This window comes from Ovis aries, chromosome 3 (genome assembly GCF_016772045.2).
Source record: "Ovis aries strain OAR_USU_Benz2616 breed Rambouillet chromosome 3, ARS-UI_Ramb_v3.0, whole genome shotgun sequence".
Lineage (NCBI taxonomy): Eukaryota > Metazoa > Chordata > Mammalia > Artiodactyla > Bovidae > Ovis > Ovis aries.
In genome coordinates this window covers 59,406,033-59,550,211 of record NC_056056.1, presented here as the reverse complement: position 1 = coordinate 59,550,211, position 144,179 = coordinate 59,406,033, and the positions used below count along the sequence as shown (strand labels likewise).

Below are 144,179 nucleotides of genomic sequence, written 5' to 3'. Positions count from 1 at the left end.
CTCAGAATTTGAAAAATATTTGTATAGTAAAAATATAAATCTATGATGAAAATTAAAATTAATTTGAGTGTCATGCAGAGTGGCCAAATGTATTCAATTAAATTTGTTTCTGAATTTGCTGACATTTAATCATCCCCATGCTATCTGTGTTCTGCATTCATCTCAGCTATGTCTGTCTCGAGCTACCCTATCCCCAATTTCCCTGAAGTTAGACTTGCTTTTCCTCTAACTCTCAGATGGGTTGGGAGTAGTTATTGACTTAAAATTGTAAGACTGAGGCATCTGGAGAAAGTGATCAGTCTCTATTTTAATCCAGATAGTGATACAATTAAACCTTCATCATTCGGGCACTCCAAATATCTGCCCTTTTTCCTGTATGCTATTTTACCCCAATGAAATTGAAAGAGGAGAAAGAGACAGTGTTTTAAACCATATTTATATATATATACCCACCGCATAATCTTGGAAACTAAGCCATGTTAAAAGAGAAGTGTAATACGAGGGAGAAATTTCTAAGATATTAGGAAACTAGTAGAGAGAATAGAAGGTAATATTTAACTGTGTTTCTTTGCTTCCCAGGTGGCTCACTGGTAAACATTCTACCTGCCAATGCAGGAGACGTGGGTTTGATCCTTGTGTCGGGAAGATCCCCTGGAGAAGGAAATAGCAACCCACTCTGCTATTCTTGCCTGGGAAATCCCATGGTCAGAGGAACCTGGTGGGCTACAGTCCAGGGGGTCACAAAAAATTCAGACTTAGCACTTAACAACAACACTAACTTTACTGCTTAGGCAGCATGGATTTCATTTCTATTGAAGCTGAAGGTTTTCCTTCCAAACAGAAACACTTTCTCTTCCTTTGCGCACATGAGTCTCCTCTCCCCCTGGCTCTGTCCACACCGCTGCCCCCACCAGAGGATTTGCACGTGGTTCCCCAGGGAGGACCTTCCCTTGCAAGTCTGAGATAAAAGCTCATCTCTGGTCTTGCTCTGACTTATCAGGACTCCTCTGTCCACACTTCTGAACATGAGGTTCCCTGCTCAGCTCCTGGGGCTCCTCCTGCTCTGGGTCCCAGGTAAGGATGGGTAATGGGTAACCATCCCAGAGAGGATGAGGAGGAGGATGGGGGCAGGTGGTGAGCTCTGGGGCAGCACTGCTCTCCATGTGTGTTCTCTGCATGTTAGATGTGTATGACTTGTCCTGCAGATGGGTTTAGATTTGAGTGAGGAAGGTTCTAAAGGGAAGAAGTTTCTGTGCTCTGGTCAGGACTGTGACAGGGGAAGTGGGGATGATGTAAGAAGTGTTTAGAGGCCTCTTTATACTTCATGGATTATTGTGATGGTACAATTTTGTTGTATGAGCCAAAAAACAAGGATAATGAGAGGAAAACACAATAGCATTTTAGCTAAAATAAATAAGAAATTGGAAATGATGAGTAATTATTAGTAATATTTGTGTAAAACTTGGTACTTCTCTGTCATTCCTTAGGGTCCAGTGGGGACACTGCTGACCCAGACTCCACTCTCCCTGTCTATCATCCCTGGAGAATGGCCTCCATCTCCTGCAAGTCTAGACGGAGCCTTCTATATAGTGATGGAAACACCTATTTGTACTGGTTTCAGCATAAACCAGGCCAGTCCCCACAGCGACTGATCTATCAGGTTTCCAGCCGTGACACTGGGGTCTCAGACAGGTTCACTGGCAGTGGGTCAGGGACAGACTTCACACTTGCAGTCTGCAGAGTACAGGCTGAGGATGCTGGAGTCTATTACTGTTTTCAAGATACACATGACCCTCCCGCAGTGATACAGCCCTGAATACAAATCTCCCTGCGTGGGTGGCTCAGCTGCTCAAAGTGCAGCTTCTCTAGGGAACTGACAACAGATGCTCTGTGTAAGAGGAAGATAGTGGAGATCTCAGAAGAATAGTTTCCAGGAGGTCTCTGGACCATGAGTGTCTTGTCTGCATCTCAGGCACCACATGTTAAGGTCCCAGGAGCTGCACAGCATGGTCCTGGCAGAAGCAACAGGGACTGTAGGGGTCCTGTGACCTGTAGCAGCCGGTTCTGACGGGGGTTGAGTGAAAGGTCAGCCTAGTCCTCCCTGCCTTGTCCATGTTTGTCAGCTAAACGCCTCCAGTCTAGTAAGTAGACTAACGACGATACTATGCGGCAACAAAAGCTGAACATGGGTTGCGAATGAGCACTGTGGAGTATATTTTTTTCTGGATAATATTTGGTAATATTGGTAAAATTGTATTTTCCCTCTTTCAATTTTCTACTTCTTCACTCCTTATACAAGCTTCTCTTTCAACATGTTTGAGAAAGCTTCTTACACAAGCTGTCTTCAGGGAGAATACGAATGAACATAATTAGTGAAACTGTTTATGAATATTTAAATAGACTTTATGAAATTCACAACAAATACAAGATCTCAAGTCCAAATTTTTTTGTTTTCTTTTTGTTTTATTTTGCCTCTTTTCCATGTTTCTGACTGAAAAGACTTATAATTTGTCTAGATTTATAATTTCAAAGACATAATTTGAAAACAAACAGCAGATAAATGAATGACAGGGGACAAAAACCTTAATAAGTAACAAGAAAAACATATATGATATGTTATTTTTCTTTTTTTTCCCTAATTGAATAAAAATGTTAAGGGTGTTTACCCTAAATAGTGTTTTAGATAAGACTAATTTGGTATTGTCATAAATTTTTAAGAAATGAATGTTTACTGTTTTCAAAAGTCATAGTCATTAACTGAAAATAAGCCTGAATAATGTGTTTTAGTGGGAAATGTATATAAAATTTATTTGTTGAATAGATTTCATTAATAGTAGTATCCCCAATGATATCAGACCTAATGAGAGGTCATACCACTGAAGTGTCAGAACACAGCAAGAAAGAACTACAGGGGTGAATGCATGAACAAAGCAACAGGATCCTACTTCTGGTTAAAAAAGTAAGTGTATTATTGACATGCTTGTGTATTCTAAAATAATGGACTCCATGGCAAGTGTGGCTACAATTCCAGCATGACAATTGCATTAGGTTTGAAAGTGTATGAAAAAATATGTATAGAAATAAGCAGACTGATGCCCTCAGGGTTTTAAGACTGTTAATAAATTACTGCTGCTGCTGCTGCTAAGTCGCTTCAGTCGTGTCCGACTCTGTGCGACCCCATAGACGGCAGCTCACCAGGCTCCCCCGTCCCTGGGATTCTCCAGGCAAGAACGCTGGAGTGGGTTGCCATTTCCTTCTCTAGTGCATGAAAGTGAAAAGGGAAAGTGAAGTCGCTCAGTCGTGTCCGACTCTTAGCGACCCCATGGACTGCAGCCTACCAAGCTCCTCCATCCACGGGATTTTCCAGGCAAGAGTACTGGAGTGGGGTGCCATTGCCTTCTCCGCTACTGATAGGGATGGCAGACAAGATGGATATGGTGGGCGGGGGGAGGTGGTGTACATAGTGGATGTGGGCTCATGTTGTTGGGTGTTTGCGCAGCCTCTGTCCATGTCACCTGGACCTCTGTATTCATGGACATGGAGAGCAAATACTGTGGTAATTATGTCACGTTCTGGGGCCAGGGACTGAGTTGCCTGAGATGTAAGAACTCATCTGCTCAGAGATGTAAAAACCTTTCAGGGCTTGGTTATTGGGTGTCTGGTCTGTGGTCACTGCTCTGTAGAACGTTGAGTTAACATGAGTTGCAACTACATCATGCCCACGTCCTTGGCTTTATCTACAATCCTTTTCCCCAGACTGCTGATCTCTGATTTGCCAATCTTCTCTTTGATTAACCAGCTACCCTGAAATTGCTGTAACTCTTATTTTGGGCCACTTCTCCGTCCAGTTTAAGATGATATCTATGTGCACTGTTGAAATACCTGCTAGCTTAACATCTTGTTTCACACCTGCCATTAACTGGGCTGTAGTGTGGGAATTATACGTCTTTATTCAAACCAACACATGATGTCAACTTAGCCTTGGAGAAAGCCTGGATACTCTTCACTTCGTTTTCCCATGTGGAATTAGCTGATTCACCACTCCCATAAAGCCCAAATATAAGGTGATATGGGAATCTGAGAGATCTGTCCATTGAGATGAAGTGCGCCTGCTGAGTCTGCTTAGATCCAATCCTGTAAGAAGCACCTCCAGCCTAAGATGGATTGCCACTGAGACCCATCCATACTGAGACTCTGTTGGATCTGAAATTCAAAGGTTTTACCAGGCAGCTCAATCACATCGCTGCTTATTGTTTTATAGACTAGTATATAGAGGTCCCTGACATTCTGGGAGCTGATTTTTTATCAGTGCTAGTTTTTCTGTTTTTGTTTTTGATCACAGCATGGTTTTTCACTAGAACCCTAGAAATCTATGATGTGACTATATATCAGCAATTTTCAGACTGTGCACACAGCATCGTTGTCTAACACAGATGCAGCCTCACCATGTGATGTGGTCCAAATGGTGGAGCCAGTCACAGAGCTGCCTGAGCCTGATGCAGAGTCCTTTCCTTCCCTGCACCCACACGATGGAGCAGCACTCACAGCAGCAGATGGGTGGGATGGAGTGATGTACCCATTGAGGTCATGTGTTGTCTCAACACTCCACAGAAGCATCAAAAATATTGTATTTCACTGTCAGTGGCCCTAGGAACAAGATACAGCTTGTTGGTCTCTAAAAGGATAAGCCAGCATGCCTTAGACATGTGGATCCCCAACATAGTAATGCGGCAGGCTCATGAATGTTGGAAAGATTTTCATTTCACCTTATGGAAGACATATATTTTTGCAAGTCAACCTGAGTCTTAGCAATTTCTTGCTGGTCAGGTCTACTTAATGTATTGTTCAATAAGGCTTGTGTGGCGGAATTCAGTGTGGAATGTCCAGGTCATCAAGGTTTCCTCGGCCTACACTGTGACAGAGACAAAGACAGTTAACACCATTATGGGCCAGGACTGGAGATGTGATCAATTTCAGGTGCATCATAGATGAATACGAACTATACCAGGGGTGTGTTAGATCCTATGTCTTCACTCAGTTGCTTTGCTGTGTATGCAATCAAGTAAGGACAAAACCGTCAAGGTATTATGTCACAAACTGCCACTAGATGGCAGACAAACACCACAGTAAACAAGTGTCCTTGGCTGCTGCTGCTGCTAAGTCGCTTCAGTCGTGTCCAACTCTGTGCGACCCCAGAGACGGCAGCCCACCAGGCTCCCCCGTCCCCGGGATTCTCCAGGCAAGAACACTGGAGTGGGTTGCCATTTCCTTCAATGCATGAAAGTGAAAAGTGAAAGTGAAGTCGCTCAGTCGTGTCCTACTCTGTGCGACCCCATGGACTGCAGTAGGAAATACTGAGAAAGTTAACAATGATACTGTCCCATTTTCAACATGAAGCCCTCAATGCTTGAATGGGTTCAGGTGTGACCTGGGGAAGAGCTGTAGCTATGCTGAGTGGTGCAGAAACCCTCCGTGTGTCCTGTGCACTGTGGCTATAAGGGTGACGTTGGCCCTGCCCCGTTGAGATGGTTGTGTCCTCAGAGCCCATCTCTACCTTCCTCTAAGCAGGATCAATCTCAGGAGACCATATTTCCAGAGCTGCTGAAGCTGACCTTATTGGCTAAAGATTTGAAACTGGACTTCATGGACATCCTCAGGTACCATTTAATCACAACCCACTTGTGAAGGTAACTTTGGAATCTGTCCTTCCCAATCTAATTTCAATCCACAGTGAAGCTAAAAATGTGGCAGAAACTCTGGCCACAGCCATAGCCGCCTCCCCCTTCTGTTCAGTCCCCACTTCTGCCCTGCTCTGCATGGAGCCTGCATGTGCTTGGTACATGAGTAAATGTGTGAAGCCTTCCTAAGGCCTAAGCTCTGGACTTTTCTGATCATTTGAACTTAAAATTTTCAAGTTTTGATTCTTTGAACTTGAATCAATATAAATGGGTAGAAAGTTGAAAATAACATATTTCACCCCAAAACCATCAAATCACAGGAAATATTAAAGAATCGCTGTTTAAATCAGGTTTTAAAACTGGGTAAACATAACAATTGTAGGCCTCAGATTGTCTAACTCAGCACAGTTCTGACATGAAAGTTCATAATTTCATAAAAGTTTCCACAGGTTTAAATTGAAATCATTAAAACCCCTTAACCTGAAGCATAAATTAGACCTGTAAATAATCTTTGCGATGAAACTTTGAATATTATTTTGTTCAGGAATGGGAGCAGAAGAAAAAAAGGATGAAAGAACACACACACACTCAAACACAGTCTCTCAAGCATTATCTAACAAATAGAATACTGGCGAATTTGGTAACAGAAATGGTCTACATGTTGTATTAACATACATTTCAAAATCCCTTCCATATTCTACATTATAAGATTTTCACCATCCGTAGAGACCGTGTACTGCTTTCATGGGAATTTTAGGGAATAAAAGGTACTAAACTCTATCAAGTACTTTTCTCTATCAAACTCTATCAAACTCTATCAAACTTTTCTGATCTAACAGTGGTCTATGTACCAACTGATCCCCGAGTCCTCAAGGACACAAAAAACACAAACACCACCGTGAGCAGACTGGCTTCCCACTGTGTGTTGTAGACACAGCTCCTCTGTCTTTGCAGCCACAACAGGAGGGTTTGGGGACTCCCTGGTCTCGTGACACTGATGGCAGAGGTGGTTTCATCTTCATCCACCATTTCCTCCTGCCTGTCCTCTCTGCAGCTCACAGCGACTCCAGGGGATGTGGCCTCAGTCTTCATCCTACTTTGGAGAGCACTGATCTTCCTGGATTTGGGCTGATCCTGGCTTTTGAGTTCATCCTGGTCAGACTCCGACCCCAGCGACGTTCTTTCTAACTGGAGAAAGAATCAGTGACTGTGGGTGAGATAACCAGGACTGGCATCACTGGGTATATGAATGGCTTCCTGCTCTGGTCCAGCAGTGGCTCCACCCCCAGGATGGACACCCACCACTTTTGCTGCAACCTCCCATCCTGGGCTCCCGCAGGCCTGTGTCCATGCCCTGTCCACACTGCATGGCTCCAGTCTCGTGTGCAAGGCTTCCATCTTCCTTCCTCCGAGGTTGTCTTCCTCCCACTTCTTGAGCCCCATCACCCTGCACCTGCCCTGAGAACTGCCAGCTCTTAGGACGTGGGGGTGAGGGAAACATGCAGAGCTGGAAACAAATGGATTTGGGGACATAAAATCAGTCATTGGCCGGGAGAGGACCATAGCTCCTCCACCCATGGGATTCTCCAGGCAAGAATACTGGAGTGGGCTGCCATTTCCTTCTCCAGTGGATCTTCCTGACCCAGGGATTGAACCCAGGTCTCCCACATTGCAGGCAGAAGCTCTAACCACTGAGCCACCAGGGAAGCCCCTCTGAAGGCAGTAGCTTGGGTTAAAGGGAAAGAAAGACATGAACCGTCATTCAAGGCGGTTAGGACACACATAGCATGGATGTGTATGAAGGCATTCGGAGTTAGAATATAGCTGAAAATTGTCATGTATGGAGGGACTAAGTACCTGCCTTGGTGGCCTTGGAGGACATGCTGGGACAGAGCAGTTAGTATGGAAGTCACAGTGCTCAGCAGGGATAACAGGGAGCAATGGAGATGCTTGGAATCTGGGCGCTCACTGACCAGTCGTGACACACACATTTTACTGTTCTTCTCCCTCATTGCCTCTCTGACCGGTGGTGATGACAATTTCTCCCACCAAGAATATCAAGGAATCCAGCAAGAGGAAGCTTCTGTGGCTCCAGTAATATCCACTGGCATCGAATAAAAGGAGTCTGTTTAATTCCTTTGAGTGTCGTACCTGATCCAGACCCTGTCTTAGAAGGAGAGAGACCAAGAAAGCATGACATGGATCCTGAAGAAATCAAAAGAACCCTGTACTCACAGGAGAGTGGACTGAGTGTGTCCTGTGATCCCCAGGGGGAAGTAACTCTCTGAGGCAAGCATGTGCTGCCTGTGGGACCCAGACCCGGGCACTCCCAGCCCTTGAGCTGTTACTGAGCTCAGCCAGCCCTGCAGCCTCGTCCAGCCCTGCCACGCCCTGCTGATTTACATGTTTCCAGAGCACAGCCCACTGCCCTGGACGCTTCCTCATAGTCTGGTCACAGCCTGGGCGGGAGTCCGCGTCCAGGTCAGGACGCACGGTGAACATGAGGGCCCCCAGGCAGCTCCTTGGTCTCCTGCTGCTCTGGCTCCCAGGAGAGGAGGGAGAGCACTGGGGGACTGTGCAGCCCAGTGTGGTCAGTACCGCCTGGCCCTTCAGGGAAGTCCTCTTATAACTTGGTTAATCTTGTGGAGATATGTTTTTGTGTTTCCAGTCTCAGCTGCCAGGTGTGACCTCCAGATGATTCAGTCTCTATCCTCCCTGTCTGCATCTCTAGGAGACAGAGTCTCCATCACTTGTCAGGCCAGTCAGAGTGTTAGAAATAATTTACAGTGGTATCAAGAGAAACCAGGGAAAGCTCCTAAGTTCCTCATCTGTGACACAACCAGTGTGCACACAGGGGTCCCATCCCGGTTCAGTGGCAGTGGATCTGGGACAGATTACACCTTCACCACCAGCAGCCTGGAGGCTGACGATTTTGCAGCTTATTAGTGTAAACAGGATAACAGTAGACCTCCCACAGTATTACACACCCGAACATAAACCAACCAGGAGAGCAGATGGGTGAGGCTGGGCTGCCCTAGCTCCTCTAGGTAGCTTCATCTGCTCAGAGCATTTCTCAAATGCAGCCACATGTGCAAGTTACTGATTTATGAAAAATAGTCCTATAGAATCTATATGCAGATGCATATGTACCTATTTGCTATAGTGATGTTTGGCACATATTATATACCATGAATTCAAGTCCAACAGGGGTCTGTGACTCCCTCAGACACACATACAGGCATTATCAGTGTTTACACAAAATAGTCATGTAACTTAAACTGAGAGGAATCTGATTATATTCGATCCTAACATTAGTGTATATGACTAAATATAGTACTTGCTCCATCTAGGGGAATTTTCTTTTTTTTCCTTGTATCTAAAACTCCCATCAAATTGATATGTTGTCTTTAAAATATTTCTAAGTCTGTAGGAATCCAGAGGGCATGAGTGGAAACAAGTTTTCTAATGTTAAAAGTTAAATATTTGCATCCTGTGAAATTCATATTCATGGTATGTTGACAATGATCCCTTGAATTCCAAGTAGATTTTTGTTTCGTATGAGGCACAATCTTATTAACTTCATCAAACAAGTCATAGACTTTGTGATTTACAGAAATAATGACAAGAAACCTACCCATTAAGAAACACAATAGAATCAAAGATGTTTCCTCTTTTATTTATACACTTGATCTTAGCCAAAAGGCCAAGAGGTGATTCCTCTTTATATTTATAATATAATAAAATATTTGGTGCTATTTCCTGGAATAATAGATTTCTAAACATTCTAATAAACAGCTTCAGACTTCACATAAGGCTGTAAGGATTCCAGAAGAGGCAGCCAATCTGTGGGGGGAAAGTATTCCTAATTGACTAGGATAAGTATTCCTAGTGAGAGCATTTATTTTTTATTCATGTATTTATTTTTAATATCTGACTCTTACTCTCTGATTGATCAGGCCTTGCTCTAGAAGGATAAATATGCAAATTTCTGGAAGCACTGAAAACTGGGACTGCTAGTACTTCAAAGTGCACTTGGACTTTGGGGATCCCTGGCTTCTGGCCAAAAGTGACTAAGTAGATGAGAAGTTCACTCCTGTGAGGCCAGTGCTTCCTTAAGGCAGAAAATCACTGTTCTCACTTGCTTATGCAGGCCGTGTATTTTTATCGTAAGATAGGAAGGGCCACTAAATACTTCATTCATCCCTTGTGTCTTTTCTATTCTGAACTTTCCATTTGTGTTAACCAGAGAGGAAAAGAAGTAGTTAACTGAGAATTTAGTTGGTTCAGATAGCAGTATATGTGATTTAATTTGATGTTTTTATTTTCCAGAGTGTCTTGAATATCTGTTTCAAAATTATAGGAATTTCTTTTGACTTGAAGTGTGAAGTGTTAGTTGCTCAGTCGTGTCTGACTCTGTGCGACCCCATGGACTGAAAGCCCACCAGGTTCCTCTGTCCATGGAATTCACCAGGCAAGAATACTGGAGTGGGTTCCACTTCCTTCTCCAGCAGAACACGTAGGCACAGGGATCAAACCCACATCTCCTACATCTCCACACTGGCGAGCGGTTTCTTTACTACTAGTGCCACCTGGGAAGCCTCTTTTCCTTGGTTTATTGATCCTTACTGAAGGAAAATAAGAGTAACTATGCTAAAGCCCGTTATAAGAATTAAATAAATGAACACATACAAAATACCGTATGACTAATTAAGTTTATAAGTGAAGGTGAAACATGAGTGAAAGTGTTAGTCGCTCATTCGTGTCTGATTCTTTGCAACCCCTTGAACTGTAACCTGCCCGGCCCCTCTGTCCGTGGAATTCTCCAGGCTCTCACTCAGTAAATACTTGTTAGTATTGTCAATTTGCTTCATCTTGTAATTATGTAGATACAATCTTTCCCATCGTATTTTTATTTCAGATCATTCCATAGATTGCCAGTATCTTCTGAAACTCCCACTTTGTCAAGTGGTGGAATAGCTTATTTCCTACAACCTAAAAAAAAAGTGTACACATTTGGAAAAAGAAATGTATATATTTGTTGTGAGGTTTAGTTGGTGAGTCCTTTCTGACTCTTTGTGACATCATGGACTACAGCCTGCTAGGCTCGTCTGTCCAAGGGATTTCCCAGATGAGAATACTAGAGTGGGTTGTCATTCCCTTCCCCAGAGGATCTTCCCCTTAGCAGAGATCGAACCCATGCCTCCTGCACAGACATTGGCAGGTGGAGTCTTCACATAGACATCAAAGGGGTTCCGGGTAAGAAGGAGTTTGATCCCATTTTTAATATTTGTTCATCAACACCTCTCAGTCTATTCTCCTATTTTCCATTTTGCCCCATATGTGTGCAACTGCCACAGGGAAACTCAAAACTCACAAACCCAGGTCCATACAAGGTCCCTCCACAGCCCTATACAAGCCCAAACTTCTGCCTCTCTCCATCCATCCTGGTCCCGCTTGTGCCCACCTTACTCCACCTGGAATTTCCTTATGTCAGTGATAATCTTTCTCTCAAAAAATCTAGATGTGGAGACTGTCTGGAAGCTCAAGATAATTCTTAATGATTGATTCTATCTCATTTCCAGAGATTGACAGCATACTAGTAAAGAGAGAATGTACTGAAAAGCTAAGAAATAGTGACGCGTAGGTACCTGAGCCTATTTTAACTCTCTTTAATGTCCCTTAAACACATTGCTATCTCAGTAACAGCTGTTCACAAGCTAAACACCTCAAAGAAAGGAGAAGGTGGAGGCCTCAAAGTCAAACACAGCTTTCAACAGTATCTCTGACCCTGATTCCCTGGAGGAAGCAGCTGCTCAGCTGAACAAACCCACAGGGGAGGGGTGTGTTTAGGAACATATATGTACTGTTTCCATTGAAGGTTCTGTGCACAGAAGTCACATTCAGGGTCCCCAGTCTCCACACTGGGCACATTTTTCTCAGTGATAAAATTAGTCTCCAAGAACCACACAGAAGTTTGGATCTGGATTAGCACAAAGCCTTCAGGTAGAATGGGGGAAGGGCCACACCTGGGAGAGGAGATGAACCAGGAAGAGTAAGGAATCACCAGACTGAGGGCCTCAAAGTCATGTCTCCCTGATTGGATGAAAGTGATCAACAGCTAGCATTTTGCCAGAATCAAAAGTAAATTATTTCTGAGTGACAAAAATTATTCCAGAGTCTAAAATAATCTCTAACATTTTTAGGGAAATTATGTCCGTTAATCTATGTTCACGTTAAGTGTATACGCTACAGCCTCACTTGCATATATTATCAAGGGGAAAAATACTCAGTTTGAGAGAAGGTAATCAACACAGGTGGAATAAAATGGACATCGAGACAGAGCCAAAGGATCTGTAGCTATGAGGGACATTACTTTTGTATGCTTATCATATAAAGTGATAAGATGTGGAATAGTTTCATGGAGCCACAGACTTTTAAAAATGACCAAGAAGAATTAGGGACCTGCATCAACAAGAGACTTGACTGACGTCTTCCAGTGCTTGGTTGCTTTGGGTCCAGTCGGTGGTAGATACTCTGCAAAATGTTGGCATCACACCAGGTTATAATTGCATCATGCCCACATCCTTAGGTTTAGCTACATCCTAAGGATATTTCAGTCACTGTTCAGGTTACATATACTTAAAACTATATAAAATTTTACATGGAACTACATATAGGTTAAAAAAAAAAACCTACCTGAATAAGGCACGTTCATTTTTTTTCCTTCATAACTACTCACCCGTATTTGCATTCACGCTAAGTTCCCTTCTTCCCCAGTTCCCCCTGGGGCTGCTGTGCTGACTCCATCCCCTCTCTCTGGTCTGGGGTCGTGGAAGGAGGCATCTCCATCTCCTGCAAGGCCATCTCATCCCATCCATAGTAATGGACACACCTGCCCTCCCTCCTTCCTGAACAAACCACACATTCTCCTCACCCACTGACATAAGGGGTCCCCCAGGCTCCTGGGGTCTCATCCTGGCTCAGTGGCCATGGGTCTGGGAGGGATTTCACACTCAGATTCACCAGTGTGGAGACTGGGGACCCTGAACATGACTTCTGTGCACAGAGCCTTCAATGGGAACTGTACTTGCACGTTCCTAAACACACCCCTCCCCTGTGGGCTCAGCTGAGCAGCTGCTGCCTCCAGGGAATCAGGGTCAGAGCAGCTGCTCCTCTCAGGACAAGCTGGGGGAGGAGGAAATGATGGGGAGACTGGAAGGAGGTGGGAATGGCCTCAGGTCCCGAGCCCTGGAGTCTCTGTCATGAGCTCCCCAGGGTCTGGACCGCTGGTTGAGATGCTCACAGGCAGCTCCATGCTGACTCTTCCTTGGCTCTCAGCATCACTGACCCTGCAGGACCGGCCAGCTGCCCTCCAGCCCCAGGAGCACAGGCCTGTCCCACCGTGACTTCACACTAGACTCAAAGACATTTGTTCATAGACAGGGTCGGGGCCCCAGGGAGGGACTGGTGTGGTTCTGAGAAAACTCTTTCCCTCAGTCTCTCTGGTGGAAATTCCAAGTCTGGAGCATCTTAATCATCCTGATGTATATTCTCTTAAAATCTGGAAATTATCCTCATATTAGAAACAAATACCATGATGAAATTTAAACTTCATGTGGGTATCATGGAGTCACAGCTTCTAAGTTTGTTAGCTAAATCTGCTTCTGAATTTCCTGGCTTTGAATCATGCTCATGCCTTCTATGTGCTCCACCCATCTCAGCACCTGCTTCTGTCCTAGACTACCATGACCTCAGGTTTCCCTGAAAGTAGACATCTTTTCTCCTAACTCTCAGAATGCCCGTGTCCTTGGTTGGAGTAGTTAGTGGTTTTCAAAGTGTAACAGAGGCATCTGTAGAGTGTGACATAGTTTATATTTTTATCCAGATAGTGATATATGTCAACCTTCATGTGTTGTATACTTAATATATCTGCCTGTTCTTCCTGTATGTTTTTTAATATCACAGTTAAATTGAAAAAGAACAAATCTAGAGCTGAAAGCATATATTTTGAAAAGAGCAAAAATCAGCACATATTCAGGGAAGCTCAGCATTCTTAAGTAGAAGTGTCATATGATGTACAGATGTGAGAGCTGGATCGTAAAGAAGGCTTAGCGCCAAAGAACTGATGCTTTTGAACTGTGGTTCTGGAAGAGACTCTTAAGAGTCCCTTAGACAGCAAGAAGATGTAACCAGATCAATGCTAAAGGAAATCAACCTGAATATTCATTGGAAGGACTGATGATGAAGCTACAATACGTTGGCCACCTGACTGGAAGAGCTGACTCATTGGAAAAGATCTTGATGCTGGGAAAGATTGCGGGCAAGAGGAAAAGGTGGCAACAGATGGTTGGATGGTATCATTGGCTCAATGACATGAGTTTGAGCAAACTCTGGGAGATAGTGAAGGACAGGGAAGCCCAGCTTGCTGCAGTTCATATGATTGCAAAGAGTCAGACACCATTTAGCAACTGAACTACAAGAACATGAATTCAAAAGTTCTAAGAAACTAGAGAAGAGGGAGGGTAAACGCAAAGACACATTTAACTGTGCCATTTACCCTTAAAAATTGTGAATTGCATCCATATCGAGATTGAAGGTCCTTCTTCCACACAGAGACACTTTTTCTCCCTTTGCTCTCATGAGTCTCCCAACCCTTTTGGGCTCTGTCCATCCTACTGCCCCTACCAGGGGATTTGCATGTGGTTCCCCAGGGAGGACCTTCCCTTGCAAGTCTGAGATAAAAGCTCAGCTATGGTCTTTCTCTGACTTATCAGGACTCCTCTGTCCACACTTCTGAACATGAGGTTCCCTGCTCAGCTCCTGGGGCTCCTCCTGTTCTGGGTCCCAGGTAAGGACGGAGGGGGATGAGAAGGAGGATGGGGGGTGAGCTCTGGGGGCAGCACTGCTCTCCATATGTCTTTGCCCCCATGTTAGATGCACACCTCACCTTCTGTTAAGGGCATGTGATATTCAGCAATATGAGAATGAGGATAAATACAGAGGAAACAAGCAGGTGTGCTCTGGCAAACCCTGTGAGATACAACGTGTGGGCAAGTGTGCATGACTCCTAGAAATCTCTTTTTACATTGTGAATCTAGGGTTATTTTGAAACTAGAAATTTTGGATATTAATAAGAATTAAAAAGAAAGAATAATTTAGCCTGAAGTAAACTGGGAAATTCTGAAAATAACTTTTCAATTTTGTCTGAAATCTTGTACTTTTCTCTAATTCTTTTAGGATCCAACGGGGCTATTGTTCTGACCCAGACTCCACGCTCCCTGTCTGTCATCCCTGGAGAGACGGCCTCCATCTCCTGCAGAGCAAGTCAGAGCGTTCAAAATAGATACGGAGACAATTTTTTGCACTGGTATGTGCAGAAGCCCAGCCAGTCTCCGCAGCTCCTGATCTATGCAGCTTCTAACCGTGCCTCTGGAGTCTCAGACAGGTTCACTGGCAGTGGGTCAGGGACAGATTTTACCCTCAAAATCAGCAGGGTGGAGGCTGAGGATGCTGGAGTTTATTATTGCCAGCAAAGTAAAGAAACTCCTCCCACAGTGATTCAGCCCCTCACATAAACCCGCCTCTCCTGGTGGCCCAGCTGCTCACATGAGTTGTCTGTGTGGTGAGCAGGCAGGCAGAGTCTCTGAGTCTGTGTAGGAGGAAGATGCTGGAGAACCAGGGGAACAGAATGTGTCTGAGGGCTCAGGAAGGTGATGAAGTGTCTTTGCTCAACTTCAGACAACACAGGTTAAGGCCATGTGGGTTCTTGAGTGACAGCACCAGCAGGACAATGGAGGGTCTAAGTGCCCTCTGAGCCAACAGACCTGAGGAGGGAGAGGTGAGTGAGAGGTCATCCTACTTTCCCCCTCGTGTACAGTGACGTGTAGAATCAATACAGTTAGAATATCAGGGAGACAATGAGGCAGATTTGCAGCAGAATAGGTGGTGGGATTTTCAGGGAGATAAAATGTCATAATATTAAAAAATAGTTTTTTCCACTTTCTGCACTTTCTGAATCTCCTTTTTCCTGCGTATCTTCCTATTTCTTCATCATGTGTCAGGTCACAGTCTCTACAAGCAGTCCCCAGACAGAATTAGTGGCAAAATTTTAGAGAAAATTTCGAGTTATGAATGTTCAAATTTTTTTTGAAATGATAGCAAGCACAATATCCTAGTGCTAACATTAATTGTCTCAATTAACTTTCAGAGAAAAAAAAATATGAGTATTAGAATTCCTTAACCAGGGTTTAAAAAAATTTTTTTAGTAACATAAACTGGAAGGGGTAGGATATATAATTTATACCAAAGAACATTGGAAGGATACAGAATAATATGCCAAGTTCTTTTTCTCAAAAGTTACGAATTTTAAGCTGTGGGGAGACTGCAGGAATAGAAACGTGAATGGAATCGAGTCGACACACACAGCTGAGCTTACTGCTCTTTGGCTTCTATTCAGTGGGATTAAAAGTGGTGGTGCTGTTGAGGACTGATAAGAAGAACCTAGAGAGAAAACCCAGTATGTTCCTTATGGAATCACAAGGAGGAAGGGCCATCTGCCTGGTTTCCTGGGTTGTGTATGCTGCTGCTAAGTCACTTCAGTCCTGTCCAACTCTGTGCGACCCTGTGGACTGTAGCCTTTCAGGCTCCTCTGTCCGTGGGATTCTCCAGGCAAGAATACTGGAGAGGTTTGCCATGCCCTCCTCCAGGAGATCTTCCCAACCCAGGGATTGAAACCATGTCTCTTATGCCTCCTGCATTGGCAGGTGGGTTCTTTACCACTAGTGCCACCTGGGAAGCCCCTGTCGTGTCTTGGCCACTGCATATGTCACAGGAAATGAGTGTGTGGCCAGGGACTGAGATCTTCCATCATCAAGGGCTCAGTGACGTTCCTGTGCAGAGACCCAAGTTCATGTCACCTAGTCACTGTCGCCTTAACTCAGCCGGGCAGTCTCCAGACATACTTGCTCCTGAAGGTGGTCCAGCAGAGGCCATGTGATTGCATTGGGGAGGTGCTACCATCAGTGACAGGGAATGTCCAAAGGGTGCAAAACCTGGCAGACGCTGAGGAGATGGAGACCAACTTCCAGCATTCAGACAAGTATTAAAGATGCACATAGCAGCCTTGAGTAAAGAAAAAGAAAATGTCTGAATAAGTAGGAGGTTTCTATTTTCTGACCCAGTACCCCTAGCCTGCCTGCTGACTCAGATTTCAGGACTCTTCTCTCTCATGTAAATTACCTTATGAACCCTCAAATCTCAGGTGGATTTATGGGTTCCAGCTGGGTTGGTGCACTTGACCCAAGTCAGAGCTTCTGTCCACATGAAATTTTGGAAAACAATATAAGAGCAAAATGTTGGGTAAACATTGGCTCAACAAGAAAGGAATGTTTTTTACTTTGTTATTTCAAGTCATCTAATTCTTACACTTTCCATTTTCCCTTGATATTATACAAATATGAATTTTCCACTTTACATTTTCTTTATCAGTAACTTTTTCAGTGGCTAGATTTCCAAACTGTCCAACATTCATGGAGATTTTGGAGAAGGAAATGGCAACCCACTCCAGTACTCTTGCCTGGAAAATCCCATGGACGAAGGAGCCTGGTAGCCTGCAGTCCATGGGGTCGCGAAGAGTCGGACACAACTGAGCAACTTCACTTTCACTTTTCAGTTTCATGCATTGGAGAAGGAAATGGCAACCCACTCCAGTATTCTTGCCTGGAGAATCCCAGGGACAGAGGAGCCTGGTGGGCTGCCGGCTGTGGGGTCACACAGAGTCGGACACGACTGAAGCGACTTAGCAGCAGCAGCAGCATGGAGATTTATGTCACATTTTTATCAGGATCACTTTACCAGGAGCTTAGAAACTTGGTAGCATATTGTCATAAAACAAAAAGTTCAAACAATAAATAAATACTTTGGGTTCACATGAATGTTCATTTCCTAAAAGTGCATCTGACTCCTGTTTCTAGTGATAGATATATAGAATGAATACTTCAAATAGATCCCATTTTTAGAAATCCTCTAAAAATACTTCTGAGTTTATCACAGGCATGCTAGTCACATTCTCTGACATGGTGTGGTTTGCATTAAATAATTTCAAATCCACCTGGACTACATAATACTGTTTCTGGTTAAGGGGATAAAACTTATTAGAGGTCATTTTTTTCCCAGATAATGGATTTCATAGTAGGTGCAATTAAAGCTGGATTCTTGATTATAATAGAAATTTTAAGAAATGGTATACATAGAGAATTTGTAACACATGCAGAGAACCGCTGGACTTCATGAGGTATTTCTACGCATATTCACAGTAGGAACAGTTTTATACCAATTCAGTTGACTTCTTGCTACCATCATCAGCGAGGAGCCTGGAGATGCTACACATTTTTCTCTGAGCAGGAAACTCACTGGACCCTTAATAGTGTATAAAGATCCAAACACAAACTCACCATAGAGACTCAGCTTCTCACGGTGGCAGGAGCAGCTGCAGTGCCCAGAGGATGAGCTGACACCAGGATGGGCTGACACCAGGATGGGCTTTAGTGGAAATGGCCTTGGAGCCTCAAGAAAGAGACCATGAGCATCTCGGTCACAGGCACTGAGTCCTCGTTTTGTAAACAGAGATCACGGCATCACTAGGACAACCTCCCACAGCCTCTTCCTTCCTTCTGACTAAGGCAGCTCATGCCCCACAGTCCCTCCAGGGAAGGGCTGCCATGTCCCTGCTGGAGCATCCACTAGGTTCCCTGGTGTGTTTCCTGTTGCTCAGCAGGCTGACCTCTGAGTGTCGGTTATGTCCAGATGGCTGATGTCTTTGATCAGCTGTCTGTGTCCGCACTGGCCTGGAGGCAGGGCTGCTCACACCGCAGGCTGAACCTACTGCACAGCCCTCTGAAATCTGGCAGATTCAATGTCACCTGGTCCATGAGCCAGATCAGCCCTCCTATGTGTGGACTATGTAGCGTCCAGAAGTCATAGAGGCTGTCAGACAATTCCTTTAAGAAAAAGACACACATTCAGAACCCTGGAAAGTGATGCACATCCCAGTCTTGTTTATGGGACCCTTGAAATCTCTCTTACCATTGGGGGAAAACTTTCGGTGCAATTTGGTATAAAGTGTTCTTGTCCAGAAGTATAATCTGGGCAGTATTTCCCACCAAGGGAGATTATCAACTACACAAGGACCAGAAAATCACCGAGCAGCCCGAAAAGATTCCCAACTCACTACAGGTGACTTTGTTTTGACACAATTTCTGAACTGGTGCTCCAGTTCAGTTCAGTTCACTTCAGTCGCTCAGTCATGTCCTACTCTTTGCAACCCCATGAACCGCAGCATGCCAGGCCTCCCTGTCCACCACCATCTCCTGGAGTTCACTCAGACTCACATCCATCGAGTCGGTGATGCCATCCAGCCATCTCATCCTCTGTCGTCCCCTTTTCCTCCTGCCCCCAATCCCTCCCAGCATCAGAGTCTTTTCCAATCAGTCAACTCTTCGCATTAGGTGGCCAAAGTACTGGAGTTTCGCTTTACCATCATTCCTTCCTAAGAACACCCAGGGTTGATCTCCTTCAGAATGGACTGGTTGGATCACCTTGCAGTCCAAGCGACTCAGTTAGGAGGGTTTAAATTGGAATTATCTTTGTGTGTATCTACTGTTACCTGGCCCTTGTGTCTAAAGCACACCAGGTGGCAGTCAAGTCCAGTTTCTAATACACATTGCATGTTTTGTTCCTAAGTTTCTCTTTATTTGCCTATCACCTTGAGTATTTTGATGCTGCCAGGCTGGAAATTCACTTTATGCCTCCTCTCTCTTTCTCTTGTGCTCTCTCTAAATCTCTGTTTTCTTTTAGTTCTGCAATTCTTTAATACACATATTTTCTCACCTGCTTCTCATTCTCTCTTTTTTCTGTATGTTCTAAGTGTCGTTAACTCCCAACACTGGACGTGTAGCCACAAACACTAGTAGTTTAGCTTGTGCGTGAGTGTCCGGCTCTTGTGATCCTATGGGCTGTAGCCCACCGGACTCCTCTGTCCATGGGATTCATCAGGCAAGAATGCTGGAGTGGATTACCATGCCTTCCTCCACAATCTTCCTGGCCCAGAGGTTGATTCTGAATCTCCTACCTTGAAGCTGGTTTCTTTACTGACTGAGCCACCAGGGAAGCCAGGAAGTTTAGTTTATACCAAGACAAGTGATTTGAGTGAATCTTGAAACATTATTGTCCATTTCAAACAAAGAGGCTTTGTATGTTTAGGTTGATTGTGACCAGCAATTATTTGGTATATTTTTATAATAGAATAAACAATGGCACCCCACTCCAGTACTCTTGCCTGGAAAATCCCATGGATGGAGGAGCCTGGTGGGCTGCAGTCCATGGGGTCGCTAAGAGTCGGACACGACTGAGCGACTTCACTTTCACTTTTCACTCTCATGCATTGGAGAAGGAAATGTCAACCCACTCCAGTGTTCTTGCCTGGAGAATCCCAGGGACAGGGGAGCCTGGTGGGCTGCCATCTATGGGATCGCACAGAGTCGGACACGACTGAAGAAACGCAGCAGTAACAGCAGCAGCAGCAGCAGCAGCAAACAAATTGTTCTCCTTATAAAATAAAAAATTATTTTGGAGGAATTACCTGAAATAATAGTTTTCTATACATTCTAATAACTGGTTTTATAATTCACACAGGCTGTGGGGATACAAGCACAGACAGACAACCTGTGGGATCATGATGTTTCTGATTGACCAGGATAAGGGTATGAAATATGAGTAACATCTGCACGAGGAAGTTTCCAGCAATTTATCATAGACTATAGTTCTTCCTTAATCTTATACCTTCTTATCTCCTCCAGGGAGGGCAAATGTTATCCTATTTAATATTCAACATATATACTTATTTTTAATATCTGATTCTTATTCTCTCCTTGGTCTGGTAACTGTTTTAAAGAAGCCAACATGCAAAGTTCTGGAAGCACCAAAAGATGGGGTCAGCTAATGCTTCAGAGAGCGTTTGGACTTCAGTCCTGGTCTTGGTCAAAGTGACTAGGTAGACATGAACTTCATGGCAGAGAAAAACCACTCTCACTTACTCATGAAGGCAATGTATTTTTTATTTTAAGATGAGGAATGGGCTCAAAATACTTTATTCATTCCTTGTGTCTTTCAGGTTCAGAACCTTTCATCTGAGTTAATGGGAGATGAAAAGAAATGCTTGCAGAGAATTCAGTTGATTTTAGACATCAGTTTAAGTGATTTAACGTGATTTTTTTCCCCTACAATATCTTGAATATCCCTTCTATATTAGGATTTGTAAACTCCTGAAATCATGAATAGGTTTAAGAAAAGCATTAAATTTGAGAATTCTCAGCTTATGTTTTCCTTTTTTTCAGGTACACCTGCTTATCTGGATGAAAAATTGGAGAAAATTATTTCCTTTGCAATCTTGGTATACCATACAAATTCTCATTCAAAGGCAGCTTCAACTAAAACTTAAGGGAACAGAATCTGTGATTTGTTGCCTAAAATCTTCCAGTGTTCTCCACTCCCCATTTCTCAAGTGAACTAGACATTCTTAGAGGTCAAAGGAAAAAAACACATGCAAACAGTGGAAAAATAGTAAACATTCAGAGAATCTGTGCCTTTTTAGGAGAATATATTTTGAGTACAAGGGTGAGTTTCCAGTGAAGATCCCAGAGGACATGAAGAGCTTATATGGAAGAGAAAGCTTGGGCACGCAATGCAATGGAATTATTGTCTTACTTTGTCCAGTTCTTCTATGGGTGAGTGGGATACAGCACATATGCAACTTTTACAGACAAAGGCTCCATCTCCAGCACACGATTTCCTCTCTCATCCTATTGATCAGTTGTGTAGTCCTACAGAATTTTTTACTTATTTTAAGAGAAAAGAAACAAAAATGAGCCAAACATTTAGATACCAGTTCTATCATGATCATGAAAAGTAAGGTCTTAATGATGTAAAAATAGATGGGCATGGCATCAAACCTGTTTCCCCTGTGTTTTGAGAAAGCTTATATAGTCATGTTAGGGGAAGCACACTGACTGAAACCGCCCACCCTGGCCAGCACCATAGTAACCATTTGCATCAGTTGTTTTATGACAGGAGATCCTGATAAGGAATTAGAACCAATAAGCCACCACCAACCGAAAGACTTCGGGACAGGTCGAAAGGAGACACCGCGTGTCCGTCCACTTCCCAGAATCCCTCTCGCCAGCATTCATCTTGGCTGAGCGATGTGTGCACCACCAGGAAAGACTCTGAATTAGAATGATTGGCCAAAGACCACCCGGAAACTAATCCCATCACCATAAAACCTGAGACTGTGAGCCACGCAGCAGAGCAGTTCTCCTGGGTTCCCTTACCCTACTGCTCTCCATCCTGGTGCCCATTCCCAATAAAATCTCTTGCTTTGTCCGCACATGTGTCTCCTCGGACAATTCATTTCCGAGTGTTAGACAAGAGCCCAGTTTCGGGCCCTGGAAGGGGTCCCCCTTCCTGCAACAGTCAGAGGATAAATACATTCACATAGGTTTTTCTTTGCTTCCTAGAAACTAAAATGCTTTTCCAAAGACTGTGGGTGACAATTTGCTTTCAAGTTTGAAAGGCAGTCAGCTCCCTGGACATCACAGATGCCTTTGGGTGCAGGATCTAGCCCAGCCCATCTGCAGCAGGGAGCGCCCTCTGCTGGGTGGACTGCTCTCAACCCTTCCTCATTGACAATCTCACCTGTTCACATAAGGGATCCGAGTTTGGATCCAGGAGGTGAACAGGCCTCTGTGGGTCTCTAACCTTGCCTGTGGCAGCATGGGCTTGTCTGAGAGGGTGGCCAGGTCTGCAGAAAACCCTGCACAGAGGGTGTCACAGTGTTACAGCCTCCATTCCACAGAAAGTGACAGCAGGAAAACAAGCTCAAACACCAACCCGACAGTCTCCAAGGTCAAGCATACCACACACTGGCTTCTACTTTTAAGGAACTGAAACTAATAGTATCTGGCAACAGAGACAAAAGTGCAAGGAACCTGCCTGCCTAAGGCCTTCCTCATTCACTGGACTAAGGTCAAGATCGGAGGCTCACAGAGGCCTGCCTGCCCCTCACCTGGAACTCATGGAGGCTACACATTCAACCCTGAAAAACTCTCCTTGTTGCTGGGTGGTGTGATGTGACTAGTGTGGGCTGCTATTTAGTTTTGCTTACAGGCCTCAGCCTGGTTTGCTAACATACATGAGGCAGAGAGTGTTTTTTAGAATGAGAAATCTTACACTTTCTGTCTAAAGTAGGAGAGGAATATTTTAAAGATTTTTTTCCTAACAGAGAATCAGTTTTTAAGAGATTTTTACATTTTCTGTAGATCTTAGGATAGTTGACTATGAGATAAGACAAGCATGAATAGAGACCTTTAAAAGTTTTCTAGTAATTTCACAAAATAGACAAATTCTCTCTGAAATTCATCCATATTAAAGAATTTTTTTTAAGGGTTTCTGAAAACTTGATTCGTCATAAAAGAAAACACCACAGAATTCTACTTTAATGCTTTTTCCCACAATTTATGTTTCCATTCTCAGGACTGAATTTGTTTCTTAAGACTTCTATAAGAAAGTATTAGAGATTGATGGGCTAAAACAACAGAAAGGTATTCTGTCAGGACTGAAGACCTAAGGAATGAAACCAGGTGTTGTCCAGGCTGGGTCAGCTACCCTCTGAGGGGAAGGTACTCCTCACCTTTTTTCCCTTCCTTGAGCCCCAGGTTTTCCTTAACCATTGGCACCATATGTCCAGTCACTGTGTCTGTCTTCACATGGTATCTTCTCTGAATCTCTGTCTTTGTGTCCTTTCTCCTCTCCTTAGAAGGCCACTTACATTAAAGGCCCACCATAGCACAGTATGACCACATCATGATCACCAAATGATATCAATACTGGCTATATTCTAAATAATGTCGCATTCAGAAGACTCTACATGTCACTATAATTTTTAGGGGGACAGAATTCAACCAGTAATAGTACATAAAAGCAATTCTTACTTTAATAGATGCTAAAGGATTCATATAAAACTAGCATTAAAACTTCTAATAGCTTCTTTGCTTTGTTTCGCATTTGTTTGCTTTTCTTTCAGATGCTTATCTTTTGACTTCATTCACTGCATCGTTAATTAGAGGGCTGGAATTTTCAGAACAGTGGCCTACCACCTGCTAGAAACCCCTATTTGTCTTGGCAGCTTCAGAAAGCAGGAAGAAAACCCAGGATAATTTTTTTAAAAAAGACAAGATCAAAGAAAGCAAAAACTTACAGAAGTATAAATAAATAAAAGGGTGAGTTACACTTTGGTGAACTATGGAACATAGAAAATTCTTTATCTACCTCTACAGCACGGTTCTTTTGAGTGAATGAGATTATTACCATAAAGTTCAGAGTTGAAAGGCAAACATTATTTTTGCTCACTTATCAAAATTTTAATCTTGAGTATTTCTCAGAGAATATAAAGACCAAATATTATTATGGAATCTTGCAGGATATCGTATTAGTTCATTTGTCTTGATTAGTTTAGTCTGATTTTGGATTTAAATTGTCCAAAGTCTAAGAAAGCAAAGTCTACTTCTATAACTGCCAAGATTCTGTTTTCGGGACAAAAGGAATTTGACATTGTCGTTATTTTTCAGGAACCGTTCAATTCACTATGACCTGCATCAGGCTGACCCATGAGACTAACCCTGTAGTTTCCCTATTTAATAAAAGCTGGTGTGACAGACTGACCCCCTGAGCACTGGTGGCCTGGAGCCTGATTCCATAAGACCTGGACTTAAATAAAAGCCCAGAAAGGTGACAGTGATAGACACAGGCCACCCTGAGACATTTCAATAAGGAATCCAGTCATTGCTCTTCTCACAAACACCATCTCCTTTTGAAATGCAGGCTCATGACTGTGGCTTCCAACATACAGGCAGTGAGAGCCTTAGTTTCTCACACAGAACTGACAAGAACCAGGAAATCCTGTGGAAGCCGGTTCTACTTGATGAGAGTTAACAGAGGAAGAGTTCTCTTTAAGCACCACTGGGAAAAAGAGAAAACACAGTCATACACTTTTCATGTTGTCCCATCATCTCAAGTGAACTTTTCCTCAAGAACTTCTTTGATTATATATATATATAGTAAACAATACTTAGAAATTGGAAATGATAATTAGAGCTCATAATATTTGTATGTCACTTGAAAATTTTTCTGTCATTTCTTTAGGATCCAGTATACATACATGTATATATGTGGCTTCCTGGTCCGGAAGATCCCCTGAGAAGGAAATGGCATCCCACTCCAGTATTCCTGCATGCGAAATCCCATAGGCAGAGGAGCCTAGTGGGTGGGCTGCAGTCCTCGGTGTTGCAAAGAGTTTGATACATCTCAGCAACTAAAGAAAAACAGCAACATATATCCATATAGAGATACCAAGAGACAGATGGAAAGACAGAGAGACAAAAACAGAGAAAAAGACAGACTCAGACAGGATTATGATAGCATATGCACTAGGTTGAAGCAACTGGGTTTTTGATCTTTCATTTGATATTTCATTTTACATAAAATTCTTACACATTTTTCCTTATCTTGAACTGAACTATCAACTTTCTGCACAAGCTATATGATTTTTCCCCTGTCAATTTCTTTTGACTTAAGTGTCTTTGAAATTTAATTCACTAGATGCCAGAAAAAGACCAGTTCTAACACCTGATTTCAACATTCTTAAACAGGTAACCTGAGACCTGCAGTTATTGGACAGATCTTGAACCAGCTCACCTCCACACTGTTGTCTGGAGAAATTTCTGAAGGTCAGTACTAGCTGTTGTGTTATCTAGATCATCTGGGAAGAAAAGCGAGATGGTGGTCCCCTTCCGAATACTGACCCTGGACACACCTGTCTACATGTCAGGGTCTTCAGTGCTTCCTTAGAGCCCCGGGCCTTGTACCCTGTGTCCTGACAGTCAATCTGTACTTTCTCAGTGAGATTCTTCTTCCCACTGTTGCAAGCAGTATAAACTTTAGCTAGCGGTATTCATCTAAACACACAAGAGCTTTACTTCACTTTGCTTGTGCTTGACCCCTCCCACCCTGCCTCTGGCTCTGTCCACACCACTGCCCTCAGCAGGGGATTTGCATGTGGTTCCCCAGGGAGGACCTTCCCTTGCAAGTCTGAGATAAAAGCTCAGCTCTGGTCTTGCTCTGACTTATCAGGACTCCTCAGTTCACACTTCTGAACATGAGGTCTCCTGCTCAGCTCCTGGGGCTCCTCCTGCTCTGGGTCCCAGGTAAGGACAGAGGGGCATGAGAAGAGGCTGGGGGCCTGAGTTCTGGGGGCAGCTCAGCTCTCCATGCATGTTCCGTCTGCGTGTTCGATGTGTATGGCTTGTTGTGCAGATGAACATGAGATGTTTAGATCTGAGAGAGTGAGGAAAGTTCCAGAAGGAAGAAGGACCTGTATTCTGGTCAGGACTGTGACAGAGGAAGTGGGGATGATGTAGGGGATGTTTATCGGCTTCTTTACACTTCACGATGTCAGGTTCATTATCGTGATTGCACTATTTTGTTGTATGGATGAAAAGTACTGATAATGAGAGTAAAACGAAGTAGTATTTTAGCTAACATAAATAAGAAATTGGAAATGATAATTAGAGCTCATAATATTTGTATGTAACTTGAAATTTTTCTGTCATTCTTTAGGATCCATTGGGGATGTTGTGCTGACCCAGACTCCCCTCTCCCTGTCTGTCATCCCTGGAGGGACGGTCTCTATCTCCTGCAAGTCTTCGCAGAGTCTGAAATATAGTGATGGAAACACCTATCTGTACTGGTTTCAACATAAACCAGGCCAGTCTCCACAGCTATTGATCTATCAGGTGTCCAACCGTTACACTGGGGTCCCAGACAGGTTCACTGGCAGTGGGGCAGAGACAGATTTCACACTTACAATCAGCAGTGTGCAGGCTGAGGATGCTGGAGTCTATTACTGTCTTCAAGCTATAAATTATCCTCGCACAGTGATGCAGCCCTGAACACAAACCTCCCTGCCTGTGTGGCTCAGCTGCTCAAAGTGCAGCTTCTCTGGGGAACTGACAGCGGATGCTCTGAGTCTGCATAAGAGGTGGCAGCCTCAGGGGAAGAGTTTGCAGTGAGGGCTCTGGATCATGAGTGTCTTAGCTGTTCTCCAGGCACCACATGTTAAGGTCCCATGAGCTGCACAGCCTGGTCCTGGCAGAAGCAGCAGGGACTGTAGGGGTCCTGTGTCCTATACCAGCCAGTTCTGTGAAAGGGGGGCTGAGTGAAAGGTCAGGTATTTCTTCTCACTCAGGTTACCATTGTTTCATTGGGGTGATACGGAGGAAAGCTCAGGGAAAGGAACATAACAATGGTATTTGCTCCCATCTGAGACAAAAAGGATGGAACCATGCATTCTTGTTCAGAATTTAGCTTGTATTTAATAGTTGTATATATTTGGAGATTTATTTAACCTTTTCCCCTAGGTTTGCATGCATGATAAGCCACTTCGGTTGTATCTGACTCTTTGTGACACCATGAACTGTAGACTGCCATGCTCCTCTGTCCATGGAACTTCCCAGGCAAGAATACTGGAGTAGGTTGCCATTTCCTTCTCCAGGGGATCTTCTCGACCCAGGGATCAAACCCACATCTCTTATATCTCCCCAGGGGCAGGAGGGTTCTTTACCACTAACGTGATCAGTAAAGCCCTTTTCCTTTGGTTTATTGATCGGTAGTGAGGAAAAATAAAAGATTTTATTCTCTTTAGCAATAAAAATGCTAAAACTTGTTATAAGAATTAAATAGATTAATACATACAAAATAGTTATCATATGACTGGTAAAGTCTGTAAGTGAAAATGAAAAGTGAGTGGCAGTGTGAGTCGCTCAGTCGTGGCTTTGCAGTCCCATGGACTGTAGCCTACACGGTCCATGGAATTCTCCACGTTTTCACTGAGTAAATACTTGTTGCCATTGTCAGTTTGCTTCATCTTGTACTTAGAGAGACACAGACTTTTGCACAGTATCTTAATTTCAAATCATTCCTTAGATTCTCTTTGTCTTTGGTAACTCCAACTTTGTTATGTGGTGGAGTATTGTATTTTCTATAACCTACCAAGAAGTGTATAAATTTCGGAAAAAAGGAATATATATATTTGTTGTGTTTAGTTGGTCAGTTGTGTTCAACTCTGTGACACCATGGGCTACAGCCCACCAGGCTCTGTCCACGGGATTTCCAAGGTAAGAATACTGGAGCAGGTTGCCATTCCCTTCTTGAGAGGATCTTCCTGACCAAGGGATGGAACCTGATCTCCTGCACTGGCAATGGCAAGCGGACTCTTTATATAGACATCAGAGGGGCTCCAGGTAACAAGGAGTCTGACTCCATTGTTAATTAATATGGGATCAGTGACACCTCTCAGCCTGTTCTCCAGCATCCACTTTGCCTTGTATCTGTCCAACACACTCAAAACTCACAAACCCAAGTCCACACAAGGTGACTTTACCAAGTCCCTCTGCCACCCTATTGAAAGCCCAAACTTCCGCCTCTTTCAACCCAGCCTGCTCCAGCTAGTGCCCACCTTACTCCACCTGGAATTTGCTTATGTAGGTGATCATCTTTCTCTCAAGTTATATAGGTATGGGGACTGTCTGGAGACTCAGTAAAATTCTTAATAATTAATTCTATCTCATGTACAAGGAGTGCAAAAAGAGGATGTACTTGAAAAGTTGAGAAGTAGTGAAGCCTAGGGAAGTGAGCCCTATTCCTCTTTAATGACACTTAAACACATTTGCTATCTCACTAAGGGATCCTCAAAGCTAAGATGGTAATGATAACCCTGTATGCGAGACAGCAAGAGACACAGATGTATAGAACAGTCTTTTGGACTCTGTGAGAGAGGGAGAGGGTGGGATGATTTGGGGGAATGACATGGAAACATGTATAATATCATATAAGAAATGAATCGCCAGTCCAGGTTCAATACAGGATCCTTGGGGCTGGTGCACTGGGATGACTCGGAGGGAGGTGGGAGGGGGGTTCAGGATGGGGAACATGATACGACCGTGGCGGATTCATGTTGATGTGTGGCAGAACCAATACAATATTGTAATTAGCCTCCAATTAAAATAAATAAATTTAAATTAAAAAAAATTTTTTTGAGAAAAAAAAAAAAAAGAGATGGTGGAGCCCTCAAAGCCACGCACAGCTTTCAGTAATATCCTTGGTCAGAGATTAAAAATAAGGCTCCAAGAGCACCAGAGAAGGTTGGATCCTGATTAGAACAAATCCTTCAGGTAGAATGGGGGAAGGGCCACACCTGGGAGAGGAGATGAACCAGGAAGAGAAAGGAATCACCAGGTTGAGGACCAGCCTCAAATTCATGTCTCTCTGATTGGATGAAAGTGATCAACAGCTAGCATTTTACCAGATTCAAAATTAAATTATTTCTGATTGACATAAATCATTCCAGGGTCTAAAATCATCTCTAACATTTTTAGGGTAAATATGCACGTTAATCTACATAAACATTAAGTGTATACATTACAGTCTCACTTTTATTAAAACATGGAGGCATACATTATCAAGAAGGAAAAACAGTTTCAGAGAAGGCAATGAACACAGGTGGAATATAAGGGACATCAAGACAGAGCCAGAGGATTCGTGACTATGAGGGGAATAACTTGTTATGTGCTTCTCATATATGTGACAGGATGTAGAATATTTTCATGAAACCAGAAACTTTTAAAAATGACCAGGAAGAATTAAGTACCTACATTAACAAGAGACTTGACTGAGTGTCTTCCAGTGCTTTGCTGTTTGGGGTCTAGTCAGCAGTATACACTCTGCAAAATGTTCACATCATACCAGGTTATAATTACGTCATGCCCATGTCCTTAGGTTTATCTACATCCTAGGGATATTCTAATCATTGCTTAGGTTATAGGTACTTAAAACTAGAGAAAATTTATACACAGAACTACATTCATGTGAAAAAAAAAACACTTGAATAAGCACCATCATTTTCTTCCTTCACAACTCCTGTTCCATGTTGGCACTCACGCTAAGTTCCTTCCTTTCCCAGGTTCCCGTGGGGCTGCTGTGCTGACTCCATCTCCTGCCTCTGGCCTGGGGCCATGGAGGGAGCGTCTCCATCTCCTGAAGGCCATCTCATCTCATCCACAGTAATGGACACACCTGCCCACCATGCTTCCGGCACAAACCACACACTCTCCTCAATCACTGATCATAGGGGTTCCTGGGGTCCCAGCCTGGCTCAGTGACTGTGCGTCTGGGGCAGATTTCACACTCACACCCACCAGGGTGGGGTCCCTGCATGTGACCTCTGTGCACAGAACCCTCACTGGGACCTGCAAATGTCACGGCCCAAAACATACCCCTCCCTCGTGGGCTCAGCCCTTGTGCTCAGCTGAGCAGCTGCTTCCCCCAGGGAACCGAGGTCAGATCAGCTGCTCCTCTCAGTGGAGAACAAACTGGGGGAGGAGGAAATGGTGGGGAACCCTGGAAGGAGGTGGGAACACCCTCAGGTCCAGAGCCCAGGAGTCCCTGCCATGAGTTCCCCAGGGTCTGGACCGCTGGCTGAGATGCTCACAGATGGCTCCATGCTGACTCTCCCTCAGCTCTCAGCATCCCTGACTGTGAAGGACCAACCACCTGCTCTCCAGTCCCGTGGAGCACAGACCTTCCCCACACTGATTTACCTGCCAGACTCAGACACTTGCTCACAGACAGGGTTGGGGCCCCAGGGAGGGACTGGTCAGTGATTCTGAGAAAACTCTCTTTCCCTCGGTATCTCTGGCAGAAAATCCTGGTCTAGAGAATCTTAATCATCCTGATGTATATTCTCTTAAAAATCTGGAAATTATCCTCATATTAGAGACAGAATACTATGATGAAATTTGAACTTCATGTGAGGATCATGTAGTCACAGCTTCTAAGTTTGTTCACTAACTCTGTTCGAGAATGTCCTGCCTTTGAATCATACTCATGCCTTTCCTCTGCTCCATGCATCTCAGCTCCTGCTTCTGTCCTAGACTACCATGACCCCAGGTTTCCCTGAAGGTAGACATCTTCTCCCCTAACTCTCAGAATGCCCGTGTTCTTGGTTGGAGTAGTTAGTGATTTTCAAAGTGCAAGAGTCAGGCATCTGTAGGGTATGACGTATTTTATATTTTTATCCAGATAGTGATATATGTAAACCTTCATGTGTTGTATACTTAACATATTTGCCCATTCTTCCTGAATGTTTTTAAATATCATAATTAAAATGAAAAAGAACAAATCCAGAATCTTTAAACAAATATTTAAACAAGAACAAAAATCAACACATAGAGAGGGAAACTCAGCATTCTTAAATAGAAGTGTAATATGATGCACGAATATGAGAGTTGGATCATAAAGAAGGCTGAGCACCGAAGAATTCATGCTTTTGAAGTGTGGTGCTGGAGAAGACTCCTGAGAGGCCCTTGGACAGCAAGGAGATCAAACCAGTCAATCTTCAGGGAAATCAGCCCTGAGTATTCCTTGGAAGGATTGGTGCTGAAGTTTAAGCTCTAGTACCTTGGCCACCTGATGCAAAGAGCCAGCTCATTGGGAAAGAACCTGATGCTGGGAAAGATTGAGGGCAGGAGGACAAGGAGCTGACAGATGGTTGGATGGCATTATTGACTCAAAGTACATGAGTCTAAGCAAGCTCCAGGAGATTGTGAAGGACAGGAAGCCCAGCTTGCTGCAGTTCATGGGGTTGTAGAGTTAGATACCATTTAGTAACCGAACTACAACAACATGAATTCAAAAGTTCTAAGAAACTAGAGAGCTGGGAGGGAAAATGGAAGGACACATTTAACTGTGTGCATTTTACCCTTGAAAAGCATGAATTCCATCTGTAATGAAGTTGAAGGCCTTTCTTCCACACAGAAACACTTTCTCTTCCTTTGCTCACAGGAGTCTCCTCTCCTCCTTGGGCTCTGGGCACATCGCTGCCCCCACCAGGGAATTTGCATGTTGTTCCCCAGGGAGGATCTTGCCTTGCAAATTTGAGATAAAAGCTCAGCTCTGGTCTTGCTCTGACTTACCAGGACTTCTCAGTTCACACTTCTGAACATGAGGTTCCCTGCTCAGCTCCGGGGGCTCCTCCTGCTCTGGGTCCCAGGTGAGGATGGAGGGGAATGAGAAGGAGGATGCAGAAAGTGGTGAGCTCTGGGGCAGCACTGCTTTTCCTGTCTTTGTCCCCATGGTAGATGCACACATTGCCCTCTGTAAAGGGCATGTAGTATTTAGCAATATGAGAATGATAATAAATACAGAGAAAGTAAGTGGGTGTTCTCTGTTAAATATTGTGAGATACAATGTGTGGGCAAGTGTGCATGACTCCTAGAGGCCTCTTTTTACATTGTGAATCTTGGATTATTTTGAAACTGGAAATTTTGAGTATTAATCAGGATTTTAAAAACAACTTAACCTGAAATAAGCAAGAGAAAAATTCAGAAAATGCCTCTTCAAATTTGTCTGAAATATTGTACTTTTCTCTATTTATTTTAGGATCCTTTGGGGCTATTACGCAGACACAGACTCTACGCTCCCTGTCTGTCATCCCTGGAGAGACGGCCTCCATCTCCTGCAAAGCCAATCAGAGCGTTCAAAATAGATATGGAGACAATTTTTTGCACTGGTATGTGCAGAAGTCCAGCCACGCTCCACAGCTCATGATTTATAGGGCTTCTAACTGGGAGTCTTAGGTCCCAGACAGGTTCACAAGCAGTGGGTCAGAGACAGATTTCATCCTCAAAATCAGCAGGGTGGAGGCTGAGGATGGTGAAATTTACTACTGCCAGCAGAGTTTACAAGCACGTCCCACAGTGGTACACCTCAAACAGAAACCTCTCTCTTCTGGTGGCCCAGTTGCTCACATGTGTTCATGGAGGGCATAAGACTCTGAGTCTGTGTAGGAGGAAGATGCTGGAGAACCAGGGAACAGAATGCATCTGTGGGGTCAGGAAGGTAATGAAGTCTCTCTGCTCAAATTCAGACAACACAGGTTAAGGCCCCATGTGGGTTCTTGAGTGACAGCACCAGCAGGAGACTGGACTGTCTAAGTGTCCTCTGAGCAAACAGACCTGAGCAAGGGGAGGTGAGTGAGAGGTCATCTTACTTCTCTCCCGTTGAGTACAGTGATGTGTAGAATCAATACAGTCAGTATATCAGGGGACAAGTGAGGTGAATTGATAGCAAAACAAGTTCAATACATGTTAGCAGTTCACACTTCTTAATATATTATTCAGTTCAGTTCAGTTGCTCAGTCATGTCCAGTTCTTTGCAACCTCATGAATTGCAGCACGCCAGGCTTCTTGTCCATCACCAACTCCCGGAGTTTGCTGAAACTCACGTACATCGAGTTGTTGATGCCACCTAACCATCTCATCCTTTTTGTCGCCTTCTCTTCCTGCCTTCAGTCTTTCCCAGCATCAGGGTGTTCTACAAGGAGTCAGTTCTTCACATCAGGTGGCCGAAGGGCTGGAGTTTCAGCTTCAGCATCAGTCCTTCCAATGAATATTCAGGACTGATCTCCTTTAGGATGGACTGGTTGGATCTCCTTGCTGTCCAAGGGACTCTCAAGAGTCTTCTCCAACACCACAGTTCAAAAGCATCAATTCTTCGGCCCTCAGCTTTCTTTATAGTCCAACTCTCACATCCATACATGACCAAGGGAAAAACCATAGCTTTGACTAGACAGACCTTTGCTGGCTTATACTATCATTATCATATTACATAATGGTATATTATTAAGATAATAAAATTCCTTAAGGATCAAAAATAGATTTTCCCCACTTTCCTCACTTTCTAAATCTCCTTTTTACTCCATGTCTTTCAACTACTTCACCATGTGTCTGATCACAGTCTATGCAACCTGGCTTCAGGGAGAGTTGGTGGGGAAATTAGTAAAACTTTTGGGTTACACATGTTCAAATATGTTCTGTAAATTTATGGCAGACACAATATCCTAATGTTAAAATTCTTTAATTTTTCTCAATTCAGTTCAGTTCAGTCACACAGTCATGTCCAATTCTTTGTAACCCTGAGGACTGTAGCACACCAGTCCTCCCTGTCCATCACCAATTCCTGGAGTTTACCTAAACTCATGTCCATTGAGTCGGTGAGGCCATTCAATCATCTCATCCTCTGTCATCCTCTTCTCCTCCCACCTTCAATCTTTCCCAGCATCAGGGTCTTTTCCAATGAGTCAGCTCTTCGTATCAGGTGGCCAAAGTATTGGAGTTTCAGCTTCAGCATCAGTCCTTTCAATGAATAATCAGAACTGATTTCCTTTAGGATGGACTGGTTGGATCTCTTGCAGTCCAAGGGACTCTCCAACACCACAGTTCAAAAGCATCAATTCTTCGGCTTTCAGCTTTCTTTATAGTCCAACTCTCACATCCATACACAACTATTGGAAAAACCATAGCCTTGACTAAGCAGACCTTTGTTTTGTTTTCTCAATTACCTATCACAAAAAGGAATATGGTGTCTTCAAAAGTTGGTATTTAAAAACTAAAAAATAAATAAATAAACTGGACGATGCTGCTGAGTTATGTCCGACTCTGTGTGACCCCATAGACGGCAGCTGGACTATATAGGTGTAGAATTTATTCTGTAGAACCCTGGAAGAATACAGAATGATGTGAGAGGTTGTTTTGTTTGTTTGTTGAAAAGGAAGAAAAGGAAGAATTTTATAGTGTGGGAAGACTGCAGGAGTGGAAACAGAAAGGAAACACCATTGGACATATACTGCCCTTTGGCTTCTGTTTGGTGGAATTCAGAAAGGTGGTGGGGTTGAGAACTGAAAATGGGAACCCAGAAAGAAGATCCAGGGTGGTCCTTATGGAATCACAGAGAGGAAGAGACGTGGGCCTGGGTTTCTTCGTGATGTCTAGGCCACTGTCAATGTCAGAGGAAATGAGCATGTGGAGCAGGCTTGAGGTCTGTCACCATCGAGGGCTCAGGGATGCCCCTGTGCAGAAACCTGAGATCATGTCAACCTCCTTCAGATGAGGAGAGTCTCGAAAACCTATTTTCTCCTGGAGACAGTCCAGCAGAGGCCATGTGCTTGGGTTGGGAGATGCTACAGGCATCTGCAGGCCTGAACAGAAAGGCCTGAAGGGTGCAGAACAGCAGATGCAGAGGAGATGGAGACCAATAGGGAGGATTCCTGGTTTGGGGCCCAGCATCCGCTCCCCTCCCCTGACTACTGACTCACATCTCAGAATGTCCCCTTTAGGAAACTGCCCTTATGCTACAGGTAGCCTTTTGGGTCCATAGCCCTCAGATGGATTCTCTCTTTCCAGCTGCATTCCTCTGTTACAGCCAAATCGGAACCTCTGTCCACATGCCATTTTGGAAAATAATATAGAAGAACAAATTGCTTGGTAAATATCACCTCAAACCTGAAAGCTTTGATTTTTCATGTCATCTAGTTCCCATATTTTCCACTCGTTTCTGATGTTCTGAAATATGAATCTTCACTTTACCCCTTTATTATGTTGTACCTTCTGCAGTGGGTGGCTTACCAAACCATCCATTGTTCTCCCTAGCAATGGTGATTCACCTTTTGTATTATTTCACATTTCACATTTTTAACCAAAATACAGTTTGGAGATTATAAGCCTGGTATAGTATTATTATGAAAACAAATGAATTCAAACAGTAAATAAATGCAAAGTTTTCACATGAATCTTCATATCCTGAAAATAAATCTGATTCATGTTTTCTGTGCTGTGCTGTGCTGTGCTATGCTGTGCTTACTTGCTCTGTCATGCCCAACGCTTTTCACTCCATGGACTACAGCATGCAAGACTCCTCTGTCCATGCGGATTCTCCAGGCAAGAATACTGGAGTGGGTTGCCATGTCCTTCTCCAGGAGATCTTTGCAACCGAGAGATCAAAACCAGGCTCCTGGATTGCAGGCAGATTCTTTACTGTCTGACCACCAAGGAAGCCCATGATTTCTGGAGTGGGTACCCTATTCCTTCTCCAGAGGGTCTTCCCAACCCAGGAATCAAACCAGGGTCTGCCTGCATTGCAGGCAGATTCTTTAACAGCTTAGCTACCAGGGAAGTTCTCACATTTTCTAGCAATTCTTGTATAGAAACTGAATACTTCAAATAGATACCATTTTTAAATGCTCTAAAATACTTCCCAACTAATACTAGTTACATAGGACATGCTAGTTACATATTCTGACAGTGTATGATTGACATAAACTAATTCCAGATCCCCCTGAACAATATAATCCTGTTGCTGGTTAAAGGATTAAAACTTATTAAAGATGATTTCCTTTCCAGCTTGAGATTACACAGCAAATGCTATTAAAATTGTATTATTATCTTGAAAATAAGTGTTTTTACATTCATGGATTTGTAACATATATGAAGAAACACAAGTATTCAGGACAAGTGTTTCACCACATGTTCAAGGAAGGGACACATTTCTATTCAACAATCTATTGATCTCTCATTAGAATCAGCAGTGAGGAGCCTGGACACACTGCACGCATGTCTGTGAACAGGACACTCCCTGGGCTCTGCAGAATGTAAGGCTCCAAACAGAATCTTCCCAATGAGACTCAGCCCCAGGGTGGCAGGAGTAGCTGCGGTAGCAGAGGACAGGCTGACACCAGGCTGGGCTGAGGCAGATATGAGTGTAGGGCCTTGAGGAGGAGGCCACACGGAGGCCTCAGTCACAGTCACTGGGTCCTCTTCTGTGTAAACAGGGTTCAGGGCTCCCCCAGGACAGCCTCCCAGAACCTCCATCCTTCTCCCCACTAAGGGAGCTCATGCCCACCGTGCCTCCAGGGAATGGCTGCCATGTTCCCCCTGGAGCACCCACCAAGCTCCCTGTTGTATTTTGATGTCAGGCGGGTTTCTAATCATTTTACTGTTGTTCCTCAGTGTTCTAAGTGTCAACAGATCCAGATGATTGATGTCTTCAATCAAGTCTTCTATGTTTTCCAGGACCACGTGGAGGGCTGCTGGCACCGCAGGCTGCAGAGAGCCGTTTGCTTTTCTGACCCCACTCAGATCTGGAAGATTCTGTGTCACCTGGTCCAGGAGCCAGACCAGCCCTCCTCCGTGTGGATTATGCTGTGTCTAGAACCAGAGAAGTTGTCTGGCAATTATTTTCATTAAGAGAAAGACAAACATCCAACACCCTGAAAGAGAATGTACATCTACACCTGCTTAGGGAGCAAGGTGAGAACTCTCTAACCACTGCGGGAAGTTTTTCCCTGCCATTGGTACCAGTAGTTTTGGGCCCTGAAGTGTTGGACAGCACCTCAACTGAGGGAAATCAGCCACCAGACAGCAACCAGAATGCCACCAGGCAGCCCAGAAAGCGTTCCCAAGTCATTTCTCTTGACTTTGTTTTGACACAGCTTTGGCACTAGCACTTGAGTGGGAAAATTCTATCTGTATTTGTACCTACTTTCACCTGGTCCTTATGTCAAAACATGCAGCTGCTGCTGCTAAGTCGCTTCAGTCGTGTCCAACTCTGTGCAACCCCATAGATGGCAGCCCACCAGGCTCCCCGGCCCTGGGATTCTCCAGGCAGGAACACTGGAGTGGGTTGCCATTTCCTTCTCCAATGCCTCAAAGTGAAAATGAAAGTGAAGTCGCTCAGTTGTGTCTGACTCTTAGGGACCCCATGGACTGCAGCCTACCAGGCTCCTCCGGCCATGGGGTTTTCCAGGCTAGGGACACTCAGGTCAAAGTCCTAACACACATACATGTCTATCCTGTTGCAAGTTTTGGTCTTAAGGTTTTATTTGCCTCACCGCTTGAAGATCTTGATGTGAGGGGGATGCTAGTTCATATTATGCCTCTTCTCCTCCTCTCTCTCTGTAATCTCACTGTGTTCTCTTTTTTCTCTGCAAATATTAACTGAGACCCATTTTGCAACAGGTGTTTCATTCGGTCTTTTTCTTTTCCTACATGGTCTGAGTGTAGTAAACTCTGGTTATGACCAACACTAGAAGTTTCAATTATACGAAGACATGATTTTACTCACTCTTGAAACATTATTATTCAGTTCCAAACAAAAAGTTGCTGCCTGTTTAGGGATATAAATAGGGTTGTTGTGACCACCAATTATTTGCTTTATTTTCTCTAATAGAATCAAAGGTTTCTTATCTTTGTATTTATACACTGTATTGTAACCAAAAGGGTGAGACCCAGTTCCTCTTTATATTTCTAAAATATTAAACTATTTTGGTGTGATTCCCTTGAATAATGGCTTTTCAACATCCTAACAATCAGCTTCACATTTAACATAAGGCTATGAGAATTCCAGGAGAAGAATCGATCTGTGGGATTGAAAATGTTTCTAATTGACCAGGATGTGTGTTTGTAATGGGAGCATTTTATTTTCTTTTTCATTCATGTACTTATTTTTCATATCTGACCATTATTCTTTGATTGATCAGGTCACTGCTTTAAAAGAGTCAAAATGCAAATTTCTGGAAGCACAGAAAGATGGGGGCAGTTGATGCTCCAAAAAGCATTTGGACTTTGAGTGATCCATGGCTTCTGGTCAAAAGTGACTAAGTAATGTGAAATTCACTCCTGTGAGCCCAATGCTTCCTAAAGGCAGAAAATCACCATTCTCACTTATGATGCAGGCAGTGTATTTTCATTATAATATGAGGAACGGCCACTAAATGCTTCATTCATCCCTGTGTCTTTCCGACTCTAATGTTTCCATTTGTGTTGACAGGAGAGGAAAAGAGGTGATCACAGAATAACTGCTTTCAGGTATCAGTTTACACCATTTGCTTTGATGTTTTCTCCACAGGGTCTTAAATATCCCTTTTTCAAAACTATAAGAATTTCTTTTAACTTCTTTACTACATGGTTAAATAAAGTGCTGGAATTCTCAGCCCAGCAGCATCCTGTGTTTAGCCAATACTAGAAATCCCCCTTGTCTTGATATCTTCAGAGCCGGATATAAGACCCAGAATCATTCTGAAAAAGACCAGGTCAAAGAAAGTGAGAACTTAAGGAAATGGAATAAAATTAAAGCATAACTAGTAGGGTGACTAGTGAAATACGGAGCATATGTCATGCTGCAAGTAACTCAACACCACGACTTTCTCAGCAGATACGATTAGTCCAGAAAGTTCAGAGTTTAAAGGTGAACATCATTTTTGGTCAGCTATCATTTCAACATTTTAAAAGTTTATTCTTGAATATTTCCAAGAAAATATGCAGACCAAGCATTATAGTGGAATCTTAGAGTATCGTATTAGTTAATTTGTCTTCAAGGCCAATTAAGCCTGTCTTTGGGTTTAATTCCCCTGGAGAAGGGGCATGGCAACCCATTCCAGTTTTCTTGCCTGGGAAATCCCATGGACAGAGGAACCTGGTGGGCTAGAGTCCATAGCGTTGTAAAGAGTTGGACAAGACTGAAGTGACTTAGCATGCATGCCTTGGGTTTAAATTACCCAATTTTAAAAAGACAGCAAAGTCTACTTTTAACAATTTTCAAGATTCTGTTTTCAGGACAAAATATTGGCACTATTTTTCTGGTCCTATTCAATTCAACATGACCTGCATCAGGCTGACACAGGACAATGGTCTTGTTTGTCTCCCTAAGGAAGCTGCTGTGACAGAATGGGCCTCCGAGCATGAGCGGCCCAGAATCCTGTTCCACGCGGACCATTTGTAGGTAAAAGCCAAGGAATGTGTCAGTGACAGACACAGGCCACCCTGAGACATTCAAATAAAGGATCTGGCCATTGCCATTTCTCACAAATTCTCACAAACAGCATCTCCTTTGGAAATGTAGACTCCTGGCTGTAGATTACAACACACAGGTGTTCAGAGCCTCAGGTCCTCACACAGAGCTGAGGGAACCAGGAAATCCTACAGCACCTGATTCTACCTGAGTCCACAGAGGCAAAGTGTTTCTAAGCACCACGCAGACAAAAAACACAAAGTCACACTTTTTTCATACTGTCCACCATCTCAAGCGAATATTTTCCTCAAAAACTCCTTTGACTAACCTGCTTTATATAAATATATATATTTAGAGAGAGAGAGAAAGAGAGACAGACAGACAGAGAGACAGAGACACAGAGACAGACACAGATAGAATTATGGTAGCACATGCACCAGATTGAAAAAACTGAGTTTCAGGAATTTCATATCACTGATTTAGGCATAAAAGTCTTATCAATTTTTACTGTCTTAAACTGAACTATTAGCTCTCTGAACAACATATATATTATTTTTTTCCTTGGCAATTTCTTTTGACTTAAGTATTCTTTGAGAGTTAATTCACTTGCTGCTAGGATCAATTCTAACAATTGATTCTAATATTCTTAAACAGGTAACTTGGGAACTGCAATTATCTGACAGTTCTTGAAGCAGCTCAACTTCATGATATTCTTTGGAGGAAATCCTGAGGGTCAATACTAGTGGGGAAGAAGTTGTTCTCTTATCTAGATCAGCTGGGAAGAATCAGAGTGAGATGGACATTCCCTCCCAGATGCTAACCCTGAACATACGTGTCCACAAGAAGGGTCCCCGTTGCTTTCTTAGAGTCCTGGCCCGTGTGCACTGGGTTCTTGCAAACAATCTGCACTTTCACAGCGAGATTCTTCGTCCCACTGCTCCAAGCAGTGTAGACTGTAGCCATTGGTTTACATCTCAACACAGAAGACCTTTATTTCACTTTGCTGAAAGCTGACCCCTCCCACCCTCCCTCTGGCTCTGTCCACACCTCTGCCCCGACCAGGGGATTTGCATGTGGTTCCCCAGGGAGGACCTTCCCTTGCAAGTCTGAGATAAAAGCTCAACTCTGGTCTTGCTCTGACTTATCAGGACTCCTCTGTCCATACTTCTGAACATGAGGTTCTCTGCTCAGCTCCTGGGGCTCCTCCTGCTCTGGATCCCAGGTAAGGACGGAGGGGGATGAGAAGGAGGCGGGGGGGGGGGGAGGCGGTGAGCTCTGGGGCAGCACTGCTCTCCACACGTGTTCTCTGTTAGATGTGTATGACTTGTCCTGCAGATGGGCATGGGAACCTTAGATCTATGAGAGTGAGGAAAGTTCCAGAAGGAAGAAGGTCCTGTGCTCTGGTCAGGTCTGTGACAGAGGAAGTGGGGATGATGTAGAGTATGTTTAAAGGTCTCTTTACACTTCACAGATATCAAGTTCATTATTGTGATTGTACAATTATGCTGTATGATCACAGATAATGAGAGTAATACAAAGTAGTACTAATATTTTAGCTAAAATAAATCAGAAAATGGAAACAATAAAAATGATTGCTAATATTTGTAGCTTCCTAATTCTCTGTCATTCCTTTAGGATCCAGTGGGGATGTTGTGCTGACCCAAACTCCACTCTCCCTGTCTGTCATCCCTGGGGAGACGGCCTCCATCTCCTGCAAGTCTAGTCAGAGCCTGGTACATAGTGATGGAAATACCTATTTGAATTGGATTCAACATAAACCAGGCCAATCACCACAGGGTCTGATCTATCAGGTTTCCAACCGTTACTCTGGAGTCTCAGACAGGCTCACTGGCAGTGGGTCAGGGACAGATTTCACATTTACAATCAGCAGTGTGCAGGCTGAGGATGCTGGAGTCTACTACTGTTACCAAGGTACAGAAGCTCCTCCCACAGTGATACAGCCCTGAACACAAACCTCCCTGCCTGGGTGGCTCAGCTGTTCAAAGTGCAGCTTCTCTGGGGAACTGACAGCAGATGCTCTGAGTCTGTGTTAGAGGAAGATGGTGGAGATCTCGGGGGAAGAGTTTGCAGTGAGGGCTCTGGACCATGCGTGTCTTGTCTGCCCCTCAGGTACCATGCGTTAAGTCTCCATCAGCGGCATAGCCTGGTCCTGGCAGAAGCAGCAGGGACTGTAAGGGGTTCTGTGTCCTGTAGCAGCCAGTTCAGTAAAAGGGGAACTGACTGAAAGATCAGCCTTCTCCACCCTGAGTTGTCTACATTTGTCAATTAGATGCATCCAGTCTAATAACCACAGACAATTTTGGAAAATAATACAGAATAAAGTTAACTTAATTATTAAGTCAATAATACAGAATAAAGTTAATAATACAGAATAATGTCCAGTTAGACATTAGTCTAACTGGAAAAGGATCTTCAAAGTTTGCAATTTTATGTCATCTAATGTCTATTTTTTCCACTGTTGTTTTATAGAAAGTGAATACTTTAATGTTCTAAAAATATTTCTGAATTAATAATGCACCAGCTAGTTACATGTCATGACATGCTATGATCGAAGTAAAATAATTCCAGATTGCTAGGACAATATAATACTTTCTGGTAAAAGAAATAAACATATTAGACATGATTTTCTATTTCAACATAATGGGTTCCATAGCCATTGCAATTAAAATCGCATATTTAATTAGGCATGCTGAGTTGCTTCAGTCGTGTCTGACTTTGTACAGCCCTGTTGACTGTAGCCTGCCGGGCTCCTCTGGCTATGTGATTTTTCAGACAAGAGTACTAGAATGGGTTGCTATCTCATACTCCAAGGGACAGATTTTGACATTAACCAATAAATACGTGGTCCAGTGTAGCCTGGGGTATTATGTGTTGTGTCCACATTACACAGAGCCTAAAAAACACTGGGGTTCATCCTCAGTGATAGGAGGTCAAGGATCAGTTGCTTGTTCTTTACCTTGAATAGGATGTGGCAGCATGCCTCAGGCATCTGAACCACTACCATAGTCACTGATTAGTATCCCATTAATTTATCTAAAATTTCAATCCCATCCTGTTGTTGTTGTTGTTGTTCAGTTACTCAGTCTTGTAGGAATCTTTGTGATCCCACAGACTGCAGCACACCAGGCTTCCCTGTCCTTCACTATTTCCCGGAGTTTGTTCAAACTCATGTCCACCAAGTTGGTGATGCCATCCAACCATCTCATCCTCTGTTGTCACCTTCTCCTCCTGCCCTCAATTCTTCCCAGCATTAGGGTCTTTTCCAATGAATCGGTTCTTTGCATCAGGTGGCCAAGGAGTTGGAGCTTCAGCTTTAGCATCAGTCCTTCCAATGGATATTCAGGTTGATTTCCTTTAGGATTGACTGGTTTGATTTCCTTGCTGTTCAAGGGGATCTTCAGCACCATCTTCTGAAAGCATCAGTTCTTCAGCACTCAGCCTTCTTTATGGTCCAAATTTCACATTTGTACATGACTACAGGAAAAACCATAGCTTTGACTATAAGGACCTTTGGGTGAAATCACTTTTACCAGTCATCCACATCCCAGCAATCTCTTGCCCATCGAGTCTAATGAACATGATGACACTCTAGAGGTCTGAACTGTGGTTCTCTTGCAGGTGCTTTCTGTAACATCCAGCTGCTGTCCCTATCTACCCCAGGCACTGCAGCATCACTGGTCCACTAGGTTATAAGGCCCACTGCAGGTAGTACTTAGTGCAGATTCTTCTCTTCTGGGGATCGCTTAGAGCTAGCAGTCTTACGAGTTGCTAAGAAATGAGTCAATATGTAACTTATGGAATCCAAAGAATACTAAGTTGCAACTCCACTTTTTAGTTATGAGGGTTATATTTTTATTTTGAAGATAATTTCGTGATATTCCCCCTGATCATTCAAATGCTAGAATCTTATTTGCAACTACAGCCAGTACACCAGAGGGAGCTGCGGGTAAGGTGTGTCATTTTTCTCAGCATTCTCTAAACTCAACCGCTTGATTCATGGTTTTGACCTGCTCTTGATTTTTACCGAGGAAAGTCCTTGAAGTGATTTTGTTTAATCCTGGCAAATCATAGACATATTTTTCAAAAATTTTTGCACTGCTCTCCCTACGTCTTCCTTTTAGGACTTCAGTTATATATGCAATAGATTGCTACAAGTTCTCTTGCAGCTTGCTAATGCTTTGCTCATTTTATTGTATTTTTAAAAATATTTTTTCTTATTGTGCTCAGTTGTGGGTGCTTTCAGTCATGAAAGTCACTAACCTTTTCCACAACCTAATCTAAACTTGTCAACTGATACTGTTTGGGTCTATTGTTTTTTTTGTTGTTGTTGTTTTTTAATTAGGAAAGGCATGAGTGGCATCTACTACAGGGATAATTTCACCATCTACTGAAACAAAGCCTTTTGGAGCATGCACCCTCATGCCTCATGAATGATGAGACTGTGTGCTGGCTGGTGGAAAAACCTAATCCCGGCTCTGTGAGAACGCAGCAGGGATTTTCCTCTACCAAATTCAGAGAAATTTTTCTACAACATCAGTAGATTCTGCACATGTCTGTATCCATCAGCACATCATTAAACACAGGCTTCCCTAGAAGCTCAGATGGTAAAGAATCCTCCTGTAATGCAGGAGACATGGGTTCAGTCGCTGGGTCAGGAAGATCCCCTGCAGAAGGAAATGGCAAGCCACTCCAGTATTCTTACCTGGAGGATCCCATGGACAGAGGAACCAGAGGTAGGCTACAGTCCATGGGGTTGCAAAGAGTCAGACAAGGCTAAGCAACTAACACACAAGTTCAGAAAATTTTCCTACAACATCAGTAGATTCTGCACATGTCTGTATCCAGCAGTGCATTGTTAAATATGGAGGAGAAACTCTGAGTTATCCTGAGTTCTGTTTCTCTGCTAATAATTAATCACTCCAAGTGCATCATGGAATCAGGTCAAACAGTAAGACATTCCAGACTCAACAATATCCCTGGATACCCAATGCAGAGATCTTGTAAAATTTTCTTGCAGTTTCCTGAAATATGTCATCCATGATAGAACCTGTCTTAGAGGGGAAAGTAGCAGGGAAAAAATGTATCAATATTGAAAATAATAATGGAACACTCTGCTAAAATAACAGAAAAGTAATTTAATTCTGTGACCTCCTGGGAGAAACGTACTGTCCGTGGGCAAATTTGAGCTGCTCTCATCAGACTTGGGCATCTGGTAGACACTGGGCTTTCCTGGTGGCTCAGATGGTAAGGAATCTGCCTCCAATGCAGGAGAACCGGGTTCAATCCCTGGGTCAGGAAGATTCCCTGGAGAAGGAAATGACAACCCACTCCAAGATTCTTGCTTGGAAAATCTCACGGACGGAGGAGACTGGAGGGCTACAAAGGGGTTGCAAAGAGTTGGACACGACTGAGTGACATTCACTTTCAGACACTGCACCTGTGCTGTGTTACAGACACTGCACCTGTGCTGTGTTATGGACACTACCAACCCTGCAGCTGTGCCCAGCTCTGCCCCATCCTCTGCTGATTTGCATGTTACTGGAGATCAACCCACTGCCCTGGAGACTTATTAATTCTCTGATCACATCTTGTGCAGAAATCAGTCCCAGTCAGGACACAGAGTGAACATGAGGGCCCCCACTCAGCTCCTTGGTCTCCTGCTGCTCTGGCTCCTCCCAGGTAAGGATGGAGAGCTTTAGGAATTTATTCTGCCCATGTATTCTGGTTCTACAGAATAGTCCTCTCATATCATTAATAATAACATGGATATGGGTTTTTGTGTTTCCAATCTCAGATGCCAGGTGTGACCTCCAGATGACTCAGTCTCCATCCCTGTCTGCCTCTCTAGGAAACAGAGTATCCATCATTTGCTGGGCCAGTCAAAGCATTAGCAAATGGTTAGACAGGTATCAGCAGAAATCAGGGTGAGTTCCTAAGCTCCTGGTCTATGCAGCATCCAGTTTGGGAACTGGGGCCCCCTCCCGGTTCAGTGACAGTGGATCTGGGGCAGATTTCACTCTCACCACGAGCAGCCTGGAGGCTGAAGATGCTGCAACTTATTACTGGCTACAAACTGATAGCACACCTCCTACAGTGTTACACACCCAAACATAAACCACCCTGGGGAGCAGATGTGTGAGGCTAGACTGCCCAGAAACTCTCGGTGCCTCCATCTGCTGAGAGCATTTCTGAGATGCTCCCTGGCTTTGGATGTGACTAGAAGTTTTGGTGGAAGAGGCAGGACCAGCACCCTAACTCTCTTTCCTTCTCCTGAGTGCCAGCAGAACAGACATGCTGACGCCTCTTATGATTAAGTAAAGGATGGATGATTACACATGAGTCTAAGTTATGGTTCTAACCAGGATTTTCAGCAAGAGAAAAACAAATCTACGTCTTCCAAGTAGGGTTTTTTTCAAACACAGGATGTGACTCTAAACTATAACCTGTAATGTGTGGGCAATGTGAGGCAGTAGTAGAGTAAGTGATTCCCTGGTGCTTCCCCAAAGGCCAGAGCACGTTTGCCACTGGAAGTGTAGGCTATGATCACCCACATGTAGCCTGTCTCTGATGCCCAGGCTTGGGGGTGCTGATGTTGCAAGATGCCTGCAGCCCCTCGGGTGATTCTCAGGTCTTGCCTGTGTCCATGTATCTGCCTGCAGGTGATGATAAATACTGAATATTTCTCTTCTGACCTCAAAATCTCATTGGAGTGTCCATCGTTAAACAACTCTACAGGAAACCATACCAAAAAAGCAGTTTTTAAAATGTGCCTCCAGAATTGAAGATGATAATGGAGATTTTGAAAGCAGGTTAATCCATATGGTCATATATATCATATCTCAGAAAATTGCCACCTATAATGGCCCCAGAATACATTTGATTGTGCTTCTGAATATGTACAGCAAGACTGGGCTCATAACAAGTAAAACTCATTAAACAATACAGTAAATAGAAAAATGAAGAAACTGCATGAAATATAAGACAATCATTTGACAAAGGCATTTGAATAAGCTTTCTTTTCCAAAACACCCCAAACACCAAAATGTGAATATAGCATTCTTTTACCTATTTACTTAAAATACCTTGTTACTCAAAAATTGTTTGGATTAAACAGCATCATCAGAATCACTGAGAAGTTGCTTATTACAAAATGAAAAATAGACCAGACTCACCTTAAATTTAGTTTTCAGGTTTAAGAGTTCAGTTGAGTTCAGTTGCTCAGTTGTGTCTGACTCTTTGTAACCCCATGGACTGCAGCACTCCAGGCTTTCTGGTCCATCACCAACTCCCAGAGAGTGCTCAAACTTATGTCCATTGAGTCGGTGATGCCATCCAACTATCTCATCCTCTGTGGTCCCCTTCTCCTCCCAACTTCAATCTTTCCCAGCATCAGGGTCTTTTCCAATAAGTCAGTTCCACACATCAGGTGACCAAAGTATTGGAGCTTCAGCTTCAACATCAGTCCTTCCAATGAATATGCAGGACTGATTTCCTTTAGGAGTGACTGGTTTGATCTCCTTGCTGTCCAAAGGACTCTCAAGAGTCTTCTCCAACACCATAGTTCAAAAGCATCAATTCTTCGGTGCTCAACTTTCTCTGTGGTCCAACTCTCACATCCATATATGACTACTGAAAAAACCCATAGCTTTGTCTATACAAACCTTTGTTGGCAAAGTAATGTCTCTGCTTTTTAATATGCTTTCTAGGTTGGTCATAGCTTTTTGGTGTCTAAAAAGAAAGAGGGGTCTACTTTTTAACAAGATAACAGGTGATCTATACAACTTCTTATAAACTATGTTTTAGGGTATGTTCATTCAGCTAAAGAGTTTTTGTTTTTTCGGTTGTTTTTGCCCAGTGAAGCCATTTAAGAGGGTTTCCTTTTAAAGCCATATATCAAAAAAACTAGCTTCGCTTTCCAATCAATGCAAAATTAAAAATGAAATGAATATAGGCACAGATCTTATAACCTCATGGAAACAGTGGGAAATAGGTTGAAAACAGTGTGTTTCAAAACATGGGATTAGGTCACATTTATGAAAACTGAACTATCTCAAAATCTTATCTCTTCCTCAGCTTTCTTTACACTTGGGTTTATGTTATCAAGGCCTACAATTCAGATTACTTTCATATAATATTCTATCGCATTATACTATTGCGTGGAGAAAATTGGTGATTGTGTGTCTGAATACTCTAGAAATATCACTTCTTTTAGTGTATATTTTCACTTTGTTTGGGATAAAGTGCATGATACTGAAAACTTTTTATCAAAGCTGATGATAATTTGTGACAAATACCTCATTTGTGGAAAATTTGTGCTGTGTATATAATACGCAATCTGTGCACATATACTTATTTGATGTATTGCTGCTGCAGATACTTATTTATACATGTTTAATGCATATAGAAGCTTATGTAACTAAATATATACTGTTTTTATATATGCTTATACCCACAACACATGCATTTGAGCAAAGTGATCACAAAAATGAAACAAATGAGGTATAGTACTAGCTTTTACTGTTGCTGTTCAGTCGCTAAGTTGTGTCCATCTCTGGGACCCCATGGACTGCAGTGCACCAGGCTTCCCTGTCCTCCACTATCTCCCAGAGTTTGCTCAAACTCATGTATCAGCTTCAGCTATAGCATTGTCCTATTTAAACACTATTTCTAAAACTCCCACAAATGGTTATGCTCACATTGAAATACTATTCCAACCCAGTCCTAGTTCAAAGGGCGTGAATGGAGATAATATTGTCTAAAGTTAAAATGTAAATCATTGCAGGCTATGAAAATCCTCATCATAGTTATGTTCACAATAATGCTATATGTTCTGGGTCTGAGATATTCATTATTCAGTCTTTTTTTCCTTATAAGTTGAAATGTGGTTAATAATTTTCTCACCAATATATTACTTGTGATTTATAAAGATAATAGTGATTAAACTGACCAATTAACAAACAGAAGACTGAATCACTGAAAAATTAATTGCTGTTGTTCAGCCCCTCAGTCATGTCTGAATCTTTGCGACCCCATGGACTGTAGGCATTCCTGTCCATCACCATCTCCTGGAATTTGCTCAAACTCATGTCCATTGAGTCAGTGATGCCATCCAACCATCTCATCCTCTGTCATCCCCTTCTCCTCCTGCCTTCAAGCTTTCCCAGCATTAGGGTCTTTTCTAATGTGTTGGCTCTTCTCATCAGGTGGCCAAAATATTGGAGTTTCAGCTTTAGCAACAGTCCTTTCAATGAATAGTTAGGACTGATTTCCTTTAGGATTGATTGGTTGAATATCCTTGCAGTCTAAGGGACTCTCAAGAGTCATCTCCAACACCACACAGTTTAAAGGCATCAATTATTTGGCACTCAGCCTTCTTTATGGTCCAACTCTCATATCCACAGGCTTCCCTGGTGCATTAGACCTTAAAGAGTCTGCCTCCAGTGCGGGAGACTGGGTTCAATCCCTGGGTCAGTAAGATCCCCTGGAGAAGGAAGTGGCAACCCACAGTATTCTTGGCTGGCAAATCCCAAGGACAGAAGAGCCTGGGAGGCTACAGTCCATGGGGTCACAAAGAGTAGGACACAACTGAGCAACTAACACTTTTACTTTCTCACATCCATACGTGACTACTGGAAAAACCATAGATTTGACTAGATGGACCTTTGTCAGCAAAGTAATGTCTCTGCCTTTTAATACACTAAGTTTGTCATCACTTTTCTTCCAAGGAGCAAGCACATTTTAATTTCATGGATGCAGTCACCATCTGCCGTGGATCAAATCAGATATTTCCAAGTACAGTATAAGCAACAATTATCAGCCTGAAAATGGGAAGCATATCAGAATTTCAGGAGAGACAATTATCAAGAATTGATTTATTTACCAGTAGATGTTAAAGTCTCATATTTATGCTACAAATATTGTACCAGCATGTAATTTGTTTCCTTGACCAGCTCTTAGACTGTGTAACAAATATTGGTTGACTGACTCCCCAGATCTCTTGGGTAGATTAGAGGACAAACTACACTTTAAAATGCACAGTGATTTTTAAGATTTTTTTTTCTTTAGGTCATTCTTTAGCCATCCTTCCTAATGCTGTATAAAAATTTTATCAGCTGAGCCACCAGGGAAGCCCAAGAATACTGGAATGGGTAGCCTATCCCCTCTCCAGGGGATCTTCCCAACCCAGGAATTGAACCGGGGTCTCCTGCATTGCAGGCAGATTCTTTACCACTGAGCTACCGGGAAGCCCTATAAATAATTTAATTATTTGTTTATTTTACCTTTTTTGTTCTGGATCTTCTTGCTGCATGCAGGCTTTGTCTTTATTAGTGAGGATGGGCTCCTCTTCATTGCACTCACTGACTTTTCATTGTGGTGGCTTCTCTTACCATTGACCACAGGCTATGGAGTGCTCAGGCTTCTGAAGTTGCAGCTCATAGGCTTTAGAGTGCAGACTCAGTAGCGTGGTGCATGGGCTTTAGCTGCTCTGTGCCTGTGTCCCCTGCATCGGCAGGTGATTCTCACCCACTGTGTCACCAGGCAAGTCCCCTAACTTTGCATAGATTATTGATATTGGACAACTTGAAGAAAAGGGGCCAACTGAAGAGGTCATCTTATGTCCAGCCGTGACCAAGATATGCAGCAAGAATGAATTCTAAATCAACCATTGCTCAAATGACCTCTATCCGAGAGAGGCATTGTATTGACCACTGAAGCGTAGATCACATTGATCTGAACCCCTGCAATATTCACTAATCACTCAGTTCAGTTCAGTCGCTCAGTCGTGTCCGACTCTTTGCGACCCCATGAATCACAGCACGCCAGGCAGCCCTGTCCATCACCATCTCCCGGAGTTCACTCAGACTCACGTCCACCGAGTCCATCATGCCATCCAGCCATCTCATCCTCAGTCGTCCCCTTCTCCTCCTGCCCCCAATCCCTCCCAGCATCAGAGTCTTTTCCAATGAGTCAACTCTTCGAATGAGGTGGCCAAAGTATTGGAGTTTCAGCTTTAGCATCATTCCTTTCAAAGAAGTCCCAGGGTTGATCTCCTTTAGAATGGACTGCTTGGATCTCCTTGCAGTCTGAGGGACTCTCAAGAGTCTTCTCCAACATCACAGTTCAAAAGCATCAATTGTTTGGCGCTCAGCCTTCTTCACAGTCCAACTCTCACATCCATACATGATCACAGGAAAAACCATAGCCTTGACTAGACAGACCTTAGTTGGCAAAGTAATGTCTCTGCTTTTGAATATACTCTCTAGGTTGGTCATAACTTTTCTTCCAAGAAGTAAGGATCTTTTAATTTCATGGCTGCAGTCACCATCTGCAGTGATTTTGGAGCCCCCAAAATTAAACTCTGACAGTGTTTCCACTATTTCCCCATCTATTTCCCCTGAAGTGATGCGACCAGATGCCATGATCTTCGTTTTCTGAATGTTGAGCTTTAAGCCAACTTTTTCACTCTCTTCTTTCACTTTCATCAAGAGGTTTTTTAGCTCCTCTTCACTTTCTGCCATAAGGGTGGTGTCATCTGCATATCTGAGGTTATTGATATTTCTCCCGGCAATCTTGATTCCAGCTTGTGCTTCTTCTAGTCCAGCGTTTCTCATGATGTACTCTGCATAGAAGTTAAATAAGCAGGGTGACAATATACAGCCTTGACGTACTCCTTTTCCTATTTGGAACCAGTCTGTTGTTCCATGTCCAGTTCTAACTGTTGCTTCCTGACCTGCATACAGATTTCTCAAGAGGCAGGTCAGGTGGTCTGTATTCCCATCTCTTTCAGAATTGTCCACAGTTTATTGTGATCCACACAGTCAAAGGCTTTGGCATAGTCAATAAAGCAGAAATAGATATTTTTCTGGAACTCTCTTGCTTTTCCATGATCCAGCGGACGTTGGCAGTTTGATCTCTGGTTCCTCTGCCTCTTCTAAAACCAGCTTGAACATCAGGGAGTTCACGGTTCATGTATTGCTGAAGCCTGGCTTGGAGAGTTTTGAGCATTACTTTACTAGCATGTGAGATGAGTGCAATTGTGCGGTAGTTTGAGCATTCTTTAGCATTGCCTTTCTTTGGAATTGGAATGAAAACTGACATTTTCCAGTCCTGTGGCCACTGCTGAGGTTTCCAAATTTGTTGGTATATTGAGTGCAGCACTTTCACAGCATCATCTTTTGGGATTTGAAATAGCTCAACTGGAGTGCCATCACCTCCACTAGCTTTGTTCATAGTGATGCTTTCTAAGGCCCACTTGACTTCACATTCCAAGATGTCTGGCTCTAGATTAGTGATCACATCATCATGATTATCTTGGTCGTGAAGATCTTTTTTGTACAGTTCTTCTGTGTATTCTTGCCACCTCTTCTTAATATCTTCTGCTTCTGTTAGGTCAATACCATTTCTGTCCTTTATCGAGCTCATCTTTGCATGAAATGTTCCCTTGGTATCTCTAATTTTCTTAAAGAGATCTCTAGTCTTTCCCAGTCTGTTCTTTTCCTCTATTTCTTTGCATTGATCACTGAAAAAGGCTTTCTTATCTCTTCTTGCTGTTCTTTGGAACTCTGCATTCAGATGCTTCTATCTTTCCTTTTCTCCTTTTCTTTTCACCTCTCTTCTTTTCACAGCTATTTGTAAGGCCTCCCCAGACAGCCATTTTGCTTTTTTGCATTTCTTTTCCACGGGGATGGTCTTGATCCCTGTCTCCTCTACAATGTCACGAACCTCATTCCATAGTTCATCAGGCACTCTATCTATCAGATCTAGGCCCTTAAATCTATTTCTCACTTCCACTGTATAATCATAAGGGATTTGATTTAGGTCATACCTGAATGGTCTAGCGGTTTTCCCTACTTTCTTCCATTTGAGTCTGAATTTGGTAATAAGGAGTTCATGATCTGAGCCACAGTCAGCTCCTGGTCTTGTTTTTGTTGACTGTATAGAGCTTCTCCATCTTTGGCTACAAAGAATATAATCAATCTGATTTTGGTGTTGACCATCTGGTGATGTCCATGTGTAGAGTCTTCTCTTGTGTTGTTGGAAGAGGGTGTTTGCTATGACCAGTGCATTTTCTTGGCAAAACTCTATTAATCTTTGCCCTGCTTCATTCCGCATTCCAAGGCCAAATTTACCTGTTACTCCAGGTGTTTCTTGACTTTCTACTTTTGCATTCCAGTCCCCTATAATGAAAAGGACATCTTTTTTGGGTGTTAGTTCTAAAAGGTCTTGTAGGTTTTCATAAAACCATTCAACTTCAACTTCTTCGGCGTTACTGGTTGGGGCATAGACTTGGATAACTGTGATACTTAATGATTTGCCTTGGAGACGAACAGAGATCATTCTGTCGTTTTTGAGATTGCATCCAAGTACTGCATTTCGGATTCTTTTGTTGACCATGATGGCTACTCCATTTCTTCTGAGGGATTCCTGCCCACAGTAGTAGATATAATGGTCATCTGAGTTAAATTCACCCACTCCAGTCCATTTTGGTATGCTGATTCCTAGAATGTCGACGTTCACCCTTGCCATCTCTTGTTTGACCACTTCCAATTTGCCTTGATTCATGTATCTGCCATTCCAGGTTCCTATGCAATATTGCTCTTGACAGCATCAGATCTTGCTTCTATCACCAGTCACATCCACAACTGGGTATTATTTTTAGCCCATGAATTTTTGTAGGATTTACATCCCATCCTTTGGCACACATATATCTTACCAGTCATTCTCATTCCAGCAACTTCTTGCCCATCAAGTCTAATGAACATGACACTCTAGAGGTCTGAACTGTGGTTCTCCTGCTGGAGCTTTCTGTAATATCCATCCACTGTCCCTATCTACCCCAGGCACTCTAGCATCATTGGTCCAGTAGGTCATAAGGTCTACTGGAGATTGTACTTGGTGCAGAGTCTTCTTGTCTTCTGGGACCACTCAGAACTGACAAACATGCAGGTTATTGAGAAATGAGTCACAACAACTGACTCCACAATGCATATGTAGCTTGCAGAATCCAAAGAAAACTAAGTTGTGTTGACTTTATTTTTTAGTTATTAGGGTTATATTTTCATTTGAAAATACAACTGCATTTCAAATTATTTTCATTTCATTTCTTGATAGTCTCCTGGTCACTCAAATGCTAGAAACGTATTTGCAACTACAGCTAGGACACAGAAGGAGCTGTGGGTAAGGTGTGTGATTTTTCTCAGGCTTCTCTAAATTCAGCCACTGAATTCATGGTTTTGACCTGATCTTGATTTTTAACTATTGAAGTCCCGGAAATGATTTTGTAAAACCTGGAAAATCACAGACATAATACTTTTTTCAAAAGTTTTGCTAGTGCTATTCCTAATTTTTCCTTTCAAGACTTCAGCTATACACCCTAGACACTGCTTGAACTTGTCTTGTAGCTTAGCAATACTTTGCTCATTTTATTGTATTTCTCCAAAATGTTTTTCTCATTTTACTTAATTGTGGATACTTTCCATTATGACAGTCACTAATCTTCACTTCAGTGATAGATAATCTTATCAGCTGATACTGTTTGAGTCTATTGGATTTTGCTTTTACACTTTGTTAGGAAAGACATGAATGGCATCTTTATAAAGATAATTTTGCCCTACCACTGAAACAAAACCTTTTGGAATATGCAACCTGATTCCACGGGAATGATGAGATTTTCTTCTCTGGTTGGTATAGAAACTGAATCCTGGCTCTGTGTGAGTTCTACAGGTATGGTATTCTAGTAAACCCAGAGAAATATTTCTACAGCATCAGTAGATTTTGGGCATGTCTATATCCATTGGCACATTGTTAAATATGGAGGGAAAACTTTGCAGTAATGCTTAATTCTGTCTCTGTGTTCATCACTTCAAGGGCATCAGGGAATCAGGTTAAACAGGAAGACATCCCAGCCTCAGTGATATCCCCAGGGACCCAATATAGAGATTTTGTCAAATTTCTTGCAATTTATTGAAACATATTATCCACCATAGAACCATTCCTAGAAAGGTGGGAAGAAAAGCATGTTATGAACATTGAAAAGAACAAAAAACATTCTGCTAAAGGACAGTTGTTCAGTCACTCAGTTGTGTCCGATTCTTTGCAGCTTCACGGATTGCAGCACGCCAGGCTCCCCCTGTCCTTCACCATCTTCTGGAATTTGCTCATACTCATGACCATCAAGTCAGTGATGCCACCCAACCATCTCATCTTCTGTCACCTCCTTCTCCTCCCGCCTTCAAACTTTCCCAGCACTAGGATCCTTTCCAATGAGTCAGCTCTTCACATCAGGTGGCCAAAGTACTGGACCAGTTCTTCTGCACTCAGACTTTATAGTCGAACTCTCACATCCACATATGCCTACTAGAAAAAGCATAGCTTTGATTATAGGGACCTTGGTCAGCAAGACAAGAGTAATCCAGTTCTGGGGCCTCGAGGAAGAAACATACTGTCTGTAGGCAAATTTGAGCTGAGCTGATCAGATTTGGGCATCTGGCAGACACTACCCATGTTGTGTTATGAAGATTGGCCAGCCCTGCAGCTATGCCCAATTCTGCCCAACTCTCTGCTGATTTGCATGTTACTGGAGATAAACCTGTTGCCCTGGAAACTTATTAATGCTCTGATCACATCTTGTGCAGGAGTCAGTCCCAGTCAGGACTCAGAGTGAACATGAGGTCCCCCACCCAGCTTCTCAGCCTCCTACTACTCTGGCTCTCAGGTAAGGATGGAGAGCTTTAGAAGTTACTCTGCCTGTGTATTCTGGTTCTACAGGATAGTGTTTTTATAAAATTAACAATAACATGAATATTCCTTTTTATGTTTCCAATCTCAGGTACCAGGTGTGACATCCAGATGACCTAGTCTCCATCCATCCTGTCTGCATCTCTAGGAGACAGAGTTTCCATCACTTGCCAGGCCAGTCAGAGTGTTAGCAAATGGTTAGCTTGGTATCAGCAGAAACCAGGGCAAGCTCCTAAGCTGCTCACCTATGTAGCATCCAATTTGCAAACCGGGGTCTCATCCAGGTTTGGTGGCAGTGGATCTGGGACAGACTTCACTGTTGCCATCAGCAGCCTGGAGGCTGAAGATGTTGCAACTTATTACTGTCTACAGTATGATAGCACACCTCCCCCTCTGTTACACACCTGAACAAAATCCACTCAGAAACGCACATGTGTGAGGCTGGACTGCCCCAGCTGCTCTGGGTGCCTCCATCTGCTGAGAGCATTTCAGAGATGCACCCGCTCTTTGAATGTGACTAGAAGGTCTGATGCAAGGGGCAAGACCAGCTCCCTAACTCTCTTTGCCCCTCCTCAGTGCCAGCAGCACAGATACAACAATGCATGATTTAATAAAGGACAGATGATTACACATGAGGAATCTGGCTCACAGCACCATTCAGGGTCCTTTCAGCAAAGAAAAGCCAGTCTGTATCTTCCAAGCAGGGTTTTTGAAAATACTCAGAATGTGCGTCTGAACTATAACCTTTTTTAACTCTGGGGAGTGTGATACTAGGTGAAGCAATGATAGAATAAGTGATTCCCTGGTGCTTCCACAGAAGCCAGAACATATTCGTCACTGGAAATGTAGGCTGTGGCCAAATCAAGGGGCCTATGACACCCAGGGATGGGAGTGGAGATGTCACAAGCTGTCTGTAGCCCCTCAGGTGATTCTCAGTTCTTGCCTGTGTCCATGCATCTGCCTGCAGGTGCTGATATATATTGAATTTTCCTTTTCTGACCTTCCAATCTCATTGGAGTGCCCATCATTAAACAACTCTACAGAAAACCATAGAAGAAAAAGCGGTTTTAAAAATGTGCTTCAATATGTGAAGATGATAGTGGAAATTTGACAGCAGGTTCATCAGTGTGGTCATTATATCCCATGTCTCAGAACCTTTCCATTTAGGCTGGCCCCAGCATATATTTGACTGTGCTTCTGAATAGTGACAGCAAGTCTGGGCTTATAACAAAGAAGAATCATTAACCTTTAATGATCATTAATTAGTAAACAGAAAAATGAGGAAAGTGCATGAAATATATAGCAGCATTAGACTAAAACACTTGAAAAAACTTTCTTTACCAAAAAAAACCCCAATCACCAAAACGTGGATATAGAATTCTTTTGCTTATACATAAAACACGTTGCTACTCAGAGTTTGTTTGGAATCAAACAGCATCATCAGAATCATTGAGAAACTGCTTATCACAACATATGAAATACAGCAGGCTCGCTGGTGACTCAGCAGTAAAGAATCCACCTGCCAATACAGAAGACACAGGTTCGATCCTTGTGTCCAGAAGATCCCCTGAAGAAGGAAATGGCAACCCACTCCAGTATTCTTGCCTGAAGAATTCCATGGACTGAGGAGCCTGGTGGGCTTCTCCATGGGATCACACAGAGTCGGACACAACTAAGAGACTAAACAGCAACACCATCTTAAATTTACTTTATCAATTTTAAAAGAGTGATCTACTTTTTAATAAGATAACAGGTGCTCTGTACAGCTGCTTAAAAATTATGTTTTAGGGTATGTTCATTCAGCTGAAGAGGTTTGTTTTGTTTTTGTTTTGTTTTGTTTTTTTTCTGCCCAATGAGGCCATTTAAGAGGGTTTTTAAAAAAATTAGAGGATAATTACTTTACAATATTATGATGGTTTTGCCATACATCAGTGTGAATAGATTTTAGGTATACGTATGTCCCCTCCCTCTTGAAATCCACCCCCCACCTCCCTCCCCATCCCACCTGTCTAGGTTATCACAGAGCACCAGCTTTAGGTACCCTGCACCATACATCAAACTCCCACTGCCTGTCTATTTTGCATATGGTAATGCTTATGTCTCAATGCTATTCTTTCATCTCATCCCACGCTTTCCTTCCCCTCTGTGTCCAAAATGTCTGTTTCTCCTTTGCTGTTTTGCAAGTAGGATCATCAGTCTAATCTTTCGAGGTCCCATATGAGTTACTATATGATGTTTGTCATTTTGTGATTTACTTCACTCTGTATAATAGGCTCTAGGTTCATCCACCTCATTAGAACTGACTCAAATACATCTCTTTTTATAGCAGAATACTATTTCATTGTGTGTATGTACCCCAACTTCCTTATCCATTCACCTGTCAATGGACATCTAGGTTGCTTTACTGTCCTGCTAAGTCGCTTCAGTCGTGTCCGACGCTGTGTGACCCCATAGACGACAGCCCAGCAGGCTCCCCTGTCCCTGGGATTCTCCAGGCAAGAACACTGGAGTGGGTTGCCATTTCCTTCTCCAATGCATGAAAGTGAAAGGTGAAAGATGAAAGTGAAGGTGCTCAGTCATGTCCGACTCTTAGCAACCCCATGGACTGAAGCCTACCAGGCTCCTCTGCCCATGGGATCTTCCAGGCAAGAGCCCTGGAGTGGGGTGCCATTGCCTTCTCCACTTCACTGTCCTAACTATTGTAAATACTGCTGCAATGAATATTGGGGTACATGTATCTTTTTCAATTCTGCTTTCCTCAAGGTATACACCCAGTAGTGGAAACCATATATTGAAAAAATATATACTTTTATTTCTAATCAATGCAAAATTAAAAATTAAATGAATATAAACACAAATGTTATAACCACATCAAATTAGTGGCATATAGTTTGAAGAGAGTGTGTTTCAAAATGTATGGGAATAGTTCACATTTACGCAAACTACACATCAACATCACCAGGTGGTCAACACCAAAATCAGATTGATTATATTCTTTGCAGCCAAAGAGGAGAAGCTCCATACAGTTAGCAAAAACAAGACCGGGAGCTGACTGTGGCTCAGATCATGAACTCCTTATTGCCAAATTCAGACTCAAATGGAAGAAAGTAGGGAAAACCACTAGACCATTCAGGTATGACTTAAATCAAATCCCTTATGGTTATACAGTGGAATTGAGAAATAGATCTAAGGGCCTAGATCTGATACAGTGCCTGAAGAACTATGGAATGAGGTTCGTGACATTGTACAGGAGACAGGGATCAAGACCATCCCCATGGAAAAGAAATACAAAAAAGCAAAGTGGTTGTCTGAGGAGGCCTTACAAATAGCTGTGAAAAGAAGAGAAGCCAAAAGCAAAGGAGAAAAGGAAAAACATACCCATTTGAATGCAGAGTTCCAAAGAATAGCAAGGAGAGATAAGAAAGCCTTCCTCAGCGATCAATGCAAAGAAATAGAGGAAAACAATAGAATGAGAAAGACTAGAGATTTCTTCATGAAAATTAGAGATACCAAGGGAACATTTCATGCAAAGATGGGCTCAATAAAGGACAGAAATGGTATGGACCTAACAGAAGCAGAAGATATTAAGAAGAGGTGGCAAGAATACACAGAACGGTACAAAAAAGATCTTCACAACCCGGACGATCACAATGGTGTGATCACTCACCTAGAGCCAGACATCCTGGAATGTGAAGTCAAGTGGACCTTAGAAAGCATCACTACAAACAAAGCTAGTCGAGGTGATGGAATTCCAGTTGAGCTATTTCAAATCCTGAAAGATGATGCTGTGAAAGTGCTGCACTCAATATGCCAACAAATTTGGAAACCTCAGCAGTGGCCACAGGACTGGAAAAGGTCAGTTTTCATTCCAGTGCCAAAGAAAGGCAATGCCAAAGAATGCTCAAACTACTGCACAATTGCACTCATCCACACACTAGTAAAGTAATGCTCAAAATTCTCCAAGCCAGGCTTCAGCAATACGTGAACCGTGAACTTTCTGATGTTCAAGCTAGTTTTAGAAAAGGCAGAGGAACCAGAGATCAAATTGCCAACATTTGCTGGATCATGGAAAAAGCAAGAGAGTTCCAGAAAAATATCTATTTCTGCTTTGTTGACTATGCCAAAGCCTTTGACTGTGTGGATCACAAGAAACTGTAGAAAATTCTGAAAGAGATGGGAATACAGACCACCTGACCTGCCTCTTGAGAATCTGTATGCAGGTCAGGAAGCAACAGTTAGAACTGGACATGGAACAACAGACTGGTTCCAAATCGGAAAAGGAGTATGTCAAGGCTGTATATTGTCATCCTGCTTATTTAACTTCTGTGCAGAGTACATCATGAGAAATCCTGGGCTGGAAGAAGCACAAGCTGGAATCAAGATTGCCAGGAGAAGTATCAATGGCATCAGACATGCAGATAACACCACCCTTATGGCAGAAAATGAAGAGGAACTAAAAAGCCTCTTGATGAAAGTGAAAGAGGAGAGTGAAAAAGCTGGCTTAAAGCCCAACATTCAGAAAACGAAGATGATGGCATCTGGTCCCATCACTTCATGGCAAATAGATGGGGAAACAGTGGAAAACAGTGTCAGACTTTATTTGGGGGGCTCCAAAATCACTGCAGATGGTGATTGCAGCCATGAAATTAAAAGACACTTACTCCTTGGAAGGAAAGTTATGACCAACCTAGATAGCATATTCAAAAGCAGGGACATTACTTTGCCAGCAAAGGTGCGTCTAGTCAAGGCTATAGTTTTTCTAGTGGTCATGTATGGATGTGAGAGTTGGACTGTGAAGAAGGCTGAGCACCGAAGAATTGATGCTTTTGAACAGTGGTGTGCTGCAACTTATGGGGTCGCAAAGAGTCGGACACAACTGAGAGACTGAACTGAACCGAACTGATGCAAACTAAAATATGTCAAAGTCTTATCTCTCATCAACTTTCTTGACATTTGGCTTTATGTCATCATGGCCACAATTCCAATCTCCTCTGTATCATGGAGGAGCAGGGGACGACATAGGATGAAATGGTTGGATGGCATCACTGACTCAATGAACATCAGTCTGAGCTAACTCCAGGAGATAGGGAAGGACAGGGAAGCCTGGTGTGCTGCAATCTGTGGCGTCTCCAAGAGTTGGACATGACTTAGCAACTGAACAACAACAACGGCTGGTTCTGTGGACCCAGGGTTTAATATGTTGTGTCAACATTCCACAGACTCTCAAAACACTATGTGTCATCCTCAGTGATAGGAGGACAAGTGTCAGTTACTTGTTCTTTATCTTGGATAGGATGTGGCAGCATGCCTCAGGCATCTGGACCCCTGCCACAATCACTGCTTGGCAACCCATGAATTTTGGTAGGATTTACACCACATCTTCCGGAGCACATATATTTTTACCAGTCACCAGAAGTCCTTGCAATTTCTTGCCCAGAAAATCTATTGAATACGTGTCCTCCACCCAGTATTGTTTTATATGATGCACCATGAAATGTCCAGACAACCCAAGTTTCTTCAGCCTCCACTGTGACTGAGAGCAAGAGAATTAACAGTGTCTGGGACCAAGACTGAGAATGCGAGCTGCCTTTTATTCTACATAATCATAAACTACTCCAGAGGACTACATCAGTTTGTGTGTTTTTATTCTCTTGCTCAATTCTGCATGGACCAAGCATGGACAAACCTTTTCAAAATAATGAGAGTAAAGTTTCAGCTCTGGAGATGAGGAAGTTCTGGAGACCTACTGTACAACATAGTACCTAAAGTTCTCAGCACCATATTGTAAACTTAAACATTTGTTCAGAAAGTAGGGCTTCATTATTACATAAAAAATAAATTGATTAAATTAAAAATCCTGATGACAACAACAATAATGAAATACATAATGGAATGTGATAGATATTTTAAGAGACAACAATGTATCCAATACTTTGATCTTGATGATACTTCACGGGCGTATGCACATATGTCCAAACCCATTAAATTGAGCACACGAAATACATGCAATTCATGCTAAGTGGTTTCATTCGTATCCAACTCTTTGTGACCCTATGGACTGTACCTGCCAGACTCTTCTGTCCATGGGGATTCTCCAGGCAAGAATACTAGAAATACTAGGAATATTTACAGTGGGTTGCCTTGCCCTCCTGCAGGGGCTCTCCCCAACCCAGGGATCGAACCTGTATCTCCAGAGTTTCCTGTGTTGGGAGGCAGGTTCTTTACCATTGGAACCAGCGGGGAAATCCAGGTGTAGTTTGTTGTACATCAGTGAAGGTGTTGGAAAAAAATCCTCAACATGTCTCAACTCTAAATCAGCAGCAGGAGGAGACATAATACACTCAGTGAAGGACACCTGCTGTCTTGACAATCATGAAAAGTGAAAGTGAAAGTCACTCAGTCACGTCCAGCTCTTTGTGACCCCATGGACTATTCAGTCCATGGGATTCTCCAGGCCAGAAAACAGGAGTGGGTAGCCTTTGCTTTCTCCAGGAGATCTTCCCAACCCAGGGATCGAACGCAGGTCTCCCACATTGTAGGGAGATTCTTTACCACCTGAGCCACAACATACATGACTATTTAAACCAATATGAAATATCCATTTTGCACATTTTCTTCCTCTAACATGTGAAGAGACCTGCCTCTTAGAACCTTATAAGAAGGGCTTTACCTTGAGATGAGGCATGAGCAACACAGACAAGGCAGAAGCAGCAACATGGTGTTTCCATCACAGCTTCTGGGGCTTTGGATCCTCTGGTTTCCAGGTGAGAATACCTGGACAAAAGAAGAGTAGGGGTATGATGTCAATGGCTGATTCACTGTCTTCATGGGGATATCTTTAGCACATGAATTTGGCTTATGAATAATTCTGATATTTTTGAAATGTGTAAAGAATAATCTTTCCTTATCTAACTAGATTTATGGTGAATTCTATAAGCATATAGTTATGATCTACTGATGTTTCATGCGTGGTTTCAGCCTCCAGAGGGGAGATTATTCTGACCCAGTCTCCAGCCCTCCTGTATAAAACTTCAGGGGAGGAAGCCGCCATCACCTGCTGGGCCAGCCAGGACACTGACAGCAGCTTGCACTGGTACCAGCAGAAATCAAATCAGGCTCCCAAGTTCCTTATAAAGTATGCCTCCCAGTCCATCTCATGGATCCCATCTCAGGTCAGCAGAAGTGGATCTGGGACAGATTTCACCCTCACCATCACTAGTCTCGAAGCTGAAGATGCTGCAACGTCTTACTGTCAGCAGAGCTATAATACTGCTCACACTGTGCCACAGCCTAGAACAAAAACTTGCTCAGTCTGAGTGAACAGAAGAACCAGGCAGGACCATGCACTTCTTCTGATCACTGCAGGAGCTACTGGGGCAACAGCATAACTAACACCATGTGTCTGAGTCAACCCCAGCGAAGCTGAAACCCAGTAGGCTCTGTCTTACATCCTTTTATCTTCTTTCAGTTCCGTTCAGTTCGGTCGCTCAGTTGTGTCCTACTCTTTGCGACCCCATGGACTGCAGCACTTCAGGCTTCCCTGTCCATCACCAACTCCCGGAATTTACTCAAACTCATGTCCGTTGAGTCGGTGATGCCATTCGACCATCTCATCTTCTGTTGTCCCCTTCTTCTCTGCCTTCAATCTCTCCCACCATCAGGATCTTTCCCAGTGAGTCAGCTCTTCACATCAGGTGGCCAGAGTATTAGAGTTTGAGCTTCAACATCAGTCCTTCCAATGAACACCCAGGACTGATCTCCTTTAGGATGGACTGGTTGGATCTCCTTGCAGTCCAAGGGACTCACAAAAGTCTTCTCCAACACCACAGTTGAAAAGCATCAATTCTTCAGTGCTCAGCTTTGTTTATAGTCCAACTCTCACATCCATACATAATTACTGGAAAAACCATAGCCTTTTCTAGAAGGACCTTTGTTGGCAAAGTAATGTCTCTGCTTTTTAATATGCTGTCTAAGTTGGTCATAGCTTTTCTTCCAAGGAGCAAGCATCTTTTAATTTAATGGACCATCACCATCTGCAGTGATTTTGAAGCCCCCCAGAATAAAGTCTGACACTGTTTCCACTGTTTCCCATCTATTTATGAAGAAATGATGGGACTGGATGCCATGATCTTAGTTTTCTGAATGTTGAGCTTTAAGCCAACTTTTTCACTCTCCTCTTTCACTTTCATCAAGAGGCTCTTTAGTTCTTCTTCACTTTCTGCCATAAGGGTGGTGTCATCCGCATATCTGAGATTGTTGATACTTCTCCTGGCAATCTAGATTCCAGCTTGTGCTTCTTCCAGCCCAGCGTTTCTCATAATGTACTCTGCATAGAAGTTAAGTAAGCAGAGTGACAATATACAGCCTTGACGTACTTCTTTTCCTATTTGGAACCAGTCTGTTGTTCCATGTCCAGTTCTAACTGTTGCTTCCTGAGTTGCATGCAGATTTCTCAAGAGGCAGGTCAGGTGGTCTGGTATTCCCATCTCCTTCAGAATTGTCCACAGTTTATTGTGATCCACACAAAGGCTTTGGCATAATCAATAATCAGAAATAGATGTTTTTCTGGAACTCTCTTGCTTTTTTGATAATCCAGGGGATGTTGGTAATTTGATCTCTGGTTCCTCTGCCTTTTCTAAAACCTGCTTGAACATCTGGAAGTTTATGGTTCATGTGCTGTTGAAGCCTGGCTTGGAGAATTTTGAGCATTACTTTGCTAGCGTGTGAGATGAGTGCAATTGTGCAGTAGTTGGAGCATTCTATGGCATTGCCTTTCTTTGGGATTGAAATGAAAACTGACCTTTTCCAGTCCTATGGCCACTGCTGAGGTTTCCAAATTTGTTGGCATATTGAGTGCAGCACTTTCACAGCATCATCTTTCAGGATTTGAAATAGCTCAACTGGAATTCCATTACCTCCACTAGCTTTGTTCGTAGTGATGATTTCTAAGGTCCACTTGACTCCGCACTCCAGGATGTCTGGCTCTAGGTGAGTGATCACAACATGGTGATTATCTGGGTCACGAAGATCTTTTTTGTACAGTTCTTCTGTGTATTCTTGCCACCTGTTCTTAATATCTTCTGCTTCTATTAGGTCCATACCATTCCTGTCCTTTATCGAGCCCATCTTTGCATGAAATGTTCCCTTGGTATCTCTAATTTTCTTGAAGAGATCTCTAGTCTTTCCCATTCTGTTCTTTTCCTCTATTTCTTTGCATTGATCGCTGAGGAAGGCTTTCTTATCTCTCCTTGCTATTCTTTGGAACTCTGCATTCAAATGGGTATGTCTTTCCTTTTCTCCTTTGCTTTTGGCTTCTCTTCTTCTCACAGCTATTTGTAAAGCCTCCTCAGACAGCCATTTTGCTTTTTTGCATTTCTTTTTCTTGGGGATGGTCTTTAGTTCAGTTCAGTTCAGTTCAGTCACTCAGTCGTGTCCGACTCTTTGCCACCCCATGAATTGCAGCACGCCAGGCTTCCCTGTCCATCACCAACTCCTGGAGTTCATTCATACTCACATCCATCGAGTTGGTGATGCCATCCAGCCATCTCATCCTCTGTCATCCCCTTTTCCTCCTGCCCCCAATCCCTCCCAGCCTCAGAGTCTTTTCCAATGAGTCAACTCTGCATGAGGCGGCCAAAGTACTGGAGTTTCAGCTTTAGCATCATTCCTTCCAAAGAACACCCAGGGCTAATCTTGTTCAGAATGGATAGGTTGGATCTCCTTGCAGTCCAAGAGACTCCCAAGAGTCTTCTCCAACACCACAGTTCAAAAGCATCAATTCTTCAGTGCTCAGTTTTCTTCACAATCCAACTCTCACATCCATTCATGACTACTGGAAAAAACATAGCCTTGACTAGACGGACCTTTGTTGGCAAAATAATGTCTCTGCTTTTCAATATGCTATCTAGGTTGGCCATAACTTTTCTTCCAAGGAGTGAGCGTCTTTTAATTTCATGGCTGCAGTCACCATCTGCAGTGATTTTGGAGCCCCCTCAAAAATAAAATCTGACACTGTTTCCCCATCTATTCGCCATGAAGTGATGGGACCAGATGCCATGATCTTCGTTTTCTGAATGTTGAGCTTTAAGCCAACATTTTCACTCTCCTCTTTCAACAAAATGCTTTTTAGTTCCTCTTCACTTTCTGCCATAAGGGTGGTGTCATCTGCATATCTGAGGTTATTGATATTTCTCCTGGCAATCTTGATTCCAGCTTGTGCTTCTTCCAGTCCAGTGTTTCTCATGATGTACTCTGCATATAAGTTAAATAAGCAGGGTGACAATATACAGCCTTGACACACTCCTTTTCCTATTTGGGGATGGTCTTTACCCATGGTAATTTTTCACATTGGGTGAAAAAATTTTGAAGATCATTCTCTTTTATCCTCTCTACATGCTTTTGTAAACTGCTCATTCTAAGTTGGTAAAATTTTGTGATTTCCTCTGCAGAGGCTAAAGTTACTCATTCAGGCCAAAAGGGAATTAAGTGGAGCCGAGCATGAAATAATCAGGATAGGGCACAGTACTGAAGTGGCAGTGAAGCCCATGGATTCCGGTGTTGGTTACCCTGGGTGCAAAGGAGAAACCAGCTGAGCCCACTGTGGAGCGGACCCTGAAGCCTGGACTCTTGTCAAGTCAGACTAGCATTAAGGTTCATTTTGCCAGTGGAGCATTTTTGACTGAGAATGCAGAAGGCACTAGATAGTAAACTTTACGTGTTTGGAAACTGGTCCATCAACAGCAGGATAATAGATATGAAGCCGGTGATTGGGAAAAGTAGATTCTCCCAGAGAGAATGTTTAGCTGGAATAAAGGAAGGAATCTGAGTCGTCTGTTACAAGCCCTGGATAAAGCATAACACTCCTAGTCCGTGGAAGTTGTTATCGAGAATCCCCAAGTTACCTATTTAGAATCCATTCACCAACGATAACATGTATCTGGTCGATGAACAAGTGAGAAGGTTTCTTGAGAGATCACATATTGGTGGAAGAGTTAAATGGGCATTTTTGTTTCACATGTCATTTGTCATATGAAATACAGGGCATCACTCCTCATGCTAAGAGGACATACTATACTCTTTACCACTTATCAGAGATTTTGATTATCTCCTTCTTCATCTGCATACAAAAGTCAATCTGCAGTTGGAAAATCTTTATCTTTCTCTCTCTTTATTCTTGATTGTCAGGACCAATATCCTTCTCTAGGCATTTTTTATTACTATGAACAATTCATGTTCATTTGTGCTTAAGTGTCAGCAGCACATTGACATTGCCAATTACTAAAGTTTAAAACTGTACCCACTATCATAGTAAATATGAACCACATGTAGCTTCACAACTTAAATTCAGTTCAGTTCAGTTCAGTCGCTCAGTCATGTCCTACTCTTTGCGACCCCATGATTCGCAGCACGCCAGGCCTCCCTGTCCATCACCATCTCCCAGAGTTCACTCAGACTCACATCCATCGAGTCCGTGATGCCAACAACTTAAATTAGAATTACTTAAAATTAAAAACATAGCTTCTCAGCTGCACCACCTGCGTTCTAGGTGCTCAGTGGTCACCTGTGGCTAATGTGGGTTGCCATGCCCTCCTCCAGGGGATCCTCCTGACCCAGGGATCAAACCCTCCTCTGTTTTGTCTCCTGTGTTGGCAGGTGTATTCTTTACCACTAGAGCCACCTGGGAAGCCCCAATGGTTGCCATATTGAGCAACACAAATGCTGGCACTTTCATCATCACAGAAAATTCAATTATTCGGTAATGGTCCAAAAGATCGCCCCTGGTCACTCAGTGGTGTTATGGCTCAGAGCACAGACCTCACACACTCTTGGTCCTGATGCTTCCTTGGCTGGTACAGCTACTATGGTTCTCAAGACTGCTCTGTAGAGCTTTCTGGGATGAGAGGATGAGGCTGGGTCGACAGTTCTAGACTAGGAGCCTGCTCCTACCCACTCGGCCCTTGCCATTGTACCTGCAGGGACCCTCCCGTCCCACCTGCTCTTTCCCAAAACCAAGAGATGTCTTTGACATTTCATGTGGATCAAGAACCTAGCTCTAACTCTTTTATGACCAATATCTTTCCTGAATTCCTGTTTAGATGACTGGATTATTGAGGATAGAAATTTTGTGTGTTTTCTAAGGCGTATACAGACTAGTGATGGAAGAAACTATCAGTTTCAGAAGTATTAATAACAGTAAAAATCTCACAGTCAAGATGCTTTGAGATTCCACATTGAAAATTTTATAACTGTACCACAAAACTGCCATTAGATGGCAGACAAATGCCGCAGAAACACAAGACAGAAGCCTGTGCTTAGGACTGCTGAGATACTGACTGCTACTGTCCCATTTTCAGCATAAGCCCCTAAGACTTGAATGGGCTCAGATGAGATGGGGACACCTGGAGAGGAGCTGCCTTGTGCTGAGTGGTGGAGAACACCCGTGAGCTGGGAAGATTCCCATGCCCTCCTCCATGGGACCTTCCCAACCCAGGGATTGAACCCACATCTCCTGCATTGTAGGTAGATTCTTTTACTGCTGAGCCACCAGGGAAGCCCCCCAAAATGGTACAAACAAACTTATTTTACGAAGAAACAGACTCACAGACAGAAAACTAATTAATGGTTACCAAAGGGAAAAGAGGTGTGGGTAGAATATAATTTCATTGTGTATAATATATATATATTCCATTGTATATTATATATATCCCTTTATATATATATATATTCCATTGTGTGTATGTATATATATATATTCCATTATATATGTATATATTCCATTATATATGTTCCATTTCATATATAGTAGAATATTATCCAGTGGTGTGAAAGGAAAACCTGCCATATGGGCAATATGAATGGAACTTGAGCACATTATGCTCAATGAGATAAGTCAAATGGAGAAAGACAAATACCATATGATATCCCTTACATGTGGAATCTAAAACAGTTAAACTCATAAGAGAGGAATGATCAATGAATGAGGAGTTTTCACCAGGCCATATACACCTGTGCAAACCCAGCCTGCATCTTTTGCTCCTGTCTTCCACACAGCTCATCCCATTTTCCTGCAGAGCAGTGAGCTTATTTGCTCAAGTCTCATTTCCCATGGGCACATGTAGTTCTAAAGCTGAAACAGGGTGACCACAAGACTGTGTCTTATCCCTAGAGACCTGCCTACCAGTTCATCTCCCTGCTGTGTTCAGTTTACCTCTTATGGTAACTGACAGGATCCTCCTTAGGAAAGTTGCCAATGGACAGTTAGACCCACAGAAAGAAAGAAGGAAACCATACTAAACCAGCCATGTTGTCTAGCATGCTCCAAGAAGATGCGAGAAGACTGAAGGAGATGCCTGACTTCCCAGGAGGTCTTCACAAACCTCACTCCTCTCAGTCTTGTCCACGGAAACCCCAGAGCTACACACTTGTCCTGAAGAGCTGAAAACAGCACAGATGACCTGATCTGAGACTGTGAGATGCCCCAACTTACAACACACAGGAAAGAAACCAAGGGCCCCTCTGTGGTCTCTGAGGGAAGCAGGATATCATTCCTTCTCTTGAGACATGGGCTGGACCCGCTGCTGCTTTGTTGAGTCAGTAACATGCATCCATATTCCATCAATATGTGAATTCTGTATTATTTCCTCTAGCACCAACTTAAATTGTCAATCTTTGTTGATAGTGTGTGCATGCTTCAGTCATGTCCGACTCTATGTGACCCCATGAACTGTAGCCCGCCAGGCTCCTCTGTCCATGGGGATTCTCCAGGCAAGAATACTGGAGTGGGTTGCCATGCAGTCCTCCAAGGGATCTTCCCGACCCAGGGATCAAACCCAGGTCTTCTGCATTGTAGCCTAATTCTTTACCATCTGAGCCGCTATAGATAACCTGTAGTATCTATTAGGGATTAATATCAAATTAGGACCCATATCTCAAAAAGCTGAATCTTATTTTCAAAAGGGATTATGGCATTATCCCAATACTCTAGAGATCTGAACCATGGCTCTCCTGCTGGAGCTTTCTGTAACATTCATCCACTGTCCCTATCTACCCAAAGCACTTTAGCATCATTGGTTCACTGGGTCATAAGATCTACTACAGGTTGTACTTAGTGCAGACTCTTCTTCTGTTCTGGGGATTACTCAGAACCGGCAAGCTTACAAATCATTCAGAAATGAACCAGAACAATTGACTCCAAAATGTATATGTTGCCTTCATAATCCCAAGAGGAGTAACCAATATTAACTCTACTTTTCAGTTGTGAGGCTGGTATTTTCATTTTGAAGATAATTTCCTGATATTCCCCTGACCACGCACATGTTAGAAATTCTTTACAACTACAGGCAGGACCACAGTGGGAGTTATGGAAAAGGTGTGTGATTTTTCTTGGGCTTCTCTATTTAGCCACTGAATTCATGGTTTTGAGCTGACTTTGGCTTTTTAATTTTGAAAGCCCTGGGAAAAATTTCTTAAAATCTGGAAAACTCTAGTGATGCATTCAAATATTTTTTGTGCTTCCTCTCACTACCTCTTCCTCTTCAGGACTTCAATTATATACACAATAGATGACTTCAAGTTGTCATAGCTCATTTCAAGCTCAGCTCATTTTATTGTATTTCTTCAATATCTTTTTCCCATGGTGCTCAATTTGGATATTTTCTATTGCTAAAGTCATTAATATTTTCTTATATGGTACCTAATCTTGTCAGTTGAAATTGCTGGACTCTATTAAAGTCTTACTTTTAAGCTTTATTAGGAAAGACCAAAATGGCATTTAGTATAGGGGCAATTTTGCCCCACTACTAAAAGAAAGCCTTGCAGAGTGTGCCATCTGATGCCTAATGAATTTTGAGCTTTACTGCTCTGTCTAGTGTAAACAACTAATCTTGGCTCTTTAGGTTTCTCCCTTAATATAACTTCAGAGGAGTTTTTCTATAATATCAGTAAATTACTCACATGTCTGTATCCATCAGTACATTGTTAAATATGGAAGGGAAACTCTATAGTTATCCTGGGTTCTCTCTGTGCATTGACAATTTATCACCTCAAATGCATCAGGGAATCAGATCAAAGAAGAAGATGCTCTGGGCCCAATGATATCACCAGGTATCAAACACAGAGATCTTAGATGAAAAAGTAGCAAGAAAAGCATTGTATGAACATTGAAAATAGCAAAAGAGCACTGTACTGAAAGAACACTAAACAGATTCAGCGCCTTGACCTCCAGAGAGAAACACACTGTCCATAGGCAAATCTGAGCTACTCTCGTCAGACTTGGGTATCGGGCAGACATTGCACCTGTGCTGTGTTACAGAGATTGGCCAGCCCTGCAGCTATGCGCAACTCTCTGCTGATTTGCATGTTACTGGAGATCAACCCACTGCCCTGGAGACTTATTAATGCTCTGATCACATCTTGTGCAGAAATCAGTCCCAGTCAGGACACAGAGTGAACATGAGGGCCCCCACTCAGCTCCTCGGTCTCCTGCTGCTCTGGCTCCTCCCAGGTAAGGATGGAGAGCTCTAGAATTTACTCTGCCTGTGTGATCAGTACTGCCTGATCCTACAGGACAGTCCTCTTGTATCATTAGTAATAACATGGAGATGTGTTTTTATGTTTCCTATCTCAGGTGCCAGGTGTGACATCCAGGTGACCCAGTCTCCATCCTCCCTGTCTGCATCTCTAACAGAGAGAGTCTCCATCACTTGCCGGACCAGTCAGAGCGTTAGCAACTACTTAAACTGGTATCAACAGAAACCAGGGCAAGCTCCTAAGCTCCTGATCTATTATGCAACCAGATTGCACACCGATGTCCCATCCCGGTTCAGTGGCAGTGGATCTGGGACAGATTACACCCTCACCATCAGCAGCCTGGAGGCTAACGATACTGCAACTTATTACTGTCTACAGTATGATAGTACACCTCCCACAGTGTTACACACCCAAACATAAGCCACCCAGGGGAGCAGATGTGTGAGGCTGGGCTGCCCCAGCTGCTCTGGGTGCCTCCATCTGCTGAGAGCATTTCAGAGATGCACCCATGCTTTGAATGCCACTGGAAGGTCTGGTAGAAGGGGCAGGGAGCCTCCTCAGCACACTGACTCCTTGCTCCTCCTCAGTGTCAGCAGCATAGACATGACTCTTCCCCACCTGATTTAACAAAGGACAGATGATTATACCTGCAGAGTCTGGTTTACGACACCAGCCAGAGTTCACTCAGCAAAAGAGAAGTCAGTCTACATCATTCACTCATGTCCAACTCTTTCGACCCCATGGACTGTAGCCTACCAGGCTCCTCCCTTCTTGGGTTTCTCCAGGCAAGAGTACTGGAATGGGTTGCCATTTCCCTTCTCCAGGGGATCGAACCTGGGTCTTCCGCGTTCCTGCATTCCAGGCAGACGCTTTAACCTCTGAGCCACCAGGGACTCCATATTCCAGACAGGGATTTTTTTAAATACATGGAAATGTTTGTTCCAATGCTACTCTCAACCATATGTAAAATAGGTAGGCAGTGGGAATTTGCTGTGTGACGCAGGGAGTTCTAATCCGGTGCTCTGTGACAACTTTTAGGGGTAGGATGGGCTGGGAGGTGGGAGGGAAATTCAAAAGGGAGGGTACATACATATACTTATGGCTGATTCATGTTGATGTATGGCAGAAACCAACACAATATTGTAATTATCCTCCAATAAAAAATAAAAAGGAAAAATACATGGAGCGTGAATCTTAAATATGACCTTTCAAAGTCTGGGGAGTGTGATACTAGGTGAAACAGTGGAAGAAATGTGATTCTCTGGTGCTCCAGGTGTGGGAATTGCGCCCCCTGGTGTGGGAATTGTAAGATTCAACATCGCCCATCAAGGGACCCAGAAGGATACTAACCCCACAGAGAACCAGGTAATAATAAGTGGACTTATTACCCAGCATAAGCTGTGGACCTGAAGAACCGATGAACCTACTCTAACCCACTCAGCTGTAGCCTGAGAACACCTGGAGAGTGTTTACCTAGGTAGACATCCATACGTACCCTCACTTTTGATCCAGCAATAGCCCTTCTTGGGATTTACCAAAATTAGTTTAAAACTTATATTCACCTACACATGGATTTACTAGCAGCTTTATTCATAGTTGCTCACATTTGGAAGTAATCAAGATGTTCTTCAATAAGTGAATGGGTGAATAAAGTGTTGCACATTCAGACTATGGAATATCGTTGCTGTTTAGTCACTAAGTCATGTCTGACTCTTTTGTGACCCCATGGATTGTAGCCCACCAGGCTTCTTCTGTCCATAAGATTTCCCAGGCAAGAATACTGGGATTAGTTGCAATTTCCTTCTCCAAGGGATCTTCCCAAGCCCAAGGATAGAACCCATGTCTCCTGTATTGGCAGGTAGGTTCTTTACCACTGAGCCACCAAGGAAGCTCATGGAATATTACTCAGCTCTGAAAAAGAAATAGCTATCAAGCCACGAATAGACATGGAGAAACTTAAATGCATATTGCTAAGTGAAAGACGTCTATCTAGAATGGCTACATATTACATGATTCCCACTATATGACATTCTTAATGGCAGGATTATGAAGATAATTAAAAGGTCAGTGGTTGCCAGAGATTGCGTACAGTAGAGGAGAAGGATAAATAGACAGAGCACAGAGAGTTTCCAGGGTTATGAAAGTATTCTGTGTAATATTAAAATGATGCATGCATTTCATTGAACATTTGTCCAAACCCATAGAGTGTACAACACCGACTGTGATCCCTAAGGTAAACTATGGACTTCCAGCGATCTTAACGTGTCAATATAGGTCCATCAAATGTAACAGAGGTGTCACTCTGGTGAGCGATGTTGTTAATGGGGGAAGCTGTACTTTGTGGGGCAGGGGCATAAGAGGAATCCCCTTACCTTCCTGTTAATTATTCGACCAGTACATTTTAAACTTCATCTATGTTGGTGGTATGGCAATCGTGTGTTCCTTTTCACTGCAGAATAATTCTCTTATATATGAATATATCAAAATTAATTTATTCATTCTTTAAAGAGTTGCTTTTAGGTTGTATGAATCAAGTCGTTTTTGGAATATTCTTTTCTTAATACTTATTTACTTATTTATTTGGCTGTGGAAGGCAGGATCCTTTGTTTCAGCAAATGGGTTTTCCTCTAGTTGCAGAACAGGGACTTTGTTGCTCTGTGGCCTCTGGGATCTTAGCTCCCTGACCAGGGATTGAACCTGCATCCCTTGCATTGGAAAGTGAACTCTTAACCACTGGATCACCAGGGGAGTCCCTGGAATATTCTCGCAATGTCTTTTGTGGAATTATACACCCGTTTTCCTTGGGTACATTCCTAAGTATGGAAGTGCCAAGTCATAGGATCAGGATGGGTTTGGTAAACCCTGCAAAATAGTTTTCCAAAAAGATGAGTGTATTAAAAAATCCTCCAGCTATGTATACAAGTTCCAGTTGCTGCAGTCCTTTCCAATATTGACAGACTTTTTATAACATCTGTACTGATAAAGATGAAGTGGTATTGTATTGCAAATTTATATTTCCCTGATGGCCAGTCATGCTCAAAGACTCTTTATATGTCTGCATGCTTGCTTGGTCACTCAGCCATGTCTTACTCTACGACCCCATGGACTGTAGCCCACCAAGCTCCTCTGTTCAAGCGATTCTCCAGGCAAGAATGCTAGACTGGGTAGCCATTCTGTTCTCCAGGGGCTCTTCCTGACCCAGGATCAAAAGTGAATCTCCTGCATTGCAGACAGATTCTTTACCATCCGAGCCACCTGGGGATCCCTTTATATGTCTACATAGACATTGTTATGCTATTTATGTAGTAAGAATCATATATAACACATAAAATATATATTTGAAGAACCTGCCTACACTGTGGGAGACCCATGTTCAATCCTGCGTCAGGAAGATCCCCTAGAAATGGGAATGGCTACCCACTCCAATATTCTTGCCTGGAGAATCCAATGGACAGAGGAGCCTGGCAGGCTGCAATCCATGGAGTCACAAACAGTGGACACAACTGAGCAGTTAGCACTTTCACTAATTAATCTCTATTGTTCTCTTGTGTTTGCTTCATGAGTTTACATGTGTGTCCTGTTCAATAAATTTTGGCTACTTTTAGGGCCCAAAGATATTTTCCTAAACTTTCTTCTAGAAGCCTCAGTATTTTACCTCTCACATGAAAACTATACCTCTAATTTATATTTTTGCCTAGTGTTAGATGAATCAGAATTTTATTTACATTTCCATATCTAATAGCTCCTCACCATTTATTGTGAAACAAAAACGAACAAGCAAAAAACTAGGAAACTAAACCCCACTTCAGTGCATCTGTTAGAAATCAAGTGACTGTGCATGTCGCTCTTTTTTTCTTTCTATTTTTAAGATTTTCAAACTCTTTATTGAATTTGTTATAATATTGCTTGTGTTTTATGTTTTAATTTTTTGGCCAGGAGGCACATGGGATCTTAGCTCTCTAATAAGGGATCAAACCCACACCCCCAGCATTGGAGGGCAAAGTCTTAACCACTGGACCACCTGGGAAGTCCCAGCTCTTCTTCTTGATTCTGTTCTATCTCTTTTGTCTATTTGTCTATCTATGTACCTAGGGTACACACACTGTTGATCACTGTAGTTTTATAATAATCTAAAAGAATGATATTATAAGTCTACTGACTTTATTTTTATTCTTTAAGGTTTTCCTGGTTCTTTGAATTTCCACATAAATTCTAGGATCATCTTTTCAACTTCAAAAAATCCTTTGTGGATTTTAGTTGGATTACATCAACTCTACATGTCAAATTTGCAGAAATAAAATCTTAACAATATTGAATATTCCACTCTATGGACAAGGAAAAATTCAGTGTGCTGACCCAGGCGCTAGACTTCAGAAAGAGTTACCACAACCAGCCAGGACAGTTAATTCTCAATAGGTACTTAGCCTAGTATTAGCAGAACCCAGTGTAGGTTCCTATGATCTTCATCAGGAGTGCATCCATCTCTAATTTTGGGCTTTTTTCTGGTTCAATAGATTGGTTTAGGACAAGTACCTTGCCCACAGTTAGAGGCCTGCAGGTTAGCGACACTACAGAGTCACGGGCCTTGGACCACCCTCGCATAGTGCTACAGGTCAGGAATAATCCTCTTATGCTATCTACTGACCCTTGAGTTCAGACTGCACCTGTTGCTTTCTACGCCCCTACGACTATTCTTGGAGTTACTGTGCTGGAGTTCAGAAAAGCAGGGTAAAATTTCATGGAATATGATTAAAACTCATTTTATTCTGATTTCAACACTCAGTACATAGCAGTAAATGACAAATCAGGAAAGTTGCAAAAAAAAAAAAAAGAATCCAGAGCTCTATAGTGTTTTTTTTAAATTCACCTGCAAATAGTAAGAAGGCCATATACTTTTTTTCCTTCTTGGTGATGGTGTTGCCAAAAGCAACACAAAAGTGGGTCCAGCTGCTTGCCGCTCAAAAGCCAATAAACAGTCAGGTTGGTAGAAAGGAAAGTTTGCTTTATTTCAGGTGTTGGCAACTGGTTGGGGGAGGGTGGCAGACATCTGTCCAAAGGCCGACTCCCCTCCACCACTGGCAACCAGTGGGGCGAGAGCTTTTGTAGACAGAAGGAAGGGGCTACATGCAGAAGCCGCACGGTCAGCTCTGACGGTCATCTTCACATTGGTCACTGATGGTCTGACCAGCTTGGGTGTTTCAGGTACAGTCAATCTTCAGTTCCAGGCTCCATTTGTTCCCATTTCTTTGGGCCAGGTCTCTGAATTGTGGCAGCTCATGTCCTGGGCACAGTCTGATCATCAGACGACTGGTGGTGTATCTATATGACAGCTCACAGGATATGGCTGAGAATATTATCCATGGCTCTTGAGAAAGAGCTAAAGGTCCCTGACTATGCCTAACGACTACACTGTTATTCGGTCTCCTCTGATTGTTTTCCTTTGTTTTCATATGTTCTTACTTCTCTGATTAAACTCTTTCTTTGACTAAAGTTTTCCACAGACAAAAGGCAGGCAGAGGACAGGAGGGGAGCCCAAGGATCCTAGGGTACTACTCCATTTCAACAGTGTGACTATACGACTGTTTATTCTTTTAGGTATGAGACTATTTGCCCTGTTTAAATTTAACAGTGTGGAAAGTGCTATGACATAACATTCTCCTTCAAAAAATGTGATCACTACTCAAGCACTCTTCCCAAACAATGCAGAATTTTCCTGCTCCTCACAGATATAACTCACATAAGTAATGCAAATCTCTACTTCAAAGCCAGGATGATGGTATCCTCCAAAACTCAGTGGGGGCAGATTACTTTTTAATGTGAAATTACTTTGAATTTAAAAAAACCTATTTAACAAGTATTCATAATTCTTAAGGAAATTCCCTGGGGGTGCAGGGATTAGGACTCTGCTTTTACTGCTGTGGGTGCAGGTTCAATTCCTGGTCGGGGAACTAAGATCCTGCAAGCCACAAGGTGCAGCCAAAAAATAACAGTAATAATTCTTAAATACAAAATAATCCAGTCACTCTACCAGGATTGAGTCTGATTTATTGTGTCTCCTCTGTCATAGAAATAAATGGCACCTAATTAAACCTACAAACCCACTAGTCTCCTATCCTTCTAACCAGTACCTGAGGTTCCAACATTTCTTCCCAGTAGTCAAGTCCACCTCCCAGGTCCATCTAGCATGTCACTCAAAGCAATACCATGCCAAGAAAGACATTTAGAATAGAATGAACTCTGGAGGAGTCAGAGATTCCTGGGCCATCCTCTGTCCATCTGTAAAGAAACTGTGAGTATGAGGAGGAGAACAACTTGTAAATCTTTCAGCTATTTTTTCTCCTATTTTATTCCATAATTACAACAGCAGCAACAACCTTCTGCTTCAACTGCTTGATCTTAATAAGTTTCCTCTGCTTTTTTCCTCAAACTAACAGGAATAACACTGAGCCTCTTAGTCATAATAAGAAAACTGGAAAAATCCAGGGTAGCACAGGGATTCCTTAAGCCAACAATGCTAAAATATTTGAGTCACCAGTACACACATAGAGACCATGTATGTCTAACATAAATGAAAAATAAATCCATGAAGCAGTAACTCTCATTAGTTTACACAACATGCACAGGGATCTTCTTTTTATTTTAGCTCATTTTATTTTATTCTATTATTCTAGTTTATATCATTAAAAAATTGCTTACTGCCCACTAAATTAATTTTTTGATCCGTAATTGAATAAAACACTCCACTTTACAAAATACCATTCTCAAGCATATGCTTCTTAGTGTGACTTATTGAAAATGAGATCCAAAACACTTGGAAAAATACCCTAGAGTAGGTCCCAAGCTGATAATAATAGTTTTCTTTATTCTATGTCATGGGCTAAGTTTTGGAGACAAAGTGAAAAGATTTTAAAAACTGAATAAGAATTACATAAGAAAGAGAACAGCAATGTGACATTCTAGTCTTTCACAGGACAAAATATAATGGGCAGTGGGATAAAACACACTGAAAGGGTCTGAGGGTCATGGCTATAGATCTATGGGCTTTATAACTGATCGATAAATTAAGATTAAGACACTTGCGAACTTGTTGGATAAAAGATGATGCTGAACCCTGGCTGTGGATGAAATATACTTAGAATAGATAAAAATATTCTGTAAAGTATCTACTACTGCCAACTAAGGTCCGTCTAGTCAAGGCTATGGTTTTTCCTGTGGTCATGTATGGATGTGAGAGTTGGACTGTGAAGAAAGCTGAGTGCCGAAGAATTGATGCTTTTGAACTGTGGTGTTGGAGAAGACTCTTGAGAGTCCCTTGGACTGCAGGGAGATCCAACCAGTCCATTCTAAAGGAGATCAGTCCTGGGTGTTCATTGGAAGGAATTATGCTAAAGCTGAAACTCCAATACTTTGGCCACCTCATGCGAAGAGTTGACTCATTGGAAAAGACTCTGATGCTGGGAGGGATTGGGGGCAGGAGGAGAAGGGGATGACAGAGGATGAGATGGCTGGATGGCATCACCAACTCAATGGACATGAGTTTGAGTGAACTCTGGTAGTTGGTGATGGACAGGGAGGCCTGGCATGCTGCAATTCATGGAGTTGCAAAGAGTCGGACATGACTGAGCGACTGAACTGAACTGAACTAATTTCACAATTTCACAAGTATGGAAACTGAGGTAAAAAGTACAAAAATTTGATTGATATTATACAACCAAGTAAGTTATGGAGCTCCAATCCAACTGAGATGGTTTGACTTCAAGGTTCAGTGTGTTAATCACTGTGGCTGCGAATAAAGCTCTAATTCCTGAATATACAGAGATTGTCTTACAATTTGGAATAACATCAATAAAGCAGTTTTTTGAGAGAGACGAAAGAAGAGAAAGTGAAGGATTTCTACTTGGCAATGGAGTTACTGGGGTGTGGTCAAGGTTGGGGTCCTCAGCTATTCAGTTAGTCTCTGCTTATACCACACTTTTGTTGTTCTCTGCTAGTTTAACCTATGTGTCAAATTTTGGTTTCTGTCTCACTGCATCCCTCAGCTCCCCTGGAAGGTATTGTGAGGACAGGGTGATGGCTGCACAGGAAAGTTGGTCCTTAAGATCTCAGTTCTGATTGGATCTAAGCTTCATTCCATTTAGTAATCTCACAGGGCATGGTGTCCACTAGATGCTTATAGAAGGAATAGACACTTTTCCGTATTCTCTAAACCAAGTATATCGTGGTTTTGTCACTATTTATGGGAAGATTTAAATTGCTTCTTTAAACCATATTGAATGCATACAGTCTAAAGCCTGGGAGCAGTGCCTCTGCTCCTCACTCTGCTCTCTGGTTCCACACAAGGCAAAGAAGCCTGTGTCTTTTAGGGTTTTGCAAAGGTGCCTTCATGATACAGCTCTTTCTCCTCTTTCCCAGCACTCTTTCCATCCATTCGAGGAAGAGATAGAAAATATTAACAGACCAGTCACAAGCAATGAAATTGAAACTGTGTTAAAAATCTTCCAATGAACCAAAGTCCAGGTCCAGATGGCTTCACAGATTAATTCTACCAAACATTTAGAGAAGAAATAGCACTTATTCTTCTCAAACTCTTCCAAAAATGGCAGAGAGTGAAAACTCATTCTAAGAGGCAGCATCTTCCTGATACCAAAAGCAGTAAAGATTTCACAAACAAGAAAATTACAGGCCAATATCACTGATGAACATAGAGTGAAAAATCCTCAACAAAATACTAGTAAACTATATCTAACAACACATTAAAAGGATCATACACCACAATCCGGTGGGATTTATCTCAGGGATGCAAAGATTCTTCAATATATGCAAATCAATCAATGTGATTCTCCATTCATTCTCTAGTCCACAAGTTCTCACACTTTTTAGCCTGAAAATGAATGAGTGCTCCTTCTGTGAATCTAACTATCAAGTACTCTATGATTTGTAAAATAGTAATTCTACAATGTTAAATCAATTCTCACTTACTTCTCCAGGAAAGATTTTCTTCGTATTGTTTATAACAGATTTCTGCATGACCTGACCATACTTCCACCAGATCCCTGGGGAGAGCAGTAATTTCAAAATGCAATTGACTGCTGGTGACTGAAACTGCTGAAGGTGAAACTCCAGATAAGGAGGGACTACTCTCATTGACTAAATTTTTATCATGACCAGTGGAAATTACAAAACTGACAGGTTTAAAGTGTCAAAAGGGAAAAAAAGGCAACAAGAATTTTATAATGAAACTATCTTTTGAAAACAAAGAAATGTAAAAATATCCCCTAATAAAAGTGAAGAGAAGTCATTGCTAGCTGGTATGCCTATAAAAACTACAAAAGAAAACCCTTCAGATCAACCGACTCAAATCCACAGGAAGGAATAACAAAAGTAAAGAAGATAGAAACAAAAAATGCTTGCTTCAATTTACATAATGTTCAAGTCCAGGAAAAATCAAACTATTGTGGTAGATGTGACAATAACCACTACCTTGTTGCATTAGGAGGAGTCATTATTGGCCCAAAAGCTCCTGGAGAGAGGTGTTTGCAAAAGATCTGGTCAGTGAACTTACATAAACTTGACTCAGTTGCACAAATAAGATTTCTGCCATTTACCCTGTATTTGTTTTAATCTCAGTTTTTAAAAAAGTACAAACTGAGTACAAAAAAGTACAAACATTTATTTCGTGTTTTAAATAAAAAACATGAAAAGAGAATAAGCATCACTGAATATTTATGAAACTTAAGCTTATGAAGGAGAAGACAAAGGCAACCCACTCCAGTACTCTTGCCTGGAAAATCCCATGGACAGAGGAGCCTGGTAGGCTGCAGTCCATGGGGTCCCTAGGAGTCGGACATGACTGAGCGAGTTCGCTTTTCCTTTTCACTTTCATGCACTGGAGAAGGAAATGGCAACCCACTCCAGTATTCCTGCCTGGAGAATCCCAGGGACGGCAGAGCCTGGTGGGCTGCCATCTGTGGGGTCGCACAGAGTCAGGCACAACTGAAGCAACTTGGCAGCAGCAGCAGCAAGCTTATTAAAGAGAAGTATAAATGTAACTGGAAAGTACTAAAGAACTAGAAAACTGGCCGAGGAAATGAAGGAAACATTTAATTGCATCTCTTTCCCATTGGGAAGCGTTGATTTTATTCTCTGTTGGTTTTCCCTCAAACAGACATTATATATCTCTCTGCCCTTATCCTCCCATGGGCGCTCTCCAAGTGACTGCACCCACCAGGGCATTTGCATTTTGGTCCCTAAGAAAAGACTCAGGTAAAACACTGCAGGTGAGAACTTAAAGTCTGAGATAAAAGATCAGCTCTAGTCTTGCTTTGACTTATCATGACTCATCAGATAAACTCTCAAAATGAAATTCTGCTCAGCTCCTGGGGCTCCTCCTGCTCTGGGTCCCAGGTGAGGACGGAGTGGGGATGAGAAGGAAGATGGGGGGTGAGTTCTGGGGGCACCACTGCCCTCCATGTTTATTTTGTCCAAGAGTTAGAGGCATATGTTTTATTCTTTGGGAAGAGGTATGTGATGTTTAGGTCTATGAGTCTGAGGAACATTCTAGAAAGAAAAAGGACCTATCCTCTGGTGAAGACTGTGGCACAGAAAGAGGGGGATGCTGTAGATGACTTGCAGAGACCCCTCAGTACATCACAAATCTTACACTCTTTCTCGAAATTGAATGTATTGGGATAGTAACCAAAATCACAAAATGTTGCTTAACTTGAAATAAATAACAGAAGGAGAGAATATGGCCTTGAGAAAACAGAAAAATCAGGCACGTAAAGATAATATTTCCATAAACAGGGTGGCTTCCCATGTGGCATTAGTGGTAAAGAATCTACCTGCCAATGAAGGAGATATAAAAGACATGGGTTTGATCCCTGGGTTGGGAAGATCCCCAGAGAAGAGAATGGCAACCCACTCCACTATTCTTACCTGGGAAATCTCATGGACATAGGAGCCTGGCAGGAGTCAGACATGACTGAGCGACTAACATACTTTTTCCCCACCAACTCAGATAATAAAGACATTTACAAAACCTTCCCTGAGCTCCCCTTAAACTAGAATATTTATCATTGAATTTTTCCTATAGCCAAAACTGGTACAGTTACTTAGGAAAGATGACCCACTTCATTCATAGGTCTCAGGGCTCAGGAATCCAGTCCAGTGACCCACAGGTGGGGAGCTCCCTCTGATGGATGGCTTATCTCAGTTATTACCCAAGGAGAAACTCACTTTTCATCAAAAAGAACCTCCATTTGGACCTGTCATGACACAATCCTATGTCTGTCTTTAATCTTGGCCAAAGCAACATGGATTTGTACTATTTGGGCTGACAAAGTCTATAGATCAAAGTCTACGAAATATGTGGTGCTGGAAAAGACTCTTGAGAGTCCCTTGGACAGCAAGAAAATCAAACCAGTCAATCCTAAGGGAAATCAATCCTGAATATTCATTGGAAGGACTGAAGCTGAAGCTCCAATATTTTGGCCACCTGATGTGAAGCACTGACTCATTGGAAAAGACCCTGATACTAGGAAAGACTGAAGGCAAAAGGAGAAGAGGGCGGCAGAGGATGAGATGGTTAGATAGCATCACCGACATGAGTTTGAGTAAACTCCGGGAGACAGTGGAGGACAGGGAAGCCTGGCATGCTTCAGTCTGTGGGGTTGCAGAGTCAGACACGACTGAGCAACTGAACAGCAACAATGACTACAAAATATGCAACCATATCACACTCTCCACCCCACAAATTCTAACTCCACGATAACACACCCAAATGATTCCACCAACAACACTATCTGATAACATGCAGGAGGCAGAGGTTCTTTTTTAGAATTAGGGATGTTATGTTCTCTGTGTACAGGCTCTATAAGAAAATTTGAAAGCTTTTTCTGACAAAGAAATAATTTTTATAAGCATTTACTTTTTCTGTGTATTTCAAGGCAACAGATGGTAAAATAAAACACCAATCAGAATTTAAAACTTTATGTTAATTTCACAGAAAATAGCAATACTATCTGAAATTCAAGCTAAAGAATACTTTGTAAAAGTGGCCTTTTAAAGAGTTGATTTGGGACTTCTCTGGTGGTACAGTGGATAAAAATATGCCTGCCAAAACAAGGGACATGGGCATGGGTGTGATCCCTGGTCCCGGAAGATTCCACAGGCCCCAGGACAGTTAAGCCCATGAGCCACAACTCCTGAAGCCTGTGTGCCTAGATCCTGTGCTCCTCAACAAGAGAAGCCACCACAATGAGAAACTCCAAGAGAAGCCACCACAATGAGAAACTCAAACACTGCAACGAAGAGCATCCCCCACCCATGGCAACTAGAGAAAGCCCATATGCAGCAACGAAGATCCAACACAACCAAAAATTAATTTAAAAAAAAAAAGAGAGAATTGATTTACAACAGAAGAAAATACGGCCTTATTTCCACTCTTATTTTTTCACTATAGAAGTTTCCATATTAGGTAGTGAGTGATTAGTTTCCGAGGCCTACCATAACCAAGTATCACAAACTTAGAGACCTGAAACAACAGAAATGTATTCTCTCATAGCTCCAGAGGCAGAAAGTTTAAAATAAATACCCCTGAGGGGTTCTGATCCAGCACCATTTTCTACAATGACCTTTTTTTTTTTTCACTTTTTTTTTAAATTGGAGTACAGTTGCTTTACAATGTTGTGCTCGTTTCTGCTGTACAATGAAGTGAGTCAGTTATAAGTTCAGTTGCTTAGTCGGGTCCGACTCTTTGAGACCCCATAGACTGCAGCACACTGGGCTTCCTTGTCCATCACCAGTTCGTGGAGCTTGCTCAAATTCATGTCCGTAGAGTCAGTGATGCCATCCAACCATCTCATCCCCTGTCATCCCTTTCTCCTCCTGCCTTCGACCTTTCCCAGCATCAGGGTATTTTTCCAATGAATCAGCTATATGAATACATATACACCCTCCCTCGTGGACCACCCTCCCCTCCATCGGATATCCCACCCCTCTGGGCCATCGCAGGACTTTGAGCTGGGTTCCCTGCGCTATAGAGCAGCTCCGCACTAGCTGTTTCACACATGGGAGTGCACATATGCCAATGCTGCTCTCAGGTCATCCCATACTCCCCTTCCCTGGCCCTGTGTCCACCTGTCCATACTCGACATCTGTGTCCCTATTTCTGTCCTGCAAATAGGTTCACCAGTCCTGGTTTTCCAGATTCCATATACATGCGTTGATATATGACATTTGTCTTTTCCTTTCTGACTTACTTCACTATATGACAGACTCTAGGCCCATCCACATACAGTGATCATCTCTGATGAAAGCCCAGGAAAGTGTCAATCATAGGTACAGAACACTGAGACATTAAAAGAGTAGATTTGTTCTCATTATAACACAGAATTTCCTTTTAAACTGTAGATTCAAGACTATGGCCAGCCAAATACATGATGAGAAAAAGTTGATATGAGAATTTATAACCATTCAGAAAAAAGATCATATAGTAATATAAAAATATTCCTTGTTCATTCTCTCCTACTATTCCAAGGAAATTTTTCTCTTAAGAAATCCTTTGATTAATCTGGTATATTTATTCAAAATGTGATAGTCACCAGTCTATAACAACTGGTTACCACATTCACTGCCTGAGGCATGAAATTCTGTTTTCTTGTCTTTTGCCTTAAATAGGGCCTATAAGCTCTTTAGTTAGAAGAAAGAGATTTTTCTAGCCAGATAAATTTCTTTTTCCCTGAGTCACTTGAATGCTTTGTAAACTTTAATTCACTAGGTACTGAAGAAAGATAGTTTCTAATACTTGGCTCTAAAATTCTTAAACAGTTAACCAGGTGATAGAACATGACAGATCACTCGAGGTAACTAAAGTCCACGATGGTTTGGGGAGAAAACTTGAAGATCAATACTAATGGGGATGAAAGCTGTTTCCTTCTATCACTTAGCTAGGAGAAAACCAAGCAAGATGCCCATTCACCTCCCAGAGACTGATTTGCACATACATCTCCACATTGTCAGGGCCTCTAATGCGTTCTTAGAGAGGCAAGACATCTATACTGGGTAAAGTAGGCATCCTTAAGCCAGTGCCCCTTAAGTTTTTAGATCACAGTCACACGTATATATGGGCATCCCTGGTGGCTCAGATGGTAAAGAATCCACCTGCACTGTGGGAGACCTGGGTTCTATCCCTGGATTGGGAAGATCCCCTGGAATAGGGCATGACAACCCTCTCCAGTATTCTTGCCTGGAGAATCCCCATGGACAGAGGACCTGGCGGGCTACAGTCCATGGGGTTGCAAAGAGTCAGACACGACTGAGCGACCAAGCACAGCACAGTGCACACATATACACGACATAGGTATAATACGTATTTTAAAAATCCACAAAACAGACTTACCATAAGATGATATCACATATTCGTTTTCCATTCTATTCCATTTTAATCTATTTTATTTCATTATTCTAGTTATTGTCATTAAACTGTCTGGTCATGACACTCTAAATATGGGGTCCCCAAACCCCAGGCAATGGAATGCTACCAGTCCGAGGCCTGTTAGGAACTGGGCCACACAGCAGGAGGCGAGGGGGGATGGACAAGCGAGCAAAGCCTCATCTATGTTTACAACTGCTCCTCATTGCTCACCTTACTGCCTGAGGTCCATCTCCTGTCAGATCAGCGCGGCACTGGATTCTCATAAGAGCGCAAACCCTACTGCACTTGAGTCACCCGAAACTATTCCCCCGCCCCCATCCATTGAAAAATATTCTTCCATGAAACCAGTCCCTGATGCCAAAAATGTTGTGGACTGCTGCTCTAAATTAATTAATTTCTTGGCCCGTGAACAGATAAAATCCTCCATTTTAAAATACGGCCCTAGGGAATAGGCTTCTAAACGTGACATGTTACAAAGGCCCTGCATTAAAAGCCTGAAGAAACTACTGGAACAAACTCAAAAAAGTCACAGCAGTACGTTCTCCTTATTGTAAATCATGAGGCAAGTGTTAGAGAAATGCAGAAAAGATTCAAAAGGATCTATCAAGTTAGAACCAATATTTCACACCCATCTCAAGAGCTTGATAGCTCATATAATACACACTAGGTTCAAATTAAAGTTTAAGTCTTAGAGATCTGTATAACTATTTTTCTTTCTAAATTTTTACAAGAAGACCTTCCTTTCGTAATTAGATTTTAGACCCTCAGTACAGATAAGTACCGCAAAATGCAGAGAGGATTTTATCTTACAAATACCAGAGAGAAGCCCCTGGGACTGAATGTGGGCCCATGATGTGAGCACCCAGGAGGCCCTGAGCCCCACAGCAGCGCTGGCTCTGCAGCTGCAAGGACAAAACTGCTTAGCCCTTCATGATTTGCATGCTTTCTCCAGAGTCCGTTTCTGCTCTTCAGAATCCTCATAAATAGGCTGCTAAGTGATTCTGGGCAAGAAAAAAGAACCTCAGGCAGGACCTGGATGAAACATGGGTGTCCTGACTCAACTCTCCTGCCTTCTGTTCTTCTGGCTCCCAGGTAAGAAGGGGAATGCAGGGGATACCCCCCAGAGATGATGGGAATTCTTCCCTGCTAACTGGGAAATCCTGCCCAGGGTCTGTGTGGATCTCTGACCCCCAATCCCTTCTTGGAGACCCCAGTGCAGCTAAGCTCTGCTGGGAGGCAAGTGCATGGGATTTGTTAACCATGGTGACTTTGTGTTTTGCTTCCTTCTCAGATGCCAGCGGGGAGGCTGTGCTCTACCAGACTCCAGCCTACATTGCTGTACCCCTAGGAGAGAGCATCTCCATCACTTGCAGAGCCAATCAAAGCATTAGTGATTACTTAAGCTGGCATAAGCAGAAACCTGGCCAGGCTCCTATGATTCTCATCTATGATGCTGATAATCGTCTTAATGGTGTCCCAGAGAGGTTCACTGCGACTCAATCTGGGACAGAATTTGTTTTCACAATCAGCCAGGTAGAGGCTGATGATGCTGCCATGTATTACTGCCAGCAGTCTTATGTGCTTCCTCCCACACTGTTACAGCCCCGGACATAAACAGTCCTCCCAGGCCAGCTATATGCTGAGGGTTGGTGGTTACAGCAGCTGCACTGTGCCATGTGGTCTGTTCAGCGCTGCAGGGTTTACTTTGAGGAAGGGTTTGCAGGGTGCAAGGATAATCCTTGCAAGGGACTTCAGTCCTTTGAAAGCTTCCTTTCTGGACAACACAAAACCCTCCAACTTCTATTTAATTTATTCTAAAAAGAGATTTCCATTTCAAGCCTGCAGAGGAGTTTGTCCACAACACGGTTTTTTCACAGTGTGTAAAAAGTTTATTATTATTTTATTTTATTGAGGTATAGTTGTATAAGGTGTGTGTAATATGTGTTTCTGGTGTACAACATAGATTCACAATTTTTTTAAGTTATATTCATTTATGTGAAAGTCTCTCAGTCGTGTCTGATTCTTTGTGACCCCATGAACTGTAGCCCGTCAGGCTCCTCTGTCCATGAAATTCTCCAGGCAAGAATACAGGAGTGGGTTGCCATGCCCTTCTCCACGGGTCTTCCAGACACAGAGATTGAACCTGAGTCTGCTGCTGTGCAGGCAGATTCTTTACAGTCTGAACCACCAGGGAAGCTCTACATTCATTTATAGTTGTTATAAAATATTGGCTATTTCCCCTGTATTGCGCAATATATCCTTGTAACTTATTTTTTTAAGTTTTTATTTTGGATTGGGGAATAACCAATTAACAGTGCTGTGATAGTTTCAGGTGAACAGCGAAGAAACTCAGCCATACATATACATGTATCCATTCTCCCCCAAACACCCCTCCCGTCCAAGCTGCCACAGAACATTATGCAGAGTTCCATCATGGCACAGTCTTTGAATCTCTTCTCTGAAAAGCACTCTGAGAAGTATTTTTACAGACAGATATCTAGACCAACAAAAAGAACCCATATTTAAGGAATATGACTATTTCTACTACTATTACAAATTCAAGGAAATATGACTATTTCTACTACTGATATTTTTCTAATACTACTACTACTAACAATAATATACACAAATAATAACTACATGGCCAATCGCCATTTAAGGAAGTCTTCAGTCAGTTAAGTCATTCAGTTGTGTCTGACTCTTTGCGACCCCAAGGATTGCAGCAAGCCAGGCCTCCCTGTTTATCACCAACTCCTGGAGTTTACTCACACTCATGTCCATCAAGTCGGTGATGCCATCCAACCATCTCATTCTCTGTCGTCCCCTTCTCCTCCCACCCTTAGTCTTTCCCAGCATCAGGGTCTTTTCCAATGAGTCAGCTCTTCATATCAGGTAGCCAAAGTATTGGAGTTTCAGCTTCAGCATCAGTTCCTCCATTGAATATTCAGGACTGATTTTCTTTAGGATGGACTAGTTGGATCTCCTTGCAATCCAAGGGACTCTCAAGAGTCTTCTCCAACACCACAGTTCAAAACCATCAATTCTTTGGTGCTCAGCTTTCTTTATAGTTCAACTCTCACATCTATACATTACTACTGGAAAAACCATAGCTTTGACTAGATAACTTTGTTGGCAAAGTAATGTCTCTGCTTTTTAATATGCTATCTAGGTTGGTCATATCTTTTCTTCCAAGGAGCAAGTGTCTTTTAATTTCATGGCTGCAGTCGCCATCTGCAGTGATTTTGTACTGATCCAAGCAAATAAAGTCTGTCACTGTTTCCACTGTTTCCCCATCTATTTCCCCATCTAGATACCATGATCTTTGTTTTTTGAATGTTGAGTTTTAAGCCAACTTTTTCACTCTCCTCTTTTACTTTCATCAAGAGGCTCTTTAGTTCTACTTTGCTTTCTGCCATAAGGATGGTGCCATCTGCATGTCTGAGGTTATTGATATTTCTCCCAGCAATCTTGATTCCAGCTTGTGCTTCAACCAGCCCGGCATTTCTCATGATGTACACTGCATATACATTAAATAAGCAGGGTAGCAATATACAGCCTTAACATACTCCTTTCCCTATTTGGAACCAGTCTGTTGTTACATATCTAGTTCTAACTGTTGCTTCTGGACCTGCATACAGATTTCTCAAGAAGGTCAGGTGGTTTGTTATTCCCATATCTTGAAGAATTTTCCACAGTTTGTGGTGATCCACACAGTCAAAGGCTTTGGCATAGGCAATAAAGCAGAAATAGAAGTTTTTCTAGAACTCTCTTGCTTTTTTGATGATCCAACGAATGTTGGCAATTGACCAAAGGTTCCTTTGCCTTTTTTAAATCCAGCTTGAACATCAGGGAGTTCACGGTTCATGTATTGCTGAAGCCTGGCTTGGAGAATTTTGAGCATTACTTTGCTAGCATGTGAGATGAGTGCAGTTGTGCCATAGTTTGAGCATTCTTTGGCATTGCCTTTCTTTGGGACTGGAATGAAAACTGACCTTTTCCAGTCTTGTGACCACTGCTGAGGTTTCCAAATTTGTTGGCATATTTAGTGCAGCACTTTCACAGCACCATCTTTTAGGATTTGAAATTCCAGTCAACTGGAATTCCATCACCATCACTAGCTTTGTTCATAGTGATGCTTCCTAAGGCCCAGTTGGCTTTGCATTCCAGGATGTCTGGCTCTAGGTGAGTAATCATACCATCATGATTATTTGGGTCATGAAGATCTCTTTTGTACAGTTCTTCTGTGTATTCTTGCCACCTCTTCTTAATATCTTCTGCTTCTGTTAGGTCCATACTATTTCTGTCCTTTATTGAGCCCATGTTTGCATGAAATGTTCCCTGGCATCTCTAATTTTCTTGACGAGATCTCTAGTCTTTCCTATTCTATTGTTTTTCTCTATTTCTTTGCATTGATCACTGAGAAAGGCTTTCTTATCTCTTCTTGCTATTCTTTGGAACTCTGCATTCAAATGGGTGTATCTTTTTCTCCATCAGGAAGCTTCCATAAGCCTCTTATCCTTCTCCATCAGAGGGCAGACAGACTGAAAACCACAATCACAGAAAACTAATCTGATCACATGGACCACAGCCTTGGAACTCAATGAAACTATGAGCCATGCCGTGTAGGGCCACCCAAGACAGACAGGTCATGGTGGTGAGTTCTGACAAAACATGGTCCACTGTAGAAGGGAATGGCAAACCACTTCAGTATTCTTGCCTTGAGAACCCCATGAACAGTATGAAAAGGCAAAAGATAGGACACAGAAAGATAAACTCCCCAGGTCGGTAGGCACCCAATATGCTACTGGAGATCAGTGGAGAAATAACTCCAGAAAGAGTGAAGAGATGGAACCAAAGCAAAAACAATATCCGGTTGTGGATATGACTGGTGATGGAAGTAAAGTCCGATGCTGTAAAGAGCAATATTGCATAAGAACCTGGAATGTTATGTCCATGAATCAAGGCAAATTGGAAGTGGTCAAACAGGAGATAGCAAGAGTGAACATCAATATTTTAGGAATCAGCGAACTAAAATGGACTGGAATGGGTGAATTTAACTCAGGTGACCATTATATCTACTACTGCAGGTAAGAATCCCTCAGAAGAAATGGAGAAGCCATCATAGTCAACAAAAGAGTCCAAAATGCAGTACTTGGATGCAATCTCAAAAACAACAGAATGATCTCTGTTCATTTCCAAGGCAAACCATTCAGTATCACATTAATGGAAGTCTATGCCTCAATCAGTAATGCTGAAGAAGCTGAAGTTGAATGGTTCTATGAAGACCTACAAGACCTTCTAAAACTAACAACCACAAAAGATGTCCTTTTCATTATAGGGGACTGGAATGCAAAAGTAGAAAGTCAAGAAGTACCTGGAATAACAGGCAAATTTGGCCTTAGAGTACAGAATGAAGCAGGGTAATAGAGTTTTGCCAAGAGAATGCTCTGGTCATAGCAAACACCCTCTTCCAACAACACAAGAGAAAACTATGCATGGACATCACCAGATGGTCAACACCGAAATCAGATCGATTATATTCCTTGCAGCCAAAGATGGAGAAACTCTATACAGTCAGCAAAAACAAGACTGGGAGCTAACTGTGGCTCAGATCATGAACTCCTTATTGACAAATTCAGACTTAAATTGAAGAAAGTAGGAAAAATCACTAGACCAGTCAGTTCAGTTCAGCCAGTTCAGTCGCTCAGTCGTATCCGACTCTGTGCGACCCCATGAATCACAGCACGCCAGTCCTCCCTGTCCATCACCAACTCCCGAAGTTCACTTAAACTCATGTCCGTTGAGTCGGTGATGCCATCCAGCCATCTCATCCTCTGTCGCCCCCTTCTCCTCCTGCCCCCAATCCCTCCCAGCATCAGGGTCTTTTCCAATGAGTCAACTCTTCACATGAGGTGGCCAAAGTATTGGAGTTTCAACTTTAGCATCAGTCCTTCCAATGAACACCCAGGACTGATCTCCTTTAGGATGGACTGGTTGGATCTCCTTGCAGTCTAAGGGATTCTCACGAGTCTTCGCCAACACCACCGTTCAAAAGCATCCAGAGACCATTCACGTATGACCTAAATCAAATCCCTTACAATTATACAGTGGAAGTGACAAATAGATTCAAGGAATTAGATCTGATAGACAGAGTGCTTGAAGAACTATGGATGGAGGTTTGTGACATTGTACAGGATTAAGACCGTCTCCAAGAAAAGAAAAAGTAAAGAGTTTGTCTGAGGAGGCCTTACAAATAGCTGTGAAAAGAAGAGAAGCGAAAGACAAAGGAGAAAAGGAAAGATATGCCCATTTGAATACAGAGTTCCAAAGAATAGCAAGGAGAGCTAAGAAAGCCTTCCTCAGTGATCAATGAAGTCTTAGAGATTTACTAAATGTTGAATATTGTAGCAAGGGCTTATTCACCTATAGCAATTATCTCATAATAACCCACCTAATGATGAACAATCATTAGTGCTTAGAGCTACTTAGAAGTACTCAGAGCTTAAGTTACTCAAGGTACTAGTGGTTGTAAAGGAAGAAGATGGGGGAAAAAAAAAGTCTGTTAACCTGACTCCAGGAGATCTTCCTGACCCAGAGATCAAACCCACATCTCCTGAAGCTCTTACATGGCAGGCATAGTCTTTACCACTGTGCCACTGGGGAAGCCCACAGTTTCTGCTGGCACCAGGCAAACTAGGTTTTCTGGTTGAAGTATAGAAGATTCTGGCTGGACCTGCAGTTGATGGTGGTCTTCCTCTCCTGCAGACACAGCCAAGGAACTTTGAGACTGGGTCATCATGATGTCCCCAGAGACACCTGCAGTCATGATGGAATGGCGATTATACATTGCATCATTCATATATTAAAGCATATATATAAAAAATGTAGGGTTTGCTCCTTATCATTACTAATTACACCATTTAAGTAAAATGATTTACTCGTTTTGCGTGGTAAAATCATCTTTTAATTTTATAAAGATACTTCTTCCCTAAATCTCTCACCTGAGACCCAGAGGGCCAGGAAGATAAGGAGTTAGTTATGGCTGTGGCATTATCTTGCTGCTGTTCACTCATCTGACACTCAGGCCCCATCATCAGGAAACCCCTTTAATAGAGCCCTGAGCATCCTGCCTAGAGCTCCAGGAGCCTAGGCAAAGCATCAGAGCATGACATCAAAAGTACGTGTGCAGTGAGCTGTGAAGACAAATAACGAATGATGGAAAGAAGGAGACAAAAATATCGTATCACTACTCCAGGAAATGTGAGGTCTATGAGAGGCTCGGCAACCAAATTAAAACTGTGATTCCTCAATACCATTCAGCAAAAATTCCTAAATGTAAAATTTTCTTGACATCAGCTGTACTTTTTCAAACCAACTGAAGGAAGCCTAAAAACATAAATTAATTTATGTGCTCAGTCTCAGTTGTGTCCAACTCTTTGCAACCTCATGGACTGTAGCCCACCAGGCTCCTCTGTCCATGGAGTTTCCCAGGCAAGATTCTAAGACGCTCTATCCATATTATGGACTCCATATTCCACACGGGTCTTCCACCTTCATCTTCCTGTGTGAATGCTTCGTCATCACGCTTGGGTTCTAATGTCTTAAGTCCAAGAGTCTCTTAGGATCTTGAAAAGATTTTGTTATAGGGATGGTGCAATATGCAGTTTAAGTAACATAGTATTAATAGGTGCGAGGGTATAAATGGGCATTTGGTCTAGGGAAGACCTCAGCTTCTAAATAAGAAGACCTTGGGGAAAGACAGGAGAGAAAGCATGAGGAGTAACATGTAGAATGCGGGAATATCTAGCATAAATATGTGTAATCTGTTCAGTCGCTCAGTCATGTCCATTGCTTTGTGACCTCATGGACTGCAGCACACCAGGCTTCCCTGTCCATAGGTCAACTCCTGGAGCCTGCTCAAACTCATGTCCATCGAGTCAGTGATGCCATCTAACCATCTCATCCTCTGTCGTCCCCTTCTCCTCCTGTGTTCAATCTTTCCCAGCATCAGGGTCTTTTCAAATGAGTCAGTTCTTTACATCAAGTAGCCAAAGGAATGGCATTTCAGCTTTAGCATCAGTCCTTCTAATAAATATTCAGGACTGATTTCCTTTAGAATTGACTGGCTTGATCTGCTTGCAGTCCAAGGGACTCTCAAGAGTCTTCTCCAACACCACAGTTCAAAAGCATCAGTTCTTCAGTGCTCAGCTTTCTTTATAGTCCAACTCTCACATCCATACTTGACTACTGGAAAAACCATAGCTTTGACTAGATGGACATTTTTCAGCAAAGTAATATCTCTGCTTTTTAATATGCTGTCTAGATTGGTCATAGCTTTTCTTCCAAGGAGCAAGTGTCTTTTAATTTCATGACTGCAGCCACCATCTGCAGTCATTTTGGACCCCAAGAAAATAAAGTCTATCATTGTTTCCATTGTTTCCCCATCTATTTCCCCATCTAGATGCCATGATCTTTGTCTTCTGAATGTTGAGTTTTAAGCCAAATTTTTCACTCTCCTCTTTCACTTTCATCAAGAGGTTCTTTAGTTCTTCTTCACTTTCTGCCATAAGGGTGGTGTCATCTGCATATCTGAGGTTGTTGATATTTCTCCTGGCAACCTTGATTCCAGTTTGTGCTTCATCCAGCCCAGCATTTCACATGATGTACTCTGCATAGAAGCAATATTCTGTCTTGACATACTCCTTTCCCAGTATGGAACCAGTCTGTTGATCCATGTCTGGTTCTAACTGTTGCTTATTGACCTGCATACAAATTTCTCAGGAGGCAAGTAAAGGTAGTCTCGTATTCCCATCTCTTTAAGAATTTTCCACAGTTTGTTGTGATCCACACAGTCAAAGTAAGACCACATAAAATTAGGAAGATGGCTGATATTTCTCAAATGTGCAGATAGAAAATTTCTGATCTTGGCTGGTCTTGATGGAGAGAATGGGACAGACCATACATAAATGCTTAGCTGGAGATGAGAGGTTAGTGATGACAGATACCCAGTGTCTGGTGCTTTCTTTACAAATCATTACTGTGCACATTTTTATTGCTCTTCTACTTCATAGCATTTCTTGCTTGTACTGCTAATAATTTATCTTACTTAGAGCATCAGAGGATCAAAGAGAAGGCCCCAGTGGCCTCCATAATGTCCATAGGTTCTCATTTGAAGAAAGTTATAAAATGTTTGAAGTTTTCAGTGCGTGCCATACCTGAAAGACTCTGCCTTAGTTGGAGAGATAGCATGAAAAGCATGTTTTCAACTCTGAAGGGAGCAAAATCAAACATTTTAATCATAGCATGGTAGGCTGATTGTGTCCTATGGCCTGCATGGAGAAACATGTCCTCTGCAGGCTACTTTGTGTTGCTCTGGTCTGACATGGGATGCTGGGAACTCATTGCATCTGTGCTGTTACTGAGCTCAACCAGCCCTGCAGCATCGACCAGCCCTGCCCCTCCCCTGCTGATTTGCATGTCCCCAGAGCTCAGCCCACTACCCCAGACACTTTCTTATAGTCTGATCACAGCCTGGGCAGGAGTCTGTCCCAGTTAGAACACACAGTGAACATGAGGGCCCCTGGGCCGCTCCTTGGTCTCCTGCTGCTCTGGCTCCCAGGAAAGGAGGGAGAGCACTGGGGATTTGTGCAGCCCAGTGTGGTCAGTACTACCTGGCCCTTCAGGAAAGTCCTCTTATAACTTGGTTAATCCTGTGGATATATGTTTTTATGTTTCCAATCGCAGGTGCCAAGTTGACATCCAGGTGACCCAGTCTCCATCCTCCCTATCTGCATCTCTAGCAGACAAAGTCTCCATCACTTGCCAGGCCAGTCAGAACACTGACACTAAATTAGCCTGGTATCAACAGAAACCAAGGAAAGCTCCTAAGCTCCTCATCTATGCAGTATCCAGGTCGCCCTCCTGGTTCCCATCCCAGTTCAGTGGCAGTGGATTTGGGATAGATTTCACCCTCACCATCAGCAGCCTGAAGGCTGATGATATTGCAGCTTACTACTGTCAGCAGGATCACGGTTTACCTCCCACAGTGTCACACACACGAACATAAACCATCCAAGGAAGCAGATGGGTGAGGTTGGGCCGCCCCAGCTACTCCTCCTAGTTCCTCCATCTGTTGAAAACAATGCGCAAATACTCTCGGATGCCTCTCCACTTTGAAAGTCACTGGAAGGTTTTGGCAGAAGGGGCAGGAGGCTCCTCAATACACTCTAACCCTCTTTCTTCCTCCACAGCACCAGCAGCACAGACATGGCTGGGTCACTCCTGATTTAACATAAACAGAGATGATTTACCCTGAGGAGCCTGGTTTGGGCTTCCCAGGTGGCTCAGCGGTAAAGAATCCTCCTGCCAATGAAGGAAATGTGGGTTCGATCCCTGGGTCGGGAAGATCCCCTGGAGGAAGAAATGGCAACCCACTCCAGTATTCTTGCCTGGAGAATTCCATGGACTGAGGAGCCTGGCAGGCTACATGGGGTCACAGAAGAGTCAGACACGACTGAGCTGCTGAGCAGGCATGCACACACGCACACAAGGATTCATGCAGCAAAAAGAAGTCACTGTAGACAGTTCAAACAGAAGTTGTTTAAAGCAAGAAATTAGAGTCTAAAGTACAATATTCACATGCTTGGGGATATGCTAATAAGGGAAGTGGATGCCAGAAATGGAAAATTCCCACATGGTTTCCCCAAAGCCAGAGCACGTCTTCTATTGGAGATAGAGACTGCCTAACCATGTGGTCCTCAGACTTGGGTAGGAAACTTAGGGGGAAGGATGTTGATCTTCCTACCTGTCTGGAGCACCTCACTAGGTGATCCTATGGTTCTCACCTCTGTCCATATATTATCCTGCAGAAAGGCTCAGTGGTGAGGAACCGACCTACCAATGCAGGAGCCACAAGAGACGTGGGTTTGATCCCTGCATTGGGAAGATCCCCTGGAGAAGGAAATGGCAACCCACTCCAGTATTCTCGCCTGCAAAATTCCATGGGCAGAGGAGCCTGGTGAGCTACAGTCCATGGGGTTGCAAAGAGTCGGACACGACTGAGCATGCATGCACATGTATGACCCATGGATAATATTGAAGACTTCTCTTTGGGTTTCCAAATATTAGGGAAGTCCCTCACTGGACAACCCTACATCTGGTCCCATCACTTCATGGCAAAATGACGGGGAAACAATGGAAGCAGTGACAGACTTCATTTTCTTGGGCCCTAAAATCACTGCAGATGATGGCTGAAGCCATGAAATTAAAAGATACTCCTTGGACAAAAAGCTATGACAAACCTAGACAGCACATTATAAAACAGAGACAATACTTTGCTGACAAAGTTTCGTCTAGCAAAGCTATGGTTTTTCCAGTAGTCATGTATGGATATGAGATTGGACCATATAAAAGGCTGAGCGCTGAAGAATTGATACTTTTGAACTGTGATTTGAAGAAGACTCTTGAGAGTCCCTTGGACTGCAAGGAGATCAAACCAATCAATCCTAAAGGAAATCAACCCTGAATATTCACTGGAAAGACTCATGCTGAAGCTGAAGCTCCAATACTTTGGCCACCTGATGTGAAGAACTAACTCATTTGAAAAGACCCTGATGCTGGGAAAGACTGAAGGCAGGAGAAGGAGACGACAGAGGATGAGATGGTTGGATGCCATCACTGATCCAACGGACATGAGTTTGAACAAGCTCCAGGAGATGGTGAAGGACAGGGAAGCCTGGCATGCAGTGCGTGGGGTCGCAAAGAGTTGGACATGACTGAGCAACTGAACAGCAACATGGAAGTAAGAGCCAAGAACAAGCCTAGTTTAACCCCACTTAGAAACCAAAGGAGCCAATTTAAGAAAAATCTAGTTTAAGAAGAGAGATTAAACTCACGCATTCAATCACAATACTCCCCCTTGTTTAATAACAAAATCATGAAACTTCCCTGGTGGCCCAGGGGCTAAGAATCCATGCTCCCAATGCAGGGGACTTGGGTTCCATCCCTGGTCAAGGAACTAGATCCCACATGCTGCAACTTAAGATCCGGCTTGCTGCAACTAAAGATGGGCAGGCTGTAATGAAGAAGATTTTGTGTGCCTTGACTAAGACCCGGAGCAGCCAAATAAATAAATAAGTTTTAAATAAATAAATACAAAAAATTTTTTAAACCTAAATTGCAAAAATGATTTTTTAAAGAAATAAACCCAAAGCAAATTCCCTGGCATTCCAGTGGTTAGGACTCCACATTCTCATTGCCAAGGGCCCCGGGGTCAATCCTTGATCAAGGAACTGAAATCCACAAGTTTTGTGCTACAATCAGAAAAAAAGAAAGAAAGAAACCCACAAGTACAGGAAGAACAGGGCAGAGACAACAGCAGCAAAATATTAGGTTGTGTGGTAAGCAGCTTAACTGACCCCTGGAGCTGAACAGAGTGGCGGGGCGGGGGGCAGGGGGGCACGGGGCGGGGTGCGGAATTGGAAAGTAGAGTGAGATTGAAATCCCTTTGAATTGGAAGCACGACATACATATCAAGGGAAGGGGGTAATGTGGGTGGGTGGGTAGAAAAGATCCAGAGCCCAGGTTCTTAGTCAAGATGAGCAAGACTGGGAAGAGGAAGAAGCGGAGAGTGGTCAGAGGGGTGGGAGGGGCCTCTCACGAGTGGTCCTGAGTCAGCAGAAAGCAGAGTAGAGTGTTCATGAAGGATTTGAGGATTTTGACAACAAAGGCAAAAATGCGAGGAACCACACCTGAATTCAGGGACTCCATGGCTGCACGCAGAGCTAGCTCAATCACAGTAGTTGTCCGCGATGGGTTTCTGTGCAGTAGATTGAGGAGGACACAGGGTTGCGTGCCAAGTAGACAGACAAGGGCCTGGGGAACTCCAGGGTAGAGCTTGAAAGGTTCATCACTAGTGTAAAACCAACTGGAAACCACAACATTCAATATGTAAATCTCATTGTCAGAGCTTCTCCAAGGGTTCATAAGCCCTGGTATGTTGCTACTGTTTTCTTTTTCACTCTAGAAAGTAAAAAAGAAAAAAACACCTGCAGCCTTCATATCTTCGTGGAAACAAGATATGTGTGTTTGTGTGCACGTTCAGGCACTCAGTGGTGTCTGACTCTTTGCAACTCTACGGGCTGTGGCCTGCCTGGCTCCTCGTCCATTGAATTTCCCAGGCAAGAATACTGGAGTGGGTTGTCATTTCCTCTTTCAGGGCATCTTCCTGCCCCAGGGACTGAACCTGAGTCTCTTGCATCTCCTGCACCAGCAGTCAGATCCTTTACCACTAGCGCCACCTGAAAAGCCCCGGAAACAAGATGAGTGTCTACATTTTCCAGAGCGGGACCAGACTTTCGGGTCAGGAGTACAGTTTACGTGTTTGCACGTGGTTGGGCAAAGGACTTTGCTTTTCTCAGCATGTCTTTCTTCAGAAATGGATGGAAATAGACACAGCCCCAAAGTAGCAAAGAAGCAGTGAGTTCTCAAGTGACCGCCTCTGTCTCCCTCCTTCCGGCCAAATGAGGGGGTCATCCTTGCCCCTTGGGGATTCAAGTCAGATGTCCATTTATGGCACTCTAGCCCAGAGAACAGCAGTTAATCAGGTTCTGATCACCACTGAATGTGGCTCAAGAATTTCCTTCTCACCTTTTGAAATATCAGCTTAAGTCAATTACAGAGGACAGACAGTATGATCCTAAGGAGGAAGGAATCAAGCTGAAGCCAAAAGAACCACACCTACTTTGGACTTTACTGTGAATGATGAGCTGGAAAAAATTTTGAACCACAGAATTCTGCATGGATTATCAGACTCAAACATTCAGGAGCCAGGTAGGGAAGCCCTCAGTCCTCAAACTTTGCAAAATTTTGTCACTGCATCTCTGACATGTTGGGTGATTTTCTGTATGGTACTGATGGGAGACAGACCTTTCAAATAGACTGGTTACTGTGTCAAATTAAAAAAAAAAAAAAGGTGTTTCTTGAAATGCTAGACCTGAGAACACTGATCAGAAAGCTTCTCAACAGTTTTCAGGATGACTTATACACGTGTATTTCGTCTTTCTCTCTTTCATTTTTTCTTTATCTCCCTAGGACAGAGGAGCCTGGTGGGCTACAGTCTATAGGGGTGCAAAGAGTCAAACACGACTGAGCAACTGAGCACACACACACACCATGAGCAGTTGAGAATTTATTCTAAGAATCTGACTTTGTTGTCAGCCACATGGAAAGCAGCTTTCAGTTCAGTTCAGTTCAGTCACTCAGTCGTTTCCAACTCTTTGCAACCCCATGAAGCAACTTTAGTGATGAGTTTTTTGGAACGCTCGCCTAAATTTTCTGTTTCCATCACTCATGCATAAATCTAAGAGCCCCTCAGACTGGTTTATTGACTCTATTTTTCCTTAGTAAATCAATCTTATCAAGGCCCATCCTGGACACTCTGTAGAATGGTAGGTCCTCACAGATGCTTCTAAGACATCCTTTGCCTTCAAATGATAAACCACGTGATAAACCATTAAGGTTCTCAGCCACTTTTCAGTGATCCATGTGATGTTACAGCAAACATCACAATAACCGTTCCCATTGATCCTACTGTGTGTGGTCAAAAAAAACTAGCTTTTGCACAACAGTTCTTATAATAAGCATCTCTTATTAGTAGCAAATTCTGCTTTTAATAGTCATTTACTTACCTGCTTCACTTTCAATCTCCCATTTACTCACTTAGGAATATACATTTTTCAGCCCCCACATCACGCCCACATGTCCTACATTGATAAAACAATATCTTCTATACAGAATGGGAAACTACCTTTTTTGCACTCTTAATTTAAAGATTATTAAAACAGTATTTGAATGACAAAGAAAAATTAAACATGTATATATCATTTAAAAATTATATTTACAATTGCACATGACTGGAGAATGGAGAATTCTACTTAACGATATCAAACTATCAAAATTGGTACAGCCTTAGTGTTTCTGAAAATCAAAAAATGAATATATTCCCATAATTTTTTAAAATCAAATAATCTACAATAGTACAGTAGAAAGAAAAGACATTGCTCCCCTTTCTTCCACTGTAATCAATTTTAGGAGACAAAGCTACAATCCATCCATAATCAAACAGGAAAACTGATTGCACATTTTCTATGAAGAACCAGTCAGTCTCTGGGTGAGAATAACTTGCCTGAGTGATAGTTTCAGAAATGTATTGGGGAGTGGTCTGTTCTGAAACAGAGCTTTGCTCAATGGTCAGGAAGTGAAAGGGTTTTTGTATAGGAACAAGGTTAAGAAGAACTGTTGTGTTAATAGTTTTGGCCAAGGAACCAAGCTAGAGATCAAAAGTAAGTATTGTTTTCAGCCGATCCTTTGCTGTTTCTGTCTAATTGGTTTACTTTTTGTTCCTTTTTGCCTGTTTTCATTAATTCGGTGTCAGGGCTAAAACAAATTTCATTCCCAGGTTAGATACAGAGGAGGGAAAGGGAAATTCTTCCATAGGAGGCTAGCTGATGGTAAATTTAAGATTAATTTTAATGTGATTGGGGAAGGGGGCTTGATGCCCCTTCAGGGTAGGTATTTGTACAAGCAGAAAGGGGGAATCACCATGGTTCACTTTCGGCCCAGGGACCAGAGTGGAGATCAAACGTGAGTAAATTTTTGTTCAATTGTTTGTGAGACTTTTGTCCTGTTGTATCAGTTGCGCAAGTTTGTGACATTTTGGTTACATGAGCCATGCCTGGTGTCCCAAAAAGCGAAAGACAGAAAATCAGAAGATAGTCAATTTTTAAGCTGAACAGACAGCCAAATCATTGAATTTGTAAGGAAAGTAGGTTTGTGGACAGAAAGGGGGAGAAATGACCGGATTTTTCTGTGGATTGGGCTTTTTCCTGTAATTGGCTTCAGAAGGAGGTTTTCGTTAAGGGGGTATGTCAGGAACGTCACTGTGATATGCATTCGGCGGTGGGACCAAGGTGGAAATCAAACGTAAGTGCACTTTTCAATTCCTTTTTCTTATAGAGCTGTGAAATTTGGGGGTTTTAATGCTTGGGATACGAGTTGAGGTCAGTTTTGAAGAGAATGGGATTCTTCTGAAAAATCAGATGAGTCAGGGGCTGGAAATCAGTTTGTCTCAAGGAAGAGCAAAGAGCTAGTTAGTTGATGTGGCACCTAAATGGCCAGATTTTCTCTGTATTTGACCATTGAAAGAGATTAGCAGCAAAAAGCAGTTTTTGTTGAGAGCAAAGTAAGTTAAATCTGTGGATCATCTTTGGCCAAGGGACACATCTGGAGATTAGACGTAAATAATTTTTTCTCTATTATCTTCTGAGATGGGGGTCTAAATGCCAGTATGAACTTTTAGAGGCTTAAGTATGAGTTTTGTGGAGATGGGTAAATGAGAGTATTTCAGATTTATTATTAGTTTGAAAAGTTAAACTCAGCTCCAAACTGGATTTGTAGACACAAAAGATTAATTTAATCTAAACCAAATGACTCAAAGGGGAAAAAAATAAGTGTCGATGAAAAAGGACACTTTTTCAAAGATAAAGATGTTTAGCTTTTAAAAATCATAACAGAGACTTAAATTTTTTACATCTTAAGATTTGTAGAATGTCCCTGGGATACGATATTAAAAATTTTTCAAATATCGCCTTAAAAAGGAATCTTTGCAGGTCTAAAGAGCCAAAGTGAATTAATTTTCATTGAGATTTGCCAAATATTATACTGATTTTTGCTAGATGTACAAAACAGAAAAATAGAGAAATGTGTTTGTCCTCTTTCTCTGTCTGACAAATTATTTTATACTAATAAAAATTAACGGAATGCACTAAAAAATCAGTAAGACATTAGAAAAACATACTTATCTATGTTAAAGTTTCTGCTTGATCAAGAATCAGCAGCTGGGTTATTTTTAGAGTCTAAAATGAGTAATAAACTGTCAATATTCGGAAATGCTATAGGGGTTCTATGCCTTGACAGATTACTCTTTAAAAAAAAAAAACAAATTTCTGTATTAGACTATAGTGAAAATGTATAAATACATCTCCTCTTATAAATGAAGGAAAGAGGGTTGTTCCTAAAAGCTCAGCTTTGAAGAAATTTGTTCAAGTGAAGGAAAATAAAATAATTGCACTTTTTAGATGCTCACGGATGTTAAAAAGATAGGAGATATTTTACTGCGTATGGCTTTTGTTATTACTTGGTGGTGTCTTTGTACCGCTATGGAGGCCGTGGCCCTGCTACCGTGGTCTGCAGACCTCGCGGTTGTCTTTAAACTTCGGGGCGGTCTTCTTTGGTAATTGAAGGACACTGGCGGCCAGGCCCCTGGGCTCCAGTGGCCGCGCATCTGGCCGCTAAAGGCCGCGAAAGGCATGGCCAGCCCTGTGATCGCCCATTCAGCTGTGTTATGGCCCGATTTCCTGACACAGTGATACAAATCATGTCGCTAACAGTAGAGAACAGAAATGTGATGGATGCGAGCTAACATGGGGAAAATAGAGAGAAGCTTGATTTTTATCAGCAATTACAAAAATAAATTTTATATTATTGTATCTGCTTAATAAAAATTTCCAGTGGGGGACTATAAAGAACTTAGTTATTTTTTCAGTGATCTATTCATGGGGTCACAAAGAGTCGGACACCACTGAGCGACTGAACTGAACTGAACCGAACTGATAATTATTTCAATATCCTCTCATCAAATATATTTATGTAATAAATGTTCGATCAAAATGAAATATATATAAAAGTTAACATTATATATTTATATATATATGTAAATCTCTGTATATACATATAACTCTTTTAGGGCAAAACTCACACCAGCAAAAATCTAACTGAAGACTAGCCATTCAGGTTTTGATCAGTTAACTTACTAAGTTAAAAGTTCAAAGTAAATATCATTATAGGTATTTGCTGGAAAAAAATTAGATAAATTTGTGATGTTTTTAATTTTCAGAAATGTAATGGCTTCAGTAAGATTATATTTCAGGTGTTCAAAATATCTAAATGTATATAAATGCCATTGATAAAAACTCAATGGCATCTTTTATAAAAAATAGAAAAGTATTTTCCAACCCCCTCATTCCATGATAGAAAATTTTTAATCTGGGTGTTTTACCCTTTAAAATTATTTTAAAATTTGTTATTGTCGTTGTTGTTTACTCTGGCTAATTTCAAAAGTGATACTTGAAAAAGATGATTTTTGGTTTGCAGACAACCTGACAGGACTATTTTAGGGACTTTTTAAAACTCTTTTCAAACTGTTTAAACTATGTAAGTATTTTAAACTGTTCTAAAATAATTTAGAGCCTTTTAAAAATCTTTCAATTAATTTTAAACTCTATTAAAAAGTTAATACAAGGTCTTACAAGAATTTCCATGTCAAATATGATAATTGTTTAATATTTTAATGCAGGATAGAATGTTTAAAGCCATTAAGAATTGACCCAAATAGGAGTATCTTCATAGAATATTTCATCTCCCTTTTTTCTAGAATTCATCTTATTTTACTGCATAGGCTATTTTATAAAATTCTCTGAAAAAAATTAATATGAAGGATAAAAAGAAAGGAGAATATCAAAACATTAAAAATTCAGTATCTGATATTGAACTGCTTGGTTAACATGGAGGTTTATAGCTTTATAAAATCTGTTCACTGATCTGTGACTTCTCCCAGCAAAGGATTCTTTATTTGTTATTTAATTCATGCTCTCCCATTTAAGAACTCAAAGGCCCACCAAGGGGATTTCTAGCAGGCCATCTGACAGCTGCTCAGAAGTGAAGCGCATCAGTTTCTCCTGGGCAGGTGGCTGAAATTACAGTTGACCCTACGAGTCTGCCTGAGACTTGCCCCATATGGTGACAGTCATAAGGCCAGGGCTGGGGGTCTCCCTTTGAGGCCTTTTGCAAGGAGTGGGAGAGTTGCTGGCCTGATCACAGAGGGTGAAGCGGTTCACACGCGCACGCTTGGACCCAGACTCAGAGTTTAGGGCTCACCCATGAAGGGTGGGTCTGACCCCAACACGGCCAAAGGAAGCCCAGGAAGTGGAAGACAGCCTGACCTCACTGCTCAGGACTAGAAAAGGCAAGGGGGAAGTGATCTTGTTAGATCTCTTCTCACTTCTAAACTCCAAGAGGGTCTGATGAAGTGGTTTTGTTTCTTGGCCTCTTGCACTAGGTTCCCTTGTAGGAGGCAGGGAACACAGATGAAGGAAAGAAAGCAAAAGGTCAGAAGACTTAAAACTCTTTTCAAACTTCTCAAACTATTTAAGTATTTTAAACTGTTCTGAAATTGTTTAGGGCTTTAAAAAAATCTTTTAATGAATTTTTAAATTCCATTAAAAAGTTGATAGGGCTTCCCTGATGGCTTAGCCAGTAAAGAATCTGCCTGCAATGTGGGAGACCTGGGTTTGATCCCTAGGTTGGGACGATCCCCTGGAGGGTATAAGAACTTACAAGAATTTCTATATCAAATATGCTAATTTTTTAATATCTTAATGCAGGAGAGAATGTTTAAAGCTATCAAGGATTGACCCACAGAGGAGTATCTTCATGGGATATTTCACTTCATTTTTTTCTAAAATTCATACTATTTTGCAGCCTTAGAATGGCTGCAAAGAGTACAAAAAATTCAGAGCTTTCTTAAGGAGTAGGGGGCCACAGAAAAACTCAAAATCATGGCAATTGTGAGTTTGCTTCCTGACTTCCCTGGGTGGCCTCTGGATACTACAAAAAGAGCGTGCGGCTCTCTGCACATCTGTCTCTTGCATTTCCAAGGTCACCCCCAGACAGTGCACCCCAGTAGAGAACTTCACTGTTACTTAAACACCCTTCTCTGTTCTTCCTTCCTCAGGGTCTGATGCTCAGCCATCCGTCTTCCTCTTCAAACCATCTGAGGAACAGCTGAGGACCGGAACTGTCTCTGTCGTGTGCTTGGTGAATGATTTCTACCCCAAAGATATCAATGTCAAGTGGAAAGTGGATGGGGTTACCCAGAACAGCAACTTCCAGAACAGCTTCACAGACCAGGACAGCAAGAAAAGCACCTACAGCCTCAGCAGCACCCTGACACTGTCCAGCTCAGAGTACCAGAGCCATAACGCCTATGCGTGTGAGGTCAGCCACAAGAGCCTGCCCACCGCCCTCGTCAAGAGCTTCAATAAGAATGAATGTTAGAGCGAGAGGTCTGCAGGCTCCCCAGTCACCTGTGCTGATTCGGTCCCAGCCCCTCACCCCTCCTCAGGCCCTGTTTCCACAGATCAACCCCTATTGCAATCCTCTGACCCATCTCCCCACCTCATCCCCTTCCCCCTCTTTGGCTTTAATCATGCTAATGTTGGGGGAACAATGAATAAATAAAGTAAATCTTTGCACCTGTGATTTCTCTCTCCTTTCTGATTTAAGGGTTTTGTTTTGTTTTTTAACTTTTTGGGGGGATGAGGAGCTGCTGCACTGGGTCTACCCGCTCCAGTGTACTTGCCTGGAGAATCCCATGGACAGTGGAGGCTGGTAAGCAATAGTCCATAGGGTTACAAAGAGTTGGACTCAACTGAAAGGACTTAGCACACAAGCATGCACTGGGTCTTTGTTGCTGCACGAGTTTCTCTAGTTGCAAAGAGCAACTCTCTAGTTGCAGTGAAGGGGCTTCTCGCTGAGGCGATTTCTCTTGTTGCGGAGCATGGGTTCTAGAGCATGCGAGCCTCAGCTGTTGCGGCACATGGGCTCAGTAGTAGCCCAGCCACAGCAGGTGGAATCTTCCTGGACCAAGGATGAAACCCAAGTCCCCTGCTTTGGCAGGCAGATTCTCAACCACTGGAGCACCAGGGAAGTTCCTTGATTAAAGGTTTTTAAACACTGTTTTTCTAATGACCCAGTTTATCTTCTAAGGAATTAAGTATTGAGTTGATAAAAACCATACCATCGTTTATAAAAATCATCAGCCTCCATTCTAGCCTACCCTACTTTAGCTACAAGACACTCTTTCATGAAACCCATAAGCCATCTATATTCATAGCCCTCCCCTGGGCCATAGTATGAGAGACTTGCTTCTTTTCTTTCTTTTTTTTTTTTTTTTTACTATTGAAATATAGTTGATTTACAATGTTGTGTTAGTTTCAGGTGTACAGTAAAGTGATTCACTTGTCCATATACATATATGCACTCTGTTTTAGATGTTCCCATTCAGGTCGTCATAGGGTATAGGGTAGTTTCCTGGACTATACAGTAAGTTTTCCTTAGTTATATATGTCATTGGGATTGAGTTGAGACTCTTGCCTCTTTGATTTCTCCTTCTCAGCAGGCTTCAGAGCCCTTTTCAGGGTGACGGTTCTTATGATCACATAGTCTTTCATCCAGTTGAATCCAATTTACCAACAGAAAATCTTTCAAAAGAATGTAATGGCTAGAAACAGAGTCATTCATTGTGACAAAACAATGATAATAATGAAGGTGAAGAAGCAATAGGGAAATATTTAAGTCCATTATGGCACTTTGACTTAAGGGAATACGAAGCCTTCATTACATTTTAAATACAATACATATTGAGGGCCTTCTATCTACCAAAGACCACATTAAATGTTTCTAATTTAATTCTTACTTAACCCAATTTAATTCTTACTACACTACACAGTTAAAATGAAAGAATGTGAAAGTTGCTCAGTTGTGTCCAATTCTTTGTGACCCCATTACAGTCCATGGAATTCTCCAGGCCAGAATACTGGAGTGGATAGCCGTTCCCTTCTCCAGGAGATCTTCCCAACCCAAGCATAGAATCCAGGCCTGCCGCATTGCAGGTGGTTTCTTTATCACTGAGCCACCAGGGAAGCCCAAGAATATAGGAGTGGGTAGCCTATCCCTTCTCTAGTGGATCTTCCTGACCCAGAAATCCAATCGGGGTCTCCTGCATTGCAGGCGGATTCTTTACCAGCTGAGCTACCAGAAAACACAGTTAAAACACGAAATGTTTATTAAAGTGTAAGTCAGGTTCTATATAGCTGAGATATATTCATACCCTAATACCTACCAATCCTGCCCTTGAATGAACATGTCCCTGCCCATGTAAAAACTTAAGTAAGAATTTTTCAGAGCATTTTCATTCATAAAAGCCCCAAACTAGAAACAACCCAAATGTCCACCAACAGTGGAATGAGTCATTAAATTGTAGCATGTTTGTATATTAAACAATAACTATACCAAACAATATAGATAACTCTCATAAGCATGACAATCAGCAAAAGAAACCAAACACAAAAGATATGCCCTATATTTTCATCTATGAAGAGTTCAAAACCAGGAAAAATAAAATTAGAAATTGGGATAGGAATTACTTTGGGCTGAGACAGTGCCTAAGAGGGCTTCCCTTGTGGCTCAGCTGGTAAAGAATCTGCCTGCAATGTGGGAGACCTGGGTTCAATCCCTGAGTGGGGAAGATCCCCTGGAGAAGGGAAAGGCTACCCACTCCAATATTCTGGCCTGAGAATTCCATGGACTGTACAGAGTGTTGGACATGACTATATAAGACGGGGCTTCTTGTATTCTTGGTAATGTGAAGCATGCCATTTTGTGAAAATGTATGGAGCTGTGAAATTATAATCTGTGCACAATTCTGTATATGCATTCTACTTCAAGATAAGCTCACATAAATATCTTATACCCAATTTACAGGTAAGAGAGGCTAAGAGGAATAAGTAATAGGTCAAAGCCACACAGATGGTAAATGGTGGGCCAAGGATCAAATTCCCTCCTGCCTAATTCTGCTCTCTTGACACCTATACAATTCTGCCTTCCGGAGCTTAGGGTGCTGCACAGAACAGAAGGTCAAATGCTACCTCCTCAGAGACTTCTCCATTTGGAAATCAGAGGCATACATACGTAAGTAGCAATGGAACGGAACAGATGTTCAGCTATGGGCAAAAGAATGTAGTTAACCTGATCCAGATATTAGGATCCCATGAATGAAAGGTTATGTGTTTGGAAAGCGGGGAGGTCAGGAGAAGGCCACATGTAAAGCCAACCTTGACTCTCTTCCCCAACTTCTGTGCAGGCATCCTAGCCTCTCCCATCTCATCTACTTATCCATCCAACAAACATTTACTGAGCACCTTTTTCAACTGATATCCTGAAAGGTACACAAGTAACTAAGATGGTGTCCTTTCCCTCAAGAACTTTATAATCAAGTTTTTCTTCCATTTTTTTCCTTTCCTTTGTCAGTACTGGAGCAAGTGGGAAAGGACTCTCATGGGAAAAGAGGGTAAGGAGACAACAATGACATTGTACATCTTGAGAATATTTATTATTATCAAGTCTCTGAATTTTTGGAGGTCTGAACAGAGTTCAGAAAGACTCAGCAAGGTCCCTTCAAAAGACATAAACTTTCTCATCCATCTCTGGAGGCAAAACTCAACAGTCAATAGCATCTCTGATCCCATGCAAGGGTCTTTTCATAAAGCAAAACTTTGATGACAGACCTGCTATGACTCAAGGAAGTAGAAACAGGTATTATGGGTTGAATTGTATCCTACAAAAAGATATGTTCAAATTCCAGCTCCCATTCCTATAAAAGTGACCTCATTTGGGAATAGGGTTCTTGCAGATGTAATCAAATTAAAGTGAGATTATACTAAAATGCTGGTAAAGTGAAACTGGATCTTTCATCCATTGCTGGTGGAAATGTAAGATGATACAGGCAATGCTAGAAAATAGCTTGCTGGTTTCCTGAAAAACTAAACAAAATATACCAGTAATTGCATTCCATATCATTTATTCCCAAGAAATGAGAAAGTACGCATACACAAAAACCTGTTCGTAGTTATTCATGACAGTTTTGTATGTAATAACTGAAAACCACTAACATGGCCCCCTATACATGACTCGAAAGGTGACTCTGCAGATCCCTCAACATCCCTCTCAATAAGCTGAACAAATTGTGATATATCCATTTCATGGATACCATGTAGCAATAAAAAGAAACAAATTACTGATATATATGCAACAACTAGGATGATCCTGAAGTGTACTATCAGTTCAGTTCAGTCGCTCAGTTCTGTCCGACTCTTTGCGACCCCAAGAACTGCAGCACACCAGGCCTCCCTGTCCATCACCATCTCCCGGAGTTCACTCAGACTCATGTCCATCATGTCAGTGATGCCATCCAGCCATCTCATCCTCTGTTGTCCCCTTCTCCTCCTGCCCCCAATCTCTCTCAGCATCAGAGTCTTTTCCAATGAGTCAACTCTTCGCATGAGGTGGAGAGTGGGGAAAAAAAAGCCAGTCTCAACAGGTCACATAGTACAAGATTCTTTTTACATAATATTATTGTTGTTGTTGTTCAGTCACTCAGTCATGTCTGACTCTTTGTGACCCCATGGACTGCAGCACGCCAGGCTTCCCTGTCCTTTACCACCTCCCAAAGCTTGCTCAAACTCATGTCCATCGAGTCAGTGATGCCATTCAACCATCTCATCCTCTGTCATCCCCTTCTCCTGCCATCAATCTTTCCCAGCATCAGGGTCTTCCCTAATGAGTCAGTTGTTCGCATCAGGTTGCCTAAATATTGGAGCTTCAGAATCAGTCCTTCCAATGAATATTCATGGTTGATTTCCTTTAGGATTGACTGGTTGGATTTCCTTGCAGTCCAAGGGACTCTCAAGAGTCTTCTCCAACACCACAGTTCAAAAGCATCAATTCTTCTGCACTCAGCCCTCTTGAAATTATATTATCGAGGTGAAAAGCAGATTACTGGTTGCCAGGGGTGAGGGATGGTGGGGGAAAAGAAGACTGAATGTAACTATAAAGGGAAACTTTGGTGGGCATCCCTGGTGGTCTAGGGGTTAAAAATCCACCTGCCAATGCAGGGGACTCAGGTTCAATCCTTTCTCTGGAGTTTTCCACATGCCGTGAGGCAACGAAGCCTGTGCACCACAACTACAGAGCCCGAGCTCACTCTACAGAGCCCGAGCTCACTCTACAGAGCCCGAGCTCACTCTACAGAGCCTGAGCTCACTCTACAGAGCCTGTGCTCTGCAGCAAGAGAAGCACCACTGTAAGAAGCCTGCATACCGCAACTCAAGAGTAGCTCCAGCACAGCCAGGTTCACCACAGCTGCAACTAGAGAAGGCCCCAGCGCAGCAACCAAGACCCAGTGCATCAATAGTTAATTAATTAATTTAAAATTTTTTAAATATGGGGAGAAATTGGTGATAAGGGAATAATCCTATTTCTGGATTGCAGTAGTGGTTACATACATCTAGAAATGTGATAGGGCTTCTCTGGTGGCTCAGACAGTAAAGAATCTGCCTGCAATGCAGCAGACATGGGTTGGATCCCTGGCTTGGGCCTGGAAAAGGGAATGGCAACCCACTCCAGTATTCTTGCCTGGAGAATCCCATGGACAGAGGAGCCTGGTGGGCTATAGTCCATGGGGTCTCAAAGAGTCAGGCACAACTGAGTGACTAACAGTTCCATTTTCAGACATATGATTAAATGACATAGCATGATCCATACACATTGCAGCAATGTCACATTGCTGAGGTTGATATTGTGCTGTAATTATGTAAGAAGTAACCACTGGGGGAAATGGGTGAGGAGCACACCAGACATCTATGTTCTGTCATTGCAGCTTCCTGTTAATCTCTAGTTTTTTCAAAATAATTTCTTTTTAAGTGAGGTCATTTTGAATTAGGGTGGTCCCTAAATCCAATGCCCAGTGTCCTTCTATAAAGAGATTAGAGATGCAGCAACACACAGGGAGAAGGTCATGTGGTGATGAAAGCAGAGACTGGAATAAAGCAACTGCAAGGTAATTCACACCAAGGATCACTGCGCATGCCTGTGTGCTCAGTCGCTTCAGCTGCGCCACACTCTTCTCAATCCTACGGACTGAAGCCCACCAGGCTCCTCAGTACATAAGATTCTCCAGGCAAGAATACTAGAATGGGTTGCTGTGCCCTCCTCCAGGGGATCTTCCCAACCCAGGGATCCAACCCACGTCTCCTGCATTGCAGGTGGTTTCTTTACCACTGAGCCACCAAGAAAAACTAGCAAGGAGGCCTGTGGTGGCTTCTGCCTCAGAGCTTCAAGCAGGAACCACTTTAATTTCAGACTTCTGGCCTCCAGAACTGAATACATTTTTGTCGTTTCAAGTCACCAAGTTCATGTATCTGGTTGGCCAAAAAGTTCATTCTGGTTTGCCCATACCATCTTATGAAACTATTTAGCCAACCTAATACTTTGTTGGGCTTCCTGGTGGCTCAACGGTAAAGAATCCACCAGCCAATGCAGGAGACATGGGTCTGGGCCCTGAGTCGGGAGGATTCCCCGGAGGAGGAAATGGCAACCCACTCCTGTATTCTTGCCTAGGGAAGCCCATGGACAGAGGAGTCTGGCAGGTTACAGTCCATGGGGTTGGGCAAGACTTAGCAACTGAAGAACAACAACAAATGCTTTGTCACGGCAGCCCAAGCAAACTAACATAATGGTGATAACAGGGATGAGAGTTCAGTTCTCAACAAACTTCCACCTGTACAGATGAGTGAGTCAACATCAGAAAATCATTAATGCTCTTACTGTTTAATAGGACAAGGAAGCTGAGTCAGCCCCATGAAATGACAGCACCAGAAAGGAAAATGGTTTAGGGGAATTGAAAAAACCAATAGTCTATAGATCTGTGGCACCTTCTATGGGAAGAAGATGCCTGGCAGCCACGTGGGCTCACTAAAGTCCAGGGTCTCAAGAAAATACAAAGAGACTTACTAGGTTGGGGGACACAATGAAAGAGCTAGGTCTTGGAATTGTTGGTGCTTCGACCAGGTACAGTGTAAAAAAACAAACAGACAAGCATCTATCTTCACTTCCTCTTTCCCTTTCCTCTTTCATTGCTTATCCTCCATAGATCAGCATTTGCTGCTGCTGCCTCCTCCTCTATCTCCCTTTTGGTCCCCCAATTCTTTCTCTCCACCATCCATTTCTTGATTTTTTTTTGTTACTATTTCTTGACTCATCCTCTTTTCTTTCATTTTATCCAAATGATACATTTAATTATCAACTTGCTTAAGAACCTATGGGGATATTAGCACCAAATCTAAGACCCATGGTTAATTCTGGAAAAGTCTTTTCTTATTAAACAAAAAAAGTTAATAGAAAGGTACAGCACAATTTTGAAACTACTCTAGTGTACTCTAATATAGACATTAGAGCTGGAAAAAAAGACTCCAGGATCCACAATCCATAGCTTTGTCTTAATATAATGCAAATGTCTTTTATCATGCAAACCCAGAGGGGAAATGATGCATCTAAGCGTACTTGGGGTGGTGCTGTGGGTGGCTTAGGAGTGGTGGGTGGAAGTAGTGGGTTAGCCATTGGACTATCCCAATCTTATGACACTAAATATTTATTATTATTCTAAACCCACTCCCAACTACCAGGAAATTTTGGTTCTTTTAACTGTGTCTTAGTGTATATGCAATCCACATGCTGCTTTCAAGATGTCCAATTATTTTTATTCCCAAATAGGTGATGCCCAGCTCCATGCCATAGATGTGGACCTCTTTTTTCTCACAAATGATTGATATTTCATGCTTGGTAAGTCTTGAACACTGTTGAAATGCTGTCTCTGCCCAGGAAAATATTACCAACCTGGCTGAAGGTGGGGGTATGCCAGTGTAGGGCCCTCCAAGTTTTCCTTGAGAGACTTCCTTTTCTCATTTTTTTATTCAGTATTGATTGAATGCCTAAACTATTGCAGGCACTGTTTTAGATGCTGGAGATACAACACAGGTAAAATTCCCTGCCCTCATGAGGATTATAGTCTAGCTGTAGAGATAAATGATAAATAAGATTAATACATAAACCATATCTTAAATAATGATATGTATTAAATAGAAATTTATAGCAGAGAAAGAGGGCAGTGATTGTTAGAGTGAGGTTATAAAGCTCAGATCAGTCATGAGGAATGTTGTCACTAATAAGGTAACATTTAGATTTAAAGACCTAAATGAAGTGAGGAAGTGAATGGTAGTAAGTGGATAAGATCATTTTAGGCAGTGGGAAGAGCAATGGATGAAAAGTCCTAAAGTAGGTGTGTAACCAGATTATTGGCACAGAGTCACAGCGGGGAGAGGCAGGTCCTACGGGCACCCGTTGGGTACAGGAAAATCTTTGATACTCCAAGTAAGACAAACGTTGGTGGATTTTGAGCAAAATAATTTCACATGACTTATACATAACAGGACTTTCCTGAGTGCTCTGATGAGAATACACTGTCAGGGCTGGGCTAGGACCCCTCACTAGAAGTTTACTAAAATAACCTAAAGCGAGAGGTCATACTGCTTTGAAAGCAGAACTAACAGGACACTCTGACAGTGTGGGTGCAGAAAAAGACAGAGGAGACAAGGTTGCATCCAGGATTTTCTGCCTGAGGAATTGGGATAGAGTTGCTTTAATGAAATGAGGAAGCTTACAGAAGTTGCAAGTCTGGGAGAAAAGACAGGTGCTCAGTTTGATCCATCTAGAATTAACTTTTGCATCGGAGAAGGCAATGGCACCCCAGTCCAGTACTCTTGCCTGGAAAATCCCATGAATGGAGAAACCTGGTAGGCTGCAGTCCATGGGGTGGCTAAGAGTCAGACAGGACTAAGCGACTTCATTTTCCCTTTTCACTTTCATGCATTGGAGAAGGAAATGGCAACCCACTCCAGTGTTCTTGTCTGGAGAATCCCAGGGACGGCAGAGCCTGGTGGGCTGCCATCTATGGGTTCGCACAGAGTCGGACACGACTGAAGCGACTTAGCAGCAGCAGCAGAATTAACTTTTGCATAGAGTATGAGGTGTGAGAGTCAACATAAATACTATTTTTTCATACAGATATCCAGTTGCCCCAGCACCATTTATTTTTAAAGATTTTAATTTTCTCTGTTGGATTACTCTGGCACATTTGTTGAAAAACAGTTAACCATAAAAGTGAAAGAAAAAGTGTTAGTCACTCAGTAGTGTCCGACTCTTTGTGACCCTATGGACTATAGCCCACCAGGCTCCTTGTCCATGGGAATTCTCCAGACACTCAATATTCTTTATGGTACAACTCTCACATCCATACATAACTACTGGAAAAACCATAGCTTTGACTATACAGACTTGACAGCAAAGTGACGTTTCTGCTTTTTAATAAGCTGTCTAGGTTTGTCATAGCTTTTTTTCCAATGAGCGTCTTTTAATTTCATGGCTGCGTTCACCATCTGCATTGATTTTGGAGCCCAAGAAAATAAAATCTGTCACTGTTTCCACTTTTTCCCCATTTATTTGCCATGAAGTGATACTAAACATTACTTTTCCATCTTCATATGAATTGCCTTCCTCTCCTTTGAAGTGTTAAATCACTACCTCCAACATCCTCTTTTGTCTTTAGCTGAAGATGATATTTAAGATGACGGTCTCAGCCATTTGGGCAAGTTACTCAGTTTTTCTAGATCTCTCCCACTTACCCATGTGATTAAACTATGTTTTCTCCTGTCAATGTGTCTCAGGTCAATTTAATTGTCAGACTAGCCAGAAGAATCTAAAACAGTAGAAGAAAATGTATTCCTTCCTGACAAAGGCTTATGAGAATCATCTAGCAGAGAAAGATCGGTGCTGTAAGAGAGAGAAGGAAAAATTGCCGAGGCATATCGAGTATGTGAGGTGGGAAAGTTGGAGCACAAGTGGAGATGTTACCCTTACCAGGAACACAGACAGCTCACCCAGTAACAGAAGAGAAAGGGGTGTCCACGGGCACTGATGACAGTAACCTTGCCTTGTGGATGCGCAAACTGTTACTAAGAAGGTTATGTAATGTGCTTAAGATTACAGAGTTCATATGAGGTAGAACTATGACTTAAACCATGATTACTAAGCCCAAAACATCAGTTTTTCTCATAGTTTTGCACATGGCAGGTTCTGTGTAAGTTTTCAGTGTTACTAGTTTGTAACAGTACTAGTTAAGCCTCAGTTAACTTCTCTAATACTAACAAAGGGCTTCCCTGGTGGCTCAGATGGTAAAGCGTCTGTTTGCAATGCAGGAGACCAGAGTTTGATCCCTGAGTTGGGAAGATCCCCTGGAGAAGGAAATAGCAACCCACTCCAGTACTCTTGCCTGGAAAATTTCATGGACGGAGGAGTCTGGTAGGCTACATTCCATGGGGTCACAAAGAGTCAACAGGACTGAGTGACTTCACTTTCACTTTTCAATACTAACAAAACAGTTGAATATGGATCTTTTCTCTCTATTAGTCCTTCTCAGAAAAATATGTTTATATATATATATATATATATATCTTTTAAACTTTTTATTTTATCTTGGGCCTTAGCCGATTAACAATTTTATAATAGTTTCAGGTGGACAGCAAAGGGACTCAGCCATACATAAACATGTCTCCATTCTCCCCTAAATTTCCCTCCCATCCAGGCTGCCAAGTAACACTGAGCAGAGTTCCATGTGCTACACAGTAGGGCCTTGTTGGTTACCCATTTTAAATATAGCGGAATGCACATGTCCATCCTGAATTCCCTTACAGTCTCTTCCTTCCTGGCAACCACAAGGTCGCTCTCTAAGTTGGTGAGTCTGTTTTTTGGGTTTTTTTTTTTTCTAAGTAATTTTGTCTGGAAAAAACACAAGTTTTTATTTCATTGCAGGCTCAAAGAACAACCTCCAACCTATGACACAGTAACAAAATACTGATGGTCAAGGTAGGAAACAAAAATTACGCAGAGAAGACCTTCTGCAATACTGTTGGTGGCTCAACACATACCAAGCTGTAACAGATTTGTACACTGATGGAGTCATGCATAGTAATGTCTCAACACTGACAGAAATCATGTCACTGAATCCACCAACAACCCATTTGCAGTTTGTATTACAAGCAAACTAAGACTTATAGTACATACTACATCCAGGGTCATTTCCTAAGTCAGGAAATACTAAAATCAGTTTTCAAACTCAGGCAGCCTGATCAAGAGTCCAAATTTTAAAGTGCAGTCCCTTGATAACTACTATTCATGGTTGCAATTTTCAGGGGCAAAGAATCACTGAACTTTATATGAGAGGAGCTAGAAATTGAATCTCTCTTTAACGGATTTAGAGACTAAAAAGTATGGCATGACATGGTCACTCAGAGACAGAATCAAGATTTGAAGTCAGTATTCTTTCTACCTGTTTTGTTTTTACCAGATGCAGCAATGAACTAATTAAAGACTTCTCAAGGGAGGAATTCATGACCCTCAGCAAAAATGGAGAGTCATCCAAGCCCAAGACAACTAGGAGTGTTGGTCTAGTTTGGAAAGATAACTCATTAACCAAAGGTCCCTCTTTGGATCCCCAGTGTTTTCCACCATCACAGTACTCAGGCCCCAACCATACCCAAACCACCCCAACCCCAGACTGGTTACTGAGTTTCATGGTGACTGGCCTAAGACCAAAAAAGTAATGAAATCTTAACAAGGGAGAAGCCCAAGGACCAAGATAGCAACTGTCATAGCAACGGTCACAGTGCTTTGGTCAAGGAGAAGATCTTTTGGGGAACTGAAAACAGAACCTTGAGCACATCTGCTGGTTTCACTCCCATCCTCCTTCAACAGCCTGGGTGGTTCACGCACTCCACACCCTTGCACTAGTTTCCATAGCCCCCTGCACCTGGGACCCCCACAGCACCTGACCAAGTCTGTGTCCCACACTAGGATGGAAGTAACACGGACCCTAACCTTGTTTAATATCATACTACCTAACCCCACTGCCCCATCTCCAGTCCTAGAGGCTTGAAAACCTCAGCCCAGAAAGGTCAGCATCCTCTAAGTGGCTTGATATGGTAACAGAACACATATACACTACCTGTGAGAAGGAAGCTGTGAGCAACCAGGTTCCTCAAGAGGCCCAGGAAGAAGTGTCTGAGAGAAACAAGAAACAATTCAGTGGAATCTATAAAGAAATGATACAAACAAATTACTTACAAAACAGAAAGAGACTTAACAGACTTAGAGAACGAATTTATGGTTGCCAGGGGTAAAGGGATATTTAGGAGTTTGGGATGGTCATGTACACACTGCTATATTTAAAATGGATAACCAACAAGGTCCTACAGTATAGCACAAGGAACTCTGCTCAATGTTACGTGGCAGCCTGGATGGGAAGGAGTTTAGGAGAGAATGGAGACACATGTATATGTATGGCTAGCCCCTTTGCTGTCCACCTGAAACTATCACAGCATTGTTAATTGGCTATATCCCAATACAAAATAAAAAGGTTAAATTAAAAAAAAAATTTTTTTTAAGAAACCATTCATGTTGAATAGTTTGAGCATCTCAGGGATAGGAGGCTGGGGACATAGGGATGATTCACAGGAACATTTCAGATCACATTTCAGTAAATTTCCCAGCTCCCAGGATGGAAGCATTCATTTTCCTCTACTTTTTCCCCCTTCCATCTATGCATGTAGCCACATTCACATCCATTCAGCCATGTGTTTGTCCTCACTCAAGTCACAGGGTTAATTGTTTGCACTTCTACACCTAGCAACCCTAACTAATATAAGTAATATTCATTTGTTATGGATGCCCACCTTCCTTCATTCCACAAATTTTCTTATTAGCATCTTCAGTACCTGGCTCTGTGCTATGTTCTGCAGAAACACGGTGAACAAGATAGAGCTCTCAACCTCAAGGAGCTCCCAACCTAGTGTGGAAACAAGCTAGCAGAAATCTCACCAGAGCAGTGGCATGTCTATAGAGCCCTGTGGAACCTCCCAGGATGGGCCCATAACACATGTTGGAGGTCAAGAAAGATATATACCTTCATCCTCCTGCCCAAACAGTAGCCAACCTGGGATTTACCTGACCCCAGGTAAACACCCCAGGGTGTTCTCTGGCTTCCCTTGTGGCTCAGTGATAAAGAATCTGCCTGTCAGTGTGGGAGAGGCAGGTTTGATTCTGGGTGGAGAAAATCCTCTGGGGAAGGAAATGGCAACCCACTCCAGTATTCTTGCCTGGGAAATCCCATGGACAGAGGAGCCTGCCAGGCTACAGTCCATGGGGATAGCAAAAGAGTCAGACACAATGTAGTGACTAAACAACAACAGGATGTTCTCATGAATCACTCCAGTGCTCCAACCCTTTGAGTGGGAAGCCATGGGCTAAGGCATTGTGACATGGGGATTCATCACTTAGAAACTTATTTACCCTTTCTAGTTCGAGGTTCTTTGTCTATAATAAAGCAATAGAAATAAAACCTCTGTCTCAGTATTACTATGAACATTAAATGAAATATTGTACGTAATTCACTTAGGATAGGGCATGTCACAGAGCATGTGGTCAAGCCACAATCTTTGCTGATTTTTAATGTTTCATAGGTTCTTGGTTTCCACGGCTGAGCTCAGTGGATATTCTCTCTGCAGTGATTCCACAAGGAAACATTTTAGTTTTATGTGAAATCTTCATTTCTTCCAATTTGCAATAATACACCACAGTCCTTCTGTTCCTCTTCACCTAGTTGATACGTAAAGGCAAGAAAATTCTCTCAACCTTCTGAAAAATGGAAATACTGAGACACAAAGTAGAACCATTTATTGTTACAATACCTCGCCCACAGGCCTAGGGATCAACTTCAGTTCAGTGTATTTCCTCCCCAAGGGCATCTTGCCTGACACCACTGTGGAACATAAAAATGTAGCAGGATCGGCGAACAGTCCTTGAAATTACTGGACAGTAGCTATTTGAGGCAGAGAAGGCAATGGCAACCCACTTCAGTACTCTTGCCTGGAAAATCCCATGGATGGAGGAGCCTGGTAGGCTGCAGTCATGGGGTCGCTAGGAGTTGGACACAACTGAGCAACTTTACTTTCACTTTTCACTTTCATGCATTGGAGAAGGAAATGGCAACCCACTCCAGTGTTCTTGCCTGGAGAATCCCAGGGAAGGGGGAGCCTGGTGGGCTGCCGTCTATGGGTCGCACAGAGTAGGACATGACTGAAGCGACTTAGCAGCAGCAGTAGCAGCTATTTGAGGAATTATGCTCTGAGCCTTAATTTCATTCCTTTTCTGATCATAATCCTATAGGTTTGGGATTTTATCTGCACTCAGTGACCTGAAGAATAGTAGCCTTACTGTAGCACACGGAACTCTGCTCAATGTTATGTGGCACCCTGGACAGGAGGGAGTTTGGGAGAGAATGGATACATGTATATGTATGGCTGAGTCCCTTCACTGTTCACCTGAAACTATCACCACATTGTTAATCGGCTATACCCCAATACAAAATAAAAATATTTTAAGTGTTGTAGGATTAAGGTGGAAGGTGCATTTCCCAAAAGACTAAAATTTCATACTGGAAAAAATTAAAAAAAAAAAAAAGAAACGAGCTCTCCAAACATTAGCACATGGTTTCAAGTGGTCCAACAATTCAGCTCTCTTCTCACCAGAAGGATGGTGAACTAAGAGTGTGTTTATATCATTGTGGAAAGGAGGCTCTGGAGTCTAAGACCATCACAGACTCTTCTTGGACGACTTGCCAGCTGAGACCTGGCTTCTCACCCACTTGGTTCACATGGACACAGGTGACGGCTCATTTACTGAAGTCCCTAATAACCAGATCTGGGTTTTCTTGCCCTTCCCTATTGGAAAGAGACACATAACAAGGAAAAAATGAGCGTCACAGATAGAGAGGAATGAGAAAATAAGTAGATAAATAACTTGGGGAATCAGAATATATTCAACTCATTCTCTTACAACTTCTGCCCCTACACCTATTTCTGGATTCTTTCGTTCTGTAGACATTTATGGGCACTTGGGTCTGTGTCCTGGGGTCTGGTGGGTAGGTGAGGGAAGATGCACAGTGAAGAGGAAGACACAGATGTCCCTAACTTCATGAGGCTGCAGATGACCTACAAACACTCACCTTGGGCCCTTTAAGATCCTCAGCCACCAAACAGAAGCTTGAACGTGTTCCCTGGACCTGAATAAAATAAGGACCTTTCCCTACTCCCATTCATGTCTCTGTACTCACTACAGACTCAAAGATCCACATATGAGCTTCCCACATATGTTTTCTTTCATTGCCCACCAAAGACAATGATCCAGAAATGAGGAAATTCTGGATTGAGGATCACCAATCTAAATGGATAATCTATCCTAGACTTCTACATTCTGGGGGAGCTGCTTAAATTCTCTTCTTCTGTTTTAACAAACAGAAAATATTTTGTGTGTGGGTACACAGTGTTTTATTTAACAAATTAATGTTTGTAATTTAATTCCATAGTGTGTTGAATTAAAGAACATTTGGAAAAAGATTAGAGGGAAAAGGGGACTTCCCTAGTAGTCCAATGGCTAAGACGGGGGCTTCCAGGCAGGGGGCCCAGTTCGATCCCTTGTCGCCAAACTAGATCCCACATGCTGAAACTAAGAGTTTGTGAGCTGCAAATGAAGATCCTCCATCCTGCAAAGAAGATCAAAGATCCCATGTAAATCAACTAAACCCCAGTGCAGTCAAAAATATAAATATTTTTTTAAAAAATTAGAGGGAAAAGGAAAAATGAGAGCTGTGAAAGAAAGTGTTAGTTGCTCAGCTGTGTCTGACACTTTGTGACCCCATGGACTGTAGCCTGCCAGGCTCCTCTGTCCAGGGAATTCTCCAGACAAGAATACTGGAGTGGGTTACCATTCCCTTCTCCAGGGGAATCTTCCTGACCCAGGGATCAAACCCAGGTCTCCTGCACCACAGGCAGATTCTTTACCATCTGAGCCACCAGGGAACCCCAAAGAGAGCTGGAAGAAAGGCAAAAGATAATAGAAATGGGAATTAAAAAGAGAAAGACAAAAAGAAACAGAGAAACTGGGTATCTCTCAAGAGAGTTCTCATTAGGTCTTTCCCCTGAGAGCCCAGGCCACAGGCTTCTGAGAACTTCTTTGTCGACGTGGTGATCAGCTTGTCTGCCATGCACTGTATCATCTAGGGTTCCACTGCTAGATGGTAACCTAGCAATTAAATACTCTAGTAATGGTGATCTAGCAAAGAGTCTCCACTGACTTTATTGACCAGAGCAGCCACCCTAAGATAGAAAGATTTCCTCGGATTTCAGCAGTTGCTAAGAGAGCCCCAAGCCCAAGGGGGCTGGTGGGTAGGTGAGGGAAGATGCACAGTGAAGAGGAAGACACAGATGTCCCTAACTTCATAAGGCTGCAGATGACCTACAAACACTCACCTTGAGCCCTTTAAGATCCTCAGCCACCAAACAGAAGCTTGGTTGGGTCTGAGGCCTCCTGCTCTTCTGTGAGCTTGTCTTCTCCTCCCCTCCCCCTTCCCACTCTTTGAGGATTGAAAAAGCTTGAAGACACATAACAAGGAAAAATAAACATCACAGAACATTTCTTTTTTTTTTTCTTTTTTTTTAATTTTAATTTTAATTTTTTTTTAGTTTTTTATTTTTTTAATTTTAAAATCTTTAATTCTTACATGTGTTCCCAAACATGAACCCCCCTCCCACCTCCCTCCCCATAACATCTCTGTGGGTCATCCCCATGCACCAGCCCCAAGCATGCTGTACCCTGCGTCAGACAGAACATTTCAAGAAAATAAACAGATAAGTAACTTGGGGACTCAGAAGAACTCACTCTATTACAACTTCTGACCCAACACATATTCTTGGATTCTTCTCCCAAATTGACTGTAAAAATCCAAAGTTCTTGAAACAGGAGACACTAATCAGACAGATGAAAATGACATAGTGCAACCCTCCTGGCCTCCACCCAACACACACTCAGACCCACAGACTGGTATCTGACAAGAGCATCTCCACCCTCAACCTCAACATGGCTTTCAGTTGTGCATTCTGCTCAGAAATACAGTAACACCTGATGTTTATGTAAGAAAAATGAATGCATGTCTTCCGGTTACTGTATTCTGCAGTCAGAGTTAACAAGTGAAATCAAACAAGTTGTGTTTTCATAGGATTATCTGATATGACAGTTGCAAATACACTTTTAACCTGTGCTGTCAGATTCATGACACACTCCAAAATAATGAGGCACAAGTGATTTGTGCAATGGCACAATATCAAACTTGTTCACTCCCTAATTTATTAGCTATTTATCTGCAGGTATGTCTGAAAATCAATGAAAACTTGGTTCTATTTTCAGCTGACCTCCAGAGATCCCATCTCCTCTAAAAGATCATCCCTGAAAAATGAGAAATCCTGCTGATTTCACCCAATCTACTCCTTTGATTCCCTGCATCACTGCGTTCAGTACATACCATCCATCATTCATGTATTCGATTTGTGTGAGACCCAAAGATTTCTGTCTTTACTTCCTATCAAAATATAAGCTCCTAAAAAGCAGGGCATTCTGTCCATTATAAAGAAACTGATAGTGATTTGCTTGAAAACTGTGTGACAAAACAGTATTTGAAGATCACAATAGTAGCTTGAGAACCAACTGAAAGTCTTTCTTTATTCTCCTACTTTGGTTGATGATCCATCTACCATGTATTAAAACCTAGAACTAGAATTTTTGCACCTTCATCTTTATGGAGTTGCATACATGTTTCAGTGCCTCGTATGAGACACAGTGCCTTGGTTGAAAAGCATTTGTTAAATAAATAAATGAGTAAATGAATATGAATTATTTATGGTTGATATATGTTTGTGTAACTATTATAGGGGTTGTTTTTCTCTGTGTGTGATTGCCCTTATTTATTATTTGGATAGACAAACTCATAGAGTGTGACATTATTACCCCAGTTTACAGATGAAGAAATAGAACCGGAAAGATTGAGAAACTTGCCCAAGTGGAAAAGCCATCTCTCAGATACCTGCCCTCTGATTTCAAACCTCCTTTTGCTCAAAACAACCACCTGCTTGAAACACCACTGGATCTGACCATGCAGGTCTTCCTGAAAAGTCCCATTGCACTTGGAATCCACCTTCCAAAAGTGACCTTCAGGGACTCGTCTTCTTGCTTTGCTGTCCGTGTATAGTGTGCCTGCTCTATGCTGCCTTCAGTCGCAATGCATGTAAGTTCTGATTTCATGTAAGGATGGGAGATCGCACCTTCTGGAGCCAGCCACCTAGAAATTAAGCATCATTTCTCACAATCCCCAATATTCTAGCTCAAATCCACCAACACCATTCCCGCCCACCACCTTGCCACTTTCTCTACTCTGTGCACACATGATGGGCATTTCCTCTTTGAGTGGAAAGGAAGTACACTTTTGGGTAGAATGGTTTGACCAGAGGTAAGAAGTCATTGAGTTGACAGGAAAGAACTTATTTGCACTGAATGACTAAGAATCACTGCTCTTTCACAACTGGAAAGGATTGCTTATGTTTCTCACCAGACAGATTTATCAAACAACCTCAGTTATAAGAAGAAATCTTCAAAAAAAATTGTGTGTATAAAGTTATTTCCAACACTTACTCCAAAAAGAAATGTCAGAGTTATAAAAATTCCAAGATTTATTTAAAATTTTGATAACATTCTCTTCTAGAGTTAAGAATGTTTTATAGACATGAGAAAAACTCTAACATAAAGGATAGATTCACCAGGAAAAATGTCATTTGACAAGGGCCCTAAGAAGTCAAATCACTATGAAGAGATATAAGGATGTGGAAGTCACAAGTTCTATCCTCAAGAAGTCTGTGTAAAAAATAAAACATAACCTTCATTCCCTGAAATGGGTATAAACAAGGAAAATTAGAGCAGTGCCAAAGTGAACACTATCACCCCAAGAAGAACCAGCTAAAAGTATCAGAGTGATTGGGATTTGGTTTGAGTTAATCATGAAGTTTAGATAAGAGAGTTAAAGGTGAACTCACAGAACATTAGGACTGAAAAGAAGTGGCCAGAAAAATCAGTCAGATAAAAAAAGAAGAGACTAAGCCCTCAAAATGTTAACTGACTTTGTAGTTGACTAAGTATTTAATGAGTTAACTGCAAAATGTTGAAAGCACCAAAGGATTGATGCTTTCAAATTGTGGTGCTGGAGAAGGCTCTTGAGAGACCCTTGGATTGCAAGGAGATCAAACCAGTAAATCCTAAAAGAAATCAACCCTGAATATTCACTGGAAGGGCGATGCTGAAGCTGAAGCTCCAATACTTTGACCACCTGATTCAAAGAGCCAACTCTCTGGAAAAGACTGATGCTGGGAAAGATTGAGGGCAAGAGGAGAAGGAGGCAGCAGAGGGTGATGGTTAGACAGCATCACCAACTCAATGGACATGAATCTGAGCAAACTCTGAGGGATAATGGAGGACAAAGGAGCCTGGAGTGCTTCAGTCAATGGGGTCACAAAAAGTCAAACATGTGCACACCTATGGCTGAGTCATATTGTCGTTTGACAGACAAACAACAAAATTCTGTAAAGCAATTATCCTTCAATTAAAAAAATAGATTGATTTTTTAAAAGTCAGACACACTTAGTGACTGAACAACAGTAACATAGCTTAACTTCCAATGATTTAGTAGTTGCAGTTGAGCCAACACTAGAAGTCAGTTTTGAGGCTCTCTGTCCATTTCTCCTTCCTCTACTTTCTCAAGCAGACTTAGGCAAGGAGGCTTTGAAAGGTTGGCACATAGATTGAGTGGAAAAGGACCCCAGGCTTCCCTGAGGTGGCAGGAAAGACTAGAGGGCCACCTGGGCCAGGCTGCTTTGTTAACTTCTGATCCAAAGGGAATGACTGATCCTCAGAGTTACTGGCTTAAATACCCACATGTTTTCTGATTGGTTAGCTTTCATTAGATGGGCTTGCATAGAGTTGAATCAGTTTGACTGAGGGTCCCAGTTGTGCTGCATTTTCTCAGAATCTTTCCCTTAATAAGAACCCACCTAATCAAACTATGGAAGAACCAGTCCTAAGTATTCATGACTTGACCTATAGGGCAAATCACTGCATGGAATCAATGTGTCCCTGAAAGGTTAATATATTTTTAAGGAACATTTATGGGGAATTCTTTTGAAAATGAAGGGTCCATCTACCAAAATAAAACATAAATTTGCCAAGTTGACTATGGGTATATTTTTTTAATCTTAAAGGAATATGAGCCTCTGTTGGGGTTGACTGATTCTTAGTGGAACCAGACATTTTCTACAGAAGTAGCAAAACAATTCATAAAGCTCAAAATCAGAGCTTCTAGGGCTTCTTCCTTCCTTTGGATTCACTAACAAGTTGCAGAAGGAAGAGCCACAGAAATGTAAATGGAAGAGGGCCCCTCAACCTATTGGATTTGTATTTTTTTCTCTTAAAAAAAAAAAAATTGAGTCAGTCAAGACAGATCACAATGAATTGAATATCAGAGAGGAAGTCTTAGCCCAGAGAAGGCTGGAACCTTCACTCGTGGACTGGTATGATATTCAATCCAAGCCATTATCCAGTATGAAATTATCTAAAATATTTGGTCTATGTCAATTTTTATAAGTGAAACCCTACTAAAGAGAATGTTTTTGAAATTTTATCCATTTCCATAATCCTAATACATCTACTATCTTCATTTCTCATGTCATATTACTTTCTAATATGTATCTATGTATTTCATTCATACTGACAGGAGTAATTCACACTATTACCATAATTTTGTGTACAACTTCTTTCATTTACTTTTATTTCCCAGCACTTCTGGTCTTTTCTCCTTTTTTAATCTTTTAAATTATAAAAGCATGATAACATTTACAGAAGACTTGGAAAATACAGAAAAAGGTTACATATAGTTCTACTATATATTACAGTTATTTTTAAGGAGATAAATTAAGATTTTTAGTTGGAGTTTCAAAATCAAACTCTCAAAAATTAATAGAATGAATATACAGAAGAGTAGAAGGATATAGTAGACCTGAAAAGCACCGTGAACCAATTCAACATAATTAAGATTTGTGCAATTTTCACACAACAGTAAGATACAAATTCTATTCAAGTTCCCGTAGACTATAAACTAGGAGACACTGGAACATATCCGGGGACATAAAACAAGGTACAAACATTTCATGATCTAAATGTATTGAAATCGATACAGAGTCAGTTCTCTTATCACCGTGCAATTACATTAGAAATCATTATCAAAAGATATTTGAAAATAACCCGTATATTTTCAAGCCAGCACTTCTGCTTTTGACTTAGATATTATCTTGATCATCCTGACAGATACACATCATTCTCTCTTACTGATAGTGTGTAATTTTACTTTGTCTTTTCTTTATTGTTGGAACCCACAACCTGTGGCCTTGACTCTTAGGGTGGTCAGCTATGCTGGCACACCACTCTCCTTGAAAATCTGACTCAGAGACCATCACTGTGAGAATCTGTCTGCTCTGATTGGGGTATTTTGTCTCCAGGACAACAACCGGTCATGTCCTGACTTCAGCTGTTCTCTAATTGTTTCATATATGTTTATTTTGTTTCATTAAAATATTGCTAGCTTCTCAAGATCATGGGGCCAATTTTTTAGCCTCAAGGTTAATCAATAGCTAGTACTCATGAGCAGAAAAAATGTAAGTTATTATTTGACCCTAAGTGAACATTTTCTGACTGCCTAAAATTTGCTAAGCAGGGCTACATCCTTTTTCTCATGTATTTACCACAACAATCCCATAAAGGAGGTATTACTATTCCTAAATTACCAAAAAAAAAAAAAAAAAAAAGGAGAATAAGACTCAAAGATTGATTTGACTTAGTCACTCAGTCATTTCCAACTCTTTGCCATCCCATGGACTGCAGCCCATCAGGTTCCTATGTCCATAGGGATTCTCCAGGCAAGAATACTGGAGTGGGTCACCATTTCCTTCTCCAAGGATCTTCCCAACCCAGCGATTGAACCCGTCTCCCTCATTGCAGGCAGATTCTTTACCGACTGGGCTGCCAGGGAAACTAACCCCCCAAAAAAGGAGAATAAGACTCAATGATTGATTTAACCATCAGAAAAAATGCCACAGCCGTTTTATAAATATCCATTTCTTTTTTATAAACTTTTTATTTTGTATAGGGGTATAGCCTATTAACAATGTTTTCAGAGTTTCAGGTGGATAACAAAGGGACTCAGCCATCCATATATTAAGACATGTATGCATTCTCCCCCATATTCCCCTCCCATCCAGGCTGCCACATAATACTGAGCAGAGTTCCACATGTCCTCTGGTCGGTCCTTGGTTTTCCATTTGAAATATAAGAGTATGTACATGTCTAACCCAAACTCTCTAACTATCCTTTCCCCTCAACTTTCCCTGGGATAATCTTCAGTTCATTCTCTAAATCTATGAGTCTGTTTCTGTTTTTTAAGTATGTTCATTTGTATCATTTCTTTCTAGATTTCACATATAAGGGATGTTGTATGATATGCAAATATCAATTTCTTAAAATCTAATTTCTTAAGGTTTACAACTTTTGAGAGGAATCTTTAACTCAAGTCAGAAAGGAAGAACCATTGTCATGGAAATAACACTCCCTGATGTTAAATTAAATCATCCATTGTTTTCTGTGAGCCCACACATACACATGGAGATTTCTTCAAGGTTTTAAATGATGCTTCACGCTTGCTTTCCAGAGGGTTGCTGATACAGAGCAAAAGGGAAGTCAAAATAATGAGATAACCTACTCTAACCACCAAGACTCATTTGCAGGCCCAGCTACTCCTGCTAGAATAATATTGCTAAGGAAATGAAACAAAGACAGTGAATTCTAAGATCTGAGCCCTCATCAGAAACACGAGCACAGAATATCAAAGCTTGAAAGGGATCCTCAAGGTTACCATGTATAAGCCCACTGTATTTAACAAGTGAAGGTAGTAGAAATGTCCACTGATAAATGAAAGGTCTCAGAGAAGCTGAAAATGGCACAGTGGAAAACAGATCATCATTATTTCATTAATCTGAACAACAGGTGAAGCAGCAAGGGGGTTTCCATAGCGCCACGTCAACATGGAACAAAGACTTTTATTTTAAGAGCCCAGCCCTGCACCTGTGCTATACAGCTGGGCTTGGTAAAAGAAGAAATGAAAACAGGCTCTTTTCACTATTGAGCTGGAGTGAGGGTCCACTCACAGGTTGCTTAAGCCACAATGGAGGAGCAAAATGTTGCTGACGTGTACCCCACAAGTGGGGCCTTTCCTCCTAAGATTCCCAAATTCAGTTACTACAAAGTTTGTCCTCTTAATACCAAGGAAAAAGTAAGAAAAAGAGAAGTGAAGTGTTAGTTGTTTAGTCATGTCTGACTCTCTGCGATCCCATGGACTGTAGCCCACCAGGCTCCTCTGTCCACAGAGTTCTCCAGGAAAGAATACTGGAGTGGGTTGCCAGCTGATCTTCCTGATCCAAGATCAAACCTAGGTCTCCCGCATTGCAGGCAGTTTCTTTACCATCTGAGTCACAGGGAAGCCAAGGAAAAGTCAGAGAAGGGGGTTGTTTAATACCCTGGCTCATGCAGAGTCCCCCTCTCCCACCCCCATGTGTGGATTAAGCAGGAAGAATAGGAAACAACAGGTCTGGTCTGGTCCAGTCATAGGTCAGAGGCAGAGAAATTAAGAACCCACTCATGTCCAGAAAAAGGAAATCATTCAATCTCGGAACAAATTGTCAAGAAAAGCAAAAAAAACAAACAAAAACAAAAAACTTCAATCATAGTTTCCTCAGTATAATAATAAAAGCACAATGAAAAGATGGTGGACTTCAGAGCAGGCAGACCTGACTTTGAATCCAACTCTGCTATAACTTGGGTGACTGGCTTTGAGCAAGTAAGTGACACTTTCAAAAGCTCAGTTTCTTAGTCTGTAATTTTAAGATATTAACAGACCACCTCTTTAAGGTTACTATAAGAATAGTGACACCACGAAAGAACCGAGTCTAAGGCCTAGGTTAAAAGAAAGTACCCTTGTTCTTTTTATCAGCCTGCACACAAGCATTGCTTTACTATTTGCAAGTTTAGACAAAATACTTCCTGGAGTTTCTTCACTTTGGAACAGAAGCAATCAATCCCATCCTCAGAGCTCCACTAACGATACAGCAGGATGCTCTCTACCATTCTCCTCCTCCTCCTCCCAAGAACCCGACACTCAAAGGATTCTGTGAATCTCAGTTTAAATCCTGTCATTAGACCTCCTGGTTCTATCAAAACCTGATGACTTAATATCTGTTGTGTGCCGTTATCAAAATCCACAAACCCCGTTTCTTTCACAGAAGTCGAAATTAAAACATCCGACGCAGGGCTAAGGGAATTGCCAAGATTTGTTAAGAAACCTCAGAAAATTCCTTTTTTGCTGCCTTACCTAATGGATCTGTTATTCTAGTTAAAATAAATTAAATAGATTTTAAAAGATCACAACTGAAATTAAATAAAACCAGGAAGGAAAGGAAATCAGTAGATCTGGTTTCCTTTCTGTAGTAATTTTATTTCTTTGATAAAGCAAATGTCACTTCAGAATCTCACGAAAGATTATGGTAGTACTATAAAGGGGCAAAATGTTGACCAATTAAGAAACTATTTCATAAAATAGCAAATAAATTTGATTTTATGTATTCATACTTTTGAGTGTACAAGAGTTTTATAAACTATAAAGGACTTCACCATTGTAAGCGGTTCCTGTGACTTCTGAACTAGGGCATTTTTCTTTTTGTCTGTTCTCCTTCTGTGATTCTGATGATTAGATAAGATTAATATCAACCTAGTATAGTGGGTTAGTTACTCAGTCGTGTCTGACTTTTTGTGACCCCATGGACTGTAGCACTCTAGGCTCCTCAATCCATGGAATTCTCCAGACAAGAATACTGGAGTGGGTAGCCATTCCCTTCTCCAGGGGATTTTCCTGACTCAGGGATCAAATTCTGGTCTCCTGCATTTGCAGGCAGATTCTTTACCATCTGAGTCACCAGAGAAGCCCAATCAAATGTACGATTTGTTCTATGTAAAAATGCATGTGCCTACAAGCAAGGCTGGAAAAGAAAACATAGACAAAACATTAAGCGGCTCTATTAAAGTGAAAATTTATGAACTTTCTTCCTTCTAAGTTTTTGTTATCAGAGTATCATTTTCCAATAAGTAATTTTTAGGACAGGGAAAACATTGCTAAGATTGCACAGTGGAAGTCAGAATTAAACCATTGTTTTATTTTCCAATTTGGATAGATCAAAGGGCTTTCCAGGTGGCTCAGTGGTAAAGAATCCACCTGCCACTGTCGGAGACACGGAAGATATGGGTTCGATCCCTGGGTCTGGAAGATCCCCTGAGGAAGGAAATGGTAACCCACTTCAGTATTCTGGCCTGGAGAATTCCGAGGACAGAGAAGCCTGGCAGGCTATAGTCCATTGGGTCACAAAGAGTCGGACACAACTGACCAACTGAGAGCACACACACAAACACAATCCCTCTTGAGCACAGCTCTGTGTAAGGCCCTGGGCAGATTATTCTCCAGCCATGGAGACCCTGCCTAGAGAAATAAGGCACCATTATTTAACCTGACAAACATGGGAGCTTACTGCTTCCTAACAGTTTGAACTAAGTGATTTGAAAAGTTAAATTCTACCAATTACAGAAATACTTTTCAGAATCCAAAATTATCTTTTATTATCAAGTGACACATGAACAATAAAGATAAGTTCAGCCATTCTGGATTGAAAACTGAAAATACTCTACATTTAGACAATTGTCTAAAATAAATTGCCATTGCATGTCAAGGGACAGACACATGCTTTAGTCAATTAAGTCACTTCTCCCTAACTTCTCACATTCATTTGCCTAGTTCCACTCTGGAAAGTACTTAAAAAGGAAAAAATAGGTTAATGAAAAACACTGAAGGGCATTGACTATTTTACTGAAAATGTTTCCATTTAATTGTTGGAAAAGTAATCCATGAACTTGGTAAAACATTCATATAGTACAGAAGAAAAATCATGGAAAGCAAATCTCCATTTACCACTTCATGTTCCCCAGATTAAGAAATTTTTAACAAAGTGTTTTAGCTCTAAAGTACATTTTTAAATAAAAGTGGACTGAAACCAAAACCTGAAGAGTTAGAAAAGTCATAGCAAGAAGCAAGACTTAGAGTTACACACTGTATAAGCTCTCCATATAGAGCAAAGTAATACTTTTACTTCCAAAACCAAAACTTTTGAAATTCTTTTAGAATTGTCCTTAATATAAAAATTCAAGTTATCAAAGTGTTAATTATTTAATTTCAGAAAAGTATTCCAAAAATAAGTTCTAGAATTCAGTCTTTTATTTGGATAAATATTTGGGGTCATTTATTCATTGCTGTCCAGATGGCTGGACATCATCACTGATGCAATGAACATGAACTTGGGCAAACTCCAGGAGATGGTGAGGGACAGGGAGGCCTGGCGTGCTGTAGTCCATGAGGTTGCAAAGGGTAAGACACAAGTGGGTGACTAAACAACAATAGCAATTCGTTGCCATTATTTATTTCTGATATACATGAATGAGATGATCCACTGAGGTTCCTATAGAAAGGGGCATGCAGAAAATATATTTTATCCCATTAAATGAACTTATGCTTAATGAGCGGGGAGGAATAAATTAGGAATTTGGAATTAACAAATACTATACATTACTATATATAAAACAAGCAAGGACCAACTGTAAAACACAGGGAACTAGATTCAATATTTTGTAATGCCTTCTAATGGAAAAAAATGTGAAAAAGAATATATATATGTATATGTGTATAACTGAACTGGTGTGCTGTTCGCCTGAAATATTGTAAATCACTACACTTCAAATTTCAAAAAGAAAAAATATAGAAACAAATAAAAAATTATAATTAACAAGTACTTGCCATAATTGAAAACAAAAGTCAATGAGATTACTTAGAGAAAGAAGGAGTCCTCTTTTCTCCTCAAAACTTTTAAACTTAAATGTAAAGCTACTTATGGCCACATCTCACATAATAACCATCAATTTTAGGAAGATGAATTCATTGTAGTGAATTTTACTGTATGTGAATTATATCTCAATAAAAAATAAGTGCATTAAATAAAACCCAAGAAACTGTATATGAAGGAAAGAAGCTGATTTAAGCCATCAGCCCAAAGGGCCCAGCTCTCAGCTCTGCAAAGTACCTCCAGAATTTCCCATATCGAGGGGTATCTGGGGGAGAATGGATACATGTATATGTATGGCTGGGTCCCTTCACTGTTCATGTGAAACTATCACAACATTGTTAACTGACTATACCCCAATACAAAATAAAAAGTTAAAGAAAAAAAATTCCAGATCCACACTTACAAGTGTTAGCAGCCTTGGTTCATGCTTATTCAGAGACTTAACTTTTCATGCTTAAAATAGTCTACTTTGATGAAACTATGCTTATTTTCTCCAATTAAAATTGCATCTACCTATAAGGGAAAATAATTTGAAAAATAATATATATACATATATATATACACACTTGCTGTACATCTGAAACTAACATACTGTAAATCAACTTGAAACTTAATTTTAGTTGAACATTTAGTTTTCAATCTTTTCCTTACTCGTTTCCCAAATCAGAAGAGCATAAAGTTGTAAAGCATTCTATACTCAGTGAGGGAAAGAAAACCACACAAATGAAAGCACACTCTCAGCTGGGGAGTAAGTTGGAAAAGTAAGTAAATTGGAAAAGACCAACTACCTGGAATGATATGAAATTATGTTTCCACCTCCCTGGGCTTCCTCTGGATTCTCCAAACCCACCCACGCACCCCCTACACACACACACACACACACACACACACACACACACACACACACACACACACACACACACACACACACACAGCCTGGGTGAGACCCAGGGCCCAGCCCTTACCCCAGAGTTTCTGCACGGGCAGCAGGTTGGCAGCACTCACTGTGGGAGGCCTGGTGGCAGCCCAGAGTGGCTCCTGCATGGCGCTGCAGGTGCCTTCTGTACCAGAGATCTGCTGCATTTTACAGTGTTCACTATTCAGAGTTTGACTCTTTCTCCCCCAGTCAAGCTTCCCCACTCCCTAGAGCAATCTCCTGTGACCCCTGGGGACTTATATGTAGCTGTCCAGGGAAGACCATCTGCCTGAAGAGGTTATGGAGGAGTTTTGGTGAGGTGGGAATTCCAGCTCAGCCCAGCCTAGCCTGCACTTCCAGCCATGGGAAAGCTCTGTGCATCCAGGGGAACAGATGGAGGTAAGGGTTAGATGAACAAAGGTACCTTTCTTGTCTTGACTGCAAAAAAAAAAGTCCCCTGCCACTCACTAATGCAGCTCAAACTACTTCTGACCCTTGGCTGGTTAGTTTGCCCAAGTTGGTCTACTAGCATCAGTCACTTTGGGTGAGATGGTTTGAAGAACCAGCAGAAACTGCACAATGCAGAGATTTGCACACAGCAATTTGAGATAAGGATTCAAGGAAAGGTTGAGATAGATTCAAACAGCATTTACTATTACATGACATCTAGGACAGAGAACTCTGACCACTGGCACATCCGGGAAAGTCTCTGTAGGCCCGGCATTATCAGTACAGTGGGGCTCAAGCTTCAGTGGACACACGTGTCAAACACCCCAAAGGAAAAATCAAAGACCCTCCAGTTCCAGTGGTGCATGCCTTGTCTTTCTCTTGAATCCTGGCAATAACTTGTCTAAAATAGAAGGGAGGGGCAGCTCTGAGATGGGGAACGCCAAAGACAAACCTGCTGGGGCCAGGGATAGTCAACAGGGCAAGCTCACCCCTTGGGTCCCACTCAGCAAGGGCCACCGCGAATCGCAGTCGGCCAGCCAGCAGGCAGAGCAAGCCTGGTGTGCGGGGCTGGAGAGCCCCCTGCTGGCTATCGTGAAGAGACAACACCCAGCTCTTGGCAACCCCATGGACTGTAGCCTCCTCTGTCCTGGGGACTTTCCAGGCAAGAATACTGGAGTGGGTGGGTTGCCATTTCCTCCTCCAGGGGCTCTACCCGACCCAGGGATGGCAGGCAGATTCTTTACCACTGAGCCACCTGGGAAGCCCCAGGGCTTGGAGGATGACTCCCTAAAGCCTGGAGATGAACGAGAGACTCCGTATCTAAAACTCCATTGTCTGACTGCGTCACATCCATCCTTATATATGTATTACCTTTGTAAAATATTTGACATATCCCCTGCGCATACTCACCATTTTTTTCAGTTTAGTAATATTGTTTGGATTCTTCGGAAAATACAGAAAAACACTGGAATTCCCTGGCTGTCCAGTGATTAGGACCACTATCAAGGGCTTGGGGTTCAATCTCTGGTTGGGGAATTAATCCTGTAAGCCACAGAGCATGGCCAAAAAAATAAATACAGAAAAACACATGAAAATAAAAGTCACATATGATCCCACAGCAAAATAACTATTACTTTCAACACTATTTAATATGCATAATTTTCTATTGGTCGAGATCATGCTCCACCTACTTGCAGATGCATTTCTGCCCTTGGCGCCATTGGTTAGTCAGCTGATGGGAGGCTCTGGCTAAAGGTTAGGGTGGGAAGAAAGCTTAAAGCAAAGCTTTAGTTCCCCTCTGCTTTGGGGAGGAATTTTCCAGCAGTGGCTACATCTCTCTTGTGGTCCTAGCTTCCACCAAATGCCCAGTTTCTGGGTTCTGATGACGTCACCTTTTCCTGCCCTGGGAGTGCAGTGGCTTGTGGCTGTCACTCATCTCTGGGTCGATTCAACACAAGGATTGCTTCTCTGCCCTTCCACTTCCTGTGAATCATTTCTCATAATAAATTCCCTTTGCTTGAAATGCCTAGAGTGGCAAGAAAATGCCCTTTACTTTCCTGACTAGGACTGACATATGTCACTCACACCTATGCTTTTCGGTTAATTTGTCACTTAATATTATTCTACAAAGGTTTTTCAGTGTCTTTTGTTCTTTGAAATTCTTTATTTGCTGCATAATATCTCATGACATGACACCTTACTGGATTTGTGTTGTTCAAATTTGTAATGTTTGCTAGATTGCAACATTGGTATGAACATCATTGTAAATAAATTTTTATCTACATTTCTTTTTTTCTCTAAACATTCAGAACTGGATTTTTTGCGGGGGAGGAGCGTTGGTTTTTGGGTTTTTTGGTTGCATCAGGTGACCTCTTAGTTGTGGAATGCAGGATCTTTGTTACATCATGTGGGGACATTTTGTTGTGGTATGAGGATTCTCTAGTTATGGCAAGCGGGCTCAGTAGTCGTGGCGTGCAAGTCTAGTTGCCCCTCAGCATGGGGGGTCTTAGTTCCCTGACTAGGGATCAAACTAGAGTCCCCTGCAGTCCAAGGTGGACTCTTAACCACTGGACCACCAGAGAGGTGCCCCCTATCTACATGTCTAAGTACTTGATCAGATTCGATTCCTGGATGTGACTGAAAAAGATTGATTCAATTGAAGATTCTTGGTAAGTATTGCCTCCAAATCCCCAGAAAGATTAGACCAATTTACAGTCCTACCAGAGGTCTAAATAGAGCTTGTCTCACCTTGCCCTCTACAACACTGATTAGATTATTTGCTAATTTTATAGACCAAAAAAGGCATCTGCTAGCTATTGTTTTAATTTAGATGTGTTTTGTTTTCATTGTTAGTGAAGTAGAACTGTTTCTGGTGTTCATTAGCCACATGCATTTACTCTTTTGTAAATTATCTACTTTACCACTTACTGTACAGTCCATAATGATTCTCTTACTGACTGAGGTATCAGTCAAGGTTCTTAGATGCAAACAACAGAAATTGGTTCTGGCTAAATTAGGCAGAAATGGGATTTATTTAAAGGATACAATACATCTCCAAAATGGATCGCAAGGCTGGAAAATTAGGTTTAGAAAATAGTACTTCCCCAGTGGTCCAGTGGTTAAGACTTCACCTTCCAACACTGGGGGTGCAGGTTTAATCCCTGGTCAGGGAGCAAAGATCCCACATTTCTCATGGCCAAAATACCAAAACATGTAACAGAAGAAATATTGTAACAAAATTTAACAAAGACTAAAAAATGTCCATGTTGAAAATAGAACCAAGGATACCTGCTAACAGTGGAAATATGGCCAAGATCTAATCCTAAACTGATCTAAATAAGGTGCTGTATTGTGATTGCTACCCTTAATGTTGCTCCTGGCCTTGCCGCCACCACCACTGAATGCTACCATCAGCATGAACATGGTGTGTATTTCTCCACCTCTGTGAATTTGGTCTGGCGTTTTCATTTGCTTTGAGTAATGTGAGTGAAAGAGATATTGTACAATGTCTGAGAAAGCCTTCTAGCTTTCACAGAAATGCCCTTCTTAGAATCCAGCCGCCATGCTCTTAGGAAGCCCAAGATGGCCCACAGAGAGTGAGAGGCCCAGGAAAGCCCCAGACATATCAACCTCTGCCACATTTGCCCAGTTGAAGTCACACACTGTCATACATGATGGTGACGAGTCCAGCAAGCTCTGCTCAACTTGCAGGACTGTGAGCCAATGAATGCTGGTAATGGTCTTAAATTGCTCCATTATGAGGTGGTTTACTACACAGCAGTAGATAACTTGAGATGTTCCTTCAATGTTCACATCCTAGGCAGGAACAGCCCATTGATCAAGCCTAGGTCCATGCGCTGGGAGCCAGGGAGTAGGAAGAAAGGATGCTTCAGGTGTAGTAGAAAGACATGCCTCACAGCAAGTTCCCACAGTGAGGAATTCCCCAGAGAGAAATAGGGGCCTCAGATGCTGGAGAAGGGAAAAAAATCTGTTAAACTAAATACCTGCCTTTTATCTGCCTCTGCATATCTGCCATTTGTATATTGATCTCACTGGACAGACACTGATCATTGTGTCTCTTCCCACAAAATTCACTTTATATCTCATTGTGTGTGTGAGATTCCTAAACAATGGATTATTCTAGTGGAAACACTTTGAAGGTTAACTGGATTTAGGAAGTGCCAAAATTCCTGCCCCCAGAGTAACTAGTGACACTCAGAAAAAGTACCCATATGAGAGAGTGTTTCCTAGCAGTAGAAGCATCTTTCACAACCCAGACTTGCTGTGTCCTGAAACTGAAAAGAAAACATTCTACTAACTTAAAAAAAAAAAAAAAAAGGCTTCAAATAAACTGGGAAGCCTTTCTGAATCTTCTTTTTTATTTTTTTGGCAACACTGTTTGGAAGTGTTCCCTCTTTATTTCTGAACCTTTTCTATAGACTTACAACTGATTTCTCTGGCCCACACTCTGCCTGATTCATCCCACCCTCCTCCCTGCAGCTAGCAGTGATGGATCATACCTCTCTACTGCCTAAAACACCACTGTCAGGATTCAGACCAAAGTCCTTTGCTCTGATGAACATGGCCCTTCAATAAGTGGTTCCTGCCTTTCCTTTTCTCAGCTCCTCCTCAGAGTCACCATAACTTGTCACCCACTCGCAGCTCCTCAGGGTTACCTGTACCCACCAGTGCCTCACTAACCCTTGCCTTTGCACATTGTTTTCCCTCATGAAACGCTTCTCTCATCTCCTTCCCCACCCAACACTGCCTGCTGGTAGTCCTTTACTCCTTCAAGATTCAGCAGCTGGAGCAACCACCTTAGAAAGTCACTAAAATATAAACAGTAAAAAAGGAAACAAACGGACAAAAACCAGAAGAATTAGAACAGTATATTTTAAAATTTATTTAAATCAAAAAAAGGAAATACAAACACACAAGCAGATAATGAAACAAAATATATCCACACAGAGATTTGTACATCAACAGCAGCATTATTCATAAAAAATGGGAAAAACCCAAATGTCCATCAACTGATGAATAAATAAAATATGGCATATTCATACCATAGTATGAACAAAAAAGAACAAATATTGAGAAATTTTTCCCAAAGAGAAACCCCTTGTCTGTTAGCAGTTACTCCCTATTTCTCCCTCAGTGCATCCCACCCCCAATCCCAAGTCCTAGGCAACCATGAATTCACTTTTTGTCTATAAATTCGCCTCTTCTAGAATTTCACATAAATGCAGTCATACAATAATGATAACTTGTATCTTTTATTTAGCATTATGTTTTCATTCTTATACAATGTATCAATATTGATTCTTTTTTTATTAAAAAAGAATAAATAAAAAAATTTTAATTAAAAAAAAACTTTTTAAAGTTACAGCTAAATGATCACCTACACTAAAGGGCTTTCCCTGACTTTCCCAGGCAGAATACACACATATACTCACACATCTCAATAATCCTACATGGCACTTCATAGGAGTATCTAAAATTATTGTAACAATTTTCTCTTTCAGCAAATTCCAGAACAAAAGCTGGCAAGTTATTAAAAAAAATTTTTTTATTACAGAAAATATCACATAAAAGCAGACAGCAGGGAACTCCCATTTACCTGTGACTCAGTTCATGGTTTCCCCATCCAATGCCCACCCCCCAAATTATTTTCAGCAAGCTATTTTTGCACATTCCAACCATTCTTCATTTTTTAAGACCCAAGGAACTTATATTTTCCAGAAGTCCACAGCAGTCTAATAAAAATGTAAGATTGATTAGCATTTTATGTGCCAATAACTGCTCTAAGCACTTGGCATGAATTAGTTCATTTAACTTCAAAATTACCTGAAAAGGTAACATTTTTTGCAGCCATTTTACACTGAGGAAATCAAGGTTTATGGGTGAAATAAACTTATCCAAAAGTTAGCAACCAGAAGAATAGAATTCCAAACCAAGGAACCAAGGTTACTAATCATACTTAATCTCTCTCAAAAAAAAGTATACCTCAACTAAAATAGGGCTTCCTTGGTAGCTCAGAAAAGAATCTGCCTGCAATGCAGGAGACCCAGGTTCAATCCCTGAATCGGGAAGATCCCCTGGAGAAGGGAATGACAACCCACTCCAGTATTCTTGCCTGAAGAATCCCATGGACAGAGAAGCCTGGCAGGTTACAGTCCATGGGATCGCAGAGAGTCAGACACGACCAAGTGACTAACACTTTCAACTAAAATAACCATTTAACTTAGAAGCTGAAAGAATGGTTCTCTTTCCTGGAGTTAAGGCCACTTATAAGGTCAGAGAGACCATCTGCTTGAGACACAGAAGGTCTCAGTTCAAATTAGGGCAGCTAAAGGGAACCCCCTCGGAGGCTGTCCATTTGACTCCATACTCCGTGAGTGTTAAGAAACATCTAGGGCCACAGTAGAACCCAGGCTCACTCCAGGAAATCAAAGCGGCCTTTAAAAAGCACAACAGGGACTTCCCTGGTGGTCCAGTGGTTAGGAATCCACCTTTCAACACCAGGGACATGGATTCTATCCCTGGTCTGGGAACTAAGATCCCACATGCTATAGGGCAACTAAGCCTGCACATGGCAACTAAGATCCAACACAGCCATAAATAAATATTATTTTAAAAGCCAGAACAAGGACAATACCAGAGTTCCCTTTCAATTCTAGAACTGTGTTCCCCAATCCTGGGTCACTGATGAATGAATACGTGGAAGGTGCCTAGTCCAAAACAAGATGTACTGAAATACAATACACACTGTAATATAAAGACTTAGGGCTTCCCAGTTGGTGCTAGGGGTAAAGAACCCACCTGCCAACACAGGAGACGCAGGTTAGATCCCTGGGTTGGGAAGATCCCTTGGACGAGGGCATGGCAATCCATTACAGTATCCTTGCCTGGAGAATCCTAAGGACCAGAGGAGCCTGGTGAGTTACAGTCCATGGGGTTGCAAAGAGTCAGACATGAATAAAGCAACTTAGCACACACATGCAGCCTTCGGTTCAGTTCAGTTCAGTTCAGTCACTCAGTTGTGTCTGACTCTTTGCAACCCCATGAATCGCAGCACGCCAGGCCTCCCTGTCAATCACCAACTCCCGGAGTTCACTCAGATTCACGTCCATTGAGTCTGTGATGCCATCCAGCCATCTCATCTTCTGTCGTCCCCTTCTCCTCCTGCCCCCAATCCCTCCCAGCATCAAAGTCTTTTCCAATGAGTCAACTCTTCGCATGAGGTGGCCAAAGTACTGGAGTTTCAGCTTCAGCATCATTCCTTCCAAAGAAATCCCAGGGCTGATCTCCTTCAGAATGGACTAGTTGGATCTCCTTGCAGTCCAAGGGACTCTCAAGCCTTAGTACCCCAAAAATGTAAAATACTGATTGAATGTAGTCAGAATAGTAATATTTTAGATCTCTTGGGTTAACTATTAAAATTCATTTGTTCTGTTTTTTGTTTTTTAACCTTTTCAGTGCAGCTACTAGAATGTTTGAATTACGTATGTGGCTCACAGTTTTGTTGGGCGGTGCTATGCAGCCCTGGGTGCCAGCTCCCTGTGGGCTCTCACCTGTGGCTGCTCTCACAAGTTCACCAAGAAACCCGAGGCACACCACTGACACAGGAACAGAGGCCAAGTAGAGCTAAACTCAGATCAGAGTTCTGATCTGAACTGAAATCATCAGGGACTGGAGATGGGCCCAACACTCCACCAAGAACAGTTTCTGAAATAAAATGAGGATGAGTGCACCTCTGCCTGCAACTCAGGTTGGAATACCTTGAACCTGGGAACTCCCTCCAGTGTAGTTACGTAATCAGGGAGACATTTGGAGGGTCTCACGGCCGGTACGCTAAGGCGACAGAGATGCAGGCAGCCAGGGCTTCGTTTCCCAGAAGAAACTGCTTCTTCCACCTTGCTGCTAAAGAAGAGATGTTCTTAGTGAATGGAGTTCCAACACAATTTATTTTACTCATCAGCAGTCTGCCTAATGTGCATGCATGCTTAGTCACTTCAGTTGTGTCTGACTCTGGGCAACCCCAGAGACTATAGCCCTCCAGGCTTCTCCATCCATGGGATTTTCCAGGCAAGAACACTGGAGTGGGTTGCCATGCTCTCCTCCAGGGGATCCTCCTGACCCAGGGATCGAACTTGTGTCTCTTAGGTTTCCTGCATTGGCAGGTGGGTTCTTTACTACTAGCATCACCTGCATGGTGCACAGAACACTGGGGTGGGCCTTCCCTTCGCTTTGATTCCACCCCACCCCAAGACCCATATTAGTCATCACATTTCCTTCCCTCTTGGAGCTTCATTACAGATGTTTATCCACAGAGGTCCACTCAGGCACAACTGAATGCAAGGCTATATTGGGGTGTTTTGCTGTCCTGCGGCTAAAAACCTGGCTACTAAAAAAGCAAAGGCACTGAACCCCTCTCAAAAACATCATCTGATTACTGGGTTAGTGGAGAGTGAAGACTGATGCAATTCTACGTCTGGCTGCATCAGCTGCTAGGTGAGGCAGGAAGTGAGCAAACTACACAGCACCAATGAAGCCTTTGAATGCTGGAGCCACAGCATAGGCCATCTGTGACCTGACCCTGCCACCCCAGTGCCCAGCATACAGAAAGCGCTCAGTGCCTGTTAACCAATGGGAAAGAGAGAGTAGATCATAGAACACTCAGGCCTCCAGTTCCTGGGGTCAGCAGATTCCGAGGAAGAGAAATAAATGACAGTCAGGAACTGGCCTGGCTCCATAGCACAACTTTGGTGTTGCTACGAGCTAGCCTGGCACCCACGGCGAGACTACTGGGCTCTCCTGTGGATCATAAACAATCTCACAGACCATCACCAGACAGGGGTACTCAGTGTTATTTTTGTTCAGTTGCTAAGCTGTATCCAACTCTTTGTGACCCCATGGAACTGCAGCATGCCAGGCTTCCCTGTCCTTCACTATTTTCCAGAATTTGCTCATACTCAGGTCGAGTCAATAATGCCATCCAACCATTTCATCCTCTGTTGCCCCCTTCTCCTCTTGCCCTCAGTCTTTCCCAGCATCAGGGTCTTTTCCAAAGAGTTGACTCTTTGCATCAGGTGGCCAAAGTATTGGAGCTTCAGCTTCACCATCAGTCTTTCCAATGAATATTCAGGGTTCATTTGCTTCAGGAGTGACTGGCTTGATCTCCTTGAGGTCCAAGGGACTCTCAAGAGTCTTCTCCGGAACAATTTGAAAGCATCAATTCTTCTGTACTCAGCCTTCTTTGTGGTCCAGTTCTCACATCTGGTGCAGTACATGACTACTAGAAAAACCAATGGCTCAAGAGGTAAAGAATCCACCTGCAATGCAGGAAGTGCAGAAGACTCAGGTTTGATCTCTGGGTCAGGAAGATGCCCTGGCGAAGAAAATGGCAACCCAGTCCAGTATTCTTGCCTGGGAAATCCCATGGACAGAGGAGCCTGGTGGGCTACAGTCCATGGGGTCACAAAGAGTCGGACACAACTGAGCACACATGTGCAACCCTAACCTTGACTATATGAATCTCTGTAGACAAAGTGAGGTCTCTGCTGTTTAATATGCTGTCGAGGTTTGTCACAGCCTTCCTTCCAAGGAGTGTCTTTTAATTTCATGGCTGCTGGGTGACAGTGATACAAACACCAGATGACTCTGTGATCACTGTGTCTCCATAAAATGGACAAAACATGAACGTCATCCAAACCACAAATAGGACCAGACACCTCCCTTCCCTGGCTGTTGAGTGACTGCTGCTTCTTTACAATCCCAGCTTTACAATCCCAGTCCTTACTTTCTCAGTGAAAATTAGGATGCTGGGTCACAGAATTCTCCTGCTTCTTGATGACATCCAACCCAGAACAAAGCCTTCCCCAAAGCCCCAGACACTTAAGTCCTCTAAAGTCCTAACAGCCTTGGGCTGAGACTCCTCATGGCGTGTGACTTCCTTCATTCAACGAATCAGTAAAACCCATTTTGGGGCTTCCCAGGCTGGCCAGTGCAGGAGACACAGGTTTGATCACTGGTCCAGGAAGATTCCACAAGCTGCAGAGCAGCTAAGCCCGAGCACCACAGTTACTGAGCCTGTGCTTTAGAGCCCGGAGGCCACAACTACTGAAGCCCTCTTGCCCCAGAGCTGGTGCTCCACATCAAGAGAAGTCACCGCAATGAGAAGCCTGAGAACCGCAACTGGAAAGCAATTCCACTTCATCACAACTTGAGAAAAGCCTGAAGAGCAACAAAGACTCAGCACCGTCAAAAAGAAAAATAAATAAAACATAAAAAACAAACAAAATCAACTTTGTTCAGTTATGTGTTCTGAAGTCTTTGACTACAGGGAACTAACAACCCTTAGCCATAAACATCCTTCCCAGGCTAGCAGTGCCAATGGCTGTCACTGCGCCTATATCCTGGAAAGCGGAGAAAGGAAATAAGCACAGGAGGGGAGAAAATTGGTGGCACCCTAAGGACGGACTCGTGCAGAGGGCCTTCCCACAGCCAACCCCAGACCGTGCAGTCTTCTGTGCCTTTCTCCCACTAAAAGAAAGCCCCTTAGAAAAGAGAAATTTATTAATATTAGAGGATTACCCATGAACCTACCCACATATACAATAAACCCATTCACTAACTTCAGTACTTTAAAAATTACAAATTACTTGCGATTCAAGTTACAAACGGTGGACACAGCATTAAGGAACGCAAACTCTTCAGAGTCCTACAACCAGCTGGAATGATGAGCCAGAAAAGTCTGTCCTGTTTTCCAGTGTCTGAACTTTCCTGAAAAAGTTACTTAAACTGAGCCTGTTTCCCACAAGCTCCACAACAGACACCACCAAACTCCTGTGAGATTACAGACTAAAGGCCCGGGACACAACCTGTTCAAAGTAATGGTTAGGGCTCAGTCACCAGTCACTTGGTAACGCTTCCCACCTCACAGCCCCTCTTCCCTACTGAACTGGCAATTCCTCTGTCACTCTGTCTCACCCAAAAGGCTGGAAGCATCTGGGGCCCAGGAGGTGTCTTACTTGTCTCTCTCTCTACCCTCTACTGCTGCTGCTGCTGCCAAGTCACTTCAGTCGTGTCCGACTCTGTGCGACCCCATAGACGGCAGCCCACCAGGCTCCCCCGTCCCTGGGATTCTCCAGGCAAGAACACTGGAGTGGGTTGCCATTTCCTTCTCCAATGCATGAAAGTGAAAAGGGAAAGTGAAGTCACTCAGTCGTGTGCGACTCTTCACGACCCCATGGACTGCAGCCTGCTGGGATTTTCCAGGCAAGAGTGCTGGAGTAGGGTGCCATTGTCTT

At 42.3% G+C, this 144,179-nt stretch overlaps 2 long non-coding RNA genes and 5 gene segments (V, D, J or C); 6 read left to right on the top strand and 1 right to left on the bottom strand.

The window, feature by feature from the left end:
- The first annotated feature begins 14,447 nt into the window (after positions 1-14,447).
- Positions 14,448-15,269, top strand: LOC132659396 (immunoglobulin kappa variable 2-28-like). The segment is given in 2 exon segments: positions 14,448-14,526; positions 14,916-15,269. Coding segments are annotated over 2 exon segments (387 nt in total).
- Positions 15,270-25,912: 10,643 nt separating this feature from the next.
- LOC132659397 (immunoglobulin kappa variable 2D-29-like) lies at positions 25,913-26,752 on the top strand. The segment is given in 2 exon segments: positions 25,913-25,993; positions 26,406-26,752. Coding segments are annotated over 2 exon segments (381 nt in total).
- Positions 26,753-40,607: 13,855 nt separating this feature from the next.
- On the top strand, positions 40,608-41,446 carry LOC132659398 (immunoglobulin kappa variable 2-29-like). The segment is given in 2 exon segments: positions 40,608-40,686; positions 41,100-41,446. Coding segments are annotated over 2 exon segments (381 nt in total).
- A 12,750-nt stretch (positions 41,447-54,196) lies between these two features.
- On the top strand, positions 54,197-57,554 carry LOC132659401 (uncharacterized). The gene is made up of 2 exons (XR_009599825.1): positions 54,197-55,200; positions 55,315-57,554. It is a non-coding gene; the product is annotated as an uncharacterized LOC132659401 (long non-coding RNA).
- Positions 54,420-98,075, bottom strand: LOC121819041 (uncharacterized). The gene is made up of 3 exons (XR_006059173.2): positions 97,935-98,075; positions 61,894-61,997; positions 54,420-54,842 (listed from the first exon to the last, which is right to left on the bottom strand). It is a non-coding gene; the product is annotated as an uncharacterized LOC121819041 (long non-coding RNA).
- LOC101110577 (immunoglobulin kappa light chain-like) lies at positions 70,641-105,561 on the top strand. The segment is given in 4 exon segments: positions 70,641-70,725; positions 70,849-71,143; positions 101,129-101,166; positions 105,035-105,561. Coding segments are annotated over 4 exon segments (708 nt in total).
- LOC132659399 (immunoglobulin kappa variable 3-11-like) lies at positions 86,193-86,814 on the top strand. The segment is given in 2 exon segments: positions 86,193-86,277; positions 86,477-86,814. Coding segments are annotated over 2 exon segments (372 nt in total).
- Positions 105,562-144,179: the final 38,618 nt, after the last annotated feature.